This window comes from Pelophylax lessonae (assembly GCF_965119305.1).
Source record: "Pelophylax lessonae genome assembly, chromosome: 8".
NCBI classification, from domain to species: domain Eukaryota; kingdom Metazoa; phylum Chordata; class Amphibia; order Anura; family Ranidae; genus Pelophylax; species Pelophylax lessonae.
In genome coordinates, this window is record NC_138775.1 from 10,913,100 (window position 1) to 11,057,278 (window position 144,179).

At 43.3% G+C, this 144,179-nt stretch overlaps 2 protein-coding genes across 2 annotated transcripts; both read left to right on the forward strand.

The window, feature by feature from the left end:
* Positions 1 to 10,650: 10,650 nt before the first annotated feature.
* Positions 10,651 to 75,584, forward strand: LOC309562115 (uncharacterized protein). The gene is made up of 7 exons (XM_082266246.1): positions 10,651 to 11,613; positions 29,707 to 29,796; positions 38,360 to 38,685; positions 42,111 to 42,204; positions 67,360 to 68,325; positions 70,425 to 70,514; positions 75,078 to 75,584. The coding sequence occupies exons 1-7, from the start codon at positions 10,678 to 10,680 to the stop codon at positions 75,513 to 75,515; spliced, it is 2,940 nt and encodes a 979-aa protein (XP_082122372.1). The 5' UTR covers positions 10,651 to 10,677; the 3' UTR covers positions 75,516 to 75,584.
* An 8,608-nt stretch (positions 75,585 to 84,192) lies between these two features.
* Positions 84,193 to 109,376, forward strand: LOC309562116 (hyaluronidase-2-like; the record flags this gene model as incomplete). The annotated part of the gene is made up of 4 exons (XM_082266247.1): positions 84,193 to 84,259; positions 96,517 to 97,484; positions 102,517 to 102,606; positions 109,059 to 109,376. 4 exons carry the CDS (start codon positions 84,193 to 84,195, stop codon positions 109,374 to 109,376), a joined length of 1,443 nt encoding a protein of 480 aa, XP_082122373.1.
* Positions 109,377 to 144,179: the final 34,803 nt, after the last annotated feature.

A 144,179-nucleotide genomic window follows, 5' to 3' on the forward strand; every position in this document is an offset into this window, starting at 1 on the left:
TTTACACAATCCTATACCTGTTGTTGATCCAGAGGATAATATTATTATAAAAATAATGTTATTTTACATTGCACTTTGTTCAAATGTTCTGCAGTTATATATGCAATTACATCTATTGAAAGCTGTTGTTCTTTTTTGGATGTAAACTGTGAAAGTTTATTTATATTACCAAAAGTATTGGGACGCCGGCCTTTACACACACATGAACTTTAATGGCATCCCAGTCTTAGTCTGTAGGGTTCAATATTGAGTTGGCCCACCCTTTGCAGCTATAACAGCTTCAACTCTTCTGGGAAGGCCGTCCACAAGGTTTAGGAGTGTCTATGGGAATGTTTCACCATTCTTCCAGAAGTGCATTTGTGAGGTCAGGCCTGGCTTGCAGTCTTTAATTCATCCCAAAGGTGTTCTATCGGGTTGAGGTCCGAACTCTGTGCAGGCCAGTCAAGTTCCTCCACCCCAAACTCATTCATCCATATCTTTATGGACCTTGCTTTGTGCACTGGTCCAAATCATTTGGTGGAGGGGGGATTATGGTGGGGGGGTGTTTGCCCCCCTTAGTTCCAGTGAAAGGAACTCTTAAGGTGTCAGCATACCAAGACATTTTGGACAATTTCATGCTCCCAACTTTGTGGGAGGAGTTTGGGGATGTACCCTTCCTGTTCCCACATGACTGCACACCAGTGCACAAAGCAAGGTCCATAAAGACATGGATGAACGAGTTTGGGGTGGAGGAACTTGATTGGCCTGTACAGAGTCCTGACCTCAACCCGATAGAACACCTTTGGGATGAATTAGAGCGCAATATGCGTGCAAACATAGGAACTATTGGGCAGATATTTTAATGGTATATTAGTGATCCTCTAGTGATTGCACCATGCCTCATCCTGTGTTTCTCTGGATCCAGAGTTCCTCGTGGTATGATGATGGTCTGGGCTGCTGCTAGGATCCAAATGGTTTCAAATTTCTGTATTTGAATTCATAATTTTGTATTGGATCTGAGGGGATCTGAGGGGATACCAGCTGGGGTGGTATTTTGGGGGTGATGGAAGCTTTATCTCAAAGTGAGTGTTCCTGGCGAAACCATGACCCGTATTGTGTGTTCTGACCCAGAGCTCCTTCACCGTTTCCTCTGCTCCAGCACCAGACCAGGCCCGGTTTTCCCCCTGAGGAGGTGTTGCCCTGCTCCCCTCTCCCACAGTTACTAACAAAACAGTCATTAAATTACATTTTAAAAATGATGCAGCTAGATGACATTGTTTCATCAGAATGTGACATTTTAGGGTCTCTGAGATCGCTAATCTGGATACCCTCCTCACAGGAGACCTGCCAGAAGATTAAGTCATATCTGGATGAGGATTTGGGTTGATACATTGTTCATGTTACCACCGCGGCCACTCTGGATGAGGATTTGGGTTGATACATTGTTCATGTTACCACCGCGGCCACTCTGGATGAGGATTTGGGTTGATACATTGTTCATGTTACCACCGCGGCCACTCTGGATGAGGATTTGGGTTGATACATTGTTCATGTTACCGCCGCAGCCTCTCTCTGCATCCAGGATCTCTGTGGGGGGAACAGACACTGCCTGCGCCAAGAAAACGTTACTGATGCCTTCCTGCAACTCAATCCTGCAAACTTCGCCATCGTTTGGGCGCTTCCAGGGTCCAGTGCTGTCAGAAAATAACCTTAGTAACCTACATTCACAGTATATCTGTTAGGCTCCGTTCACACCTCAGCGTTTGGTAGCTCGAAGCTCCAAAACGATGGATAGAAAAAATGAATTACAGTGCCTTGAAAAAGTATTCATACCCCTTGAAATTTTTCACATTTTGTCATGTTATAACCAAAAACGTAAATGTATTTTATTGGGATTTTTTGTCATAGACCGACACAAAGTGGCACATAATTGCAGACATCCCAAGTCCCCCGTCATATGCGGGAGTCTCCCGCCTTTGGCCAGCGGCTCACGGACACCTGCAAGTGCTGTGCGATCTCTCGGCTGCCGTGGTAGACTGAGGATGTCTGCAGTCAGTGACAGAGCCGCTGCTTCCTGTATAGCTCTGTCACAGGCGGAGTGATATGAAATGCACCCCTCCTCCGCCTGTGACAGGAGCCATACAGGAAGCAGCGGCTCTGCTCTCTACTGCAGTCGCTGCTTCCTCCAGCAGTACCCGATGTCATGACCAGCATTACCCGCCAGCATTCCCAGCCAGCATTACCCGCCAGCAGTACCCACCAGCAGTACCCGCCAGCATTACCCACCAACATTACCCATCAGCAGTGCCAGCACTACCTGCCAGCAGTAACCACCAGCATTACCAGCCAGCAGTACCCGCCAGCAGTAACCGCCAGCAGTAACTGCCAGCAGTAACCGCCAGCATTACAAACCAGCAGTAACTGCCAGCAGTAACCGCCAGCATTACTCACCAACACTACCCATCAGCAGTACCCACCAGCATTACCCACCAGCAGTAATCTCCAGCATTACCCACAAGAAGTAACCGCCAGCAGTAACCGCCAACATTACCCACCAGCAGTAACCGCACCAGCAGTACCCGCCAGCAGTCTGCAAAATAAGTAGAAAAGGTATGTGCATTAGCGTGTGTAAATAGTTGCAATATGTTTTTTAATAACTAGTTGTGTTTTGTCATAATATGTCATGTTCTTGTTCATACATGTATGAATAAGGACATGATATTTTCTGGCTGCCTAAGTCATATGTGTTAGGGGTGCAACTATCCCCCAGCACAGAACTGTAAATATCCCAGCATGTGCAGTGCTTCTGACTCCACCCACCATCACCACTACAAATCACTGACGCGGTGGCCCTGGGGGTGGGGTCGGCGGCGGCACGGAGTGCCACCTCCCTGAAATGAGTTTGCCACAAACGTCAAAAGTAAAAGAAAAGTCAAAAGACTATGGCTAAAACTAAATCAAAATTTGCTGCCAAAATTAACACTAGCTCGTACTCATCCACTTGTGTGTGAAAATTTTAGGTTGATTTATTGAGCTCTGCAAGTAGGGGCTTTTTTTTTCTTTTTTTTTTTTTTTACAGCAGAGCAGATAGGCAGATCCTGGAAAATGGAAATGGGGCCCAGATCGCCATCTGCTGGCTGAAATTAGAATACATATTATTTACAGTATGTGCCAAATTTCATATTTATCTAAAATGTTTTTTTTTTTTTTTTTTTTTAATAAAGGACATTTTTCTGACTCCAATTGTTGTAATAATGACTTATTTCTTCCTGAGACCTTTATGAATGCCCTGAATGTAGCAGAGACAGTTGTTGCAGACAATCGTCCATCACATTAGCTGAACTCACCAAATATTTGGCATCCATTAATAACTTTATTTCATGCAGAAGATTTGAGGCAAACAATATGATGCAGTAGATGTTGGCAATTGCAGTGTTTTAAGGTCAAAAAGAATATTTCTTTCCAAGCATCTTGCAGGAACAATACAGGAACTTACAGTGAAGAATGGAAAGACGTTACGGTACATCATAAAAGGAGGAAGAATTACAGAAAATTAAGTGTAATGGAAAAAATGGCCACCGGGTGGCACCCTAACCATAGCAACCAGCTAGAGAAAATATAGATATATTTGTTTGCCTAATAAAAAGAATTCACATCAGTCCTTTACATCAGGGTCCCCATCGGATTCCCGCTTACATTAGAGCCCCTCTTTTTACATCAGGGTGCCCCTTACACGAGAATCTTCATCAGAGCCACCTTACATCAAAGTTCCCAACAGTGTTCCTCTTTACTTCAGGCTCCCTAACATTGCCCCCCTTATTTTAGAATCCCTAACAACGCCCCCCTTACATCAGAATCCCCAACAGAGTCCCCCCTTACATCAGGGTCCCCATCACAGTCCCCCTTACATTAGACTCCCCATTATTTGAGGGTCCCCTTATATCAGGAGTCTCCATCAGAGTCCCCCCCTACATCAGGGTTCCCATAACAGTCCCCCTGCTTTGCCCCCCCCTTACATCAGGGTCCCCATCACAGTCCCTCTTACATTAGACTCCCCATTATTTGAGGGTCCCCTTATATCAGGAGTCTCCATCAGAGTCCCCCCCTACATCAGGGTTCCCATAACAGTCCCCCTGCTTTGACCCCCCCCTTACATCAGGGTCCCCATTAGTGCATCTGTTCCTGTTTCTGATCCTCTGTTGCTGACCCTTGCTGAACCTGACTCTGCCTGAACGCTGCCCACACCGACCCCTGGCTTGCCTCTGGACTATTCTTCTGCATATCACCCGGTGCAACCACTTCTTATATTAGAATCCCCAATAAGAGCCCCCTTAAATCAGGGTCCCCATCAGAGTCCCACTTTACATCAGGGTCCTCATAAGAGTCCCCCTGCTTTAGACCCCCCCCTTACATCAGGGTCCCCATCAGCGTCCTCCCTTACATCAGGGTCCCCATCAGTGCATCTGTTCCTGTTTCTGATCCTCTGTTGCTGACCCTTGCTGAACCTGACTCTGCCTGAACGCTGCCCACACCGACCCCTGGCTTGCCTCTGGACTATTCTTCTGCATATCACCCAGTACAACCACTTCAGCAAAATGATGTACAGGTATGTGATTTTGGTGGAATTGGTTAAGAACTGGTTGGTTTTATTACAGAATTGTCTTCTGTTTCTCAACATAGACATGAGTTTTGTTGGCGCAATAGTTAGTATGCCACATCCAAATGTTGTGCATTATAATTCAGATCTCTTCCTTGTCCTAAGGGCGCATGTAGGCAGGTGCAGTCTGTTTTCTCCACTGCAGGTGGTGCTCAACCACAGCGGCAGTGCAGAGGGTGAGGAAGTCAGGAGGAACATGGTTCCTCTATGGTTTCCTGGGTCACTGGGACAGCGATCCGGTTGGATGCTGTCAGCCCATGTGGTTCTGGTGGCCATCTTGGTTCAGGCAGAGACTATTTTAGACCTTGGCTCCTGGGTTTGGCACGCATTTAGCATGTGGATAATACAGGGTCAGGTCAACTGTCTGTCAGGGACAGCATTAGTGGCGAGCAGGGAAAGCTTAGGGTTCTGCCACTCTTCTTGGAGACATTTTCACTTGAGCTAGGACCAGCCAGGCACATTCCACTTCTCAAGACAGATGCTGTCAGCTCAGCTGAGACCTGCTCCCCTACATGCTGCTGTCATCCATAAGTGTTACCAGTTGGGCTTCATTCTGCCAGAATTGTTGTGAACTGTTTTACTTTAACTATAATACAAGTTCCTTCAATTGCCCCTGGACTGAGTGTGTGTTATTGCCGTCGCACCGCACTGCACCCACCCCTTGGTGAATAGGTGGAGGTAATTGGTGTCTCTGTGGAAGAGAAATGGGTTTGGTATTCTAAGAGGCCAACTGACAAACAACCCTAGGGTTGGGGTTCCTTGAGCTGTTGCCTACATAGTTCCAGGATCAATCCCATTTGGCAAAGCCAGCAGCATGACACCAATGATCTTTTTTAGTTATCTGACCACCACTGTACTACTGACTGTGTCCTACGGACTACCACCGTAGAACGCATTTTTTCCCATTGCCCCCAGAAGAATTGATTTCTGTAGAGTTCCCTAAAACCTGAAAATTATTTGAGGCGTTCCTCTGGGATAAAAGGATTGGGAAAGGCTGGTTTAAAATCACGGATGGTATCTTGAATTGCCTGAGCTGGTGTGATTTTAAGAGATAAAGTTTACCAAACTTGGGGATCCTTAATACGTGCTCTAGACATCAAATCTCTAAATAGGAGGGGAAGATTATAATTAGATATAATCAAAGCATCATAGGGGGCTTCAGTTCTATCCAATCACTTGTGAGAATGAGGGAGAGACCTGATGGAGAGATTAAACTAGGGGGACATGACTGGAGGAGACCTGAGGGGCAGAATTTGACTGGAGGGACCTGATTGTGGGGAGAACTGAGGGGGGCCAAGACTGGGGGGCCTGACTGGAGGAGACCTGAGGGACCTGACTGGAGGTGACCTGAGGGACCTGACTGGAGGAGAACTGAGGGGGGCCTGGACTGGAGGAGACCTGAGGGGGGCCTGGACTGAAGGAGACCTGAGGGGGGCATGGACTGGAGGAAACCTGATGGACCTGACGGAGGAGACCTGAGCTCACCAGTGCATTCTTCTTTCCTCAGAATGTACCAAACTGTTGATTTGGGAACTCAGGCTGCTCTCCTCCAATGATCAGACTTGTCCTGACCCCCCTCCCTGCACAGGCATTCACTGGGAAGCTCAGTGTGCTGCTGCTTCTCCTCCCCCAGCTCTTATGCAGCTGAGAACAGAGGGAAGGTGATCACTTATAAAAAATAAAAAAAAAGGGAGATAAAGGTATTGATAATGTTTTTTATATCTACACATAGATGTTTTGCCTTTCATTTCTATTTCCAACTGAATGGGTTCTATTACAAGGTGATCGTTTATAATCACTTTAACTGGCAGGTTTTTCTCCAATATGAATGCCATGCTCACCATCCTATATTGGTGTTTTACTGTTCGCGTTGCAAATTGTAGATGCTGTGCATTGAAAGCTACACTGAATGTGGATAAAAAACTTGATTCTCGAGAGTTGTATCATAATAGAATTATGATTCTATTATAATAATAACTTAATAGAAAATGAATATGCTAGTATTTGTTATAATGTGTATATGCTTGAAACTGACACATTGTTTGTATTGTTTATCTGTTATAAGGTTTAGCAATATTGAATAATTGAATCCTGAAGAAGCCCTCATTTTTGGGCAAAACACGTTGAACCAAATTATATGGAACCTACCCAGATAATACCTGTATTGAATGGTGATGTGTAAAACATAACATATCTTTTATGAATATTATATGTCTTGCATTTAATACTTTTGTATAATTAAAAAAAATATTGATTCTATTTTTGATATTTAGTGATTTTTGGGCACATTTAAAATCCCCCGCTTCCCAGTATCTCCTGCCTTTGTTGGGAGACGTGGGGCATACCCCTCTCTTCCTAATGTTTTTTTATATCTATACACAAATGTTTTGCCTTTCATTTATATTTCAAACTGAATGGGTTGTTTTACAAGGTGATTATTTACAATCACTTTAACTGACAGGTACTTCTCCAATATGGATGCCATGCTCACCATCCTATATTGGGCTTTTACTGTTAGCGTTGCAAATTGCAGATGCTGTGCATTGAAAGCTACACTGAATGGGGATAAAAAAACTGGACTCTCGAGAGTTGTATCATAATAGTTTCTGTTTAGGTTAATGGCTGTGCTTCAACCTACATATGAAATTGATGATCATTAGCACCTGCTTGGTAGAATTGGTTAACCACTTCCCGCCCGCCCTATAGGCAATTGTCGGCGGGAAGGTGGTTGCATTATCCTGACCCGCCGTCATATGACGTAGAGCAGGATAATGCGCCCGGGGTGCGCAGAGTGGCGATCGGTGCTGCGGTGTGTCACTCTGACACACCGCATCTCCGATCTTGGTAAAGAGCCTACTTACGTAGGCTCTTTACCATGTGACCAGCTGTTTCCATTCACAGCTGGTCACATAGTAAATAGGAAGAGCCGTTGATCGGCTTTCCTCAGTTCGTGTCTGACAGGCACGAGTAGAGGAGAGCCGATCTGCGGCTCTCCTGACGGGGGGGGGGGGGGTCTGTGCTGGTAATCAGAGTATTAATTACCAGCGCAGACCCTTGGGGGGTGCCACTAGAGCCACCAGGGATGCCCACCCATGGCCACCAGGGACAGCAATCAGGGCTCAGGGAGCCTTCCAGTGATGCCCTCCCCACCAGTGCTGCCCACCATTGCCACCTATCAGTGCTGCCCACCAGTACCCTTCATTACCATCTATCAGTGATGCCCACCAGTGCCCATTATTGCCCACCAGTGCTGCCTATCAGTGCCACCTATTAGTGCCCATCAGTGCTGCCTATCAGTGCCACATATCAGTGCCCATCAGTGCTGCCTATCAATGCTACCTATCAGTGCCACATATCAGTGCCCATCAGTGCTGCATATTAGTGCAGCCTATCTGTGCCCTTCAGTGCTGCATATTAGTGCCACCCCATCAGTGCCACCCCATCAGTGCCTCCTCATCAGTGCCTTTCAGTGCAGCCTCATCAGTGCTCATCAGTGCAGGAAAAAACGTATCTATTTACATTTTATAACAAACGAAAAAAACTTTTTTTTTATTCAAACTTTTCAGTCTTTTTTTTTATTTGTGTAGCAAAAAAGAAAAAACCTTGCGGTGGTCAAATACCACCAAAAGAAAGCTCTATTTGTGGGGAAAAAATTACATAAATTTGGTTTAGGTATAGTGTTGCATGACCGCGCAATTGTCATTCAAAATGCAACAGCGCTAAAAGTTGAAAATTGGCCTGGGCAGGAAGGGGGTGTAACTGCCCTGTATTGAAGTGGTTAATCATACATCTGACTCTAATCCTACAAAATCCTCCACTTTGTACAAGTGTACAAAGTGTGCAAGTGGGAGCCGCTGTACTAACAATCCGACGTTAGTACAGTGATCTACCCTGCTGTTTTATTGTATTCAGACAGGGATCCGGCCCCCCACCCCCCGTTAGAACACTCCAAGTTAGCGATCTCAACTGATTGCTGCTCAGCGCTGATCGGGAGCCGGCCATTTGGACCAGCTGCCATACACAAACGTCGGCCATTTTTTATTGAACCGGCTGATGTCGCCCGACATTCGGTCGTGTGTACTAAGCTTAACCACTTGCTGACCGCGGCAAAGTGGCTCGTTGATCACCGCCGCTCTTCCCCGATCGTCGGGGATCGAGTGAGGAAATCCACCCGCTTGTGTAAACAAAGCAGGCGGATCTCCTATGTGACAGCCAGGGACAGATTACAGGATTCAGCATAGCTGAACCTGTGATCTGTGTCTGTGTCACACAATCCCCTCCCCCCACACACGTCAGTAAGCATGAGGCATACATTTAACCCCTTGATCACCAATAAAGTTAACCCCTTCCCTGCCAGTGTCATTATTACAGTAACAGTGCATATTTATAGCACTGATTACTGTAGTAATGTCACTGGTACCCCCAAAAGTGTAAAAAATGTCAGTTGGGGTCCGATCTGTCCGCCGTAATGTTGCAGTCCAGCAAAAAAAAATTGCAGATCGCGGGCATTACTAGTAAAAAAAAAAAATAAACAATAAAAATGACCCGTAGTTAGTAAACGTAATAACTTTTGCGCAAACCAACCAAAATACGCTTATTGTGATTTTTTTTATACCAAAAATATGTAGCAGAAAACAAATTGGCCTAAAATGTTAAAAAATTTAGATTTTTAAATTTTTTTTGGGAATGTTATATATCAGAATGTAAAAAATATTGTTTTTTTTTTCAAAAATTAAAAATCGCACAGGTGATCAAATACCACCAAAAGAAAGCTCTATTTGTGGGGAAAAAAGGACATAATTTTAATTTGGGTACAGCATCACACGACCACGCAATAGTCCGTTAAAATAACGCAGTTCCTAATCGCAAAATATAGCCTTGTCATGAATGGGGTAAAATCTTCCGGTCTTAAAGCGGTTAAAAATATGCTCATTGAGAATTTTTTGGCCAAAGACATGTAGCTAAATACATTTTGGCCGAAATATATGACAAACATTGAATATATTGGATATTTTTTAACTGTCAAAGTGGAAAATTTAAATTTTTTTGCAAAATTTTCGCTCTTTTTTTATTAATATCGCAAAAACTGAAAAGCGCAGAGGTGATCAAATACCACCAAAAGAAAGCTCTGTTTGTAGGAAAAAAAGGACGTAAATTTCGTTTGGGTACGGTGTTGCATGACCGCGCAATTTTCAGTTAAAGTCGCGCAGTGCCAAGTTGCAAAAAGTGGCCTGGACGTAAAGCAGGAAAATCCTCCGGTGGTAAAGTGGTTAAGAATTGAGGTTTGAAGCCAAAGGGTAGTCACACCAAATACGGATTTGATTAAGATTTTCCCCCTGTTCATTCACTTAGCATTTTGTAAATTAATTAAAAAAAAAAAATGAAAATATATATTTTTGAAAGCATTCTTACTTTTAGGCTCTAATCACACCCTGGGCGTTCTGCAGCGACAGCAGCAGACACCCGTTGTTTTTAGCTTTTTTGTTTTTGCTTTTTACTTGAGCATTTTTGAAGCAACACCATCGGATTTAAATGGGCCTCCCTCCGCTCCAAAAAACACTCAAAAAGAAGCTCATGTACCAAATCTTGGCACAGAGATCTTTGCCGCGATTTTACTGCAATTTGTCGTTTTACAATCGTCCCACTTTGGGGTGCGATTCCGCCCGCAATCCAGAATGCCCAGGTGTGATTGGAGCCTTGAAACATTTCTTCACACCTGCCTAAAACTTTTGCACAGTACTGTATATTTTTGCTGCAGGCACTGTGGAGAAATTCAACTTCACAGTTCACAACAGAACCAATGAAATCTCTGTCATTAGGACAAAAAAGTGATGGGAAATCCAAACTTTTACAGTTGTTATCAGAACAAGAGGCAAAGATAAATCTGACAATGTGGTCACCTGTTCTGGTAACGAGTGGAGTGCAGAATGCCCCCCAATTTCTCTCACTTCCTGTTGCGTCTCCTTTTCCTGTACATTAACATGTTGCTTTTTTGTTCTCTCTTTGTAGGTCCTTCCAAGCTCAATCTCCAGTCTTTCTCAATGGCAATCCTCTTCGTCTTCTCCTGGGTCCTATTGGGTCTCCTTACTTTAGTAGTTGATGTGCAGTCATCTAACATGGACACACACAAGCCCACTGTACGTCCCATGTTCAGTGGTCACCCCTTCATGGTGGCATGGAATGCGCCCACTCAGAACTGTAAGCTCCGTTACAATGTGTCTCTTGACCTTGGACTTTTTAACATAAACTCAACACCTACTGAGGGTGTTGTGGACCAGAATCTCACCCTCTTCTACAAGATGCGTTTGGGGCTCTACCCTTTCTATGACGAGTACAATGTTTCCGTCAATGGAGGTGTGCCCCAAAATGCAAGTCTGCAGGCTCACCTGGACCAGATGTTGGTCAGCATTAACAAATACATGCCGTCAGTTCATAAAAAAGGGCTGGGTGTCATTGACTGGGAGGAATGGCGACCCATTTGGGTACGAAACTGGAAGTGGATGGACATATACAGGCAAGCTTCACGGGAGCTGGTGGCTTCTGATTATCTTAAATGGATGGACGAAGAGGTGAACATGGAAGCTCATCATCAATTTGATAGTTCCGCCCGCAGGTTTTTTGTAGAAACCCTGCGATACGCAAAAAAGCTCCGACCCCGCCAGCTCTGGGGGTATTACCTGTTACCGGACTGCTTCAACTATGACTACTTGACTAACTGGAATAATTATACTGGAAAGTGTCCCAATGTGGAGATGGCACGTAATGACCAAACATGGTGGCTGTGGAAGGAGAGTACTGCCCTTTATCCATCCATCTACCTAGACTTTGCTGTTCGGTCTTCTGTAAATGGACGCAAATTTGTCCACTATCGGGTAAAAGAGGCCCTGAGGATGGCATCACAACACAGAAAGTACTCTCTGCCTGTTTTCGTGTACGCAAGGCCCACCTACAAGGAAAACAATGACGTTCTTTCCCAGGTAAAACCACAATGTACACCAGCAGAAATGTTCCTCCTTCTCTGCCAATAGTGAACACCACCTACACAAAGAGCGGGTTGGTATAATAAGGGTTAAGTCGAGCAAACCTATGGGGAGTCCGACGACCTACTCAACCTAGTCTTTTTTTCCCCAGGAATAAAGAGCTAGAAAGAACACCATGAGGTGAGGATAGTAACAGCGATGGACAATGTATATTGGAACCGGCACTAGTAATCTTGTGATCGTTGTTACCCCATAACACAGCCATTCTCAACCAGGGTTCAGTAGAACCCAAGGGTTCCTCCAGAGGTCAATAGGGGGCTCCTTGAGCTGTAGGTGATTGACCTTCCATTTGATAATGCCAGCATACTGTAATTCCATCATGACACTGATTATCTTTTTAGCTCTCTAAAAAGGAGGCATTCTGACCATCAATGTAAGAGTTCTTCTTCCCACTGACCACCAATGTAAGGAGCATTCTTCCCACTGACCACCAATGTAAGGAGCAATCTTCCCACTGACCTCCAATGTAAGGAGCATTCTTCCCATTGACCACCAATGTAAGGAGCATTCCTCCCACTGACCCCCAATGTAAGGAGCATTCTTCCCACTGATCACCAATGTAAGGAGCATTCTTCCCACTAATCACCAATGTAAGGAGGTATTCTTTCTACTGGCCACCAATGTACAGTAAGAAGCATTCTTCCCAATGATAACGAATGTAATTGGCAATCTTCCCATTGGCCACCATTGTAGAGAGTGCTTTTCCCTCTGATTACCAATGTAAGGGAAGCATTCTTCCCATTGACCACCAATGTAAGGAGCATTTTTCACATTACCACCAATGTAAGCAACATTCTTCCCACTGCCCACCAATGCAAGGAGCATTTTTCCCACTGACCCCAATGTAAGGAGCATTCTTCCCACTGACCACCAATGTAAGGGGAATTCTTCCCACTGACCACCAATTTAAGGGATATTCTTCCCACTGACCACCAATGTAAGGGGAATTCTTCCCACTGACCACCAATTTAAGGGATATTCTTCCCACTGACCACCAATGTAAGGAGCATTCTTCCCACTGACCACCAATGTAAGGGACATTCTTCCCACTGACTATCAATGTAAGGGACATTCTTCCCACTGACCACCAATGTAAGGAGCATTCTTCCCACTGACCTCCAATGTAAGGAGCATTCTTCCCACTGACCACCAATGTAAGGAGCGTTCTTCCCACTGACCACCAATGTAAGGAACATTCTTCCCACTGACCACCAATGTAAGGAACATTCTTCCCACTGACCACCAATGTAAGGAACATTCTTCCCACTGACCACCAATGTAAGGAACATTCTTCCCACTGACCACCAATGTAAGGAGCGTTCTTCCCAATTTTTGTTTATTAAAAGTCTTGCAATCAATAATCATAAAATCAATATACATAAATAAATATATATATACATATTTACATGAAAAGGGAAAAAAAAAATACATAGCAAGTTCTGCTCTCAAAAAAAGAATGGCTTTACAGCAAAAACAAAACTTACATCATAAAACACATCATTATCGGGAAAAATAATCTTAATAAGACTCACACCACCACACCAGACATCAAACCTGCGAGGTCAAGAAACAAAAACCACTCCCATTATGCATGCAGCCCTTCTTCAAAAATGAAGATATTAACTAACAAAAGCTAAGGGTGTGAAAGAAATAGCATAGGAAAAAAGCTTTTCACCCAGAGATGGACAGTTCACCAAAAGCAGGTCTGATATTCCTCCACGCCCTTATCCAGACCGCTCGAGGCTCCCTGCCCTTCTCAAGACCCCGAATCTTCCCAACCTCACCCAGAATATCGTACACCACCACCTCGACAGGGAGGACTTTCTTCCGCAGGGTAATCTGGCACCGTGCATTCCACGTGAAGTAACGGACAACTATACTAACTAGAAAAAGTGTATCCAAATCAAAATCCCAGCGAGTCGGGAATGCCCCGTACACCCACTCCGCATAACTCATGCGATAGAGAAAGGGGATGCCTAGAGCCCTCCCCACCCTTTTATACACCTCTATGTTAAAGGGACACTGGAGCAAAAAGTGGTCCATAGACTCCACTTTACCAACACACTCCGCTCTAGGACAATCCCGATCATCCACAGGGCGATGCTTCAGGTTCCCTCTCACATAGAGCCTTCCATGGAAAGCGAGCCAGGCTTGATCCCTAAACTTCAAAGGGATTCTTCCTAAGTTAATTAAACGCAACCCCTCCCTCATTACGGGGCCTGGGCAATCCCTTAAGGTCAGCGACACACTGAAAGCAGAGCCCAAAATCCTCTTCTCCAGAAGCTTTCTGGGGAGGGACTTGATATCCCCCACTGTAACCTGCCACTGCCTAAGTATTTTCAGACACGGGGCAACATAAGCCGGAAGCTTGCCATGTGGGACTCTCAGACTTTTCACTGGCCTGCCATCTTCCCAGCATCGCAGAAAAGGCCTAAACCAAGATTGAAAAATACCCACCCATCCCGGCGGGGTCTCTGCTAACATATTACCAAGATTATACTTTAAAAAAAGCAGAGAAAAGAAAACTATAGGGTTGACCATTCCTAGACCACCTTCCCGCCTGGACAGGTAAGTTACATTGCGTTTGATCAGGTTCAGCCTATTTCCCCATAACAGTTGGAAAAAGCAGCTGTACACCCTTGCATAGAGAGATTCCGGCAAGATACAGACAAAGCTGACATATAAAAAGATTGGGATCAGGTAAGTTTTAATCAAGTCAACCCTTTCCCTCAAGGAAAAAGTTTCCATTTCTTCCAGCTTGCCACCTTGGCATTGGCATTCAACAACCTGCTTTCCCAATTTCGATGACCATAGTCACCAGGACCAAATTTGATGCCCAACACTTTAATTTCCTGCTGGGGCTCTGGGAAGGCATCCGGAAGTTCGAAGCTTTCACCCTCCTCACCCATCCAGAAAACTTCACTCTTTTCATGATTGATTTTAGAGCCAGAAGCCTCAGTGTACTGCTCTATCACAGAGACCACCTCCTGCGCCTCCTCCATCCCAGAGATAATAACAGACACATCATCGGCATAGGCCACGACCTTCAAAGGCGGCACACCAGCAATGCCCAAAGGCACCCCACACAACGATCCACTCTCTAACCTTCTTATGAAGGGGTCGATTGCGAATACATATAGCAGGGGGCTCAAAGGACACCCCTGGCGCACCCCAGAGCCAACCTCAAAAGGCCGTCCAACCCAACCATTAACAAGTGGGAAGCTCTCAGCCCCTTTATATAATGTTTTCAGCCAATCAATAAACCTCCCCTGCAGGCCGTATCTACCAAGTAGCAAATACAGGTACTCATGATTGACTCGATCAAAAGCCTTCGCCTGATCCAATGCCAGCAAGTACTTTCTCCATCCAGCAGCCCTGCATCGCTCCAAAGCCTCCCGGACAGCTAAAATTGCTGAAAAGGTACTTCTGCCCTGGACCGAGCAGTGCTGATGATTGGACAACAAATCGCCTGCTACTGACGACAAGCGCCAAAAAAGAATCTTCGCCAAGATCTTTCTATCAACATTGAGAAGACTGATGGGGCGCCAGTTCTCAATTATTGAGGGGTCTTTACCTTTTGACAGAAGAATCACAGCGGATTGCCTCATGGAGGGAGGGAGAGAACCCTCATCTAAACAGCTGTTATAAACCTCCGCTAAAAAGGGAGCCAGAATGGACTTAAAACACTTGTAAAATTCAGCTGTCAACCCATCTGGCCCAGGCGACTTTTTGGTAGCCAGCTTCTCTATAGCACGAACTACCTCATCCGCTGAAATTGGTTCTGTCAAATCCATCAAAGGCAATGTATCATTTCCCAATCCTGGAGTAGAATCCAGAAAGCTTTCCATCCTGTCCCGACTAAGGTCCTTTCTTCCTAGAAGGTCTGCGTAATATGACCTGAAGATCTCCAGGATCCCTGATCTGGACTTCACCAGGGAACCCGTACTATCCCTCAGACCTATGACCGTCTTAACTGCTATGCCTTGCTTACAGTTCTGGTAAGGATCAGGCGAGTGATATTTCCCATAATCTCTCTCCAGAACCAAGGAGGCATGCCGGTCGTATTGACACTTCCTAAGAAGAAGCTTTACCTCCGAGATCTCCCCTGGATCTCCTCCATACGAGACAAGACGATCAAGCTTCCTCCGCAAATGCTGGTAGGCAATATACATACCAAGCTGCTTCTTCTTACTTATGGCCTTGAAAAGTCCAATCGCCCTTTGTTTCACAAGCTCCCACCACTCTGACTTACTGCTGCAAAAGTCCAGAATAGAAACCTGTGCCTGAAAAAAATCCTCAAAGGATTGTCTTACCTCTACATCTTCCAGGAGAGCCGAATTCAGTTTCCAGGTACCCCTTCCCCTGGGTGGAGTGTTCGAGGCATTCAGAGTCACAGACAGCATACAGTGGTCAGAGAACTCCACCGCCCTCAACTCAGGAGCCGAGAAAGCAGAGTTCTCCTTTAAAAAAAACCTATCTATCCTACTCTGACTATTCCCTCTCTGAAATGTGAATCCCGTGCTGCCAGGGCAGTGCTTAATGTGCACATCTACCAGGCCTGCTTGTCTAACCATATCTCTAAGAAAAACGCTATCATAACCCAGCCTGTCTATGGAGACCCCCCTGTCTTCAGGCCTAATTATGGTGTTAAAGTCACCTCCAAAGACAACCTGCTGGGATGTAAAAAGGAAGGGCTTGATCTTTGTGAAGAGGCATTTCCTGTCCCATTTTGACTGCGGTCCATAGATATTGATGAGGCGCAGGTCCTGCCCCCTAACAGAGACGTCTAAGACCATGCATCTCCCCATTTCTACCTCAATTATCCGCCGGCACGTTACCATATCGGTTTTAAAAAGAACCGCAACTCCGCTGCAAGGCTCAGCCGCAAGAGACCAAAAGGAGGGACCACATCTCCACTCCCTTTTTGCTAGATGGACATCGGCCAAAGTATTGAGCCAGGTCTCTTGCAAAAATAAAATCTCAGCATCAAACTCACTGAGCAAAAATAAGGCAATATCACGAGCTCTTGCAGATTTCACGCTGGCGACATTAATGGTCGCCACCTTTATCAGAGCGGGCACTGCCATCAGGATGATTGGGGTAGTCGTTTCTTAACCTCCACCACACTCTCATCACCCGAAACAGCTTTCTTTACACTATGTGACTCCCCCTCATCCATAGATGATAAAGAAGTGGATAAATTGGATACTAACTCCTCCCCTGATAAAACTGAAAATGTGTTGCCAAGAGGAACCCCTCCTGGCTCTAACTGTAAGGAGGAAACGACCGCTTTACTGGTTTTCCTCTTTTTCTTTTTCTTCCTCCTTGTCCTCTCCCACCCCTCCTCATCCGAATCCTCCACAACAGAGGGTGAGACATGGGACATGGACACCCCTCCCTCAACCCCATCGACCCCACCACCATCCAGCACCCCTGCACCCTCTTGGCCGCGTTTGCGGTGTCGAGAGACAGGGACTGGAGGTGGAGTAGGCCGAGGGGGAAGATCCACTATACCCGCCCCCCCAGCAGCTTCCGCTAGTCTGGAGGATCTACGCACAGTAGATGTAGGAACAACAGGAGGGACAGACTCAGGGACCACATCACTAGGGGAAACAAAATCTGACACAATAGACACAGGAAGGACAGACTCAGGGACCACCTCACTAGGGGAAACAGAATCTGACACAACAGACACAGGAGGGGCAACAACAATTTCCTCTCTAACTTCAGCTGCTTCATCTTCTTTATCAAGCCTCTGCAGCTCAGTCTCCAATCCTGGCAAGTTATGCAGTGCCTCTGGGCACTGGCTATATGGATGACCCAGCTGCTGGCACAAATTGCACCGAATCTGGGTGCATTCTCTGGCCAAATGGCCTAAATCCTGGCACAGTGAGCACTTCTTGTGGGTGCAGGACGATGCAAAGTGGCCTTTATCACCACATTTATTACATACCTTAGGCTGACCTTGGTAGAAAATGGTCAGCCTATCCCTACCCAGAAAGGCTGAGCAGGGAAGGTGCTGAACTACATCGCCCAGCACCCCCAATTTTAGTGACACTGTCCAGGCCCCTGTCCATATCCCATGCTCATCAAGGACCTTCCGCAGTGGAGTGAGGACCTCGCCATATCGACGTAGCCATACTAATAAATCAGCCTCTGGTATGGATTCGTTACGCACCAAGATGGTCACCGACTTTATCAGAGGCTGTCTTGAAATCACCTTTGGCACCAAACCACTCCACTGCTGAAGGCCCTTGCACCTCCTAAATCTCTCCCAAAAGAGATCCAAACTCTCAGGTTTCACAAACGACAAATCAAATTCATAACTTCCCACCGGGCAAATCAAAGCAAAAATGTCACAGGCTTTAAACCCCATTTCCAAGACCAACTCGGCCACTCTCCCCCTTACTGGCGGCGTTCCATCGCCCTCCCACCGCAACTGAACCACATTCCTCCTCCTATACCCACTAACCAACCCCCCAACAAACCTCCTTGAATTGCGATTACTAACCAAATCCCCACCACCCACCCTGGTGCGACTCCCCAAAGCTGAAGCATAGCTTCCAACATTCCTCCCAGCAGAAAATCCATCAGTTTGTTTTGAAACATCCGACACAGACATAACAGATAACGATTGTACAGATCCGGGATTGATCTGTACAATCGATAAATCTTTCCTCTGCTGAGCAGGGGGAGAAATGTCATTTCTATTTTTCCCAGCAATATTATCCCCTTCACCACCACCCACCACATTCATTGCTTTATGATTATTGTCATTTTTAATACTTGCTGGGATATTTGTTGTCTTCACAGCAGAATCCATAGTTGGTGCTGCACTGGTAAGAGTTTCAGCTGTCATCTTCTCTTCCACTGGGACAGGGTTTTCAGCTGTGGAAATGGAATTCAGTTCTAGCACAGCAGCAGGTAAAACACTGCAGGTAACTTCCATGGCTGCTTCCATTCCAAAAACAGCAGCATGCTGATCCCCTCCCCCACCAGCAATCAGCCCTGAAACACTGGGAAGCTCTGGTGAAAGTGAAACAGACTCCTTGGAGCTGGCAGCCATTTTGCTTTCAGAGGGACTACTGGTCTCAGCCAGACCAGCAAAATCCATGTCTGGGGTGTCAGATGCAGGTCCATCCACATTCACCTGATGGTCCGGGGATTTCACGGTCAGGGATTTTCCCTGCATGTCTGTACTGGTTGTGTTCACAGCAGAATCTCCAATAGGTAGCTGTAGGCAAAGCTCCTTCTCACCTGGGACACCATCCACAACAGCAGGTGGGGCAGACATGTTGGATGGCAGCATGGTATACTGGGATTTCTCCACCAGTACTGGCTTTGCTGGTTTGTATCTCCTCTGCCCATCCACAGGGATTTCTGATGGATCATCAGTGAATGCAAACTTATCTGCTCTCAGGGGGGACTCCATCTCCTGGATAAATGTCAGGGATCCATGCCCACTCTCAACCCCCTGGCTGGTTGCCGCTGGCGATTCCCAGTTCTGGCATGGGGGGAGAGGTGCAGAGGCAGATGGAACAAACAAAGATAAAATTCCCAGTTCAATTTGCCAACCAGTCTGCTTACCAACCAAATTGGCCTGTCTAACAGTTTGCGTCAATACAGGGGTTTAGTTAGCACACATTTGCAAACGCATGTGAAAGCTGCAGGGCCACGTCAAGGCTCCCTGTTACCTGCAGTCCTAACTCTAATGAATTTTAAAGAGTCTCCACAGTGGGAGCACATGCAAGCTAATGGATAGATAGGGGGCAGGTGAGCCTGGAGGTGGCCCATCCCTCCTGAAAGGTAATTGGGGGCATAATGGAAGCCCAGCTGAGCTTCCATTATGCCCCCAATTACCTTTCAGGAGGGATGGGCCACCTCCAGGCTCACCTGCCCCCTATCTATCCATTAGCTTGCATGTGCTCCCACTGTGGAGACTCTTTAAAATTCATTAGAGTTAGGACTGCAGGTAACAGGGAGCCTTGACGTGGCCCTGCAGCTTTCACATGCGTTTGCAAATGTGTGCTAACTAAACCCCTGTATTGACGCAAACTGTTAGACAGGCCAATTTGGTTGGTAAGCAGACTGGTTGGCAAATTGAACTGGGAATTTTATCTTTGTTTGTTTCATGTGCGTTGCCCTTCCATGTGTTCTTTGCTATGAAGGCCAGTTATAGGTGGGGGCAGAGGCCATTTTCTTTGTTGCAGAGGCAGATGGAGCCTGGTCATCCATTAACTGAGGCTGCTGATCCACAGAACTTGCTGATGCTTGGCTGGCAAATCTCCTCTCATTATCAAATTTTTCTTTAAACACTCCGCTTCTATCTTTCAACTTTTCCAGTAATAAAGATTGTTTCTTTACCTTATCTTCCAATTCCTGTAGCTCAGGCTTAATGGCTGTGCGATTTTTACTCCAGGCCTGGAAATACTTGGTTTTGAAGGATTTATGTTCAGCCTTCAAAACTTTAAGTTTTTCTTCCGCTCTCCCAATCGCCCTAAAACGATTGATAATCTTCTGGCTGAAGACATCCGCATTCTCACCAGGGCCTGGACCCACAGACAGGTCCTCCACCTCCTCCTCACTAGGCCCCGTGTCATCAGGGGGATCCCTCCCAGGGCCTCCCCCAGGATCAGGCATTGTTCCTGGGCCAAGCTAGCAAGCAAGGCCCAGGCTTGAAAAGGGCTGGATCTCACAGAGAGCTCTTTGGGTGTGTCCTCCTCCCTCTTCCCACTGACCACCAATGTAAGGAACATTCTTCCCACTGACCACCAATGTAAGGAACATTCTTCCCACTGACCACCAATGTAAGGAGCGTTCTTCCCACTGACCACCAATGTAAGGAACATTCTTCCCACTGACCACCAATGTAAGGAGCATTCTTCCCACTGACCACCAATGTAAGGAACATTCTTCCCACTGATCACCAATGTAAGGAACATTCTTCCCACTGACCACCAATGTAAGGAACATTCTTCCCACTGATCACCAATGTAAGGAGCGTTCTTCCCACTGACCACCAATGTAAGGGACATTCTTCCCACTGACCTCCAATGTAAGGAACATTCTTCCCAATTTTTGTTTATTAAAAGTCTTGCAATCAATAATCATAAAATCAATATACATAAATAAATATATACATATTTACATGAAAAGGGAAAAAAAATACATAGCAAGTTCTGCTCTCAAATAAAGAATGGCTTTACAGCAAAAACAAAACTCACATCATGAAACACATCATTACCGGGAAAAATAATCTTAATAAGACTCACACCACCACACCAGACATCAAACCTGCGAGGTCAAGAAACAAAAACCACTCCCATTATGCATGCAGCCCTTCTTCAAAAATGAAGATATTAACTAACAAAAGCTAAGGGCGTGAAAGAAATAGCATAGGAAAAAAGCTTTTCACCCAGAGATGGACAGTTCACCAAAAGCAGGTCTGATATTCCTCCACGCCCTTATCCAGACCGCTCGAGGCTCCCTGCCCTTCTCAAGATCCCGAATCTTCCCAACCTCACCCAGAATATCGTACACCACCACCTCGACAGGAAGGACTTTCTTCCGCAGGGTAATCTGGCACCGTGCATTCCACGTGAAGTAACGGACAACTATACTAACTAGAAAAAGTGTATCCAAATCAAAATCCCAGAGAGTCAGGAATGCCCCGTACACCCACTCCGCATAACTCATGCGATAGAGAAAGGGGATGCCTAGAGCCCTCCCCACCCTTTTATACACCTCTATGTTAAAGGGACACTGGAGCAAACAGTGGTCCATAGACTCCACTTTACCAACACACTCCGCTCTAGGACAATCCCGATCATCCACAGGGCGATGCTTCAGGTTCCCTCTCACATAGAGCCTTCCATGGAAAGCGAGCCAGGCTTGATCCCTAAACTTCAAAGGGATTCTTCCTAAGTTAATTAAACGCAACCCCTCCCTCATTACGGGGCCTGGGCAATCCCTTAAGGTCAGCGACACACTGAAAGCAGAGCCCAAAATCCTCTTCTCCAGAAGCTTTCTGGGGAGGGACTTGATATCCCCCACTGTCACCTGCCACTGCCTAAGTATTTTCAGACACGGGGCAACATAAGCCGGAAGCTTGCCATGTCGGACTCTCAGACTTTTCACTGGCCCGCCATCTTCCCAGCATCGCAGAAAAGGCCTAAACCAAGATTGAAAAATACCCACCCATCCCGGCGGGGTCTCTGCTAACATATTACCAAGATTATACTTTAAAAAGAGCAGAGAAAAGAAAACTATAGGGTTGACCATTCCTAGACCACCCTCCCGCCTGGACAGGTAAGTTACATTGCGTTTGATCAGGTTCAGCCTATTTCCCCATAACAGTTGGAAAAAGCAGCTGTACACCCTTGCATAGAGAGATTCCGGCAAGATACAGACAAAGCTGACATATAAAAAGATTGGGATCAGGTAAGTTTTAATCAAGTCAACCCTTTCCCTCAAGGAAAGTTTCCATTTCTTCCAGCTTGCCACCTTGGCATTGGCATTCAACAACCTGCTTTCCCAATTTCGATGACCATAGTCACCAGGACCAAATTTGATGCCCAACACTTTAATTTCCTGCTGGGGCTCTGGGAAGGCATCCGGAAGTTCGAAGCTTTCACCCTCCTCACCCATCCAGAAAACTTCACTCTTTTCATGATTGATTTTAGAGCCAGAAGCCTCAGTGTACTGCTCTATCACAGAGACCACCTCCTGCGCCTCCTCCATCCCAGAGATAATAACAGACACATCATCGGCATAGGCCACGACCTTCAAAGGCGGCACACCAGCAATGCCCAAAGGCACCCCACACAACGATCCACTCTCTAACCTTCTTATGAAGGGATCGATTGCGAATACATATAGCAGGGGGCTCAAAGGACACCCCTGGCGCACCCCAGAGCCAACCTCAAAAGGCCGTCCAACCCAACCATTAACAAGTGGGAAGCTCTCAGCCCCTTTATATAATGTTTTCAGCCAATCAATAAACCTCCCCTGCAGGCCGTATCTACCAAGTAGCAAATACAGGTACTCATGATTGACTCGATCAAAAGCCTTCGCCTGATCCAATGCCAGCAAGTACTTTCTCCATCCAGCAGCCCTGCATCGCTCCAAAGCCTCCCGGACAGCTAAAATTGCTGAAAAGGTACTTCTGCCCTGGACCGAGCAGTGCTGATGATTGGACAACAAATCGCCTGCTACTGACGACAAGCGCCAAAAAAGAATCTTCGCCAAGATCTTTCTATCAACATTGAGAAGACTGATGGGGCGCCAGTTCTCAATTATTGAGGGGTCTTTACCTTTTGACAGAAGAATCACAGCGGATTGCCTCATGGAGGGAGGGAGAGAACCCTCATCTAAACAGCTGTTATAAACCTCCGTTAAAAAGGGAGCCAGAATGGACTTAAAACACTTGTAAAATTCAGCTGTCAACCCATCTGGCCCAGGCGACTTTTTGGTAGCCAGCTTCTCTATAGCACGAACTACCTCATCCGCTGAAATTGGTTCTGTCAAATCCATCAAAGGCAATGTATCATTTCCCAATCCTGGAGTAGAATCCAGAAAGCTTTCCATCCTGTCCCGACTAAGGTCCTTTCTTCCCAGAAGGTCTGCGTAATATGACCTGAAGATCTCCAGGATCCCTGATCTGGACTTCACCAGGGAACCCGTACTATCCCTCAGACCTATGACCGTCTTAACTGCTATGCCTTGCTTACAGTTCTGGTAAGGATCAGGCGAGTGATATTTCCCATAATCTCTCTCCAGAACCAAGGAGGCATGCCGGTCGTATTGACACTTCCTAAGAAGAAGCTTTACCTCCGAGATCTCCCCTGGATCTCCTCCATACGAGACAAGACGATCAAGCTTCCTCCGCAAATGCTGGTAGGCAATATACATACCAAGCTGCTTCTTCTTACTTATGGCCTTGAAAAGTCCAATCGCCCTTTGTTTCACAAGCTCCCACCACTCTGACTTACTGCTGCAAAAGTCCAGAATAGAAACCTGTGCCTGAAAAAAATCCTCAAAGGATTGTCTTACCTCTTCATCTTCCAGGAGAGCCGAATTCAGTTTCCAGGTACCCCTTCCCCTGGGTGGAGTGTCCGAGGCATTCAGAGTCACAGACAGCATACAGTGGTCAGAGAACTCCACTGCCCTCAACTCAGGAGCCGAGAAAGCAGAGTTCTCCTTTAAAAAAAACCTATCTATCCTACTCTGACTATTCCCTCTCTGAAACGTGAATCCCGTGCTGCCAGGGCAGTGCTTAATGTGCACATCTACCAGGCCTGCTTGTCTAACCATATCTCTAAGAAAAACGCTATCATAACCCAGCCTGTCTATGGAGACCCTCCTGTCTTCAGGCCTAATTACGGTGTTAAAGTCACCTCCAAAGACAACCTGCTGGGATGTAAAAAGGAAGGGCTTGATCTTTGTGAAGAGGCATTTCCTGTCCCATTTTGACTGCGGTCCATAGATATTGATCAGGCGCAGGTCCTGCCCCCTAACAGAGACGTCTAAGACCATGCATCTCCCCATTTCTACCTCAATTATCCGCCGGCACGTTACCATATCGGTTTTAAAAAGAACCGCAACTCCGCTGCAAGGCTCAGCCGCAAGAGACCAAAAGGAGGGACCGCATCTCCACTCCCTTTTTGCTAGATGGACATCGGCCAAAGTATTGAGCCAGGTCTCTTGCAAAAATAAAATCTCAGCATCAAACTCACTGAGCAAAAATAAGGCAATATCACGAGCTCTTGCAGATTTCACGCTGGCGACATTAATGGTCGCCACCTTTATCAGAGCGGGCACTGCCATCAGGATGATTGGGGTAGTCGTTTCTTAACCTCCACCACACTCTCATCACCCGAAACAGCTCTCTTTACACTATGTGACTCCCCCTCATCCATAGATGATAAAGTAGATAAATCGGATACTAACTCCTCCCCTGATAAAACCGAAAATGTGTTGCCAAGAGGAACCCCTCCTGGCTCTAACTGTAAGGAAGAAATGACCGCCTTACTGGTCTTCCTCTTCTTCTTTTTCTTCCTCTTTGTCCTCTCCCACCCCTCATCATCCGAATCCTCCACAACAGAGGGTGAGACATGGGACATGGACACCCCTCCCTCAACCCCATCGACCCCACCACCATCCAGCACCCCTGCACCCTCTTGGCCGCGTTTGCGGTGTCGAGAGACAGGGACTGGAGGTGGAGTAGGCCGAGGGGGAAGATCCACTATACCCGCCCCCCCAGCAGCTTCCGCTAGTCTGGAGGATCTACGCACAGTAGATGTAGGAACAACAGGAGGGACAGACTCAGGGACCACATCACTAGGGGAAACAGAATCTGACACAACAGACACAGACTCAGGGACCACATCACTAGGGGAAACAGAATCTGACACAACAGACACAGACTCAGGGACCACATCACTAGGGGAAACAGAATCTGACACAACAGACACAGGAGGGGCAACAACAATTTCCTCTCTAACTTCAGCTGCTTCATCTTCTTTATCAAGCCTCTGCAGCTCAGTCTCCAATCCTGGCAAGTTATGCAGTGCCTCTGGGCACTGGCTATATGGATGACCCAGCTGCTGGCACAAATTGCACCGAATCTGGGTGCATTCTCTGGCCAAATGGCCTAAATCCTGGCACAGTGAGCACTTCTTGTGGGTGCAGGACGATGCAAAGTGGCCTTTATCACCACATTTATTGCACACCTTAGGCTGACCTTGGTAGAAAATGGTCAGCCTATCCCTACCCAGAAAGGCTGAGCAGGGAAGGTGCTGAACTACATCGCCCAGCACCCCCAATTTTAGTGACACTGTCCAGGCCCCTGTCCATATCCCATGCTCATCAAGGACCTTCCGCAGTGGAGTGAGGACCTCGCCATATCGGCGTAGCCATACTAATAAATCAGCCTCTGGTATGGATTCGTTACGCACCAAAATGGTCACTGATTTTATCAGAGGCTGTCTTGAAATCACTTTTGGCACCAAACCACTCCACTGCTGAAGGCCCTTGCACCTCCTAAATCTCTCCCAGAAGAGATCCAAACTTTCAGGTTTTACAAACGACAAATCAAATTCATAACTCCCCACCGGGCAAATTAAAGCAAAAATATCACAAGCTTTAAACCCCATTTCCAAAATCAACTCAGCCACCCTCCCCCTTACTGGCGGAGTTCCATCCCCCACCCATCTCAACTGTACCACATTCCTCCTCCTATACCCACCAAACCTCCCTGAATTTTGACTAATAACAGAATTCCCACCACCCACCCTGGTGTGACTCCCCAAAGCTGAAGCATAGCTTCCAACATTCCTCCCAGCAGAAAATCCATCAGTTTTTTTTAAATTATCTGACACACACTTAGCAGATAACGATTGCACAGATTCGGGATTGATCTGTGCAATCGAATCTTTCCTCTGCTGAGCAGGAGGAGAAATGTCATTTTTATTTTTCCCAGCATTACTAACCCCTTCACCACCACCCACCACATTCATTGCTTTAACATTAATGTCATTTTTTATACTTGCTGGGATATTTATTATTGCTGTTGTCTTCACAGCAGAATCCATAGTTGGTGCTGCACTGGTAAGAACTCCAGCTGTCATCTTCTCTTCCACTAGGACAGGGTTTTCAGCTGTGGAAATAGCATTCTGTTTTAACACAGCAGCAGGTAAAGCATTGCAGGATATTTCCATTGCTACTTCCATTCCACTTCCAGAACTATGTTGATCCCCTCCCCCATCAGCAATCAGCACTGGAAGACTGGGAGGCTCAGGTGAACATGAAGCAGGCTCTTTGGAGCTGGCAGCCATTTTGCTTGCCGTGGGACTACTGGTCTCAGCCAGACCAGCAAAATCCATGCCTGGGGTGTTTAATGCAGGTCCATCCACATTCGTCTGATGGTCCGGGGCTTGCATGTCTGCACTCGGTTTCTCCACAGCGGTAACTCCAATAGGTAGCTGTATGCAGAGCTCTTTCTCACCTGGGACACCATCCACTACAGCAGATGGGGCAGACATGTTGGATGGCAGCATGGTGTACTGGGATTTCTCCACCATTACTGGCTTTGCTGGCCTGTATCTCCTCTGCCCATCCTCAGGGATTTCTGATGGATCATCAGAAAATACAAACCTGTCTGCTTTCAGGGGTGACTCCATCTGCTGGATGAATGTCAGGGATCCATGTCCACTCTCAACCCCCTGGCTGGTTGCCGCTGGTGATTCCCAGTTCTGGCATGGGGGGAGAGGTGCAGAGGCAGATGGAGCCTGGTCATCCATTAACTGAGGCTGCTGATCCACAGAACTTGCTGATGCTTGGCTGGTAAATCGCCTCTCATTGTCAAATTTTTCTTTAAATGCTCCACTTCTGTCTTTCAGCCTTTCCAATAATAAAGTTTGTTCCTTTACCCTTTCTTCCAATTCCTGTAACTCAGGCTTCATGGCTGTGCGATTTTTACTCCAGGCCTGGAAATACTTGGTTTTGAAGGATTTGTGTTCAGCCTTCAAAACTTTAAGTTTTTCTTCCGCTCTCCCAATCGCCCTAAAACGATTGATAATCTTCTGGCTGAAGACATCCGCATTCTCACCAGGGCCTGGACCCACAGACAGGTCCTCCACCTCCTCCTCACTAGGCCCCGTGTCATCAGGGGGATCCCTCCCAGGGCCTCCCCCAGGATCAGGCATTGTTCCTGGGCCAAGCTAGCAAGCAAGGCCCAGGCTTGAAAAGGGCTGGATCTCACAGAGAGCTCTTTGGGTGTGTCCTCCTCCCTCTTCCCACTGACCACCAATGTAAGGAACATTCTTCCCACTGACCACCAATGTAAGGAACATTCTTCCCACTGACCACCAATGTAAGGAGCGTTCTTCCCACTGACCACCAATGTAAGGAACATTCTTCCCACTGACCACCAATGTAAGGAGCATTCTTCCCACTGACCACCAATGTAAGGAACATTCTTCCCACTGATCACCAATGTAAGGAACATTCTTCCCACTGACCACCAATGTAAGGAACATTCTTCCCACTGATCACCAATGTAAGGAGCGTTCTTCCCACTGACCACCAATGTAAGGGACATTCTTCCCACTGACCTCCAATGTAAGGAACATTCTTCCCACTGACCACCAATGTAAGGGACATTCTTCCCACTGACCACCAATGTAAGGGACATTCTTCCCACTGACCACCAATGTGAGGGGCATTCTTCCCACTGACCACCAATGTAAGAAGCATTATTCCCACTGACCTCCAATGTAAGGGGCATTCTTCCCACTACCTGCCAATGTAAGGGGCATTCTTCCCACTGACCACCAATGTAAGAAGCATTCTTCCCACTGACCTCCAATGTAAGGGACATTCTTCTCACTACCTGCCAATGTAAGGAGCATTCTTCCCACTGACCACCAATGTAAGGAGCATTCTTCCCACTGACGACCCTTATAATGGTCATTTTCCCTATTGACTCCTGATGAATTAGTTTTAGTAAGGGTTACCTGACACCTGAAATTCATTTTAGGGATCCCTCTGGGCTAAAAAAGGTAAGAAAGGCTGCCATAACAGGAAGTGCCTCGACAAGTATCTTCATGGCAAAGACCACCAGGGACTTCTTTAATGAAGGCTGCAGATATATAAAAAAAAAAAAAAATATTGATTATTACTTTTGAAATGAACACAGTAAAGCTTCTTTGATATTTTAATTATTGGGTGTACATCTAATCCAACTCTCCAGGATCTACCAAACAGTAAAGGCTTGTTTACACTTGCTTCAAAATGACACGCTCTCTGATTACCATTAGGGATGATCGAACGGTTCGGGTCGACCATCGGTTCGACCCGAACATTGACTGTTTGAGGTTCGGCCGAATTTATAACTTTTTGCTGAAAAAGTTCGGAATTCGGCAACCAGAACCGACCAAAATGCAATGGGCCAGGAAATGGGCTTTAAAAGCCTGTGATTGGACCAGAACCATTAGTAAAAGCCAATTGAGGGGGCAGGAGAATGCTAGGAATGTGATTGGAGTGACTAGGGGGTCCCTAGGCCAATCATTAGTGAATACGCCCCCCAGTATATAACATAGCCCCCGCCAAATTCCTAGCATTGTAATACAGGGACATGGGAGAGGCTTAGTCATTATACTTATTTTGAGTATTTATTTTTAAAGGGCAAATGGCAGTATTTATTTTTAAAGTGCTTGTGCTGTGTAATTTGCCCCCCCCCCCTCCCCCGTATCACCTAGAAATACCTGGCTGATCCTGCCTGGCTATGTCCTCCCCTCTGTAAACGGACAACGGTATATCATGGCTGCTGAGCCCTGACACGGTGGTCAGTTTACGTGCCTCCGTCATCTGCAGCTCACCTGTCCTCCTCTGTCCTCTCTCTCCCCTCCCTCCCTGCCTGTCTGCTCCTGTATCAGTGCCCCCCTGCTGCTGTAGTTTAATTTAAAGTTTCATATCCTGTCTACAGTCTGTTTAATAATCCTGTGTGCCCCTGTGTCTGTGTTTTATAGAAATAAGCCATTCTTTCCAAGTTTTCAGAGCGCCAATTGCCGCTCACGTGACCCGCCGCCTCTCCCCTCCTCTTCCCCTCCCAACTGACGACACCAAGGAATCCTCGGCCCCACCCACTGCAAGCAGCTGTCAGGCGGGAAGAGATGAGAGCCGACAGGTCACGTGAGCGGTGCACAGCGCTCTGAAAACTGGTAAAGAACACCTTATTTTTTTAAAACACATACACAGACAAAGAGGCACAGAGGATTAATAAACAGACCAGACAGGATGGTATAAAGTGGCTTAACAACCACTTTAAAGGGTAAGTTGAGATTCCAGAGGGGGGCATTTGCCCCCCCCCCCCTTGCCCCTACCTGTGGACGCCCATGTATATACCAGCATTTCTTTGGACAAATGACCAGTTCCACCACATCCTGGGGAGGGGCTGAAATGTTCCTATGTGATCTATTAGGTTTAGGATATCAATATTCTAATCAATGATTTTATATCTTCTACCTTTAGATGGATCTCATCTCTACCGTTGGAGAGAGTGCGGCGCAGGGAGCGGCTGGGGTCATATTTTGGGGTGATATAGGATATGCCAAGAACAAGGTGAGTGTATGAAGATCCACATTTTGTGTTCTCGAGTTCTGTGCCTGGGCAAAGCCATTCATCGCTTTCCTGTACTTAAAGCGGAGTTCCACCCAAAAGTGGAACTTCCGTTTTAGGTAGTAATAACCCCCTGACATGCCACATTTGGCATGTAATTTTTTTTTGGGGGGGGGGGAGCGGGTACCTAGTTTTGACAGGTACCCGCTCCCACTTCCGCTCAGAGCGCCGCGGCGCCCTGAATGGAAGTTCTCCTCTCCCCCTCCCTCCCTGCAATCTTCTGGGACATGTCAGAGGTCCCAGAAGATGGCCGGCCAATCAAGACGCGCAGCGCAACTCGTTTGCGGCTTCACAGCCGGGTGCCCACACCAGTGATGCCGGCGCCGCCGAGACCAGAAGGAAGAGGATCGAGGCTTCGGGCGGGCGCATCACTGGACCGTGGGACAGGTAAGTGAAAAGGCTGGAACTCCGCTTTAATTTTGTTACTTAACCACTTAAGCCCCGGAAGATTTTACCCCCTTCCTGACCAGGGGGTATTTTGCGATTCGGCGCTGCGTGACTTTAACGGACAATTGCGCGGTCGTGCAACGCTGTACCTAAACGAATTTGACGTCCTTTTTTTTCCCACAAACAGAGCTTTCTTTTGGTGGTATTTGATCACCTGTGCGATTCTTTGATCATGCGCTATAAACAAAAAAAGAGCGACAATTTTGCAAAAATAACAATATTTTTCACATTTTTTTATATGAAATTCCCCCCCAAAAAAATGAAAAAATCGAATTTTTTCTTTTAATTTTTAGCCAATTTGTTTTCTGCTACCTATGTTTGGTAAAAAAAATCACAATAAATGTATTTTGATTGGTTTGCGCAAAAGTTATTGCGTTTACTAACTAAGGGAAAGATTTTTGTCATATTTTTTTTTTTTAACGCGTAATGGCGGGGATCTGCGATTTTTTTTGCGGTACTGCGACATTGCGGCGGACAGATCGGACCCTTGACTGACATTTTTGACACTTTTGGGGTTACCAGTGACATTACTGCAGTAATCAATGCTATACATATGCACTGTTACTGTAAAAATGACAGTAACAGGGGTTAACTTTATTGGAGAGGGAGGGGTTAAGTGTGTCCCTAGGGGTGTGTTTCTAACTGTCATTGGATGTGGCTAGTGGTGTAACAGCACAGATCAACGGTCCTACATAGCAGGACCGAGTGATCAGTGCTTTTACACAGGGGAGAGTGACAGGCGGTTGTGTTTACACAAGCCGCCTGCCTTTCTCCCTCTCTACCCGACGATCGCAAGTGACCGGCAGACATCGGGTCCACCGGTCACACGCGCCGGCTTCGTCGGGTACGAGCGAGGCCGGGAGCGCGCCTTCGGCGGCGTGCGCTCGCCCCCTATTCGCTCCCAGGCTAGTGACGTACCGGTGCGTCACTTTGCCTGGGAGGGGCTGACCGCCGCCGTATATAGTCGGGCGGCGGTCGGCAAGTGGTTAAAGGAAACCTATCATGACAGACATTATTAGACTTCCATTTATGATTCCCTCCAGCTGTTTTTTTTTTTTTTGCTGCCACCATAAACATGGATACCTGTCACCTTTCCAAGCCACTTTCATTTAAGTATAACTGAAAAAAAAATTCCCCTCTGGGTGATCTCTGTACATTGCAAGGATTATACCAAACTTTGTTGCAGATTCCTAATTTTTGTTATTCTGAAAAAATCACCATTTGTTCCTCAGTGCCACTGTTCTGAGTGAGTCTAATGGGAGTGGTTTCATAATTGTCAATCAGCTGTGCAGCTGCAGGGCGCTAATGAGGAAATCTACTGGGCCTGCATCCCTTTAGGCGTGTTCCTATTGGGAGTATCTCACCAAAAATGACATTTATGTTGCAGGGGATGCCAGAAATCTGACTTGTATCTTTGTGCAGACTTCTGTGAAAATCAGAGAGCCAATCACACAAGCAGGAAATTATGTTTCTGGTGGGGGAGGGGGTTCTGTACACATTCTGTGTACAGTACATCTCCAGGTCGCCATATTGCATTGCATTTTCACAAAATTATAGCGGCTGTAGATTGAAAAGGAAAACCACTTCTGGACCGGAAGATTTTCCCGCTTAACCACTTGCCGACCGCCGCACGACTATTTACTGCGGCAGGCAGCCGCTCCTGGGCAACGCAACGTAGACCTACGTCGCTCGCCCACGAGTCTGTAGGGGATGAGCATGCTCCCGCCCACCGATCGTTCCCTGCCTTCCCAGCATGTGTGACCGGCGGCTCCGATGACCACCGGCCGCTCGCGATCTTCCACAGGAGAGGGAGAAGGACGGACGGCTGATGTAAACACAGCCGTCCGTCATTCTCCCTGATGTAAGCACAGAGGCTATGCGATCCTGCTATGTAGGATCGTATGTCTCTGTGGTTACATCACAAGCCACGCCCCATAACAGTTAGAATCACGCCCCTAGGGACACATTTAACCCCTTGATCACCAATAAAGTTAACCCCTTCCCTACCAGTGTCATTTTGACAGTAACAGTGCATATTTATAGCACTGATTACTGTAGTAATGTCACTGGTCCCCCCAAAAGTGTCAAAAATGTCAGTTAGGGGTCCGATCTGTCCGCCGCAATTGTCGCAGTCCCGCAAAAATAATCGCAGATCGCCGCCATTACTAGTAAAAAAAAACCAATAAAAATTACATAAATCTTTCCCATAGTTAGTAAACGCAATAACTTTTGCGCAAACCAATCAAAATACACTTATTGTGATTTTTTTTACAAAAATATGTAACAGAAAACAAATTGGCCTAAAATGTTAAAAAAGTTTGATTTCTTTTGGTGGTATTTGATCCCCTGTGCGATTTTTATTTTGTGCGCTATAAACAAAAAAAGAGCGACAATTCTGAAAAAAATATATATATTTTTTTCACTTTCTGCTATAAAACATTCCCCAAAATAATAAATTTAAAAATCAAAATGTTTTAACATTTTAGGCCAATTTGTTTTCTGCTACATATTTTTGGTAAAAAAAAATGCAATAAGCGTATTTTGGTTGGTTTGCGCAAAAGTTATCGCGCCTACTAACTATGGGAAAGATTTACTGTATGTCATTTTTATTGTTTTTTTTTTTTTTTTACTAGTAATGGCGGCGATCTGCGATTTTTTTTCCTGGACTGCGACATTGCGGCGGACAGATCGGACCCCTAACTGACATTTTTGACACTTTTGGGGGGACCAGTGACATTACTACAGTAATCAGTGCTAAAAATATGCACTGTTAGGCTCCATGTACACGGGACGTTGTTAAAAGTCCCTTTGAATGCTGGAATTTTTAGGATGTTTGAAACGTCCGTTCGGTCGCGTTTGTACCCGCGTTTAGCGGCGTTTGCGGGCGTTTGCGTTTAGAAGCGTTCCCAGTGGTCAAAAAAATGATTCCCCTTTAAAATGGAAAAACGCGAACGCTAAACGCGGGTCATCGCGTTCAGACGCGTTCGGATGCGTTTGTGCGTTTGAAACGCCGGGAAACACACGTTCGAATGCAAATAATTGCGTTCTAAAAAAAGTCCCTGAACGCAACTGCCTGCAAATGACTGTAAACGACCCGGTGTACATGGACAGATAAGATAAAATGTAGATGGGTTCAGGGGCTTCTGAAAAAAACGCCCAACTGCTCCTAAACGACCATTTCCAGCGTCCCGTGTACATGGACCCTACCTGTAATAATGACAATGGCAGGGAAGGGGTTAACACAGTAAGTGATCAAGGGGTTAAATGTGTACCTAGGGGCGTGTATCTAACTGTGGGGGGGCGTGGCTTATGAAATGACCATAGAGACATGTGATTCTATATAGAAGGATCACAGGCGCTCTGTGATCATTCCAGGGAGAAGAACAGTCAACTGTGTTTACAACAGCTGACCGCTCTTCTCTCTCAGCGGGGAGCGATTGCGGGTTTCAGGCGGCAATCAGAGCTGCCTGCCCCGTGCTTCGGCATCCCCGCTACCGGTGTCGCGCACTCGCCCCCTAGCTGCAGGTGCGCGGCCGACGTATAACTACATCGGTTCGCACAGGAGGGCTGCCTTGCCGCAGTATAACTGGTTAATAACATTAATATAGTGGGGGTAGTGGCGCGCTTTAGAGACAAAGTACTCGGTGTATAAATGTGATAAAAATCAAAAAACGCAGTTTTAATGTTAGTGTTGGGTATAATTGAAGAATCTACATCTACTTAAGTCTTGTAGATCAAAATAAATAATTGAAGAAAGTGCTGGGTGCTTCAGTGTTAAATGTCAATCAATAAATAAATATGCAGTTTCTTTTATGATACAAATAAAGTTGTGCTGAAAAAAGTGCTTAGTGCTTCCTGGAATTCATCTATTACATGAAAAATCAATAAAACGTATATCTAATAAATATCAAAGTGCACTGGTGTATATAAAACCTTCAAATAAAAAAATTCATATCAAGGTGCCATATTGTTGTGACATACACATAATCGTGCTTATCAAAAGTGCTGCGTGTTTCCTAAAATCACCGTATTAAAACCACAACCAGTGATCCCAATAAATATGGATAAATGTTCATATAATTTTGAAAGTTGTATCAGAACAAGTCCAAGATTTCACAATTGGGTTGCAATCCTCTCTCTTATTGGGGATGTTCTTAATATGGGTATAGTGATCTGTATTTCCTTCACCTTGTGTGTCACCTCTAGGTGTACAAAACTCTCACCTTATTAACAAGAGAAATGCACCTGTGGTATATTTCCAGGATCTCTGGAATATATGGTTGACACTGCTCTCCTTAAACGGTTTCCACCTTCAATCCGGGTATCCAGCGCGGTTTCTAGACAGGTCGGGATCTCCTGGAGTCTTATCCCCTAGTAACCTTTTGGTCTGTTTTCCTCGCACTATCCTCCCTTTTTGTCTCACAAAGAAAGGGATTTAGTTCACTTGGAATCGGCATAAACAGAGATACAAAACGCTGTGGAGATTGAGTTCCGTCCGCTACGTCACTTCCGGGTATAGGGCTCCTCCTACGCGTTACGTCACGAGGTCACGTGACTTCCTCAGGGAGTCAAAATAACATTTAATCACAATATGATTTGTGTCGTAAATGTATACGCTATATTATTTTTTCTTTATTTGCTATTTTGTCCCCCCCCCGAAAGTGGAGTTACCCTTTAAACCAATTATGCAGCCAGTGAAAGTGAAAGACCTGGTGTGCATGTTTTTTCTGGATCATTGAGACTGAAAATGCTGCCTCAGTAGGCAATAGACCCAGAGAGGCGTAGATAAGGGGGGGTCAGGGGGGACTGAATCCTCCTTTCTCCCAGAGCAGAGTTACTGACTGTCCATTACAGAGAGAGACTGGAACAAGCTCCAGTATAGACAGTTTCCAATCTGCCCACCTATGCACTTCGGATGTGTAGTTCTGATATCAGCTGATTTATGATCGGTTGAGTTGGGAACACTGGCAGTCTGTGTCATGCTGCCGCTGTTTCCACCTCCCTCCAGGCTGCTTCATAGTAAATCTCTCCTCCGGGCGCAGTAAATCCTGCCTGCTACTGTGCGGGACTCTTTGTCTTTGTGACATGGAGAACATGGGTGAGCCTCACTAAAATGTGTCAAAACAGGTGTTAAGGCTAATAAATAACCACTTCAACACCGGACACTTTCACCCCCCTTCCTGCCCAGGCCAATTTTCAGCTTTCAGCTCTGTCGCACTTTGAATGACAATTGAGCGATAATGCAACACTGTATGACCATATGACATTTTTAGCATTTTTTTCAGAGCTTTCTTTTGGTGGCTTTTATTCACCGCTGTTTTTTAAAAATATTTTTGCAAAATAAAAAAAATAAAGGCCCAAAATTTTGCAGATTTCTTTTCTGTTTCTGTTAGAACATTTTGCAAATAAATAATATTTCTTCATAAATTTAGGCCAAAAGGTATTCAGCTACATTTCTTTGGCGAATATAACCCAAGTCAGTGTATATTATTTAGTCTGTAGAGAGTCCACAAATTATGGGATATACACTATATTATCAAAAGTATTGGGACGCCTGCCTTTACACACACATGAACTTTAACGGCATCCCAGTCTTAGTCCGTAGGGTTCAATATTGAGTTGGCCCACCCTTTGCAGCTATAACAGCTTCAGCGCTTCTGGGATGGCTGTCCACAAGGTTTAGGAGTGTCTATGGGAATGTTTGACCATTCTTACAGAAGAACATTTGTGAGGTCAGGCCTGGCTTGCAGTCTGTAATTCATCCCAAAGGTGTTCTATCGGGTTGAGGTCAGGACTCAAGTCAAGTTCCTCCACCCCAAACTCGCTCATCCATGTCTTTATGGACCTTGCTTATTGCACTGCTCCAAATCATTTGGTGGAGGGGGGATTATGGTGTGGGGGTTGTTTTTCAGGGGTTCAGCTTGGCCTCTTAGTTCCAGTGAAGGGAACTCTTAAGGCGTCAGCATACCAAGACATTTTGGACAATTTCACGCTCCCAACTTTGTGGGAAGAGTTTGGGGATGGCCCCTTCCTGTTCCAACATGACTGTGCACCACTGCACAAAACAAGGTCCATAAAGATCCTGTAGCTGCAGGAGGAAAATGGAGGAGATTGGTTCCTCTGTATGCTGCCCCCGCCACTCCTCCTATCCAGTTCACTTGTGTTCTGCTGTCTCTGGGCCCCTGTGTGCTCCCCTGGACCCCACCCCCCCACACTTGTGACCGGGTCCTGGCATTCCACCATCGTGGGGAGTCCCCAAGATGGCAGGAGGGGGGCCCACTGCAGAACATGTGAAAGGGTCCCGCTGCAGGACCATAATAAATTGCCCCGCAACAAGAGTAAAGGGCCCCGGGATCAGTGGGAAGAGCCCCAGGCTGGAATGGAAGGGCCCGGCCAGGGCCCTTCATGGTTTCTTGCACCGGGGCCCTGAAGGTTCTAGTTACGCCTCTGCCTGGGAAAGCATCAAGATGGAATCATCCAGAGAGTTCCTGCACCTTCCGTGAGTTGAATATTGTTGCTACAGGAGACAGCTTATGCTACAAACTGCAGATTGCTGGTTCCATCCTAAAGGTTCTTCTTCTGTACTGCTGTCTACGTTTTCTACATTTTTGCCTAAGAAGTCTGCCAATCTGCTGTTTTTGACTAAGGGTGTCCTGTGCTCTACCCCTCTCTCCCACATTTTTCTGGTTATTGGAAATAAACTTCTCTTTGTTCAAGCATAAAAGTGACTGGCGCCCATCTTTCTACCTTGTACACCACCCACCATGCCTAGCAACCTGCACCCTAAGGAGGAATGTCCGCCCTTCCTGTCTCTGGGGGTCACCACCAGGCCTCTGGAGGTTGGGGGTGCTACATAAGTGTTTCTTAACCACTTCCCGCCCGTCTTATAGGCAAATGACGGCAGGAAGGTGGTTGCATTATCCTGACCGGACGTCATAGGACGGCGGCAGGATAATGCACTCTGCGCCCCCCCCCCCCCCCCCCCCGGCGATCGGGGATGTGGCGTGACACACCGCATCTCCCATCTCGGTAAAGAGCCTACTGACGTCCAATCACAGCTGGTCACATAGTAAATAGGAAGTGCCGTTGATCGGCTTTCCTCAGTTCATGTCTGACAGGCATTAGTAGAGGAGAGCTGATCTGCGGCTCACCTGACAGAGGGGGGGGGTCTGCAATGGTAATCAGATCATTGATTACCAGTGCAGACCCTTGGAGGGGGGGGTGCCACGTTAACCACCAGGGATGCCCACCCATGACCCCAGGCATGCCCACCCATGACCCCAGGGATGCCCACCATGGCCACCAGGGATGGCAATCAGGGCTCAGGGAGCCCGCCAGTGCCCTCCCCATCAGTGCTGCCCACCAGTGCCCATCATTGCCATCTATCAGTGCCACCCACCAGTGCCCATCATTGCCCACCAGTGCCGCCTATCAGTGCCGATCAGTGTTGCCTATCAGTGCCCATCAGTGCAGCCTATCAGTGCCCATCAATGCCACCTATCAGTGCCCAGCAGTGCCGCCTATCAGTGCGCACCAATGCTGCATATCAGTGCTACCTATCAGTGCCCCATCAGTGCCACCCCATCAGTGCCTCCTCATCAGTGCCTGTCAGTGCGGCCTCATCAGTGCAGGAAAAAACGTATCTATTTACAAAATTGTATAACATAAACAAAAAAACTTTTTTTTTTTCAAACTTTTCTGTCTTTTTTTACTTATTTAGCAAAAAAGAAAAAACCCAGAGGTGATGAAATACAACCAAAAGAAAGCCCTATTTGTTGGAAAAAATGACATAAATTTGGTTTAGGTACAGCGTTGCATGACCGCGCAATTGTCATTCAAAATGCAACAGCGCTAAAAGCTATAAATTGGCCTGGGCGGGAAGGGGGAAAAGTTCCCGGTATTGAAGTGGTTAAAGCCAGAAGGTTGGAATGTAAAATAAAATAGTTTAGAGGCGTGTCTGTGATTATTTTTCTACACAATTAAATGAACATTCCATACTTTTTGCCAAGGGGTTGTATGATCTCTACAAACATTTCTTATCTGCTTCTCTTTCCCACAGGAAACCTGCCAGAACATGACGTCGTACCTGGATGGAGATTTGGGTCGATACATTGTGAACGTCACCACCGCGGCCTCTCTCTGCAGCCAGACGCTCTGCGGTGGACACGGACGATGCCTGCGCAAAAAACACATCACTAACGTCTTTTTACACCTCAACCCCGCCAACTTCCGCATCGTTCGGGCACCTCCAGGGTCCAACGCGTCCGTTCCAATGTGGGCGGAGGGCCAGATGTCATCAGAGGATGTCGATTTTCTACACACACACTTTCGGTGTCAGTGTTACCTGAACGCTCCTGGAAACGCTTGCAGCATAAAGGATCGCATGTACAATGGCACGGAACCCACGGCTCCTCCAACGGCTGCATACAGTTCTGGATATTAATGGTTCCATAGTTGCCAACATTTAAAAAAAATTTCCAGGGACACTTTGCAGCACAGCTATCAATTACCACACCCACTTCCATGAAGCTCCGCCCACTCCGCATAATTAATCTTGCCTATTTATCAGATTATACAGTCTACTCCAATATAGAGAGAATTACAGGAGATTAAAAAGGGAATTTGAAATTTAAGGCCACAGTAGCAGAGTTGGAATAATTCTCCCATTCAGCTGCACTACTTCTGGGTAACATTTATGGGCAGCCCGATTAACAGGCGCTTCCAGGGACAATATAAATTACCTGGGACAGGCTCCTATTTCCAGGGACTGTCCCAGGAAAAGAGGGACAGTTGGCAAGTATGTGGTTCTCTTGGTGCTGCTGGAATGGGACACTTTAAGAAGCTCAACCGTGGTGAAGCCAAATGATTTCCAAACTGTGTTGGTAATAAGGTTTCCAAATGTAGCGATAAAGTGTCATAAAAAGAAATACAGAGTTTGCCACTGCTGACCTCCTTCTGAAAATGCTGCCTGCCTGCCTGCTGTCCTGACTCTTCAGTATTCCCTCGTTTAGAGTCAATAAGTATGCTGATGATAAAGCCAGGATTTCAAAGTATTGAAGCCAGACAGTCAACATGATAGCCAGGCAAGTAGTATTTTCAGAATGTCATGCCATCAATGGCAATCTCTTAGGAAAGGGTTCCTTTAAAGCAGGGATGTCCAACCTGTGGCCCGGGGGCCGCATGCGGCCCACTGCCCCCTGACAATATATATATTTTTTTTTTCCTGGGGAGGAAGGAAGTCAAGTCGGGGGCACGGCCACAGCGGCTTACAACTAACTGTAGGCAGAGGCTGCCTCGGAGGGGATCATCCACTAGTTGTGTTAAATTAGTGCTGGGGGGAGGGGGGGGTCGCAGCAGCGTGGGAAGGGCGCGGCAATATTTTATTACTTATATACTTTAACTATAGTATATATTTTATATGCTGCCCGAGAAAATTTCTCTACACTCAATGTGGCCCAGAGAAAAGGTTGGACATCCATGATTTAAAGTGTATGTAGGTGGGGTGCAGCGTGGGCGGAGGCAATAACTCACACAATCAGGTGCAATACAAAAAAACTTTATTGAAGTTTTGTAGCAACAGTTCACAAAAAAACCCGGGGGAAGCCAGGTGCACTCACAGTATCAAGCAGGGGAGGACTGGGCCAGGGGACAGGGGGGCAACTGCCCCCCATGCCGCTCAGATGCCCCATAAAAAGACTGCACTGCTTCTGCCACAGACATGCCTAAAGGATTCCGTGAAGGGATGAAGACAAGGACAGAGCGCAGGCCACCCCCCCAGCATGGATGGTGTAAACTGTGTTTGAGCAGAGGCCAGTTCTATGTCCCACTGGAGACTCTCCCTCCCCCGGCGACGCCACGACAAAGCTGTCCCAGCTCCCTCCAACCCCCCTGGTAGCCAGGTCGGGAACCCATATTTGGACAGTAAGTAGAGAGTACCCAGAGTGGAGCTTCAGCCTGGAATGGGGTTAGGAGGAGGCTGGGAAGAGGGAGAGTGGGAGGAGGGTTGAGTCGCTGCACCATGGGCCTCTGGTTTGTACTTGCCCCCTGGTCCGGAAGTTGCCAGTCAGCCCCAGGTTTTTAAGCAATGTGAAAACATCATCTGTTGAGAGGGGCAGAATGCGGCCTGGCCATCTCATGCCCAATCGGGAAGGTGTCTAGAAGAGTTGCAACCCTACGCTTTCCCTTCTTTTCAAGAACCTCTCCCTACCGCTAGTACTGTCCCTAATAGACGGGGTACCTTTCCCGACGCTGCCCACTCTCAAAAAGAACGCCAAACCTGGAAGCCAGGGCCTTCAATAGGCTCTGTCTGACCCAAGATGGCGGCCAGAGTTACATGGGGCAAAAGCATACAATTGGATTGCTTTCCCAGCAACACAGAAAACCATAGAGGAACCATGTTTCTTATGACTTCCTCTCCAGCTGCAGAGCCTCTACAGTTGAACGCCACCTACAGTGGAGAAAAAAAAAAAAAACTGCACCTGCCTACATGTATCTAAAGCCAAAACTTTTTTTTTTAGTTTTTGGAGACTAAGGTGAAGGGTTAGAAACCCCGTCCTTTTTTTAAATGACTTTATTTAGGCTTATGAGAAGAATTGAACAGTCAAGGATTGTAAGTACAGACAAGATCCGGCCCATACAAAATTATAGAGCACGGCTGACATACACTATATTGTCAAAAGTATTAGGACGCCTGCCTTTACACACACATGAACTTTAATGGCATCCCAGTCTTAGTCCGTTCAATATTGAGTTGGCCCACCCTTTGTAGCTATAACAGCTTCAACTCTTCTGGGAAGGCTGTCCACAAGGTTAAGGAGTGTGTCTATGGGAAGCGCATTTGTGACGTCAAACACGGATGTTGGATGAGAAGGCCTGGCTTGCAATCTCAGCTCTAATTTATCCCAAAGGTATTCTATCGGGTTGAGGTCAGGACTCTGTGCAGGCCAGTCAAGTTCCTCCACCCCAAACTCACTCATCCATGTCTTTATGGACCCGGAAGATTGGCAGGATCCTGCTGACCTGCGGCCATATATAGTGGTTAAAATACTCCCACGCCACCAGCTGCACATCCCCCGGCGTCCAAATGGTCCCAAGGCAGCGACGTCATGACGCCATGCGCGTGCCACCATCACGCATGCGCACATTTGTGCACACTAATTTCTTCTATGGTGATGATTTTAAATTGTTTTGTAATAAACGTTATGATTTTATAAACACTGTCCATAAGGTCTGCCATTTTTTTTTGTAACATTTTTTTCATGTTTTGTTAGTGTTTTGTTAGTGATGTTCTATGAACGTGGCATGGCGAGGGTCTTTTTCTTTTTTTTTTTTTTACTGACGCTTGCTCCTCTCCATGGACTTTTACTGAAGCAAAAAAAACCCTCTTCCTACAAACAGTCCAAAAATTAAAGCATTTGTTACCCCAACACCTCATTTTCCTGATATGTGCCGGCGTTCTGTCAAATAATGCATCCTGTCAGATAATGCCTCTGACGATCTGCGCATGCGCAGTACGTAACGTAACCCCAACTGATCTGTTGATCAGCTGGCATGATGTCATTGCTCCGCATGCACAGATAGTCGGAGGCATTATACAACGATCTGCAAAGTGCAGGGGGAGAATCTAATTGTCAGATTCTGCCTTGCTCTCTCTGCGCATGCGCGAGACTTGAGCGACGGAATCTGCCCTGCCACACAACCAAATCCACCCAACAGCAATAGTATTCTGCCTGTGACACCGCTCAAGTCTTGCACATGCAGAGAGAGCGAGGCAGAATCTGACAATTAGATTCTCCTTCTGCGCATTGCAGCTCGTCGAATAATGCCTCCGACGATTTGCGCATGTCTGAGGCATTATCCGATGGGATGCATTGTTCGACAGAACTCCGGCAGTACCATGTACCTGTATGAAGAAGTCTCCTGTTCTCTTTGTATTGCTTCCTTTATGTGAAATCCCTGGTGGTCCTGCCAGTCCTTCTGCTTTCCTATTAAAAACTGACCACACTAAGCAGGAGAACACACCGTGGTCATTTCTCTAGCCATGCTGGGAACTCAGCCTGCTCTAGACATGTGCAATTCGTTTCAGTCCAAATACAAATTCGAACAAATTTTGGGTTTTTCAGGGATTCGGATGAATCCTAATCTCCAAATGAAATAGTAATGAATATTTGGATGTACCTGAATTTCCGAATGAAATAGTAACGAATTTCATTGAAATCCATTAAAATGTGTTTTGTTTATTAATTTTCTAACAAATTCCAACTTTTTGGAAAGATTCGAATTCGGAATGGTCAAAAAATGATCGACAGATTTGAATTCTGTGTGAAGGAATAGCTGGTTGTTAAGCAGCGGGCTGGTAAGCTGGCCGCCTGCGTCCTTAACAACCATGAGTCATCATCCGTCAGCGGGCTTCCCCACTGACAGATGAATGTAAAGAAAAGAATACCGGCAATTGCCCGGCAATAGAAAAATGTTAAAAAATATTGCGTAGGTCCCCCCCCAGTCCATACCAGGCCTTTTAGGTCTGGTATGGATTTTAGGGTAAGCCCCACGCCAAAATTTAAAAAAAAAAAAAAGGTGTGGGGTCCCCCCCACAATTCATACCAGACCCTTTAAGTGACACACTAAAAATGTAAAAATTATTTTTCAATATAGTGCCTGGGGGTCCCCTTAGTCTGCATGTAAAGTGGCACTTCTAGAAACATAGAAACATAGAAACATAGAATGTGTCGGCAGATAAGAACCATTCGGCCCATCTAGTCTGCCCAATAACTTCTGTAGCATGTATAGAACATGCTGCAGCAAAAATGACATTTCTAAAGAAAAAAAATGCACAAAATGACATTTAAATTGCCGGAAAAACAATACCATTGCCGGCAATAGAAAAATGTAAAAAAAAAAAAAAAAAAGGTGTATGGATTTTAAGGGAAGGCCCACGCCAAAATTTAATAAAAATACGGTGTGGGGTCCCCCCCAGAATCAATACCAGACCCTTATCTGAGCATGCAGCCTGGCAGATCAGGAGAGGTGGGGATGAGCGCCCTCCCCTGAACCTTACCAGACCACATGCCCTCAACATGGGGGGGGTGGGTGCTTTGGGGCAGGGGGGCTCTGCCCCCCCACTCGAAAGCACCTTGTATCCATGTTGATGGGGACAAGGGCCTCTTCCCGACAACCCTGGGCTGTGGTTGTCAGGGTCTGTGGGTGGGGGGCTTATCAAAATCTGGAGGCCCCCAGATCCCTCCCCCCCATGTGAATGGGTATCGGGTACATAGTAGCCCTACCCATTCATCAAAAAGTATTAACCACACGCAACAGTTTTTGACAAATCCTTTATTAAAAATTGTGTCCCTGGATGGAAATCTATCATCAATCCTGCTGCAGCCGAAAAATATAAAAAAAAAAAAAAACGCTCCGCCTCATGGGAGGTTCCCCCAATGAGAGGCAGGACTCTAGATTGAGGGTGAAATAGAACTTTTTATTGAACAAGACTTTTATACAGTTTTCCCCCCACAAGGTTACCGCCCAGGTGGACCTTGTGGGGAACAGGACATGACATTCACAATCCAATAGAAACAGAGTTTCCCATACAGTGTACACAATCCCTCCCCTCTGGCTGATTACATTATCATATGCAGATGAAATTGTAAACAGAAACAGAATTAACCTGAACTAATTATGTAGCTGTCTGGACAGATTACACATCCCACCTCAATACACAAACAATAGATGAGAGCCTGTCTGACATTGAAGTATAATACACATTAGCATCACTTGTAAATACAGACCTCATTTGAAGCAATCCAAACCATCAGTCTTTCACTCCCAGTGATGGGTAATACCGTCACAGAGTGAAATAAGTATTTGATCCCCTATCAATCAGCAAGATTTCTGGCTCCCATGTGTCTTCTATACAGGTAACAAGCTGAGATTAGGAGGACTCTCTTAACCACTTCTGGACTGGAAGGATTTCGCTGTGACGCTGTACCCAAATAAAATTGATGTCCTTTTTTCCCCACAAATAGAGTTTTCTTTTGGTGGTATTTGATCACCTCTGTGATTTTTATTTTTTGCACTATAAACAAAAAATAAAAAACGACAATTCTGAAAAAAAAAACCCCGAAAAAACAATATTTTTTACTTTCTGCGATATAACGTTCCCAAAAAAATTAAAAAATTCAAATTTTTTCATCAATTTAGGCCAATTTGTATTACATAGTTACATAGTTAGTGAGGTTGAAAAAAGACATCAGTCCATCCAGTTCAACCTATGATGTGTGTGTGTTTGCTTTTAACCGTACATTGTATACCCCTGTATGTTGTGGTCTTTAAGGTGTCCATCCAATAGTTTTTTGAAACTATCAATGTTTCCTGCTGATACGACTGCTTGTGGAAGAGAATTCCACATCCTTACCGCTCTTACAGTGAAGAACCCTGTCACGGAACCATGAACCAGACGTACAACAACAGATAAGTGAAAATAAGACAGCTTTATTGAAAAACAAGCTATAAAGCAAAAGTCCAAACGGATGGCGAAACCGATGCAGAGTCTTTGCGAAGCCAGGGGTCTGGAACCAGCAGGGTAGTCAGACGAAGCCAGGATCAGGAACCAACAGGGTAGTCAGACGAAGCCAGGATCAGGAACCAACAGGGTAGTCAGACGAAGCCAGGATCAGGAACCAACAGGGTAGTCAGACGAAGCCAGGATCAGGAACCAACAGGGTAGTCAGACGAAGCCAGGAACAGGAACCAGAAGTAGCAGCAGTCTTAGTAGCATGTGAACACAGGAGGACCAAGCAGGGAACTGAGCCACAGACCTCCTATATATATGAGCTAGGCATCCAGCTCCTCCCAGTGGGAAGGAGGAGCCGCAGGGTGGGAGGCTACAAGAAACCCAGAAACCAAGATGGCCGCCAGCACATGTCAAACGAAGGAGAACAGCAAGGAGGTAAAACCATGACAGTACCTCCCCCTCAAGGGCCCCTCCTCCGCGGAGTAAAGAACGGTTTTTGAGGGAAGCGTGCATGGAAGGCTCGGAGCAAGGCAGGAGCATGGACATCTGCGGAGGGAACCCAGGAACGCTCCTCAGGACCATAACCACGCCAATGAACCAAAAACTGCACCCGACCGCGGACCAGGCGAGAGTCCAGGATATTGCTCACCTCATACTCCTCACGATTGCCCACTTGGACCGGACGAGGCCGAGGAACCGAGGAAGTGAAACGATTACACACCAGTGGCTTCAACAGGGAGACATGAAACACGTTGGAGATCCGCATGCCAGGAGGAAGCGCAAGGGCATAGGCTACCGGATTTACCCTGCGAAGCACTCGGAAGGGACCAACAAAGCGAGGCGCCAGCTTGGGAGTGGGCACTCGAAGGTTGAGGTTGCGGGTGGACAACCATACACGGTCTCCGGCCTGGTAGGAAGGAGCAGGCGCTCGTCTGCGATCAGCCTGGAATCTCTGGCGCTGCGCAGAGACCTCAAGGGACTTCTGGATCTGTACCCAAGAAGCACGTAGAACGGAAAGGTGATCCTCCACAGCCGGAATATCCTGGGGAGAGAATACCTCCGGTAACACGGCAGGTTGGAACCCATAGTTGGCCAAGAAGGGAGACGTCCCAGAGGAAGAGTTCACCGCCGTGTTCCTGGCAAACTCAGCCCAAGGCAGGAGGTCAACCCAATTGTCTTGGTGATCGGAGACATAGCAACGAAGGAATTGCTCCAAGGCCTGATTGGATCGTTCTGCGGCCCCATTGGACTGAGGGTGGTAGGCCGAGGAGAAGGAGAGATGAATCCCCAACTGGGAGCAAAAGGCGCGCCAGAACCTGGACACAAACTGACTCCCCCGATCCGACACAATCTCCTTGGGCAAACCGTGCAACCGGAAGACCTCCCTGGCAAAAATCGTGGCCAACTCCTGTGCAGAGGGTAACTTCTTGAGAGGAACACAGTGGCACATTTTGGAAAACCGATCCACAATCATGAGAATGACCGTATGGCCTCGGGATGCAGGGAGGTCCACAATGAAATCCATCCCCAGGTGTGACCATGGGCGCTCCCCGGTGGCTAAGGGTTGCAGAAGACCCACCGGAAGGTGCCGAGGGGACTTACTCTGGGCACAAACGGAGCATGCCGCTACATATGCGGCGATGTCGGAACGTAGGGAAGGCCACCAGAACAGACGTGAAACAGCCCAGGACAGCTGATTCTTTCCAGGATGCCCCGCGGTCTTGGAGTTATGGTAGGTTCGCAACAACCGAGTGCGCAACTCCTCAGGCACAAAACATCTGCCGTTGGGTCTCCCAGAGGGAGCACCGGCTTGAGCCGCCAAAATCTGCTCACCCAGAGGAGAGGTCAGGCTGGTGCGAATGGCGGCCAGGATCTGATTCGGAGGTATGACCGAAGTCGGAATCGACTCCTCCCTGGACAGGTCGGAGTACTGCCGTGATAAGGCATCCGCCCTGATGTTCTTGGAACCGGGTAGGTAGGAGACCACGTAATTAAAACGTGACAAGAACAGAGCCCATCTGGCCTGACGTGGTGTCAATCTCTTGGCCTCAGAAAGGTAGGTCAGATTCTTGTGGTCCGTCAGGATGAGGACCGGAACCACCGAACCCTCGAGCAAGTGCCTCCATTCTTTAAGAGCCTGCACGATGGCCAATAACTCCCTGTCACCAATCTGGTAGTTGCACTCAGCAGAAGACAGTTTCCGGGAGTAAAACCCACAAGGAAGCAGAGGACCCTCTGGTGTTCTACGCTGAGACAGAAGGGCGCCTACTCCCGTCTCGGACGCGTCCACCTCGAGGACAAAGGGCAACCCAGGGTTGGGATGCGACAGAATCGGAGCCGACACAAAGGCGGACTTTAGAGCCTCAAAAGCTCGGATGGCCTCGGGCGGCCAGACCTGGGAATTACTGCCCTTCCTGGTCAGATCCGTGAGAGGTTTGGCTAGCATGGAAAAGTCCCTGATGAACTTCCGATAATAATTGGCGAAGCCCAAAAAGCGCTGCAGGGAACGAAGACCACTGGGCTGGGGCCACTGTAAGACAGCCGAAACCTTCTCAGGATCCATGGAGAACCCTTCAGCGGAAATGATGTAACCTAAGAAGGTTACCTGGGATCGGTGAAATTCGCATTTCTCAAGCTTACCGAACAGCTTGTTCTCTTGTAACCGTTGCAACACTCGTCTGACATCCAGAATGTGGGTCTCCATGGACTCAGAATATACCAGGATGTCATCCAAATAGACCACCACACACTGCTGCAACAGGTCACGGAAAACATCGTTGATGAATTCCTGAAAGACTGCGGGCGCATTGCACAGCCCAAAGGGCATAACCAAGGATTCATAATGACCGGTCCTGGTGTTAAACGCGGTCTTCCACTCATCGCCCGCCTTGATCCTTACGAGGTTATATGCCGCCCTCAGGTCGAGTTTGGTAAAGACCGTAGCCCCTTTAAGACGGTCGAACAGCTCGGAAATCAAGGGTATCGGGTAAGCGTTCTTGATCGTGATGCGATTGAGACCCCTGTAATCGATGCAAGGCCTCAACTCACCGCCCTTCTTTTTCACAAAGAAAAATCCAGCCCCTGCCGGGGACGAGGATTTGCGAATGTGACCGCGTGAAAGCGCCTCCCTCACGTACTCCTCCATGGCCTCATTCTCTGCTACCGACAGTGGATAGACTTTGCCACGAGGAGGAACGGCACCAGATTGTAACTCGATGGCACAATCGTATGGGCGGTGCGGAGGTAGGGCAACCGCGCGCACCTTATCGAATACATCCCGGTACTCCTCGTATTCAGGGGGCAACAGAGAGTCCGAGGAAGTACACAGCAACTTGACAGGCCCATGGATGCAACTAGCCCCACACTGCGGTGACCACGAGAGGATCTCGGCCGATCTCCAATCGAAAATCGGATTATGCTTCTGGAGCCAGGGGTACCCCAAGACCACCGAGTAGTGTGGAGACGAAATAACCTGGAAGCAGACCGACTCTCTGTGAACGGCACCAATGGCTAACCCCACTGGAAGGGTCTCATGAGTCACGTGTGGCGGCAGAAGGGGTCTGCCGTCTATCGCCTCAAGAGCCAGAGGTGAACCCCGAGCCTGCAGAGGAATGGAATTGGTGGCAGCGAACACACTATCAATGAACAAACCACCAGCACCAGAGTCCACCAACGCCTGGGTCGTCACCGAGCCCCCGACCCAGGAGAGGACAACAGTGATCAGTGGTTTGTCAACACGGGAAACCGGGGACGAGGAGACTCCACCCAAGATCTGCCCCTGACAGGATCTCAGGTGCGAGCGTTTCCCCGGACGGTTCGGACATGCCAACCGAAAATGCCCACCGAGACCACAGTACATGCATCGGCCCTCGCGTCTCCGGAGTACCCTCTCCCCCTCGGACAGGCGAGCAAACCCCAGCTGCATGGGTTCACCCCCAGACAAGTCATCCCCAGGAGGCGTGGGAGGAGAGGGAGGCACGGGTGGGACAGCAAACGTAGGCGCCAATCTGTTAGGAGGCCTCCGCAGACTCTCCTTAAAGGAAGGTCTCTCCCTGAGTCTGGTGTCAATCAAAATCAGGAAAGAAATAAGGGACTCGAGCTCCACTGGTAGGTCCTTAGCTGCAACCTCATCCTTCAAGGCATCCGAGAGACCATGAGAGAAAGCAGCGACCAGAGCCTCATTATTCCAGCCCACCTCTGCTGCCAGGGTACGAAACTCAATGGCGTATTCAGCTACGGATCGTGAACCCTGTCTGATGGACATAAGGAGCTTTGCAGCAGAGGCAGCACGAGCCGGCACATCGAATACCTTCCGAAGAGAAGCAACAAAACCGGAAAACTCGGCAACCACCGGATTGTTGTTCTCCCATAAAGGGCTGGCCCAGGCCAAGGCCTTGTCCGAGAGCAGCGAGATCAGGAAGCCCACCTTTGATCTCTCAGTAGGAAAGGCATGTGGCAGCAACTCGAAATAAATGCCCACCTGGTTAAGGAAACCTCGGCACTGAGTTGGCTCTCCCCCAAAGCGCTGTGGAAGGGGGGCAGAACCGGACATACCCCGAAACACCGCAGGCGCAACAACAGGTGTCGGGGTAGACTCTGGCGCAACAACCGGAGCGGACCCAGGAGCGACAACCGACCCATCGGCAACGGGAGCGAAATGAGCCGTGCGTTCAAGCAGGGATTGCAACGCCACGGCGAACTGACCCAACAGGTGATCCTGCTGATCAAGTCTGGCAACCAACGTGGGTAGTGAGGATGGCCCTGTACCGTCAGAATTCATGGCCTGTGGTACCGTGCGTTCAAGCAGGGTTTGCAACGCCACGGCGACCCGACCCAACAGGTGATCCTGCTGATCAAGTCTGGCAACCAGCGTGGGTAGCGAGGATGGCCCTGTACCGTCAGAATTCATGGCTTGGTCCTAATGTCACGGAACCATGAACCAGACGTACAACAACAGATAAGTGAAAATAAGACAGCTTTATTGAAAAACAAGCTATAAAGCAAAAGTCCAAACGGATGGCGAAACCGATGCAGAGTCTTTGCGAAGCCAGGGGTCTGGAACCAGCAGGGTAGTCAGACAAAGCCAGGATCAGGAACCAACAGGGTAGTCAGACGAAGCCAGGATCAGGAACCAACAGGGTAGTCAGACGAAGCCAGGATCAGGAACCAACAGGGTAGTCAGACGAAGCCAGGATCAGGAACCAACAGGGTAGTCAGACGAAGCCAGGAACAGGAACCAGAAGTAGCAGCAGTCTTAGTAGCATGTGAACACAGGAGGACCAAGCAGGGAACTGAGCCACAGACCTCCTATATATATGAGCTAGGCATCCAGCTCCTCCCAGTGGGAAGGAGGAGCCGCAGGGTGGGAGGCTACAAGAAACCCAGAAACCAAGATGGCCGCCAGCACATGTCAAACGAAGGAGAACAGCAAGGAGGTAAGACCATGACAAACCCCTTACGCACTTTAAGGTTAAACCGCCTTTCCTCTAGTTTTAGTGAGTGGCCACGTGTCTTATTGTATCTCCTTTCTCTGAATAGTTTGTTCCTTATGCTAGGGTCGCCAGTACAGTATTTGTACATTGATATCATATCCCCCCTCAATCGTCTCTTCTCCAGAGAGAATATGTTCAGTGCTTGTAGTCTTTCCTCATAGCTGATGTCCTCCATTCCCCTAATTATTTTTGTTGCCCTTCTCTGGACTTTCTCCAGTTCCAGCACATCCTTTCTGAGGACCGGTGCCCAGAACTGGACAGCATACTCCAGATGTGGCCGGACCAAAGTCTTGTAGAGTGGGAGAATAATCTCTTTATTTCTGGAGTGAATCCCCTTTTTTATACATCCCAGTATTCTGTTGGCTTTGCTTGCAGCGGCTTGGCATTGCATGCCACTGCCAAGCCTGTTGTCTACCAGTACCCCCAAGTCCTTTTCCATCTTAGACTCACCCAGAGGTTCCCCCCCTAGTGAGTAGCTTGCTTTCTGGTTTCTGGCCCCCAGGTGCATTACTTTACATTTTTCCACATTAAATCTCATCTGCCATGTAGTTGCCCACCCCGTTATTTTGTTCAGGTCCGCTTGCAAGGTTTCCACATCCTGCATAGAAGATATTGGCATGCTTAGTTTAGTATCATCAGCAAATACTGAGATTGTACTCGATATCCCCTCCTCTAGATCATTTATGAATAAATTAAACAGGATTGGCCCCAGGACAGAACCCTGGGGGACCCCACTTTCCACACCCGCCCAATCCGAGTACTCCCCATTAATCACCACCCTCTGGACTCTCCCCTGGAGCCAGTTCTCTATCCAGGTACTCACCCTATGGTCCATACCTACCTTCCTTAGTTTGTACAGTAAGCGTTTGTGGGGAACGGTGTCGAAGGCCTTTGCAAAGTCCAGATACACCACATCCACAGGCCTTCCTTTATCTAGGTGGCAGCTCACTTCATCGTAGAAGGTTAATAGATTGGTTTGGCAAGAACGATTTTTCATGAATCCATGCTGATTACTACTTATAATACCATTTTCATTGCTAAAGTCTTGTATGTGGTCCCTTAACATCCCCTCCAAAATTTTGCAGACTACTGATGTTAGGCTGACCGGCCTATAGTTACCCGGGATACATATCGGCCCCATTTTAAATATTGGTACCACGTTGGCTTTTTCCAATCAGCTGGCACCATACCCGTCTGTAAACTATCCTTAAAGATCAAGAATAATGGTCTGGCAATCACCTGGCTGAGCTCATTATTCTGCTACATATTTTCGGTAAAAAAATCCCAATAAGTGTATATTGATTGGTTTGTGCAAAAGTTATTGCGGCTACAAACTAGGGGAAAGATTAAGGCCCCACCGACTTCATAACATTGAAGTCTATGGCGGTCGCCTCCGGGTCGCCCCAAAGAAGCTCCGGACCCTTTTTCTAAGTTGTGTCGCTCCTATTAGAACGGGTCCGCAGCTTTCCTATGGAAGGCAATCTACGGCGACCTGTGAGGCGACCAGGTCGCCTCACAGGTCGCCTTAGCGTGAACGGGGACTTATGCCATTTTTATTTATTTTTTTCTAGTAATGGCGGCGATCAGCGATTTTTAGCAAGGGGTACGACATTGCGGTGGACAGATCAGACCCCTTACTGACATTTTTGACACTTTTGGGGGGACTGGTTACATTACTACAGTAATCAGTGCTAAAAATAGGGCGTTAACACCTGGGGTGATCAAAGGGTTCAATTTGTCCCCCAAGGGGTGCTTTCTAACTGTGTAGGGCAGGGGTATTGAATTAAAATTTACAAAGGTCCAATCAATAAAAATATTCTTCCAGCAGAGGTACAAATCGCATGTTTGTGCGATGGCCACCCTGTATCCTCGCAACCAATCACTTGCTTGTTAACTTGGATAGCCCCCGTCCTCTGTCTATAGCTGTCCTGCCTCCAGCTGTTGGCTCTGTGAGACTGGCAGTGGTGATGGCTGTGGGCAGAACAACTCTAAAGGGTGGGACTGCAGAGGTCCGGATGAGACATTAACTGGGTCCGGACCCCGGTCTGCCATTTAGTGATGCCTGGTGTAGGGGATGTATTTACTGAATGAACACAGAAACCTGTGATCCTAAATAAGAGGAACACAGGATCCCTGTGTTCATAACTGACAGAACAGCGGTCTGCTGTGTCTACAACGGCAGACCGCCGTTCTGTCTCCACGGGGAGCGATCGTGGGTGCCCGGCGGCAATGGCGGCCGCCAGACCTGCTGATTGGCTACCCCTGTGGCGCGCACGTACCCCCACTTATGGTCCCGCAAAGTGACGTACGCTTACGTCGTTTCGTGGGAGAGAGCCGACCTGCCGCAGTATATGTACTGCTGGTGGTCGGCAAGTGGTTAAAGGTAGTGCTCCTAATCTCAGCTTGTTACCTGTATAAAAGACACCTGTCCACAGAAGCAATCAATCAATCAATCAATCAGATTCCAATCTCTCCACCAAAGGCCAAGACCAAAGAGCTGTCCAAGGATGTCAGGGACAAGATTGTAGACCTACACAGGACTGGAATGGGCTGCAAGACCATTGCCAAGCAGCTTGGTGAGAGAGGGTGACAACAGTTGATGCGATTTTTCGCAAATGGAAGAAACACAAAATAACTGTCAATCTCCCTCAGTCTGGGGCTCCATGGAAGATCTCACCTCGTGGAGTTTCAATGATCATGAGAACGGTGAGGAATCAGCCCAGAATTACACAGGAGAATCTTGTCAATGATCTCAAGGCAGCTCCTAAGACTAAGACTAAAACTAAATTGAAATTTGCTGCCAAAATTAACACTGACTCTTACATCTCGAATCACATTCTGGTTCTTATGTAGCACCCTCTAGTGTGCTACTAGATTAGTGCAGGCAAATTTAAAGTGAATGTAAACGATCGCCTTGTAAAACAGCCCATTCAGATTAAGATAGAAATAAAAGGCAAAACATTTGTGTATTGATATAAAAAGACATTATAAATAACTTATTTCCCCTTTTTTTTTTTAAATGAAAAGTACATTCCCTCTGTTCTCAGCTGCATAAGGGGGGGGGGGGGGGGTGAGCAGCAGCAGCACACTGAACATCCCAGTGAATGGCTGTGCAGCAGGGGCGTGTTAGGACATGTCTGATCATTGGAGGAGAGCACAATGAGTTCCCAGCATAACTGGCCATGCTGTGCTCTCCTGCTCAGTGTGGTCAGTTTTTAATAGGAAAGCAGAAGGACTGGCAGGAACTCCAGGGATTTCACATAAAGGAAGCCATTTTTTATTTTTTTGTTTTTATTGAATCCACAGTGGTGTAAATTCTGTAGGTGAACAAAAAACGTGCATCTGAACACATATAAAAAAGTACACTTAGGGGTGTGCTTTGTCCCCCCTCGAAGGGGTAGGACCTCTACCCTGATCCCCCGGGGTGCAAGGCACCTGACAAAGACAAAGAGTTTCCATGGTCTGCCTAGCCCACCTGTGTCAAACACAAGGCCCGCGGGCCGAATCCGGCCCTCCAGGCCATTTCATGTGGGCCTCGCACCTCTCCTGCAGTTGCAGGAGAACTCCAGCCCTCCTCCAGACCCCATGCTTTCTGCTTTCCAGCAATGCCTCCAGCATCTTCCCAGCAGCAGTACAAGGTAAGGTTGGTGCACTTTAATGTAAGGGAGGATGGGGGACTCAACTTCTGATGATGGGGAGGCTTTTGATGTCTTATGTAAGGGTAGGGGATGCTCTGAACGTCTAGTCTTAGAGATACAACCGGCCCTTTTGAGGGCCCCTGGCCTAGCCAGAAGGCCTGGCAGACCGCATTCTTCTAGGACAGCTGAAGCTGACCCCTGAATACTTGGTCGAGGAGCTCTCCTGAAGAGAGAGACACCTTGCCCCCACAGGAGAAGAGAAAGAAGGAGCCTGAGGGCCACACATCCTCCCCCTAGACTTCAAGGCAAGCCCAAGGACTTACACCCTTCATGTGAGAAAAAACACACATAAGTGAAATTGACAAAACAGTGGGAGAAAAATAAATTATATAAATAAGTGGCTGTGCAGCAATACAAAGAGAACAGAATACTTTTTCATACAAGTACATGGTACAGCAGCCACATATCAGGAATGTTGGGGTATCAAACGCTTTAAGTATGACTCATGGTTAACTTGTGAGTCAGAAGATAGTTCAGGGTTATCGTAGGTCAGGCTGCATGGCTTCACAGAGGCAGGTTTCTGGTACCAACCCCTGGATCAGGAAGTTTGGAGAAATGTCTAGAAGTTAGTGGGTGGAGGCCAGGAGGGCTGATCTGTATGCTTGAGGGAACTTGGCCAATCCCCAGGCAGAATGTCCTGGCAGGGTGGTTGAGTCAGCCTTTAAATATGGTGAAGCAATGCTAGCAGGGGAGTCGGATGGAAGATAGAGTCCTGAGGAGACTGTCGGTGGCCTAGGAGAGGACCCCTGTGCCTTGGGGGGAGGGGGCTCTGCCTCCAGGCTGGGCTCAGGCTGGCTTGGGGAGATTCTTTCAGCATCTCAATTTGAGGAGGTGCATCTGAACACATATAAAAAAGTACACTTAGGTGTGTGCTTTGTCCCCCCTCGAAGGGGTAGGACCGCTACCCTGATCCCCCGGGGTGCAAGGCACCTGACAGAGATAAAGGGTTTCCATGGTCTGCCTAGCCAAAAGGCCTGGCAGGCCCCATTCTTCTAGGACAGCTGAAGCCGATCCCGAATACTTGGTTGAAGGGCTCTCCTGAAGAGAGAGACACCCTGTCCCCACAGGAGAAGAGAAAGAAGACGCCTGAGGGTCACACATCCTCCCCCTAGACTTCAAGGCAAGCCCAAGGACTTACACCCTTCATCTTAGTGAGAAAAAACATACATAAGTGAAATTGACAAAACGGAGGGAGAAAAATAAATTATATAAATAAGTGGCTGTACAGCAATACAAAGAGAACAAAATACTTTCTCATACAAGTACATGATACAGCAGCCACATATCAGGAATGTTGGGGTAACAAACGCTTTAAGTATGACTCATGGTTAACTTGTGAGTCAGAAGATAGTTCAGGGTTATCGTAGGTCAGGCTGCATGGCTTCACAGAGGCAGGTTTCTGGTACCAACCCCTGGATCAGGAAGTTTGGAGAAATGTCTAGAAGTTAGTGGGCGGAGGCCAGGAGGGCTGATCTGTATGCTTGAGGGAACTTGGCCAATCCCCAGGCAGAATGTCCTGGCAGGGTGGTTGAGTCAGCCTTTAAATATGGTGAAGCAATGCTAGCAGGGGAGTCGGATGGAAGATAGAGTCCTGAGGAGACTGTCGGTGGCCTAGGAGAGGACCCCTGTGCCTTGGGGGGAGGGGGCTCTGCCTCCAGGCTGGCTTGGGGAGATTCTTTCAGCATCTCAATTTGAGGAGGTGCATCTGAACACATATAAAAAAGTACACTAAAGCCCCGTACACACGTACCGATCGTCTGCCGACGATCGTCCGTCTTTTGTCCCCGGAATGTCGGTGTCTGTTGAAAAGTGCAAAGACTGCACAAGACTTTTGTCCGCCGACTACAGCCGATTGCAGAAGTGATGTCACGTAATGGTTAACTTTCCCTGTGTTTTTTCTTTTCTGAGCATGCCCAGTCTTGCAAATCTGAGGTATGTCGGCCGAATTCTGTACTGACTGGCGAACAATCGGCCGTTCTGGTGTCAGCATACAAAAATTTTCATGCTTGCAAGACAGACTCTTGTCCGCAGAATGTGCGCAGACAGCTGTCGGAGGCACCATACTAACAAGCGTACAATCGGCAGATCTTTCGTCCGCCGACGTTTGTATGCCGACGATCAGTACGTGTGTACGGGCCTTTAGGGGTGTGCTTTGTCCCCCCTCGAAGGGGTAGGATAGCTACCCTGATCCCCCGGGGTGCAAGGCACCTGACAGAGACAAAGGGTTTCCATGGTCTGCCTAGCCAAAAGGCCTGGCAGGCCCCGTTCTTCTAGGACAGCTGAAGCCGATCCCGAATACTTGGTTGAAGGGCTCTCCTGAAGAGAGAGACACCCTGCCCCCACAGGAGAAGAGAAAGAAGACACCTGAGGGCCACACATCCTCCCCTAGACTTCAAGGCAAGCCCAAGGACTTACACCCTTCATCTTAGTGAGAAAAAACATACATAAGTGAAATTGACAAAACGGAGGGAGAAAAATAAATTATATAAATAAGTGGCTGTACAGCAATACAAAGAGAACAAAATACATTCTCATACAAGTACATGATACAGCAGCCACATATCAGGAATGTTGGGGTAACAAACGCTTTAAGTATGACTCATGGTTAACTTGTGAGTCAGAAGATAGTTTAGGGTTATCGTAGGTCAGGCTGCATGGCTTCCCAGAGGCAGGTTTCTGGTACCTTCCCCTGGATCTGGAAGTTTGGAGATACGTCTAGAAGGTAGTGGGTGGAGGCAAGAAGAGCTGATCTGCATACTTGAGGGAACTTGGCCAATCCCCAGGCAGAATGTCCTGGCAGGGTGGCTGAGTCAGCCTATAAATATGATGACAAAATGCTAGCAGGGGGAGTCAGGTGGAAGATGGAGTCCTGAGGAGACTGTCGGTGGTATAGGAGGGGACCCCTGTGCCTGGGGGGGAGGGGGCTCTGCCTCCAGGCTGGGCTCAGGCAGGCTTGGGGAGAACCTTTCAGCATCTCGGTTTGAGGAGGAATCTTGACTTAGGAGCAGCTGGAGAAAGGAGAAAAATGTGAGTACATCAGCACACCCAGGGATCCACAAGGGGAGAAACTGCCATATGTAGCAAGCCTTCAGGAGGACAGCACTGTGCTTAACCCTTTTTATCTCTTGCCTTGGGAGATCTTCGGAGCAGCCAGGTGGGCTGGTAGTTCCTGTAGGCTGGTGGATAAGCAGCCAGGTGAACTGGTAGTTCCTGTAGGCGGTAGATCTGGGAGCAGTTTCTATGATGGAGTTGGAGATACTCCTGAATGCAGCTTACAATACACTGTGCTATTTTGTAAAAGGGACTGAGAGTTCCTAGTCCTTAAAGGGATTGTAAAGTCTCATGGTTTTTCACCTTAATGCACTCTATGCATTAAGGTGAAAAACCTTCTTTGCTGCCCCCAGAGCCCCCCTTTTTCTTACCTGAGCCCATCCGTTCCAGCGATGTGCACGAGCCCATTGTCTCCAACCGCTGCCTCTCTCCTCATTGCAATCATCACTGACTGTGGAAACTTCACACTGGACCTCATACAACTTGGATTCCTCTCCACTCCTCCTCCAGACTCTGGGACCTTGATTTCCAAATGAAATGCAAAGTTTTCCACAGTCAGTGATGATTTGGGGAGCCGTGTCATCTGCTGGTGTTGGTCCTCTGTGTTTTATCAAGTCCAAAGTCAGCGCAGCCCTCTAGCAGGAAATTCTAGAGCTCTTCATGCTTCCCTCTGCTGACCAGCTTTATGGAGATGCTGATTTCATTTTCCAGCAGGACTTGGCACCGCCCACACTGCCAAACCTACCAATACCTGATCACATGATCATGGGATCACTGTGCTTGATTGGCCAGCAAACTTGCCTGACCTAAACCCCATAGAGAATCTGTGGGGGATTGTCAGGAGGAAGATGAGAGACACCAGACCCAACAATGCAGATGAGCTGAAGGCCGCTATCAAAGCAACCTGGGCTTCCATAACACCTCAGCAGTGCCACAGGCTGATCGCCTCCATGCTACGCCGCATTCATGCAGTAATTCATGCAAAAGGAGCCCCGACCAAGTATTGAGTGCATCCTATACTGTACATGGACAGACTTTTCACTAAGACAACATTTCTGTATTAACAATTTTTTTTTTTTTTTTTTTTACTCTTATGTAATATTATAATTTTCTGAGATAATGAATTTTGGGGTGTCACTACCTGTAAGCCATAATCATCAAAATTTAAATAAATAATTGCTTAAAATATATCACTCTGTGTGTAACACATCTATATAAAGTTTCACTTTTCGAATAGAAGTACTAAATGAAATGAACTTTTTGATGATATTCTAATTTTATGAGATTCACCTGTAGATCTGAAGCCATCAGGCAGCTTAATGACATTACAACCCATTGTCCTCTGTGTAGCAATCCCACCTGGTTTTTCCAGTCTGCCCTTATCCAGCATCTACAGAGAGGAATAGAAATTGGATTTTTATCTCCCAAAACATACCTATATGTAGAATATCCGAAAAAAAATCGCAATAAGAGTATTTTGATTGGTTTGTGCAAAAGTTATCACGTCTACTAACTACTGGAAAGATTTATGTCATTTTTATTTATTTATTTTTTTTACTAGTAATGGCGGCGATCTGCGATTTTTTGCGGTACTGCAACATTGCGGCGGACAGATCGGACCCCTAACTGACATTTTTGACACTTTTGGGGGGGACCAGTGACATTACTACAGTAATCAGTGCTAAAAATATGCACTGTCACTGTACTAATGACACTGGCAGGGAAGGGGTTAACCCTATTGGTGATCAATGGGTTAAATGTGAGCCTAGGAGAGTGATTCTAACTGTGGGGGCGTGGCTTGTGAAATAACCATAGAGACATGTGATCCTATATAGAAGGATCACAGGAGCTCTGTAATCATTCCAGAGAGAAGAACGGTCAGCTGTGTTTACAACATCCGACCGTCCTTCTCTCTCAGCGGGGAGCGTTCGCGGGTGTCAATTGGAGCCGCCTGCCCCGTGCATAAAATCACAGTCCACCCCCCTTGTGCTGCTGCTGTGGGCGGAGCTGGGAAGAAGAAAGTGCAGAGTCTGGAGGAGGACAAGTGGAAGGCTGGAGTCAGCTGCTGAATGCTAAGACCTGGAAAGGCAGAGGCGACGGGGGTGCCGCGGCTGCACAGGGAGGCGCAGGATCTGTAGGAGGAGTTCTGTCCTCTCTGCTGCCAACTGCTGAAACAGGGAATGAGGGGGGTGGGGGGGGGTGAGAGATGAGCCTCTCTATGGCTGCACGGAGACGCACAGGATCTGGCGGAGGAGTTCTGTCATCCTTTCTTCCACCCACTGCTGAGACAATGTGGGGGGAGGAAACAAGGGGGGTGCAGTAGAGGTGCTAGGGCTGCATGAAATGGCCTGGAGGACTGGATTTGGCCCACGGGCCTTGTGCCTTAGACCAGCCTTTCTCAACCAGTGCGCTGCGGCACCTCAGTCCTTAGGTGTGCCGTGGGGTCATGGGAGAGAAGGGCTGTCAGATTAGCCCGATCTTTCAATCCCCTGCCGAAATGTACATCGGCACTGTGAGGGAGCCGTCAGCCTCAGCAAAGTGAAAGTAAAGGGAGGGGATGTGTGCTGTGCGCTCTGCTTCCCCCTACTGTGCAGTACCCGGCTGAATGAGGAAAGGTACTGTGCTAGAACGTTTTACAAGGGTTTTATAAGAGTGTGTGTGTACGTGTGTATTTATGTGTGTACATGTGTGTGCGTGTATGTTTGTGTGTACATCTGTATGTATATGTGAAAGTGTGTACATGTGTGTGTGTGTGTGTATGTGAAAGTGTGTACAAGTGTGTACGTGTGTGTGTGTGAGTATGTGTGTACGCGTGTGTGTGTGTGTGTGTGTGTATGTATGTGTGTCTGTATGTGTGTACATGTGTACATGTGTGTACGTGTGTGTGTGTACATGTGTGTACGTGTATGTATGTGTGTACATATGTGTGTATGTAGGTGTGTACGTGTGTGTGTGTGTGTATGTATGTGTGTACATATGTGTGTATGTAGGTGTGTACATGTGTGTTTGTATGTGTGTGTGTATGTATGTGTGTACGTGTGTGTGTGTGTGTACATGTGTGTTTGTATGTGTGTGTGTACGTGTGTACGTATGAGTTTGTATATGTGTGTGTACGTGTGTGTTTATGTGTGTATGTGTATGCATGTGTGTACATGTGTGTGTGTCTACATGTGCGTGTGTGTGTACATGTGTCTCTGTGTGTGCGTGTGTACATGTGTAAACCCGACCCTTTTTTAAAAATTTTGCCGCACTAAAAGCACCCCTAGTTTGCCAAAGTCTGGGGTACCATTAAGAATGAATCGCACCCCTAATGAGCAGAGCATTTCTCTGTGTGTCAGGAACGAGCGCGATTTTGCGTGTGTTATAGTAACGTGAACCCAGCCTTGGACAGGGATGCCTCACAACGAAAAAAACTTTTCAGGGGCCCCCCGACTGGAAAAAGGTTGGGAAACACTGTCTTAGACCATGCCAACAACTGTATTAAAAAAGCAGTTTATCCAGAACCAAATCTACTGTGGACAGGCCAGGAGTATCTAACCAAGGGGACCACAATGTATTGAACTTACCAGGGTGGCCCCAGTGTTGGAAAATGTACATTTTCATTCGTAGGGTATCTCCTATGTGGGTGGTCCATTCTTTCAAGCTACGGGGCTCAGTCGCCTTCCAATGAGCTTACGGGCCTAGTCATCTAGGATTCCCAATATACATGGTTTACAGTCCGCCTGGATGTTGACTTGGAATACCCTATTAATGGTAGCAGTGATGGCCAACCAGTAGAGATGTACTGTAGCTCGGGACAGGGCCACAACAGGTGGATAAGGTCCCTGTGGTCCCCAGAGCACATAGTGCACTCAGAGCGCCCCCCTTCTCCCATGCTTTACAATCTTGCTGGTGTGAGATTCACCGCAAAACAATATACAATTGAGACAGACGATGGTTTCAATCTTTAAAAAAAAAAAGGTGCACTTTAATTTTTTTTTCAGTAGTGAAGACTCTGACCATCCCTTGTAATCCCGAGTCATTGTTTTTTTTTTTTTGTTTTTTTTTTGATAATATTCCACTTCCTGTGTTTTCCATTCACCAGGGTGGAGTCACCTGTGATTAGGTAATGAATTGTAAGACAAGAATAGCTCAGGAACAGCCTGGGGTGGGACGCCTCCCGATACAACTCAGAATCACAGCTAATTATCACCATACGTCGAGTCTGCCCCGGACGAGGAAGAACTCAGAACCAGGATCACCACAAGGACTCAGAACCCAGATGGGAACTGTCTATGGAGACCCTTTCTAGAGTTCAACTTCAACAGAAGCTGAAGGGTAAGCTCCTCTGTCAGGTTCGTATTTCTTCATTTCCTATTCAAGTGACATGTGGACAGAGAAGTGGAAGTAAAGGGAAATCTCTTTAATGGGGACAGAGATTGCAACATAGTTTCTTTTTTTTTTATTTCAGGATAGACAAGAAGTCTTGTCGCCCCTGTCTGAATGGACTCTTATCGTTCGCATTTTGTGCATGATATTAACATCGAATTCAACAATGCGTACAAACCGTATGATTTTTGTCGTACGATTCAGGAAAAGCTTCATGGTTGCTTTGCTTAGCTATGTATCAGATGGTGCAAAACAAAAACAATGGCAGCCAGACCTTTTCCGTGCTATTTTAGTGTTTCTGATCATGCGCGGTCTTTGTCGATCGATTTTTTTTTTTTTAGCGGACGCATAGTGTACTGATGAAACGATTGTAGTCCGCGGGGCTATCGTATGACAGAAGTTTTCCTGTTTGCCCCTTCGGATTTTGTTGGATGAACTGTCGTGATCGGCTGTCGAAAGCTGTGTACTAATGATCAGATTATCATGCGATCAGGTCGAAAGCGAGTTTTTATCATACGGTTATCAGAACGTGTGTGTACGGGGTATTAGGCCCCTTTCACACAATCCGCTCCGTCAGGCGGACTCTGTTTATCTCAGCGGAGGATCGATCCACCGATTTTCCCCCCCCCCCCCCCCCCCCCCCCCCCCCGCTGAGCAGGCAGATGGGACCCACAGCGCGGAGACAGAGCTGTTGGGTCCCGCTGTTCTCTATGGGGGAATCGGATGTGAACAGACCGTCTGTCCGTTCTCACCCGATCAGATGGAAAATAGGGTTTCCATCCGTCCAGATTTGACCGATCGGATGTCAGCGGACATGTCTCTGCTGACATTCAATGCCCCATAGAGATGCATGGGGTGTCCGTTTAGATCCGCCAAAAAAACTGACAGGCGGATCTGAACGGTCCGCCTGTGTTAAAGGGGCCTAAAAGCGAAGTTCCAGCCTGTAAAAAAATAAATAAAATATAAAGTCAGCAGCTTCATATACTGCAGCTGTTAACTTTTAATATACCTGTCCAGAGACCCGCGATGTTGGCACCCCAAACTGATTCATCCATCGGCTTCGGATACAGGTGCCGGCATTGCAAGTAAGGGAAACTGGCAGTAAAGCCTGCAGGCTTCAAAGCCGGTTTCCTTTTGCGTATGCGCGCGTCGCTTTATGAATGGTCCTGTAGTGAATCCCAGAAGGCAGCAGGGGGGCGGAGGGGCCGATGCAAACGCGGAAATTGCGTACCTCGCTGCAGCAAGGTAGGGTGGAAGTCAAGCTGGAAAAGGACATAAAAGGTACAAAACTACTAAAAAAAAAAAAAAAAAAAAAATACCATATCCAAAAATGAGGAGGAGGAGGGGGGGGGGGGGTCTATTTTTTAAGACCTAGTTGCATTTTAGCCTTGAACTCCGCTTTAGGCTCCTTTCATACTTGTACGACCTGATAGTTGCATGACTTTGCCACGCGACTTTCTGTGTAATCTAGAGGTCTATAGACCTCAAGTCGCATCGCACTTGAAGTCACACAGATATAAATGGTACTCATTGGAAATCATGGGACATGGCTTGTCATGCGACTTTGCAGTCCCAAGTCGCACACGTGTGAAAGGGGCCTTAAAGTGGAACTATACTCTAATCAATCAACATTGGCTAGCATTAGTAACTAGATAGTACGCTAAATTATAATTACTTTTTATTTATTTATTTTTTTTTTATCCATTTCTTCAGTTCCTTCCTGCTTTCCATGTCTAGGCAAACGTCCTATATCCCAGGAGTCTTCAGGAGGGGAGGAGGGGCTTTTCTAGCTAAGCACAACCTCCTGCATGCATTCCTGAGCCCGGGGTGGATACATTCCAAGTAAATGCTACAAAAATCATTTGCCCTTACACGGTTCGAATCGATATGAACCATTAATGGGCAGGCTGAATGTACCAAGTTGATTGATTAGCTTGGGTACAACCAGCCGGCCAGATTTCACTTGCGATTATCGCTAGCTGCTGCTATAGCCGCAAGCAATAATCACTGTCTTCTCCCTGCGGGAATGGCTCCCCCCCCCCCCCCCCTTGCGGAGCAGACAATTGTTTAGCAGGATGGATTCCCCTTTCAGCACTGTCGGTGTTGGAATCTGGTGCAGTTCTTTCCTGCAACCTGCGGTTGCAAGATGGCCACAGCCAAAAATGTTATGGGGGGGTTTAAAGTGATTTCTCATCCAAATAAAGCATGGAGACGTGGATAAAGGGGGGGAGTTTGCTTTGAATATTTAAAATGAATGAAATAGCGTTTTTGGTTTGTGGTGCTCACAAGCAGTGTAGTTCCTCTTTAAGGTTTTGTAATTTTTTTTGTTATTAGTGTCTTGCGTACAGGTGACACCAGCCAATAAGGTACGCAAGACACTGATAACAAAAAAAATTACAAAACCCTAAAGAGGCCCTGGTGTCATTGGAACAGGAAATGGAAAGAGGCTGCATGTATGGGCACTGCGCTGGCAAGGCTGCAATTATGGGCACTGGCGCTGGCGAGGCTGCAATTATGGGCACTGGCTTGGCTGCGTGTATGGGCACTGCGCTTGCGAGGCTGCATGTATGGGCACTGCGCTGGCAAGACTGCAATTATAGGCGCTGGTGAGGTTGCATGTATGGGCACTGGTGAGGTTGCATGTATGGGCACTGGTGAGGTTGCATGTATGAGCACTGGCGCTGGTGAGGCTGCATGTATGGGCACTGGCGCTGGCGAGGCTGCATGTATGGGCACTGCACTGGCGAGGCTGCATGTATGGGCACTGGTGCCAGTGAGGCTGCATGTATGGGCACTGGTGCTGGTGAGGCTGCATGTATGGGCACTGGCAAGGCAGCATGTATGGGCATTGCACTGGTGAGGCTGCATTTAAGGACACTGCGCTGATGAGGCTGCATTCGTGGGCACATGGTAAGACAACTTTTAATTTTAAAAAAATGTTCAAAGCTGTTTATTTTAAATTTCAGCTTTTTTCCTGAAACTTCTGCCGTAAAATTTAGGTGCGTGTAATACGCCGGCGCGTGTAATATGCCGATAAATACGGTATACACTATATTACCAAAAGTATTGGGACGCCTGCCTTTACACACATGAACTTTAATGGCATCCCAGTCTTAGTCCGTAGGGTTCAATATTGAGTTGGCCTACCCTATACAGCTATTCACATCGTCCACAGTCACATGGCTTTGAAATCTTGCTACTTCATCTGAAGCCACATGATTTCAAAGCAGCAGGTCCATGCGACTTGAAAGACATCTGTGTGGCTTCCTTGCACAGATGTCTATTAAAGTCGCACCCGAAATCAGCAAAAGTAGTGCAGGAATGAGGGCTTAGTCAACAGGGTTCAATATTGAGTTGGCCCACCCTTTGCAGCTATAACAGCTTCAACTCTTCTGGGAAGGCTGTCCACAAGGTTTAGGAGTGTGTCTATGGGAAAGTTTGACCATTCTTCCAGAAGAACATTTGTGAGGTCAGGCACTGATGTTGGGACGAGAAGGCCCGGCTCACAGTCTGCACACTAATTCATCCCAATGGTGTCCTATCCGGTTGAAGTCCAGACTCTGTGCAGGCCAGTCAAGTTTCTCCACCCCAAACTCGCTCATCCATGTCTTTGTAGCACCCAACTAGGTAGGTGCTAGGAAAACGCATTTGGTGGCTCTTTTCTGCTTATCAGGAGAGCCTGATCTGTTGGTTTAGCCTGACAATGTTTCCAGGTGTGGAATTTATTGGATCTAAGGGAGTCTCCCCACTGTATTCAATAAGGGAGCTTGTTGGCTTTGTGCACTGGTGTGCAGTCATGTTGGAACAGGAAGGGGCCATCCCCAAACTGTTCCCACAAAGCTGGGAGCATGGAATTGTCCAAAATGTCTTGGTATGCTGACGCCTTAAAAGTTCTCTTTACTTGAACTAAGAGTCCAAGGCCAACTCCTGAAAAACAACCCCACACCATAATTCACCCCCCCCCCCCCCATCCACCAAATGATTTGGACCAGTGCACAAAGCAAGGTCCATAAAGACATGGATGAACGAGTTTGGGGTGGAGGAACTTGACTGTCCTGCAGAGATCTGACCTCAACCTGATAGAATACTTTTGGCATGAATTAGAGTGCAGACTGTGAGCAAGGCCTTCTCCTCCAACATCAGAGCCTGACCTCACAAATGGGCTTCTGGAAGAACGGTCAAACATTCCCATAGACACACTCCTAAACCTTGTGTACAGCCTTCTCAGAAGAGTTGAAGCTGTTATAGCTGCAAAGGGTGGGCCAACTCAATATTGAACCCTACGGCCTAAGACTGGGATGCCATTAAAGTTCATGTGTGTGTGTGAAGGCAGGCGTCCCAATACTTTTGACAATATAGTGTAGTTTGAGCTGGAGTTAAGCCAGGGACAAAAGGAGACTTGTGGGGTAAGGAAAGATGGGTGTTTTACAAAGGGACCCCATTTCTGTGCATTACTGTGATATATACAGTGTATGTATGTGTAATATATATATATATATATATATATATATATATATATATATATATATATATATATATATATATATATATATATATATATATATATATATATATATATATAATAAAAAAAATTATAGATTTGTTGCACTGCATTACAGCATCCCCTTTACTTTAAATTATATATTCTGCACAGATGGTGAAAGCTTTAACCACTTTACCTCCGCCCACAGTAATATTACTGCGGCAGAGTGGCTCGTTATCGTCTGACGACGTAGTACTACGTCGTCAGACACTCCCCCTTCTGGGCGGCGCTTGCGCGCCGCCGGAGGCTCGCTCCCGCTGTTTTCGGTCACAGCGGGAGTCGGGCCAGGGGAAGAGCAGCCGCGATCGCCGCCGCTCATCCCCGATCGTCGGGGATCTAGTGTGGAGATCCGCCCGCCTGTGTAAACACAAGCGGGCGGATCTCCCAAGTGACAGGGAGTGACAGATCGGAGTGTTCAGCATAGCTGGACATCCGATCTGTCCTTCTGTCACATAGTCACCTCCCCCCCCCCCCCACACGTCAGTAAGCACCAGGCATACATTTACCCCTCCCTCTCCAATAAAATTAACCCCTTCCCTGCCAGTGTCATTTTTACAGTAACAGTGCATATTTATAGCACTGATTACTGTAGTAATGTCACTGGTACCCCCAAAAGTGTCAAAAATGTCAGTCAAGGGTCCGATCTGTCCGCCGCAATGTCGCAGTACCGCAAAAAAAATCGCAGATCGCCGCCATTACGCGTTAAAAAAAAAAACACCAAAAATGACAGAAATCTTTCCCTTTGTTAGTAAACGCAATAACTTTTGCGCAAACCAATCAAAATACGCTTATTGTGATTTTTTTTTTTTTACCAAACATGGGTAGCAGAAAACAAATTAGCCAAAAATGTAAAAAAAAATTGGTTTTTGAAATATTATTTTTTTCAAAATAAACGCTCTTTTTTTTGTTTATAGCGCAAAAAGTAAAAATCGCACAGGTGATCAAATACCACCAAAAGAAAGCTCTGTTTGTGGGAAAAAAAGGACGTAAATTTCGTTTGGGTACGGCGTCGCACGACCGCGCAATTGTCAGTTAAAGTCGCACAGCGCCGAATCGCAAAAAGTGGCCTGGACGTAAGACAGCAAAATCCTCCGGTGGTAAAGTGGTTAAAACAAGATCACACTGACCCTTTATTTATTTTATTTATTATGCTGCAGGCACTGTGGAGTAATTCAGCTTCACAATGGAAGCATTGACATCTCTGCCACTAAGACAAAAAACAAATTCCAACTTTTACAGTTGTAATCAGAACAATAAGCGAGGGTAAATCTTCTTGTTCTGATGACAACTGGAGAGAAGAATGCCCTTCACTCTGTAAAGATTTCCAATCTCTTCCTGTTGTGTCTCCTTTTCCTGTGCGTTAACATGTTGCTTTTTCGTTTTTTTGTTTTGTAGGTCTTTCCAAGCTCAGTCTCCAGTCTCTCAATGACAACCCACTTCGCCTTCCCCTGGGTCCTGTTGGGTCTCCTTACCATGGCAATTGATGTGCAGTCATCGAACACCGACCCACACAAGCCCACTGTCCGTCCCATGTTCAGTGGTCGCCCTTTCATAGTGGCATGGAATGCGCCCACTCAGAACTGCCAGCTCCGTTACAATGTGTCTCTTGACCTTCGACTTTTTGACCTCAACTCAACACCTACTGAGGGTGTTGTGGACCAGAATATCACCCTCTACTACAAGGAGCGCCTGGGGCTCTACCCTTACTACAACAAGTACAATGTTTCCGTCAATGGAGGTGTGCCCCAGAATGCCAGTCTGCAGGCTCACCTGGACCAGATGTTGGTCGGGATTAAGAAATACATGCCGTCAGTTAACAAAACTGGACTGGGTGTCATTGACTGGGAGGAATGGCGACCTATTTGGGTTCGGAACTGGAAGATGATGGACATATACAGGCAAGCTTCCCAGGAGCTGGTGGCTTCTCGATATCCTAACTGGACGTCTGAGAAGGTGAACAAGGAAGCTCATTATGAATTTGAAAACTCTGCCCGTGAGTTCATGGTAGAAACCCTGCTATACGCCAAAAGGATTCGACCCCACCAGCTCTGGGGGTATTACCTGTACCCAGACTGCTACAACTATGACTATTTAACCAACTGGAATAATTATACTGGCAAGTGCCCCGATGTGGAGATGACACGTAATGATCAATTATGGTGGATATGGAAGGATAGCACCGCCCTTTATCCATCCATCTACCTAGACTTCGCTCTTAGGTCTTCTATGAATGGTCGCAAATTTGTCCACTACCGGGTAAAAGAGGCCATGAGGATGGCACCACAACACCCAGGCTACGCTCTGCCTGTTTTCGTGTACACAAGACCCACCTACAAAGAAAACAACAACCACCTTTCCCAAGTAAGACAATACAATGAGCGATGTACATCAGAAGAAAGGTCCTTCCTTCTCTACCAATAGTGATCACCACCTACACAAAGGAGCAGGATGGTATAATAAGGGTTTAGTCAAGCAAAACTATGGGGAGTCCAACAACTTACCAAACAGTAATTTTCTTCTCAGAAATAAAGAGCTAGAATGAATACCCTTCTATCCCATCACAATGCTCTTGATCTCCTGCATCCTCCCTATGGCCACTTCCTTTCTAAAAGCTTTCCGTCCAGTATTGGCTGCATGTCATTACACAGGACCAGCTTCCTAATACAGGAACAATCTCTCCACCATAGCAACATGACCACTCAAGAGCAAAATTTGGAGGCTGTTGTCACCCCACAGCCAAATGGGGTTCATTTGAACCCTAGGATTCCTCCAGAGGTTCCTTGAGCTGTGGCTGATTGACCTTCCATTTGATAGTTCCTGCATACTGGAATTCTATCATGACTTCAAATATCTTTTTAGCTGTCCATAAGGGGGGGTACATCCTGACTAGGGCTGAAAGATATTCGATGTAAGATCGAATATCGTGCTGCGGGTGTGGGCGATAGTCACATCGCCGCATCGTGCGATATTGGGGACTCACAGTGAAGGTAGAAGAATACAGCCCGACCTCCGTCCCACATGTTAAATCTGTCCTGCATCTCTCCTGACTGAGCGGTGAGCATCGGCAAAGGGAACCAATCACGTGTGCCTGAATACCTGATTGGTTCGCTGTGCCGCTACTCACGACGTGATTGGTTCGCTGTGCCGCTACTCACGACGTGATTGGTTCGCTGTGCTGTGGGGCGGAAGTGTATTGTGGGGACTGGGAGTGTGCTTTCGGTGCGAAGGAGATGCCTGGTGGAGAGGACTACAACTCCCAGTGTTACCCCCACTTCCCACGTTTCCGTCTGCCCCCAGCCAGAGAGATTCCCCCTCTCTCCGGGAGAAGCGACTTCACAGCCCGATCATGAGGGACAAACAGAAGAGGCGGAGGGAGCGCACGTAGGCCGAGGCTGCCAAGAAGGTACCAAACACGGAGGGGAGGCGACTGTACTATGTACACCAGGGTATAAATATCGCAATATATATCGTTGGGGGAAAAAAATATTGCAATGTGATTTCCCCCCCCCCCCCCCCCCCCAATATTGTGCAGCCCTAATCCTGACTATCGACCTAAGGGGCATTCTCCCCCCCCCCCCCCTGACCACCAATGTAAGGAGTATTCTTCCCACTGACCACCAATGTAAGGGACATTCTTCCCACTGACTGCCATTGTAATGGACATTCTTCCCCCCCTGACCACCAATGTAAGGGGCATTCTTTCCACTGACCACCAATGTAAGGGTCCTTTTTCCTCATTGACTCCCCATGAATTCGATTTAGTAGGATTCCCCAAGTGCTGAAAATAATTTTAGGGGTTCCTCTAGGGTAAAAAGGCTGCCATAACAGGAAGTGCCTCAGCAAGGACCTCCATGGCAGGACCACTAGGGACTGTTTTAAAAATCTTCAGATTTAAAAAATATTGAAAATTACTTTTGAAATGAACATATTAAAGCTTCTATGAGATTCTAGTGATTGGGTTTACATCTACTTTAATTCTCCAGCATCTAACAAACCCTGACATGTTGAGATTGGGTGGTGTGACCCTTTAATTTCATGGTTCTACACTCTACTTCTAGAGGGTGTACCAATGAATAAGGGCCCATTCATACCTAATGAAGGCATGTCGTAGGATACACGGTATGGCACATACATACAGTAGATGTGAATGGACCCTTACTCCATCCTTGTTTGTGGCTCCAGGTTTCCATTATATGGCAGTATTTCTTTAGGAATAAAATATTTCTATGTGATCCAAATTGTTTAGAATTTCAATATTCTAATCCATGAGTTAGTATTTTCATTAGCCTCATGTGTTGGTCTTGATTCTAAGTAAGATTTTTCCGTTATATGGCAGCATTGCTTTTGGGAATGACTGGTTCCACCACATCCTGGGGACTGGCTGGAATGTTCCTATGTGATCTATTAGGTTTAGGATATCAATATTCTAATCAACGATTTTATATCTTCTACCTTTTTAGATGGATCTTATCTCCACCGTCGGAGAGAGTGCGGCGCAAGGGGCGGCTGGGGTGATATTTTGGGGTGATGCAGAATATGCCAAGAACAAGGTGAGTGTATGAAGACCCATATTGTGTGTTCTAATCCATTACGTTTTACTGTGAAGGTGTGCATTGTTATGGGGAGCCAAGAGCTAACTGGAGAACAGTTATGTGCCAGCGTATATGGTATACATTCATCTCAAAGAGTAAAGGCCTGCCTTAAGGTTGAGTATTCCCCCACGGCAGTCTCAGCCTTGCCCCAAGGCACTGGGGAAAGGACAAACGTACCCCATGTGTTTAAGTGACCCTATAACAGAGAGCCTAGCGTAGCCCAGAAGAACCCACACATGTGACTAAGTACTTGGTGCCCAACAAGTTAATGGGGAAACATGGAGGATGAGACCAACAAACTGCCCCACCTGCCCCCAAATTGGTTGGGTTTCAAAAGAGCCAGGGGAGCCATATGCTCAGGGACTGGAGCTGGGACCAAAATAGATTTCAAGCAAAATAATTCAAACCTATTCATTAACTAGGGTTTCTACATGGCCCCGTCCTGAGCCAGAGTCTGGCATTTTAACTACAGTCCAGTCCATGGGTCATGGAGTCAGAAAATGCTGCCTCAGTAGGCAATAGTCCCTCTTACACTTAAACTTTGTAGGGTAGAGAGGTGGTGGGCCTTCATGGTTATTTGGGAAGTCTGGGCCTTGGATCCCCTGTACAGTGGGAAATGTTTTAGGCGATGGATTGGGTTTCCCCAAGACCCATGGGAGCCATATGCTCAGGGACTGGAGCTGGGGACCGAAATGGAGTTCAAGCTAGGGATAGACCGATTATTGGCAAGGCCGATATGCACTTTCAGCGATAAATCGGTATCGGCCCCGGAACTGGCCGATATTTTTGTGACGTTATTCTGCCTTCTTAGGCCGCCTCCCTTGCCTTGGACAGCCTCGTCTGGAGTCAGGACTAGTCTCACGGGAGTGTATCACAGCCATACACCCACATCCACAGCAGCCCGGTGCCAGCCAGCCACCCACATCCACAGGCCCTGTACCAGTCAGCCACCCACAGGCCCGGTTCCAGCCATCCAACCAGCCACAGACAGGGTGCTAGACAGCCAGCCGCCCATAGGCCCTGTACCAGCTATGTAAACAAGGCAGATTGCCGTTCTGTGACAAGGGCAGACAGAGATCCTGTGTTTCTGCTAAGCAGGAACATGGATTTCTGTCTTCCCACAGTACAAGCACCTCCCCCACACACTTAGTTAGCACTCCCAGGGAACACATTTAACCCTTTGATCGCCCCTTATGTTTTAACCCCTTCCCAGCCAGTGTCATTAGTACAATGACCGTGCATATTTTTTAGCATTGATCACTGTATTGGTGCCACTGGTCCCCAAAAAGTGTGACTTAGTGCCTGGTTTGTCTGCCGCAATGTTGCAGTCCTGCAAAAAGTCGCTGATCCTCGGCATTAATAGTAAAAAAAAAATAAAAAAAATTATAACTCCATAAAAATATCCCATAGTTTGTACACGCTATAACTGTTGCGCAAACCAATATATGCTTAATGGGATATTTTTTTTTTTTTTCGCAAAAAATATGTAGCAAAATACATATTCCCCTAAACTAATCAAATTTTATGATGTACATTTTTTTTATTGGCTGTGTTTCATAGCAGAAAGTACAAAATATTATTATTATTATTATTATTATTATTATTATTATTTTTAATTGTAGGTATTTTTTTGCTTCTAGCGCAAAAATAAAAACCACAGAGGTGATCAAATACCACCAAAAGAAAGCTTTTTTGTGGGGAAAAAAAGGACAAATTTTACGCACAATTGTCATTTAAAGTAACGCAGTGCCATATCGCAAAAAAAATGGCCTGGTCATGAAGGGGGGAAAACCTTTGGGTTAACGTCATCTGAAATCTACTCTAGTGGGAGCAGAGTTGTATAAAGTACTAGAAACCCATACTTGAGTAAAAGTACAAGTGCTCGATCAAAAAGTGACTTGAGTAGAAGGATTAAATATTCAACATTTTTTGTACTTAAGTATTGCAAGTAGTTTTTTTTTTTTTTAATTTTGCTACTCAAGTACTGAAAGTAAAAGTACAAGTACTGTGTTATGTAGATATTAAAGAAAGAAGTCAAAAGTTTGAACATCATATTGTTTTTTATTATTTCAAATGCAGCTTTTATTTATACATACAGTAGCATTTATTTTCGTATGCGCTGATTTACACATGACATTATACACATTTTTTTGAACTTCATGAAACCTGCCATCTACTGTTCTGGCAGTGGTAATTTTTATAATTGTAACGAGTAACTATGCAGCACAAAAAAAAAAATATCGGAGTAGAAGTATTGAAATCATCGAAAAAATGTAGTGAAGTAAAAGTGGAAGTAGGAGAAAAAAATTCTACTCCAGGAAAGTACAGATACCGCATTTCGGTACTTAAGTACAGTAGTGAAGTAGTTCTACTTAGTTACTATACATCTCTACTAGTGGGAGTGACCGCTGAGTGTTACTGTCATGCATCTTGTCTGAGGCCGATTTGACGAGAGGGCTTTCAATGCGGCTAAGTGCTAAGAACCCCTGAAGGTGGGAACAGGGAGTGCTAGATTCAATGAATCACAGGTGCTGTTTAAGTGGATCCAGGTGTGAAGCTGAACCAGGGAAGTGACTACAGGCAAGCTGGCACCCAAGGAAGGAGCAGGCTGGTAGGACAGGACTGAAGAGGTGTAGTCAGGATGAGAGCCGAAGTCATACATAGGGATGGGGGGGAACGGTTCGGCTCAAGCATGAGTCCAGGCCAAACATTTGCCTGTTCGGCCATTCGCTGGTATAGATTAGGAGGGGAACCCAACGCCAACATTTTTTCCCCCCCGAAATCCATACCAGACCCCTGTCTGAGCATGCAGCCTGGCACATCAGGAAAGGGGGGGGGGAGAGGAGCAAGCACCCCCCCTGGAACCATACCAGACCAAATGCCCTCAAAATGGGGGGGGGGGCACTGCCCCCCCACCTCAAAGCACCTTGTCCCCATGTTGATGGGGACAAGGGCCTCTTCCCGACAACCCTGGGCTGTGGTTGTCAGGGTCTGCAGGCCGGGGGCTTACCGGAATCTGGAGGCCCCCTGATCCCAGCTCCCTTTCCTATGTTAATGGGTATCGGGTACACATTCGCCAAAAAAGTGTACAGTAAAAACCACGAGACAGTTTTTAACAAATAAAAAAAAAAAAATAGCGTCCCTTGATGTATATCCATCATCAATCACACCCCCAGCCGACCCAGAAAAAAAGCGTTTATTTTTTTTCGGGTTGGCGGGTGGTGTGATTGAAGATGGATTTACATCAAGGGACGCATTTTATTTTTGCTAAAGGATTTTTGTCAAAAACTGTCTCATGTGGTTATCACTTTTTTTTTTTTTTTTTTTTTTTTTTTTTTTTTTTTGTGAATGGGTAAGGGTACCCGATACTCATTCACATGGGGGGGGGATCTGGGGGCTTCCAGTGCTCTATCATTGGTGTCAGTGGGGGGAATAGTGCCCCATTGTTGGTGTCAGTGGGATGGATAGTGCCCCATCATTGGCGTCAGTGGGAGAAATAGTGCCCCATCATTGGTGTCAGTGGGAGAAATAGTGCCCCATCATTGGTGTCAGTGGGAGAAATGGTGCCCCATCATTGGTGTCAGTGGGAGGAATAGTGCCCCATCATTGGTGTCAGTGGGAGGAATAGTGCCCCATCATTGGTATCAGTGGGATGGCTAGTGCCCCATCATTGGTGTCAGTGGGATGGCTAGTGCCCCATCATTGGTGTCAGTGGGATGGCTAGTGCCCCATCATTGGTGTCAGTGGGGTCGCTAGTGCCCCATCATTGGTATCAGTCGGAGGAATAGTGCTCCATCATTGGTGTCAGTGGGAGGAATAGTGCCCCATCATTGGTGTCAGTGGAAGGAATAGTGCCCCATCATTGGTGTCAGTGGGAGGAATAGTGCCCCATCATTGGTATCAGTGGGAGGAATAGTGCCCCATCATTGGTGTCAGGGAGAGAAATAGTGCCCCATTGTGGTTGTCATTGCCAGGAACTATGCCCCACTGCTGCTGACAGTGGAGGGAATTATGCCCCAAGGGCCAGATACAAGTAAGCAAAGGGCCACAGTTTGGAGACCACTGATGTAAAGTATTGGCAACTATGCCAGGTCTATTCTTTGGCACTTGCACATCTTTATTCTTCTGACTCCTTTTGAGCACCTGCTCATTCTTACTCTGAATAGCAACCCCTGACAGTTTGATTAGTGGTGTAATAACCGCGCTAATAGAAAATTATAAGTAGCTGCAACTTCAAGTGTGACCACACCTTTGCATAAATACAGATAATCAAGTCACGCTCATCATTAAATAGACCAAATTAATGTCCATAAACCTGGTGAATAATTAAATTATAAATGATGTGTGAAAATCAGGGACCAATAATCAAGCAATGTATTTCATTGATCATAGACCAAATAAATGTCCATAACAGTCCATAAATTGTGAGATTGTAAGTGATATGTAGAACCCCTGACAGTTACCTGATATGAAGATCCATTATAGGTTCTCTACAAATCTTTCTGCTTCTCTTCCCTGCAGCAAACCTGCCAGAACATGACATCGTACCTGGATGGAGATTTGGGTCTTTACATTGTGAACGTCACCACCGCGGCCTCTCTCTGCAGCCAGGCACTCTGCCATGGACACGGGCGATGCACGCGCAAAGAAAACGTCACTAACGCCTTTCTACACCTCAACCCCGCCAACTTCCGCATCGTTCGAGCACCTCCAGGATCCAACGTGTCCGTCCCAATGTGGGCAGAGGGCCAGCTGTCATCAGAGGACGTTAAACTTCTACACGCACACTTTCAATGTCGGTGTTACCTGGACTACCCCAGGGAAACCTGCAGCTTTAAGGATCGTGTGTACAATGGTGCAGAATCCACAGGGTCCTCCAGGGGCTGCCCCCAGTCGTGGATATTAATGGTCCTCTTGTTGGTGCTGCTGGACTGGGGAAAAGCCTTGTGGGACAATTGAAGAAGCTCAATGGGAACCTCAGTTGCAGTCGAACCAAATGATTTCCAAACTGTGGCATTTAAAACCAAAACTTTTTATTTTATTTGGATAGTAACATTCAGGGGGTTAGAACCCAAGCCCTAATAAAGTCGTGGTCTTCTTCAGGGGAATTTTTATTGCATCTATAAGATAACATATGTGTCATTAGTAATACAATGTATACTTTTATTCATTCATTCAAACAAGGTAAGTATATTTACCGCTGATGGATGAAAAAACATTTTGTAGCCAGAGGTGTCGGTCCGGAGTATTCCCTGGAAAGTTCCCAGAATTCCTGGGGGCGCCTATGAGAAATGCCATAGGCACCCTAGGAACTCCAGAGACTTTCCAGGGAATACTCCCGACCGACACCTCTGGCTGCAAAATGTTTTTTTCATCCATCAGCGGTAAATATACTTACTTGTTTGAATTAACTAAAAAAAAAAAAAGTATATATTGTATTATTTTGATCTGGATGAGCGATGGTATTGCTGACCATTAGGCATCATATTACACCAGCTCCTCACCAGGATTCAGCGCTTAAGACTAATACTAATAACATACTAATGACACATATGTATCTTATAGATGCAATAAATATCCCCCTGATGAAGACTACGACTTTATTAGGTCGAAACGCGTCAGAGCACAATGTCTTGGTAGTGAGTTGTAACCATGTACATACTGTTTTTCTTCGCTATTGGATGTCATCCTATTATTGTAACCAGAGCTCATATTTTTATCCCGTGTGGAACAAGCTTTTAAGGCATTGTTTAATAAAAACTTTATATTTTTACAAACATGTCTGATTGATGAGCTGCTGCCAAAAACAACCTTTTGGGGTTGTGCAGCCTCCTTAGCTTTTAGTGTGCGTTTTTTTGTTTTGTAGAACCCCTGCCCTTTTCTTAACTCTTTATTTAGTTAACCAACCAGCGATGTTCCCCCTACGTTGCTGGACTTTCGGTGGTTATACCAAGATGACACCTCCAGCTGCAGGTGTCATCGCAGTAGCGATCCACAGAGCTGGCGGTCGGCTCGATTGCTATTACAAGCAGTGAGAAGAGACAACCCCCCCACCCCTTTTCCGTCCCACCAGGAGACCCAAGTGACCAAACCGGATTGGCTCTTTGTGATAGTAACCCGGAAGCGATGACATCACCTTCGGTTTACCCGGATGTCAACGGCGCCATTTTACAAAAATCAAAAGTATTCAGAAACACCGATCTTGGTGTTTTGAATTCTTTTAAGGGCAGCAGGGCGATTTGGGTGTTGCAATTTTTTATGTCATGATATTTTTTTTTTTTTTAAATACTTTCATGAATTAGAGAAAAAAAAAGTGTAATGTCACTGGTCCCCCCAAAAGTGTCAAAAAATGTCAGTTAGGGGTCTGATCTGCCCGCCGCAATGTCGCAGTCTGGCTAAAAATCGCAGATCGCCGCCATTTCTAGTAAAAAAATAAATCCAATAAAAATGACAAATCTTTCCCCTAGTTTGTTGACACGATAACTTTTCCGCAAACCAATCAAAATAGGCTTATTTGGATTTCTTTTACCAAAAATATGTAGCAGAATACAAATTGGCCTAAAATGATGAAAAATTTAGATTTTTCATTTTTTTTTTGGGAACGTTGTATAGCAGAACGTGGGGAAAAAAAAAAAAAAAAAATATATATATATATATATATATATATATATATATATATATATATATATATATATATATATATATATATATATATATATATATATATAGCTTTCTTTTGGTGGTATTTGATCACCTGTGCGATTTTCTATTTTTTTTTTTGCGCTATACACAAAAAAACGAGCGACAATTCTGGAAAGAATAAATAAATAAAAAGTGTGTGTGTATATGTGTATATATATATGTATGTATGTATATGTATATGTGTGTGTGTGTGTATATATATATATATTATAATTTTTTTTTTTTTTTGTGTATAGCAAAAAATAAAAATCGCACAGGTGATCAAATACCACCAAAAGAAAGCTCTGTTTGTAGGAGAAAAATAGGACATCAATTTTATTTGGGTACAGCGTCGCACGACCGCGCAATTGTCCGTTAAAGTAACAGCATTGAATCGCAAAAAAAGGCCTGGTCATTAAGAGGGAAAACCTTCCGGTCCAGAAGTTGTTAAAACCACATTTTGAAAAGCGTTAACCTTGTCCCTTAGCTCTTAATGCAAGCTAACAAAGAACCTGTCTCTTGAAGAGTGCTACTTGTATAGGTTCAATCCTATGAACATTCCTGTCTGTGGTCAAAGTGGGTGTTACAGACGCTTATTCTAAAATCATAATTGGTATTGTTAAAATTACGAGTGGGTGGTGGCAGAAAAAGGGAATTGCCTAATTAGAGACCCCCGTCACTAATCCCTGAGACTATCATTGGGTACACAACTGTATAAAGCCCTAAAGACAACCAAATATATATTAAATGTAGATCGCAGAGGGAGAAGAAAGAAATAGAGAAGGTGAAGAAGAGGGTCAGCCCAGAGCTCATTGGGGAACCAAGATAGAACGATTTCAGGGGTCCCATATCTTATCGAACTTTTTCAAATTGTTATGAAGTGTGTGAGTGAGCTTGTCGTTGACCAAGATCCAATTGAGTATACTCTTGAAGTAATTAAGGGGAATGACCAACTGCTGTCAATGATTGTGATCCTTGCTGCCAGCAATATGTAAGTGATTGATCACTTACATATCACTGACTTCCTGGGTACTTCATCAGGTAGTTTGTGTCCACTGACTTCCTGGGTACTTCATCAGGTAGATTGTGTCCTGTGTCCAGTCCTGTAAGTGATCACTTGCATATCACTGACTTCCTGGGTACTTCATCAGGTAGTTTGTGAAAAAGGGTTGCTTCTGGGGATCTGCGAATGTTCACCCCTGTCACAAATTTATAGGAGTGGATGCCTTCCCTTTTTAGCATTTTATAGACCTATATTGTTTCTTTACTTATAGTAAGATATACTGTGTGTCTGTGTTGTCACCATGAACCCTCCAAACTAATGGAACTTCAACTGGAGAAGGCCATATAAATATTGTGTTTTGCTGCCAAAATTGGAACCCAACGCAGGGCAATCGAGGTGTGAGACAGAAAAATAAAATAGTGCAACCTCTGCAGAATTGTATGTGGCGGTGGGATACAAGCATGAATGCAGATGGAATATTATATAAGAGAAAGGGGTTTGCTATGAATAAAGTTGACCAGTCTTTTCTCAGTGGGGAAAAATTAATTATTTGATCCCCTGCAGATTTTGTACGTTTTCCCCACTTACAAAGAAATGAAGGGTCTATAATTTTTAGCTGTATTTTAAATGATAAAGACAGAATATCAACCAAAAATCCAGAAAAAACACATGATACAAAATGTTATAAATGGAGTTGCAGTTCAGTGAGTAAAATTTAGTATTTGATTCCATACCAGCCAACAATAATTCTGGCTCCCACAGACTGGCTACTGTAGGTGCTCATGTGGTACACAGATTAGTCCTGTTAATTTAGGAAGGCGTTCCTAACGACAACTCGTTATGTGTATAAAAGACACCTGTCCACAGAATTTTTTTCTTCCATTCAAACCTCACCATTATGGGCAAGACCAAAGAGCTGTCAAAGGACGTTTGTGACAAGATTTTAGACCCGCACAAGGCTGAAATGGGCTACAAGACCATCAGCAAAGCGCTTAGTGAGAAGGAGACAACTGTTGGAGTGAAGATATACAAAATAACCTTGAATCACACTCGGTCTGGAGCTCCAAAGGTACAGGCCAACTTTGCTGCAATGAGGGGTTCATGAACAGGGCCATGTATTGTAAAATTTTGGAAGAGAACCTTCTTCCCTCGGCCAGAACACTGAAGATGGGTTGTGGATGGGTCTTCCAGCATGAAAATGACCCAAAACATACCGCCAAGGCTAAAAAGGAGTGGCTTAAGAAGAAGCACATTAAGGTCTTGGAGTGGCCTAGCCAGTCTCCAGATCCTAATCCTATGAAAAGTTACGAAGGGAGCTGATTCTTCGAGTTGCCAAGAAACCTTAAGGATTTAGAGAAGATCTGTAAAGAAGAGTGGACCAAAACCCTTCCTGAGATGTGTGCAAACCTGGTCACCAACTAAAGGAAATGTTTTACCTCTACTAAGTACTAAGTCATGTTTTGCTTGGGGATCAAACACTTATTTTTCTCACTGAATTGCAACTCAATTTATAACATTTGTATCATGTGTTTTTTCTGGATTTTGGTTGATATTCTGTCTCTATTATTTAAAATACACCTATGATAAAAACTATAGACCCTTAGCCCCTGTTCACACTAAGGCGACCTGTGAGGCGACCTGGTCGCCTCACAGGTCGCCGTAGGTCGCCTCCCATAGGGAAGCTGCGGACCCGTTCTAATAGGAGCGACACAAGTCGCTCCGACTTAGAAAAAGGGTCAGGAGCTTCTTTGGGGCGACTAGGAGGCGACCGCCATAGACTTCAATGTTATGAAGTCCGTGGCGGCCGCTCCGAGGTCACGGCGCGATGCTCGCACCGCGACCTTAGGAGGTCGCCACCCGAAGTCGGATCGCGTGCATGTGAACGGGGGCTTAATTTCTTTGTAAGTGGGAAAACTTTCAAAATCTGCAGGGGATCAAATAATTATTTTCCCCAGTGTACATTACTTTGTTTCCATATTCTTTGTGGGTGGGCAAGTTATTTCTCAGGTCCTATGTTAAAGGCTCAAAATAATTTGGGAAAAACTCAATACCAACACACATAAGTAAGGGCTTTATTCCTAATTTTAGGATAGTGGAAAACCATTCCCTTTATTTCCCTGGGTCATCTGTACATCAAGAATGGTTGATTTTACAGCACAGATACAGTATAATATTATACAGCCAATTATTCCAAACAGCATAAAGCTGCTTTACACTTGTTGGGGAACATCAGTGCAATGCATGGAAATAATGGCTTTCATGGAATACGGCTTAGGAACCAAAGAGATCAAAAGGAGCCCAAAAACCCTGCACTAAACTGGAGTGTAGTAGAGCCTTAAAACAGAAAGTAAATGTAACTTTGGATATAAAAACAAATGGTATGATCTTACAGATATGTTCCTAAGTCATCCAAGTAGACAAATGCACTAAATGGGGTTGTAAACTTGAATGAACACCTAGCTTTCTAACCAATCTCTGACCTGTAGGCTCATTGATCAACCTATCACCTCTCAAGGCGTCCATAGAGTCCTTTTAATCTGGCGACTCCAAAATTACTGGGGGGGTTCCAGCCTCGGGGGTGAAATTTAGATAAAAATACCCCCAGGACAGTCAGGCCTAGTACATTCCACAATGGATAGCCTCTGAACTGTCCCGGGTCGCACTTACCTTTTAGAAGAAATACTTACCTTGAAAATTTCTTCTCCAGCGCTGCTATCTCAGGTGTGGGCAGCTGAAGCCAGCGCGTCCTCTTCGGTGACGTCGGAGTCCCAGAATGCCCTGCATCGGCCCCGCTCGTCACTTCTGGTGCAGGCGCGGCATCCCTGTTTAGCAGGGAATGCCGCGCCTGCACCGGAACTGACGAGCGGGGCCGGTGCAGGCGCATTGACTCCTGGGAGCGATGACGTTCAGCTCGCGGCCGCAGAGGGAGGAAGTGGAAGGAAGGGGAGTATATTTTCTTCTATAACAAGGTAAGTGAACTAAAAAAAAAAAAAAAAATCGGGAGCATCCATTTCTTTTTCAGGTGACACTCAGCAAGCGGATTGCCCAAAATCTATTTTTTCGATTTTGAGGCCGGAACTCCGCTTTAAAGTGTTTACCAGCAGTCTGCCAAGCAAAATAAGTGAGTTGGAAGCTCTAGTGCAGAGGTGTCAAACCCAATTTCATTGTAGGCCGCATCGACATTATGGTCGCCCTCAAAGGGCCAGTTTTATTTGTAAGACTAGATGTACAAAGCACCCACCCCCCTCTTATATCAGATGTTGCACTGCTATGCAGTGGAATAACTTCCTTACAGGATGTCTCCAATTTACAAGCCGACCTCAATGCACTGTTTCATTGGGCAACTATGTGGCAAATGAGGTTTAACTTTGATAAATGTAAATGTATGCACTTGGGGGGCTAAGAATATGCATCATACAAACTAAGGGGGGGGATACAACTGGGGTAATCATTGGTTGAGAATGATCTGGGTGTTCTGGTAGGTCATAAGCTTAATAATAGCATGCAATGCCAAGCTGCGGTTTCCAAAGCGAGCAAAGTCCTTTCTTGTATTAGGAGAGGCATGGACTCAAGAGAGAGAGAGATATAATTTTGCCCCTGTACAAATTATTAGTAAGACCTCATCTGGAATATGCAGTTCAGTTTTGGACACCAGTTCTCAAAAAGGATATCAGGGAACTGGAGAAAGTGCAGAGAAGTGCAGAGAAGGGCAACCAAACTGATAAGAGGCATGAAGGAGCTCAGCTATGAGGAAAGATTAGAGGAACTGAACTTATTCTCTGTTGAGAAGAGGAGATGAAGGGGGGATATGATCAACATGTATAAATACATAAGGGAGGGATATGATCACCATGTATAAATACATAGGTGGTCCATATAGTGAACTTGATGATGAGTTATTCACTTTAAGGTCATCGCAGAGGACAGGGGGCACTTTATGTCTAGAGGAAAAGAGAATTCATCTTCAAATAAGGTTTCTTTACAGTAAGAGCTGTGAAAATGTGTAATAGACTCCCTCCAGAGGTGGTTCTGACCATCTCAGTAGAGTGCTTTAAAAAAAGGCCTGGATTCTTTCCTACGTGTACATAATATAACTGGATACTAACATTTATTTTTTTTGTTTAATTTGTTTTTATTGAAAATGGTTAAACCGAACATAAACAACACAATCCGACACAGCAAATTGCGGGAAAACTACAAAGTCATAACAATAGAAGTACAAATGACCTACAAGATACTAACATTTATAGGTTGATTTATAAGTTGATCCAAGGAATATCTGATTGCCTCTCGAGGGATCAGGAAGGATTTTTTTTCCCCTGCTGTTGCAAATTAGATCATGCTTTGCTGGGGTTATTTGCCTTCCTCTGAATCAATTACGGGTATAGGATTGTGTATATGGGATTGTACGGTTGTGTGTTTTGTTTTTTAATTGGTTAAGCTAGATGGACTTGTGTCTTTTTTCAACCTAACTATGTAACACTATGTCTTCACCACATCTAGATGCCTAAATGCAAGGAGTTGCTGCCATGTGATTGGCTGATAAGCAATTTGTGTTACCAAGCAATTGAAGGAGTGTATCTAATAAAGTGGCCGGTGAGTGTATTTCTTCATGGCTACATCAGGACTCCATCTTATACAATAAATAAACTTTTACAAAACATCTTTATCAGTCTATTGATAGGACACAGCAGAACCTCTTAACCAAATTAACCAACATCCAAAAAACAAAGCATGGCGAACAGATAAGCCTTTGAGCCATCGTAAACCCCATTACCAGACCCTAACACAATACACTCCCCAGTCTTCCTCTATTAGCCATCATAACACATTCAAGATTCCTGGCTTCAGTAATTAGAACAGCAAGCAGTCCTAGCTAATAGTATCAGGCTTATCACCTGTTGTAAATAGATTAGCAAATATACATTCCTGGCTGACCAGCTCTACCTGCAGAATCAAAACTTCAGTGAGTTTCAAAAAAGAGAAATTTGGGATTTAAAAAAAAAAAAAAACAGTTATACTCACCTAGGTGGATGCAGCATCAATCCGATGCTACATCTGCCCCCCCCCCCCCCCCCCACCGACTCTACACTGAGAACTGAGCAATCAAATGCCGCTGATCGCTCAGTTCTCCCCTCTGCTCTAAGCAAAGCCGTGACTATCAGCGCTGGGCTGTGGAGAGGACGGGAGGGGCTGGCTCAGGCTCAAGGCGCAATGCTGAGAGGCTGAGCCAGGTTCCGGTACAGGTATCTGGGTGAGTTTCCCAAGCCTGGACCCAATGAGTGACGTCAGCCAAAAGCAGGCTTTAGCCCACTGTCGGCTAAAAATGGGTCAGAGGAGTGCAGAATGAACTGCACTCCTGTGATCTATAGGAGAAGTATGGCAATAAAACTTTGGCCATACTTCTCTTTGGAAAGGTAAGTAGTCTAAACAATAGGCTACCTATAGCGCTTGCTTCAAATACATACAATATTGTGCACAAATAAATACCATAGATAAAAAATCCAATAAATAAGTGTTCAATAAAAATTAATTATCAGGTGAAAGTTCCAAAAAATTGCAGATGGTTCTCATATAAACATTGATTCTTCAGTGCAGATTTTCTTATATTAAAGTGCAAGTGCTAGGTGCTGTGTTACATCCAAGTGATACTAGTAGAATTTAATCACTCACCAAATGTTGTGGGTCCTGCGTGCCTTATAGCACCAGAACCTATTCAGGCTTATGTAGCCCCCTGGGCTATAGAACGATTTTTCTTTCTTGCTTCTGGGTGGGTAAGGTGATGGGGTCCCCCTCTGTCTCCTCTCTCCTCACCACGCCAAAGTATGTAGAAGAAATAAAGCTCCAGATAGTATATTATCTCTTAAACTTTTTATTCCCAACTGGGTAAAAAAATGGTGTGCACGCAAACAAAAACGATTTTTTAGAAACTTCAAACAAAAAACAATCAAAATGGCAGAAGAAGGCCAAAAAAACGAACACTCCACAGCAAAGGATCATGCAGGGATCGTGCAAGGAGGTAAGTAAATGCTAGTTCCAAATAATAGCCTCGTGGGCCGCCTGTGACCGGGTGAGAACGGTGCAAACCGTTTGGTATGGACGCTCGCGGGAGAACTTCCGGCTTGCGTTCCACCCCTCACTTCCGTCACCACGCTGTGCGTTCCAATCTTACGCGTTTCGTCACTTCCTGTGACGTCTTCGGAGATCTTGGATGTAACACAGCACCTAGCACTTGCACTTTAATATAAGGAAATCTGCACTGAAGAATCAATGTTTATATGAGAACCATCTGCAATTTTTTGGAACCTTTACCTGATAATTAATTTTTATTGAACACTTATTTATTGGATTTTTTATCTATGGTATTCATTTGTGCACAATATTGTATGTATTTGAAGCAAGCGCTATAGGTAGCCTATTGTTTAGACTACTTACTTTCCATACTTCTCTTTAACCACTTGCCGACCGCCGCAAGTACATATACTGCGGCGGTCATCCCCCCTGGGCAAAGTGACGTACCGGTACGTCACTCGCCCGCGAGCCAATCCCCGCTCGTTCACTGGGATCCCCGCGCGAGTGACTGGCGGCTCCGATGTCCGCTGGTCACTCGCGATCTCCCGCTGGAGAGGGAGAAAGGCAGGCGGCTGATGTAAACACAACCGTCTGTCATTCTCCCTGATCTAACTGCAGAGATCATACGATCCTGCTATGTAGGATCGTATGTCTCTGTGGTTACATCAAAAGCCACGCCCCTTGACAGTTAGAATCCCGCCCCTAGGGACACACTTAACCCCTTGATCACTAATAAAGTTAACCCCTTCCCTGCCAGTGTAATTTTTACAGTAACAGTGCATATGTATAGCACTGATTACTGTAGTAATGTTACTGGTACCCCCAAAAGTGTAAAAAATGTCAGTCAGGGGTCCAATCTGTCCACCGCAATGTCGCAGTCCCACAAAGAAAAAAAAAAAAAACGCAGATCGCCGCCATTACTAGTTTAAAAAAAACAAAACAATAAAAATGACATAAATCTTTCCCTTAGTTAGTAAACGCAATAACTTTTGCGCAAACCAATCAAAATACGCCTATTGCGATTTTTTGTTTACCACAAATATGTAGCAGAAAACAAATTGGCCTAAAATGTTAAAAAATTTAGATTTTTACATTTTGGGGGGGGGGGGGGGGGAGTTTCATACAAAAAAATGTGAAAAATATTGTTATTTTTTCAAAATTGTCGCTCTTTTTTTGTTTATAGCGCAAAAAATAAAAATCTCACAGGTGATCAAATACCACCAAAAGAAAGCTCTGTTTGTGGGAAAAAAAGGACGTAAATTTAGTTTGGGTACAGCACGACCGTGCAATTGTCCGTTAAAGTCACGCAGTGCCGAATCGCAAAATAGGCCCTGGTCTTTGAGCAGCCAAATCCTCCGGGGCTTAAGTGGTTAACTCCTGAGAAAATAACCGTACAACCAGAATAAGAACCTATTTACCTATATCAATTTATTAGCAGCACTTTAAGAGACAAGTTTACCTTTGGAACATGTTCCACCCATTTTTATACCGAGAGCCATCAGGTGACTTAGCCCACCAGACACCATCTATAATGGAAAGGACACTTTGTTGGTAGAGTGACACTTCAAAGCAGCCCCTGCCTTTATTAGCTAAATTCCAATTTGTTCCATAAAAAAATAATACATAGATAGCAAGTGATGAACACAAGTTCCAAACAGTGGAAAACAGTTTAGCTAACCCTGACCACAGAAGCTTACACTCAGGGGCTGACTGGCAACTGTCGGCCCAGGGGGCAAGTACAAACCAGAGGCCCATGGAACAGCAACTTAGCCTCCCTCCCACTCTCCCTCTTCCTTGTCTTCTCCTGACCCCCATTCCAGGCTGAAGCTTGGGTCCAGGTACTCTCTACTCACCGGCTGAATCTGGGTTCCCAACCTGGCCAGCAGGAAGCAGTTGGGGGGAGCTGGGACAGCTCGGTCAGGGCTGCCTGGGGGAGGAGAATCTCCAGTGGGGCATGGAACCGGCCTCTGCTCAGACACAGTTCACACCATCCATGCTGGGGGGGGGGGGGAGGTCTGTGTTCTTTCCTTGTCTTCATTCCGCACTCAGTAGGTCAGCAGTGGGGACTTTTTACTTTTCTTCACCAGGAATCCTTTAGGCATTTCTGTGGCAGAAGTGGCGCAGCCTTTTTAAAGGACATCAGAGTGGCCCGGGGGGCAATTGCCCCCCTGCCCCAGTCCTCCCCTGCTTACACTCTACAGCCACAGTGCGAGGCTACTATCTGCTGATTGGAGTGCAATGCTCTGCAGGCTTCAAAACTAAATGCACATTTGTTTACCAGTAAGTGTCTCCTTACAGGGCTTGGTAAAGTGAATAGGACAATGGTATCAGCGTGCAGTGTCCTTGGGTATAAAGAGGATGGACTAGCGCCCGCTCATCAATCCCAATGATATCCCGCTCAAGAGAAATGGCGTGGGGATTCTGCAGTGGACCTCTTCTGAATCTGGGCTCAAGGGACCGCGCTCGACCTTGCGTCACTCCATGCTGCAGTCCAGCTGATTCTGGGATGCAGGTGATGAGGGTGACCTTACGGCTGTCACCTAACAATCAAATGTTGCTGACAGCAGGCGTGCCCACACCTGCTTGTGGTCACTCTCTCTCGCTCTGAATTGGCTTGCAGCATGGTCGCGCTCTCCCGACTGTCCAAGTCACTGCTTTCAGATCTAAGCCGTGATCCCAAGAAACTGGCTCCTCGTCTCTCTGAGCTATTTATCTTCTCTTGCAGCATGGCCGCGCTCTCCCTCCAGCCGACTGGAAATTGTAGTCCACGATGGTCTGGCTCCCATACTTACTCGGCCTACCGGACTACATATTCTAAGATCCTTTGCTCTCCACTTGCAAGTCTTACTCGCTCTGCATTCAGGAATCCGCAACAGAGTCTATGCTGGGCACTAGGGGAAACAATCTCCCTGTGGCAAATATTGCTAGGTGTCCCCCTGTCACTGCAGGTAATTTAACCCTGGCTACATAAGTGTAGTTTTATATATATTCAGAAGTGAAATGGAAAATGAAAATATAATTATCCAGATATCATTTGAGAATTAATAATTAATACCTAAAAACTAGATTTTTGGATAAATCACACATCTTTAACAAATGTCACAAGATTAAAATGATAGTACAATAAAGATTAATATCACAGATAATATTATACACACTGGAGACTGCAACTATCCACACTATTATAATGGATAACATATTTTAATTTAACCCAGGATAAAAATATTAGAGTCCCAGATGAGGCTGAATTGAATAAATCCAGTTTCATTTCCAGAAGGCCTAAAATAAGAATTCCTAGTCTTAAAGCACCACCTGGTGGGCAGGTATAGCAATCTCTTAAACAAACATTAGTTTAATCTAAAGTATATCTGTCCAATCAGATGAGGGTAAATATTCTAAGCTACACCCTCTAGGCTAATTATTAGATAAAGAAAGCATCTAAAGGACATTCCATTGATCATTCATCATCTCGAACAAGGATCATGTCCTGAACCTAAGGAAAAACATCCTCCATTGAAGATCTCCGCACTCTTCCAAAGGCAGATCATGCAATCTCAATCAGACGATCTATCAATTGGTCTCCTTGAAGCTCCCTAAACATTTTCTACGGGTCATCATTTTAGTGGCCTTACGTATCACCAGGTTGTTCCATAACCTAATGCAACGATCGTTGGGTTGGTAAGATTAGAATTTAAGTTAGAGTGTAATCTCCATATAGTAATATTTTCCTTACTTCTAAATCCAATTGAATGTGGGGTCTGGGTTTTGTATGATAGATTGGTGGCGTTATATTCTATTCATTTATTTTATCTCCACTTAGGAATCTTGTAATTGGGTAAAGCTGTATTAGCATACAGGCAGTCCCGGGGTTTTGAACATCTGACTTACAAATGACTCCTACTCCAAACGGAGAGAGACAACAGGAAGTGAGGAGAAATCTCCCTCTAGGAAGGGAAATTCACACTTGTAAGAGTTCTCATGGGAAAAAGGTGTCTCCACTGAAGATTTATCACCAATCCTTGTTTCCACAACAACCCAAAATTTTCAAAACACAGTTGTCATAGGGACAGAAAGTGATGTGAAATCTTCTGAATAGGGGTACAGACAGCAAAACAAATGTTACAGGGGTGTTAACCCTTCCCTATGCTATCCAAAAAACTTAAAAGTTATTCTTTTGGCTGGAGCTACACTTAAAAAAATTACCTGTTCCGACTTACAAAGAATTTCGACTTAAGAACAAACCTACAGTCCCTATCTTGTTTGTAAACCGGGGACCACCTGTAGTAGTGTAGACTCGACCCCTTTCATTCTGCTGCAGAAGAATTCAGGGAGAAGTTCTCATTGGGGGAAACCTAGTTGTCTGCTAGTGTACTCCAGTTACTTGTATTCTGAGAAAGTGGTGATTGTACCTTCTGAATGAAAAATAAATGATCAAATTCATCCTAAGCTCCTAGGTAAATCTTTATTCATATTAATCATTATGTGATTTTAATTTAACTGTGTCTATGTCTTGCAATAAATCATATATATATATATATACCGTATATGTGATTGTTAGTGACTTTAAAGTGAATATATTGTTATTTACTTTATTGTTACAAAGTCCGTAGTTTCAATGAGAGTTTTATTGTGTTAAAGCGGAGTTCCGGCCACGGGGGTGAAATTTAGCTAAACATACCCCCGGGACAGTCAGGGCTAGTACATTCCACAATGGATAGCCTCTGTACTGTCCCTGGTCGCACTTACCTTTTAGAAGAAATACTTACCTTGAAAATTTCTTCTCCATCGCTGCCATCACGGATGTGGGCAGCTGAAGCCAGCGCGTCCTCTTCTCCCAGAATGCGCCTGCACCGGCCCCGCTCGTCACTTTCGGTGCGGGCGCATCATCCCTCCACAGCTTCTGGGCATGCCCAGAAGCTGTTTAGCAGGGAATGAGGCGCCCGCACCGGAAGTGACGAGCGGGGCCGGTGCAGGCGCATTGATTCCTGGGAGCGATGACGTTCAGCTCCCAGAAATCAATGCAAAGAGGAAGTGACGGCGCGGGCCACGGCCGCAGAGGGAGGAAGTGGAAGAAAGGTGAGTATTTTCTACAATAACAAGGTAAGTAAACAAAAAACAAAAATCGTAACTATCCATTTGTTTTTCAGATGACCAATAGCAAGCAGATGGCCCAAAATCGATTATGTCGATTTTGTGGCCGGAACTCTGCTTTAATAAATCTCTACGCAGTGTAAACGGATTCAAGAGATTAATTTAGTGTGGTTATACCTAATCATTTTATTTTATGTTCATTTAACATGTCGGAAGGCTGGAGGCACTGTTGCATATCGAATAAATAATTAATATTGCTGACTTGATTAATCGTTCAAACTTCCTGACAAAACCTAATCCTAGTGGGACGTATGGTGTTTTGGTGTGGTGGTGTTCAGTCGGACGATTTTGTTGCTGACTTGTGAATTTTGGAAGGATAGGAGTGATCTGTGTTTGGTGTTATTCCTTATTAATATTCTTCAGTTTGGGGTGCATTGGAACTTATTATTCTCACATCTCCCTCCTGAGGAAGTCACACAGAAGGAATTGCATGTTCTTCTGCTGATTCTACTTTCCAGGACAGCTGGTTCACGTTACCATGGGTACTTTACCTTTTCATGCTGTATGGTGAAAGCACATTGCTGGAGAACATCCAAATCCACATCGGGGCCTGGACTGACAGTCAGGTCCTCCACCTCCTCCTCTTCACTGGGCTCATGTCATCAGGGGGATCCCTCCCAGGGCTTCCCCCAGAACCAGGCATTGTCTCCAGCAACAGTTTACCCAGCTGAGTGGGCTGTGTTCAATCATCAATGTGAAGCTCTGACCATACAGGTAGTGTTGCAGCTTCTGCAGTGACCCCATGATCACAAGACTCTCCTTCTCCATAATGGCATGTGCTACCACTCCGATGGTTGATTCCGGTTCAGGTAAAGGATGGGATGTTCCTTTCCTTTGTTGCTAATTTGTGAAATCTGAAAGATTAAAAATGGCCTGTGTTGTGTTCAGTGCAACTCCTTATTCTTCTTACTCAGTTTGCAGAACATTGGATCCGAGTATTGTCCGAGTCAAGTGTAGACTTGTTTGAATGCATATGAGACTATTGTCAATATTATTATTATTATAATACAGGATTTATATAGCGCCAATACACAGTGGTTTGATTATCAAGTAAAATGATGATAGGTCTCATTTATTTCGTTTTTTTTAGGAAGGAGGGCGAGGGGAGTGATAGAAAGGAGGGGGGAGGGGGAGAGGAAATTATGTGGGTCTCTGTGTATCATCCTCGTAAACGACATATACATAATGTTTTTAGTAGAAATATAAGAGTAATTTATTGTTTCCTTAACCACTTAAGTCCCCTTCCTGACCAGGGCCTATTTTGCGATTCGGCACAATTGCGTGGTCGTGTGACGCTGTACCTAAATGAATTTGACGTCCTTTTTTTCCCACAAACAGAGATTTCTTTTGGTGGTATTTGATCACCTGTGCAATTTTTACTTTTTGCGCTATAAACAAAAAAACAGCGTCAATTTTGCAAAAATAACAATATTTTTCACATTTTTTTTATATGAAATTCCCCAGAAAAAAAAGTAAAAATCAAAATTTTTTTAACATTTTGGGCCAATTTTTTTTGTTTTTACCATATGTTTGGTAAAAAAAAATCTCAAAAAGCGTATTTTGATTGGTTTGTGCAAAAGTTATTGCGTTTACTAACTAAGGGAAAGATTTTTGTCATTTTTGTTGTTTTTTTTTTAAACGCGTAATGGCGGCGATCTGCGATTTTTGTTGCGGGACTGCGACATTGCGGCGGACAGATCGAACCATTGACTGACATTTTTGACACTTTTGGGGTTACCAGTGACATTACTACAGTAATCAGTGCTATACATATGCACTGTTACTGTAAAATTACACTGGCAGTGAAGGGGTTAACTTTTTTGAGAGAGAGAGAGAGAGAGAGAGAGAGGGGTTATGTGTGTCCCTAGGGGGCGTGATTCTAACTGTGATTGGCTGTGGCTTGAGGTGTAGGAACAGTGATCAACGGTACTACATAGTAGAACCGTATGATCACCATTCCTACACAGGGGAGAATGACAGGTGGCTTGTGTACATTAGCCGCCTGCCTTTCTCCCGCTCTAACGGACGATCGCGAGTGATTGGTGGACATTGGGTCCACCGGGCACACGCACGGGAGGGGGGTCCGTGACCATGCGGGAGTGCGCCTCCGGCGGCGCGCACTCACTCCCTAGACCCTCACAGGCTAGCGACGTAGCCCTACATTGCTTTGCCTGTGAGGGGCTGACCGCCGACGTAAATAGTCATGCGGCGGTCGGCAAGTGGTTAAGAGTCATGAGCCGAGCAGGCACGCCAGGTACATATGGGTGAAAAGATATACCTGTGCTCAAATCCCAATAGATTACTTTGATGCAGTTGGCCAGTTTAAGCATGTATTGAAATATGTGTAAACTATACAATTTGGGCAATGTTGGGACTTTAGATGAGACATTGGTGAGCACTATTCAGCATCTCCATCCCTGTGTAGAACAAAACTGAAGAGATAAAGGGGATTATAGAAGGTGTGTGTATGTGGAAACCAACCGACCCTTAGTTTGCTATACTTACCCACCAGTCTGCTAACAAACGAAATGTACCTGTCTAACATAATAGGTTAAAAACAGGGGTTTAGTTAACACACATTTGCAAACGCATGTATAAGCTGCAGGCCACTCCACGGCACCCTGTGTATCCTGCAGTCCTAACACTTCCTAACACTACTCAACCTGAGTGTCTACTGAGTGTCTCCAACATGGAAGTACATGTATGCTGATGGATGGGAAACAGCTGAGCATGGAGATGGCCCAATCCTCCCCCAACCTGCTCCCATCCATGACTGGTATTGAAAAACTAATGGCCATGTGATGGCCATAGGGTGCAAACTAAAAATTGACCAGCTGGAAAACACACACCCCCATCCCAGTAGTAAAGGCAAATTGGGACTTTATATGAGAGACCAGCCTGTAAAGCAAGCGTCTCCATCCCTGTTAACATATACAATTTGGGCAATGTTGGGACTTTAGATGAGACACTGGCGAGCACTGCTCAGCGTCTCCATCCCTGTGTGTAACAAAACTGAAGAGATAAAGGGGATTATAGAAGGTGTGTGTGTGTGTGTGTGTGTGTGGAAACCAACCAGCCCTAAGTTTGCTATACTTACCCACCAGCCTGCTAACAAACCAAATATACCTGTCTAACATAATAGGTTAAAAACAGGGATTTAGTTAACACACATTTGCAAACGCATGTATAAGCTGCAGGCCACTCCACGGCACCCTGTGTATCCTGCAGTCCTAACACTTCCTAACACTACTTGGTCTGAGTGTCTCCAACATGGAAGTACATGAATGCTGATGGATGGATGGGAAACAGCTGAGCATGGAGATGGCACAATCCTCCCCCAACCTGCTCCCATCCATGACTGGTATTGAAAAACTAATGGCCATGGGATGGCCATAGGGTGCAAACTAAAAATTGACCAGCTGGAAAACACACACCCCCATCCCAGTAGTAAAGGCAAATTGGGACTTTATATGAGACACCAGCCTGTAAAGCAAGCGTCTCCATCCCTGTTAACATATACAATTTGGACAATGGTTGGGACTTTTGATGAGACACTGGCGAGCACTGCTCAGCGTCTCCATCTCTGTGTATAACAAAACTGAAGAGACAACGGGGATTATAGAAGGATTATAAGAATATGTGTAAACTAAAAATCACTATTTTTCATTGCATAGTTTGCTGGAAAGAGTGTATGCCAGTGGAGTGTATACCAGTGTACAGAGGGTCCATCCAGAATTTTTAAGGTACATATAGATGTATTGGAAATGTGAATGTTGTACTTGACAATTAGATTGTATAGTGTATATTTATAGTTCTTGGTTTGATCTGTTGTATATTAGGGCTTATGAATGTGTGGAATTTTTAATAAGTTCTTAATAATAAAGAGTATTATAAAAAAGAAAAAAATGATCGGTCATATTACAAGGTCAAAGGGCACTCAGATGGCTTGGAGGACACAGCTGCCATGCTCAGCTTATGTGATCTCATAATAGAAGGATTGCAATACATTTTTCAAGGATTAACTGGCAGTTTTTTTTCCAATATGGATGCCATGCTCACCATCCTATATTGGGCTTTTACCATTAGTGTGGCTTTGTTTTCAGTTTGCAGATGCTGTGCATTGAAAGTTACACTAAGAGCCGGTTCCCACTGAGGCGATCCGACTTCTGGGGGCGACCTGTGAAGTCACGTGCACCGCGACTTCGTGCGACTTGCAGGGACTTCACATAATGGAAGTCTATGCAAGTCGTTCCCAGGTCGCCCCAAAGTAGTACAGGACCCTGTACGGTCGCTCCTATTAGAACGGGTCCTGTACTACTCAATGGACCGCGACCGACCGCGACTTGTCAAGCTGACAAGTCGCCTGACAAGTCGCGCTAGTCTGAATGGGCTCTGAATGTGGATAAATAACTTGATTTTTGAGAGTTGTATCATAATAGTTTCTGTTTCAGTTAACGACTGTTTCAACCCACATATGAAATTGATGATCATAAAGCCTGGCACACACTATAAGTTTTTCTCCATTCAACCCAGCAGGTTGAAGGGAAAAAAAACTGTCAACTCCGGTCAAAAGCCACTGTACTAACAATCCGACGTTAGTAGAGCGATCTCCCCCGCTAAGCTGTTGTGTTCTGACAGGGGGACACCCCCCACGCCAAAACACTGATTGCTGATCAGCTGCTGGTTTTCCAGCATGCACGTCTGACAGAAGCCGGCTGGAATACACATGGGCCAAATGTAGGACGGTTATTATTGAATCGGCCGATATTGCCCATCATGCGGCCTGTGTGTACGGGCCTTTAGCACCTGCTTGGTTAATTATACACCTGACTGTAATCCTACAAAATCTCTGACTGTGCAAGTGTACAAAGTGTGCAAGTGTAAGAATTGATGCTGGCTTGAAGCCAAAGAGTAGTCACACCAAATATTGATTTGATTTGGATTTTTTCCTGTTCGTTCAGTTTGCATTTTGTAAATTGATAAAAATAAACTATATACAGTGGGTACGGAAAGTATTCAGACCCCCTTAAATTTTTCACTCTTTGTTATATTGCAGCCATTTGCTAAAATCATTTAAGTGATTTTCTTCCTCATGAATGTACACATAGCACCCCATACTGACAGAAAAACAGAATTGTTGACATTGTTGCAGATTTATTAAAAAAGAAAAACTGAAATATCACATGGTCGTAAGTATTCAGACCCTTTGCTCAGTATTTAGTAGAATTTGATCTAATACAGCCAGGAGTCTTTTTGGGAAAGATGCAACAAGTCTTTCACACCTGGATTTGGGGATCCTCTGCCATTCCTCCTTGCAGATCCTCTCCAGTTCTGTCAGGTTGGATGGTAAACGTTGGTGGACAGCCATTTTTAGGTCTCTCCAGAGATGCTCAATTGGGTTTAAGTCAGGGCTCTGGCTGGGCCATTCAAGAACAGTCACGGAGTTGTTGTGAAGCCACTCCTTCGTTATTTTAGCTGTGCGCTTAGGGTCATTGTCTTGTTGGAAGGTAAACCTTCGGCCCAGTCTGAGGTCCAGAGCACTCTGGAGAAGGTTTTTGTCCAGGATATCCCTGTACTTGGCCGCATTCATCTTTCCCTCGATTGCAACCAGTCGTCCTGTCCCTGCAGCTGAAAAACACCCCCACAGCATGATGCTGCCACCACCATGCTTCACTGTTGGGACTGTATTGGACAGGTGATGAGCAGTGCCTGGTTTTCTCCACACATACCGCTTAGAATTAAGGCCAAAAAGTTCTATTTTGGTCTCATCAGACCAGAGAATCTTATTTCTCACCATCTTGGAGTCCTTCAGGTGTTTTTTAGCAAACTCCATGCAGGCTTTCATGTGTCTTACACTGAGGAGAGGCTTCCGTCGGGCCACTCTGCCATAAAGCCCCGACTGGTGGAGGGCTGCAGTGATGGTTGACTTTCTACAACTTTCTCCCATCTCCTGACTGCATCTCTGGAGCTCAGCCACAGTGATCTTTGGGTTCTTCTTTACCTCTCTCACCAAGGCTCTTCTCCCCCGATAGCTCAGTTTGGCCGGACGGCCAGCTCTAGGAAGGGTTCTGGTCATCCCAAACGTCTTCCATTTGAGGATTATGGAGGCCACTGTGCTCTTAGGAACCTTAAGTGCAGCGGAAATCTTTTTGTAACCTTGGCCAGATCTGTGCCTTGCCACAATTCTGTCTCTGAGCTCTTCAGGCAGTTCCTTTGACCTCATGATTCTCATTTGCTCTGACATGCATTGTGATCTGGAAGGTCTTATATAGACAGGTGTGTGGCTTTCCTAATCAAGTCCAATCAGTATAATCAAACACAGCTGGACTCAAATGAAGGTGTAGAACCATCTCAAGGATGATCAGAAGAAATGGAAAGCACCTGAGTTAAATATATGAGTGTCACAGCAAAGGGTCTGAATACTTAGGACCATGTGATATTTCAGTTTTTCTTTTTTAATAAATCTGCAACAATGTCAACAATTCTGTATTTTTCTGTCAGTATGGGGAGCTATGTGTGCATTCATGAGGAAGAAGAATGAACTTAAATGATTTTAGCAAATGGCTGCAATATAACAAAGAGTGAAAAATGTAAGGGGGTCTGAATACTTTCCGTACCCACTGTATCTATCTATCTATCTATCTATCTATCTATCTATCTATCTATCTATCTATCTATCTATCTATCTATCTATCTATCTATCTATCTATCTATCTATCTATCTATCTATCTATCTATCTATCTATCTATCTATCTATCTATCTATCTATCTATCTATCTATCTTTCTATCTATCTATATAGCATTCTTACTTTAAGGTATTTCTTCACTTTCTTCACACCTGAACCACAACAGAACCAATGAAATCTCATTAGTGATGGGAAATCCAAAAGTTTTTGGCTGTTATCAGAACAAGAGGCAAAGGTAAATCTGCCAATATGGTCACCTGTTCTGGTAACAAGTGGAGTGCAGAATGTAAAGATTTCCTCTCACTTCCTGTTGCGTCTCCTTTTCCTGTGCGTTACAATGTTGCTTTCTCATTTTCTGTTTGTAGGTCTTTCTAAGCTTAATCTCCAGTCTTTTTCAATGACAACCCACTTCGTCCTCTCCTGGGTCCTGTTGGGTCTCCCTACCATGGCAACTGATGTGCAGTCTTCAAACACAGACACATACAAGCCCACTGTCCGCCCCATGTTCAGTGGTCGCCCCTTCATGGTGGCATGGAATGCGCCCACTCAGAACTGCCAGCTTCGATACAATGTGTCTCTTGACCTTCGACTTTTTGACATAAACTCAACACCTACTGAGGGTGTTGTTGGCCAGAATCTCACCCTCTACTACAAGGAGCGCCTGGGGCTCTACCCCTACTACAACCAGTACAATGTTTCTGTCAATGGAGGTGTGCCCCAAAATGCCAGTCTGCGAGCTCACCTGGACCAAATGTTAGTCAGTATTAACAAATACATGCCATCCATTAATAAAAATGGGCTGGGAGTCATTGACTGGGAGGAATGGCGACCCATTTGGGTTCGGAACTGGCAGATGATGGACATATACAGGCAAGCTTCCCGGCAGCTGGTGGCTTCTCGTTATCCAAACTGGACGAAGGAAAAGGTGAACAGGGAGGCTTGGTATGAATTTGAAAAATCTGCCCGCGAGTTCTTGCTAGAAACACTGCAATATGCAAAAAAGCTCCGACCTCACCAGCTCTGGGGGTATTACCTCTTACCGGACTGCCACAACTATGATTACTGGACCAACTGGAATATATATACTGGCAAGTGTCCCGATGTGGAGATGGCACGTAATGACCAATTATGGTGGCTATGGAAGGAGAGTACTGCCCTTTATCCATCTATCTACCTAGACTTTGCTGTTCGGTCTTCTGTAAATGGACGTAAATTTGTCCATTACCGGGTAAAAGAGGCCATGAGGATGGCACCACAACACAGAAGTTACTCTCTGCCTGTTTTCGTGTACACAAGACCCACCTACAAAGAAAACAACAACCTTCTTTCCCAGGTAAAACAACAATGTACACCAGCAGAAATGTTCCTCCTTCTCTGCCAATAGTGATCACTACTTACAGAAAGGAGCAGGATGGTAAATTAAGGGTTTAGTCAAGCAAACCTATGGGGAGTCCAACAACTTACCCAACTCAGTCATTTTTTTCCCCTGCAATAAAGAGCTAGAAAGAACACCCTGAGGTGAGGATAGTGACAGAGATAGACAATGTATATTGGAACCGGCAATAGTAATCTTGTGATCGTTGTCACCCCATAACACAGCCATTCTGAACCAGGGTTCAGTAGAACCCAAGGGTTCCTCCAGAGGTCATTAGGTGTTTCTTGACCTGTGGCTGATTGACCTTCCATTTGATAATGCCAGCATACTGTACTTCCATCCTGACACCGATTATCTTTTTAAGTCTTTTAAAAGGGGGCATTCTGACCATCAATGTAAGAGGCATTCTTCCAACTGACCACCAATGTAGGGGGCATTTTCCCACTGACCTCCAATGTAAGGGACATTCTTCCCACTGAATACCAATGTAAGGAACATTCTTCCCACTGACTGCCTTTGTAACGAGCATTCTTCACACTTACCACCAAAATAAAGGACATTCTTCCCTCTGACCACCAAAATAAAGGACATTCTTCCCTCTGACCACCAATATAAGGGACATTCTTCCCACTGACTCCCAATGTAAGAAGCAATCGTCCCACTGACCACTAGGGATGATCGAACTTTTGAAAAGTTCGGTTCGACCAGAACACCCGAATTTCCCAAAAGTTCAGTTCGGATTCCAGAACCCCATTGAAATCAATGGGACCCGAACTTCTGGAATAAAAAAACACCATTTTAAAGCCCTAAAACCCAATAAATGCCCCTAACAAGTGCCTAGGGTTCTGGGTCATGCCCAGGGACTATGAATCAGGCAAAAAAAAAGTTCTTAAAAATTGTTGTTTTTGATATATATATATGTATATATGTATACCCCTAACCCAGAATCTGCATAGTGGGGTCACCCTGACATGGCAGAGTTCGGTCACCCTGACATGGAAGAGTCAGTTCACCCTAAACTACACTACGATCACCCTGACATGGCAGAGTCAGTTCACCCTAAACTACACTACGGTCACCCTGACATGGCAGAGTTCTGTCACCCTGACATGGCAGAGTCAGTTCACCCTAAACTACACTATGGTCACCCTGACATGGCAGAGTCAGTTCACCCTAAACTACACTATGGTCACCCTGACATGGCAGAGTCAGGTCACCCTAAGCTACACTATGGTCACCCTGACATGGCAGAGTCAGGTCACCTAAACTACACTATGGTCACCCTGACATGGCAGAGTCAGGTCACCTAAACGACACTATGGTCACCCTGACATGGCAGAGTCAGGTCACCCTAAACTACACTACGGTCACCCTGACATGGCAGAGTCAGGTCACCTAAACTACACTATGGTCACCCTGACATGGCAGAGTCAGGTCACCCTAAACTACACTACAGTCACCCTGACACTTAAAGCTATCCCTACAAAAACTAGATTTTTGAATCTAACTATAGTGGTATATAGTACCCTAACTACACTGCATATCCCTTTCCTCACACTAATAATTGCAAAATGACACTGGAGCTTTACAAGCAGCAGGAGAAACACAAATGCTTCCACTCTCTTCCACAGCCTCTGTATTACAGTGCTAGAGTTTTGGCGGGGCTATGTTATATACTGGGGGGCATGTGGGGGGCGTATTCACTCCTGATTGGGCTCTGGACCCTGTAGTCACTCCAATCTTATTTTACTGATGTTTCTGGGCCAATCATGGGCTTTTAAAGCCCAGTTCCTGCCCCTTTGCATTTTGGGCGGTTCTGGTGGCCGAATTCCGAACTTTTACCGCAAAAAGTTCAGAATTCGGCCGGATTTCGAACACCCAATGTTCGGGTCAAACCGATGGTCGACCCGAACCATTCGATCATCCCTACTGACCACCAATGTAGGCAGCATTCTTCCCACTGACCGCCAATGAAAGCAGCATTCTTCCCACTGACCACCAATGTAAGGAACATTCTTCCCACTGATCACCAATGTAAGGGACATTCTTCCCACTGACCACCAATGTACGTAATGCTCCTAAAATCACATGCGATCTCTGTGCGGTGCAAATTCAGCCATACAGTTTGTATGTCTGAATTCGCACCACAATCGCAGTGAACTCGCACAGGACCCTTTTTTTGGACCGCAGCAGAATCGGATCGCATGGTGGTTTCTGTGCGAACTTTCAGATCGCTCTGCGATATGCGATCTGATCTGGGAGTGTCGTTAACTTTGAATTGACGCCCCCAGCGTATCGCATGTGGCAGTGTGAACTGCCTGTGCTGCGGATGCGATGCGGGAACACGCAGTATATTCTCAGTGTTCCCGCATCGCAATAGTGTGAACCGGCACTGACAACTTTAACCACTTAAGCCCCGGAAGATTTTACCCCCTTCCTGACCAGGGCCTATTTTGCGATTCAGCACTGTGTGACTTTAACGGACAATTGCGCGGTCGTGCGACGCTGTACCTAAACGAATTTGACGTCCTTTTTTTCCCACAAACAGAGCTTTCTTTTGGTGGTATTTGATCACCTGTGTGATTTTTTGATCATGCGCTATAAACAAAAAAAGAGCGTAAATTTTGCAAAAATAACAATGCCACATATGTTTGGTAAAAAAAAATCGCAAAAAGCGTATTTTGATTGGTTTGCACAAAAGTTATTGCGTTTACTAACTAAGGGAAAGATTTTTGTCATTTTTTTTTTAACGTGCAATGGCGGCGATCTGCGATTTTTTTGCGGTACTGCGACATTGCGGCGGACAGATCGGACCCTTGACTGACATTTTGGACACTTTTGGGGTTACCAGTGACATTACTACAGTAATCAGTGCTATACATATGCACTGTTACTGTAAAATTACACTGGCAGTGAAGGGGTTAACTTTTTTTGAGAGGGAGGGGTTATGTGTGTCCCTAGGGGCGTGGTTCTAACTGTGATTGGCTGTGGCTTGAGGTGTAGGAACAGTGATCAACGGTCCTACATAGCAGAACCGTATGATCACTATTCCTACACAGGGGAGAATGACAGGCGGCTTGTTTACATCAGCAGCCTGCTTTTCTCCCTCTGCACCGACGATCGCCGAGTGACCGCGCGGGAGCCCCTCACAGGCTAGCGACGTAGACCTACGTCGCTTTGCCTGTGAGGGGCTGACTGCCGCAGTAAATATACTGTGGGCAGTCAGCAAGCAGTTAATGAAAGCTGCAGATTTTAAAAAGATTGAAAATTACTTTTGAAATGAACATATTAACCACTTCCCGCCCGCCCTATTACAAAATGACGGCGGGAATGTGGTTGAGTTATCCTGACCGGACGTCATATGGCGGCGGCAGGATAACAACGCTCTGGGCGCCCCCCGGGGGCGCGCAGAGCGGCGATCGGTGATGCGAGGTGTCAGTCTGACACCCTGCACCTCCGATCTAGGTAAAGAGCCTCTGACGGAGGCTCTTTACCATGTGATCAGCCGTGTCCAATCACGGCTGGTCACATAGTAAAACAGGAACAGCCGTTGATCGGCTTTCCTTAGTTCGTGCCTGACAGGCACGAGTAAAGGAGCGCCGATCGGCGGCTCCCCTGACAGGGGGGGGGTCGGCACTGGTAATCAGATCATTGATTACCAGTGCAGACCCTCGGGGGGGGGGATGCCACTAGAACCACCAGGGATGCCCACTATGACCCCAGGGATGCCCACTATGACCCCAGGGATGCCCACTATGACCCCAGGGATGCCCACTATGGCCACCAGGGATGGCAATCAGGGCTCAGGGAGCCCCCCATTGCCCTCCCCATCAGTGATGCCCACCAGTGTCCTCCCCATCAGTGCTGCCCACAAGTGCCCATCATTTCCATCCTTTAGTGTCACCCACCAGTGCCCATTATTGCCCACCAGTGCCGCCTATCAGTGCCCATTAGTGCCCATCAGTGCCGCCCGTCAGTGCCGATCAGTGCCGCCCATCAGTGCCCACCAGTGCTGCCTATCAGTGCCCATTAGTGCCCGTCAGTGCCACCTATCAGTGCCCGTCAGTGCCGCCTATCAGTGCCCATCAATGCTGCCTATCAGTGCCCAGCAGTGCCGCCTATCAGTGCCCACCAATGCTGCATATCAGTGCTACCTATCAGTGCCACATATCAGTGCCTATCAGTGCCGCCTATCAGTGCCGCCTATCAGTGCCACCCCATCAGTGCCACCCCATCAGTTCCACCCCATCATTGCCTCCTCATCAGTGCCTGTCAGTGCAGTCTCATCAGTGCTCATCAGTGCAGGAAAAAACTTATTTATTTACAAAATTGTATAACATAAACAAAAAAACTTTTTTTTTTTTCAAACTTTTCTGTCTTTTTTTATTTGTTTAGCAAAAAGTAAAAATCGCACAGGTGATCAAATACCACCAAAAGAAAGCTCTATTTGTGGGGGGGAAAATGATATAAATTTGGTGTAAGTACAGTGTTGCATGACCGCGCAATTGTCATTCAAAATGCAACAGCGCTAAAAGGGGAAAATTGGCCTGGGCGGGAAGGGAGGGAAGTGCCCAGTATTAAAGTGGTTAAAGCATCTATGAAATTGTAGTGATTGGGTTTACATCTACTTTAACTCTCCAGCACCTACCAAACACTAACCTGTTGGGATTGCGTTGTGCGACCCTTTAATTTGATAGTTCTATGCCCTCTTCCAGAGAGTGTACAGATGAATGAGGGCCCATTCACACCTATGAAGGCATATTGTAGGAGCGGTAATAACATACATACATAGATGTGATTGGGCCCTTACTCCATCCCCATGTGTTGTTCTGGATTTTGAGTAAGATTTTTCCATTATATGGCAGCATTTTTTTTTAGACAAATGACCGGTTCCACCACATCTTGAGGATGGGCTGGAATGTTCCCATGTGATCCATTTGGTTTAAGATTTTATTATTCTAATCAATGATTTTGTATCTTCTACCTTTAGATGGATCTCATCTCCACCATTGGAGAGAGTGCGGCGCAGGGGGCGGCTGGGGTGATATTTTGGGGCGATGCAAGATACGCCAGGAACAAGGTGAGTGTATGAAGACCCACATTGTGTTTTCTGTCCCTTCTCCAAGCCATTCATCTCATTCCTGTACTTATTCTTGTTACTTAAAGCGTAACTCCACTTTTGTTGAGAAAAAAAAACATTCCCCTCTGGGTGATCTCTGTGCATTGCAAGGATGTTAACAAACTTTGTTGCAGATTCCTAACCTTTTGTTATTCAGAAGAAATCGTTGTTTGTTCCTCTGTGCTGAGTGAGTAAAATGGGAGTCGTTTCGTAGTTATCTATCAGCTGTGGCAGCTGCAGAGCTCTAATGAGGGAAACTGCTGGGCCTGCATCCCTTTAGCCGTGTTCCTATTCGGAGTATCTCACCAAAAATGACATTTATGTTGCAGGAGATGCCAGAAATCTGACTTGTATCTTAGCGCAGACTTCTGGGAAAATTGGTGAGCCAATCACACAAGCAGGAAATGATGTTTCTGGGGGTGTGGTCAGTATACATTCTGAACAGCTCCAGGCGGCCATATTGAATTTTAAGAAAATTACAGCAGCTGCAGATTGAAAAGGAAAGGTCATTTTTAATAACATTCAATCACAATATGACTTGTGTCACAATTGTATACACTGTATTTTTTTTTTTAATTTTTTATTTGCTATTGTTTTTTACCCACGAAAGTGGAGTTACCCTTTAAAGGAAACCTATGACAGACATGAATAGACTTCCATTTATGATTCTCTGCAGCTGTTTTTATTTTTTTTGCACGTTGCTGCCACCATAAATATGGATGCCGGTCACCTTTCCAAGCCATTTACATTAACCACTTGCCGACCGCTCACTCGAGCTCTACTGCGGCAAAGTGGCTCGTTATCGTCCAGCGACGTACACCTACGTCGCTGGACTCCTCCCCTTGTGGGCGGCGCTCGCGCGCCGCCGTAGGCACGCTCCCGCTGTATTCAGTCACAGCGGGAGTCGGGCCAGGGGAGGAGAGGCGGCGATCGCCGCTGCTCTTCCCCGATCGTTGGGGAATCGAGTTTGGAGATCCGCCCGCTTGTGTAAACAGAGCGGACGGATCTCCTAAGTGACAGACAGTGACAGATTGCAGGGTTCAGCATAGCTCAACATGCGATCTGTCCCTGTGCCCTGTGTCACACAGTCACCTCCCCCCACACACGTTAGTAAGCACCAGGCATACATTAACCCCTCCCTCTCCAATAAAATTAACCCCTTCCCTGCCAGTGTCATTTTTACAGTAACAGTGCATATGTATAGCACTGATTACTGTAGTAATGTCACTGGTACCCCCAAAAGTGTCAGAAATGTCAGTCAAGGGTCCGTTCTGTCCGCCGAAATGTCGCAGTCCCGGAAAAGAAAAATCGCAGATCGCCGCCATTACTCGTTTAAAAAAAAAACACCAAAAATGACAGAAATCTTTCCCTTAGTTAGTAAACGCAATAACTTTTGCGCAAACCAATCAAAATACGCTTATTGTGATTTTTTTTACCAAACATAGGTAGCAGAAGACAAATTGGCCAAAAATTTAAAAAAATTTAGATTTTTACATTTTTTTGGGGGGGAATTTCATATAAAAAATGTGAAAAATATTGTTATTTTTTTCAAAATTTACGCTATTTTTTTGTTTATAGCGCAAAAAGTAAAAATCGCACAGGTGATCAAATACCACCAAAAGAAAGCTCTGTTTGTGGGAAAAAAAGGACGTAAATTTCGTTTGGGTACGGCCGCGCAATTGTCCGTTAAATTCGCACAGTGCTGAATCGCAAAAAGTGGCCTGGACGTAAGACAGCAAAATCCTCCGGTGGTAAAGTGGTTAAACAATCATGCAGCCAGTAAAAGTGAAACACTTGATATGCATGCTTTTTCTGGGTCATAGAGTCAGAAAATGTTGCCTCAGTAGGAAATAGGGGAATAGATAAGAGGGGAGTCAGGAGGGTCTGAACCCCCCCCCCCCCTCCTCTCCAGAGAAGAGTTACCAACTAGAGCTGTGCACGACTGAAAAAATGTGTTTAGTTTCAGATTCATTTGTTAAAGTGGAGTTCCACCCTATTTTTATACTTACCTCCATCTTCTCGCTCCGGGTCACCTGAAAAAGAAATGGATAATCGCATATTTTTTTTTTTTTTACTTACCTCGTAGCGAAGAAACTTACCTTACTTCCTTCTTCCTCCTTCCTCGGCCACGGCCCGTCGTCACTTCCTGGCTCTGCAATGATTCCTGGGAGCTGAACGTCATCGCTCCCAGGAATCATTGCGCCTGCACCGGCCCCGACGTCAGTTCCGGGTCGCGCGCGTCATCCCCTTCTAAACAGCTTCTGGGCATGCCCAGAAGCTGTGGAGGGATGACGCTCGCGACCCGGAAGTGACGTCGGGGCCGGCGCAGAGCATCGTGGGACCAAAGAAGGCGGAAGAAGACGCCGAAGAGGACGCGCTGGCTTCAAGCTGCCCACATCTGAGATGGCAGCGCTGGACAAGACGTTTGCAAGGTAGGTATTTGTCCTAACAGGTAAGTGCAACCCGGGACAGATCAGAGGCTAGCCATTGTGGAATGTACTAGCCCTGACTGTCCCGGGGTATTAAAAAAAAAAAAAAATCCAGGGTGGAACTCCGCTTTAAGTAAATGATTTAATTTCATCATATTTGTCGTGTTAGAATGATTCGTTTCGTGTATTCCTTGTTTCGAATTAATTCGTATTTTCAGAAGATATTTTGGCAGATGGTTATATTCATTTTAGCATGTTCATTCGTTATTTCGGAAGATTACTTATTATTATTATTATTTAGGATTTATATAGGGCTGACAGTTTATGCAGAGCTTTACAACTTGAGGGTAGACAGTACAAATACAATACACTTTAATACAGTAGGAAATACAAAAGAAAAAATTGCCAGGACCAGAGATCCCAGCAAGGAACTAGGTCCTTACTCCTGACCAGGCAGAAAAAAAAATGAGTACCTATACAGAGAGAGGGAGTATACTCCCTGGGACTGCCCATAGGCATAGCCAGACTTTTTTTCCTGCTTAGTGCCCTACTCCTGTAGGGGGCAGTATAACTCAATGGTTAAGAAGATCAGGAGCTGTGTCCTTCAATGAACGAAAGAGAAAAAAAGCAATGTTCCATAAATAACCCATGTTAAAAATAACATCCTTAGTTTCTGCAAAAAGCATGAAAAACGCATTGGTAAAAATTGAGCCTAAGGCAGAAACAACCTATAGAGCAACCTTAGGAAATTTTGGTTTGGCCATCTGAATCTGTGAAATTCAAATCCAAAATGAAATGTCATCTGCAATTCGTGATGAACTCTATTGAGGGTGATGGGTTTGTGCTGAGTGTTATCAGATCACACTTCTGCCTGGCAGCACTGGGGGTCATCGATTAGAATCCCAAAAACGGCACGACCTGCCTGGAGTTTGCATGTTCTCCCTGTGCCTGCGTGGGTTTCCTCCGGGTAGTCCAGTTTCCTCCCACACTCCAAAGACGTGCTGGTAGGTTAATTGCAGAGTTGTATAGTAACTAAGTAGAACTACTTCACTACTGTACTTAAGTACGGAAAGGCGGTATCTGTACTTTCCTAGAGTAGAATTTTTTTCTCCTACTTCCACTTTTACTTCACTACATTTTTTCGATGATTTTAATACTTCTACTCCAATATTTTTTTTTTGTGCTGCATAGTTACTCGTTACAATTATAAAAATTACCACTGCCAGAACAGTAGATGGCAGGTTTCATGAAGCTCAAAACATGTGTATTATCAGCGCATACGAAAATAAATTCTACTGTATGTATAAATAAAAGCTGCATTTGAAATAATAAAAAACAATATGATGTTCAAAATTTTGACTTCTTTCTTTAATAACTACATAACACAGTACTTGTACTTTTACTTTCAGTACTTGAGTAGCAATTTTTTTTTCAAAACTACTGGTACTTTTACTTTCAGTACTTGAGTAGCAAAATTTTTTAAAAAAACTACTTGCAATACTTAAGTACAAAAAATGTTGAATACTTTAGTACTTCTACTCAAGTCACTTTTTGATCGAGCACTTGTACTTTTACTCAAGTATGGGTTTCGAGTACTTTATACAACTCTGGTTAATTGGCTCCTGTCTAAAGTGGCCCTAGTATGTGTATGTATGAATGGGACCTTAGATTGTAAGCTTCTCGAGGGCGGGGACTGATGTGAATGTACAATATAAAGTTGTGTTCAAAATAATAGCAGTCCAACATCGCTAACCAGATAAATAATTGTTTTTGGTATAAATTATATTACTACATGGCAAATAATTTACTAGTATATGTAGTAGAGTAATAGAAAACCAACAGACCCAACAACCATGACATGCATGCTGCTAATTCTGTGTAATTGAATCATTAATTGAAAGGGGCGTGTTCAAAATAATCAAAGTGTGGAGTTCAATTAGCGAGGTCATTCAGTCTGTGAAAAAACTGGTGTCACACAGGTGGCCCCTATTTAACCACTTGAAGACCAGCCGCCGTATAACTATACGGCGGCAGGTCGGCAGTTTTCCGCGAATCGCCAGTGGGAAAGCCGATCCATGGGCCTGGCGGCCACGATGGCATGTACAACATTTGCTGCCTTCATCCTCAACCACTTCTGGACCGGAAGATTTTCCCCTTTAACCACTTTAAGACCAGAAGGATTTTCCCCCTCAATGACCAGGCCATATTTTGTGATTCGGCACTGCGTTACTTTAACGGACAATTGCGCGGTCGTGCGACGCTGTACCCAAATAAAATTGACGTCCTTTTTTTCCCACAAATAGGGTTTTGGTGGTATTTGATCACCTGTGCGATTTTTATTTTTTTGAGCTATAAACAAAAAAAGAGCGACAATTCTGAAAAAAAAAACAATATTTTTCACATTCTGCTATATAACATTCTCAAGAAAAAAAAAAAAAAAAGTAAAAATCAAAAGTTTTTAACATTTTAGGCCAATTTGTTTTCTGCTACATATTTTTGTTTAAAAAAAAAAATCGCAATAGGCGTATTTTGATTGGTTTGCGCAAAAGTTATCGCGTCGACAAACTACGGGAAAGATTTATGTCATTTTCATTGTTTTGTTTTTTTTACTAGTAATGGCAGCGATCAGCATTTTTTTGCGGGACTGCGTCATTGCGGCGGACAGATTGGACCCCTAACTGACATTTTTTACACTTTTGGGGGGGACCAGTGACATTACTAGAGTAATCAGTGCTAAAAAATATGCACTGTTACTGTAAAAATGACACTGGCAGAGAAGGGGTTAACTGTACTGGTGATCAATGGGTTAAATGTGACCCTAGGGGAGTGATTCTAACTGCGGGGGGCGTGGCTTGTGACACTTTTGGGGGGACCAGTGACATTACTACAGTAATCAGTGCTAAAAATATGCACTGTTACTGTAATAATGACACTGGCAGGGAAGGGGTTAACCCTACGGGTGATCAATGGGTTAAATGTGACCCTAGGGTAGTGATTCTAACTGTGGGGGGTGTGGCTTGTGACAGTTTTGGGGGGGGGACCAGTGACGTTACTACAGTAATTAGCGCTAAAAATATGCACTGTTACTGTAATAATGACACTGGCAGGGAAGGGGTTAACCCTACAGGTGATCAATGGGTTAAATGTGACCCTAGGGTAGTGATTCTAACTGTGGGGGGTGTGGCTTGTGACAGTTTTGGGGGGGGGACCAGTGACGTTACTACAGTAATTAGCGCTAAAAATATGCACTGTTACTGTAATAATGACACTGGCAGGGAAGGGGTTAAGCCTACGGGTGATCAATGGGTTAAATGTGACCCTAGGGGAGTGATTCTAACTGTGGGGGGCGTGGCTTGTGACACTTTTTGGGGGACCAGTGACATTACTACAGTATTCAGTGCTAAAAATATGCACTGTTACTGTAATGATGACACTGGCAGGGAAGGGGTTAACCCTACGGGTGATTGATGGGTTAAATGTGACCCTAGGGGAGGGTTTCTAACTGTGGGGGGCGTGGCTTGTGAAATGAAGGATCACATGAGCTCTGTGATCATTTAAGGGAGAAGGACGGTCGGCTGTGTTTACAACAGCTGACCGTTCTCTCTCAGCGGGGAGCGATCGCGGGTGTCAGGCCGCAATCGGAGCCGCCTGACACACGCATCGGCTTCCCCGCTGCTGAGTGGGGGCGGAAGCGTGCCCCTCTGGATTTGCCCCTCTGCCCGACCTCACGATTCCCCGTTGTGCCCCCACTCTGTGCCCGGGTCCCCTTCAGGAGGACTGGTGGTCCCCACCCCCCATCAGCGGCCCTGCGTGTTCCCAATGCATTGGTGTGTATGAAATAAAAGCTATAATAAGGATTTTGAGCTTTTACATAACACAACTGTATATGTAAAGCGCTGCGTAAATTGACGGCGCTATATTAAATAAATAAAATAAATCACGGATATTGTACAAACATTTCTAATCTGGTTTTCTCCCCTGCAGGAAACCTGCCAGAACATGACGTCGTACCTGGATGGAGATTTGGGTCGATACATTGTGAACGTCACCACCGCGGCCTCCCTCTGTAGCCGGGCGCTCTGCGGTGGACACGGACGATGCCTGCGCAAAGAAAACGCCACGAACGTCTTTTTACACCTCAACCCTGCCAACTTCCGCATCATTCGGGCACCTTCAGGGTCCAACGCGTCCGTCCCAATGTGGGCGGAGGGCCAGATGTCATTAGAGGATGTCGATTTTCTACACACACACTTTCGGTGTCAGTGTTACCTGAACGCTCCTGGAAACACCTGCAAACATTAAGGATCGCATGTGCAATGGTACGGAACCCACGGGTCCTCAAGGGCGTCATTCAGCCCTGGATATTAAATACTTCCTGCCCGCGATATAGCCGAAAGACTCCTAGTTTGCCGGGAGGGCGTCCATGGATGTCCTTCCATAATCGCACCCCCCTGGGAGGCGTGCTCTGTGATCGCTGAATCGATTGGACTCAGCTGATCACGGATTGGGGTAAGGGGCCCTTTACCATGTGATCAGATGTGTCCAATGACAGCTGTTCTCAGGATGTAAACACAAGATAACCGATAACCGGTTTGTGTACAAGGGACATCGGCACTGTTTATCAGTGTCCTGATTATCTGTGCAGTCCCGCCAGTGCTGCCAATCAGTGCTCATTAGTGCATCCTCCTTAGTGTCACCTATCAGTGCTGCCTATCATTGCTGACTACCAGTGCCACCTATCAGTTCCGCCTATCAGTGCAACCTCTCAGTGCCCTTCAGTGCCACCTATCAGTGTAGCCTTATCAGTGCTTCCTCATTAGCGCCCACCAGTGCTGCCCCATCAGTGCCCATCAGTGCTGCCTCATCAGTGCCACCTATCAGTTCCGCCTATCAGTGTAACCTCTCAGTGCCCTTCAGTGCCACCTATCAGTGTAGCCTTATCAGTGCCTCCTCATTAGTGCCCACCAGTGCTGCCTCATCATTACCACCTCATCAGTGCCCATCAGTGCTGCCTCATCAGTGCCACCTATCAGTGCTGCCTCATCAGTGTCCACCAGTGCTGCCCCATCAGTGCTGCCTCATCAGTGCCATCTATCAGTTCCGCCTATCAGTGTAACCTCTCAGTGCCCTTCAGTGCCACCTATCAGTGTAGCCTTATCAGTGCCTTCTCATTACTGCCCACCAGTGCTGCCTCATCATTACCACCTCATCAGTGCCCATCAGTGCTGCTTCATCAGTGCCACCTATCAGTGCTGCCTCATCAGTGTCCACCAGTGCTGCCTCATCAGTGTCCACCAGTGCTGCCTCATCAGTGCCCATCAGTGCTGCCTCATCAGTGCTGCTTCATCAGTGCCCATCAGTGCTGCCTCATCAGTGCCACCTATCAGTGCCGCCTCATCAGTGTCCACCAGTGCAGCCTCATTAGCGGACATCAGTGAAGGAGATACATTACCTGTTTGTAAAATTGTATAAACTATGAACAATTTTATTGAAAATTATTTTAATGAAAAACATTTTCGGTCTTTTTTTTTTTAGCAAAAAAAAATTAAAAAACCCAGTGGTGATTAAATACCACCAAAGGAAAGCTCTATCTGTGTGAAATAAATGATAAAAATGACATATGGGTGTTGCATGACCGCGCAATTGCCATTCTAAGTGTGACAGCGCTGAAAGCTGAAAATTGGCCTGGGCAGGAAGGGGGTGAAAGGGCTCAGTAGGGAAGTGGTTAATGGTTCTCTTCATGCTGCTGGAATGGTACACTTTAAGAAGCTCTACCCTGGTGAAGCCAAATGATTCCCAAACTGTGGCGTTAACAAGGTCTAAAAATGTAGCAATAAAGTGTACCTGTCATGGAAGAAATTTAGAGGTTGCCACCTCCTTCTGATAATGCTGCCTGCCTGCCGTTCTGACTCTTCAGTATTCACTCCTTTAGAGTCAATAACCTGGAAAAAGCATGCTGATGATAAAGCCGGGAGTTCTTATCTAGCTCAAAGTATTGAGGCCAGACAGCCAATAGGGGAGCCAGGCAAGTAATATTTTCAGAACTTCATGCCATCAATGGAAATCTCAATGTTTCCCTTAGGAAAGTTTCTCTAAGGTCCCTTTCACACGGGCAATCCGATCCGATCCGCCTGTCAGTTTCTCAGGCCGACCTGATCGGATACTCCATGCATCCCTATGGGGCAGCGGATGTCAGCGGAGACATCTCCGCTGACACCCGTTGCTATCCGATTCCGATCCTGTCTTTGAAATCCGGATGCATGGAAACCCTATTTTCCATTTGTCTGGAGGATCGGATGGGATGGGATGAGAACGATTATCATCCGATCACCCCATAGAGGACAGCGGCGATCTGACAGCTCTGTCTCTGCACACAGAGCGGAGACGGAGCTGTCATCCGCCTGCTCAACGGGGATCGGTGGATCGATCCCCACTGAGCAGAACGGACTCCGTCGGGCGCATCGCCCGTGTCAAAGGGGCCTAAATCTGAACAACACATAAAGGGGGGAAATGAAGAACCTAGAGCCAGTTTTGAAGTTGTGCTGAAAATTTTGAGAAACAGAAGCTTCAACCAGACCATTTGGGCCAGTATGACCAGCTGTGATTCCCTAGGTTGTGGTTACCATATTTGTTCTGTTTTTAATACACTACATCAGGGGTGTCAAACTCAGTTTCATCGAGGGCCGAATCGGCATTATGGTTGCCCTCAAAGGGCCAGTTGTATCTGTAAAACTATGTATGCATAGTTCAGGAGTGTGCTACACACAAAATGCAGGGTTCAGGAGTATGCTCTGTACAGAGTGCCGAGTTCAGGAGTGTGCTACACACAGAGTGCAGAGTTAAGGAGTGTACTGTGTACAGATTGCAGGGTTAAGGAGTGTACTGTGTACAGATTGCAGAGTTAAGGAGTGTACTGTGTACAGATTGCAGGGTTAAGGAGTGTACTGTGTACAGATTGCAGGGTTAAGGAGTGTACTGTGTACAGATTGCAGGGTTAAGGAGTGTACTGTGTACAGATTGCAGGGTTAAGGAGTGTACTGTGTACAGATTGCAGGGTTAAGGATTGTACTGTGTACAGATTGCAGAGTTAAGGAGTGTACTGTGTACAGATTGCAGAGTTAAGGAGTGTACTGTTTACTTATAGGGAGATCATTCGTCATCATCTGTCTCTGCCATGAGTGCATGCAGGGCAGGCAGGTATAGGTGGAAGCCATGAGCGGCCAAGAGGAAATCTGTCCTTTTAAACACAGAAGACTTCTGTGTTTACAAGTGATAGTGGTGATTGGGGAGCAGATGGCAAGAGCCAGAGGTGGCAGAACGGAGTTCTTCCATGTTCTGGCTGAAAAAAAATCCCTGGCTGCAAGGGCCACATGAAATGGCCTGGAGGGCTGAAAATTTTGAGAAACAGAAGCTTCAACCAGACCATTTGGGCCAGTATGACCAGCTGTGATTCCCTAGGTTGTGGTTACCATATTTGTTCTGTTTTTAATACACTACATCAGGGGTGTCAAACTCAATTTCATCGAGGGCCGAATTGGCATTATGGTTGCCCTCAAAGGGCCAGTTGTATCTGTAAAACTATGTATGCATAGTTCAGGAGTGTGCTACATACAAAATGCAGGGTTCAGGAGTATGCTCTGTACAGAGTGCCGAGTTCAGGAGTGTGCTACACACAGAGTGCAGAGTTAAGGAGTGTACTGTGTACAGATTGCAGAGTTAAGGAGTGTACTGTGTACAGATTGCAGGGTTAAGGAGTGTACTGTGTACAGATTGCAGAGTTAAGGATTGTACTGTGTACAGATTGCAGAGTTAAGGAGTGTACTGTGTACAGATTGCAGGGTTAAGGAGTGTACTGTGTACAGATTGCAGAGTTAAGGAGTGTACTGTTTACTTATAGGGAGATCATTCGTCATCATCTGTCTCTGCCATGAGTGCATGCAGGGCAGGCAGGTATAGGTGGAAGCCATGAGAGGCCAAGAGGAAATCTGTCCTTTTAAACACAGAAGACTTCTGTGTTTACAAGTGATAGTGGTGATTGGGGAGCAGATGGCGAGAGCCAGAGGTGGCAGAACGGAGTTCTTCCATGTTCTGGCTGAAAAAAAATCCCTGGCTGCAAGGGCCACATGAAATGGCCTGGAGGGCCAGATTCAACCCCCAGGCCTTGTGTGTGACACATGTGCACTACGTGGTGTGTTAAGAGATGTTATAATTTGGGAGTAGAGGAAGAGAATAAATAGAGGAGAAGAAGAAGGTAGGGTAGAGGTGAGGAGTAGGGAATGGGCCGATCACACCCCTGTTCGGTTTGCAGCAGAACTCCTGAATGAGGGAAATGTTCTAACCTGAACCCCATTGAGGTCTTTGGGAGCCGAACAGGAAAAATCAAAAGTGCCCATTTTGAAGTCTTATATGAAAGTAATTGGCCATAAAAGGGGTATGGGGGTCCGGGTAGTGCCCTGGGGGACATGGATCAATAAAAGAAAAACATGTGAATCATTTTTTTCAGGAACAGTGATTTTATTTATACTTAAAGTACAACACTAAAAATGAAAAATTCTTTTAAATATAGTGCCGGGGGGGGTACCCTAATGTGCCTGTATAGTGGCGCATCTGTAACATGTATAAAACATGCTGCAGCAAAAATGAAGAAAACAAAGCAAGTCAAATCCCATTTAACCACTTGCCGACCAGCCGTCATATACGGAGACAAGTTCCTGTACGGCAGTCCGCGGTAGCGATCCTGGGGGCGCGCGCCCACTCGCCAGCCGGGCACCTCGCGATCGCTCCCCGTGAAGAGTGGACGGCGGTCTGCTGTTTTTAAACACAGCAGACCGCTGTTCTCTCAGGGATCAATGCAGAGCTCCTGTGATCCTCCTATTTAAGAACACAGGTCTCTGTATTGATTTCACAAGCCCATCCCCCCACAGTTAGAAAACACCACCTAGGCTCACATTTAACCCATTGATCACCCATAGGGTTAACCCCTTCCCTGCCAGTGTTATTATTACAGTAACAGTGCATATTTTCTTTACTGATTACTGTAGTAATGTCACTGGTCCCCCCAAAAGTGGCAAAAATGTCAGTTAGGGGTCCGATCTGTCCGGTAAATAGATACCTAACATGTCACCCTTTAAAGTGGAGTCTGCCCGTGAAATGGCGTCAAACTACGGTGCTTAAAATTCTCCATAGGCTTTAATTTAAACGCCTTTACAGGTTACCAGTTTTGAGTGGCACAGGAGGTCTGTTTTTTTTTGTACAACATCCTTTGTGATAGCATGGGCTGTGGCTGGTCCTCTTAATGGAGAGATCTGGGGTCTATTAGACCCTAAATCTCTCCTCAAACCCCCGATGCAGTCTTGGTCCGATCGGCTGCTTCTCTGGCCGCTGGTGGCCAGGTAAACAAAGGGGCGGAACCGGATTGATGGTGCTCCTGCAGACACCAATGATTGGGCAATATGCGCTATGCAAGTTCCTACAATAATAATAATATTTCTCCCACTGACACCAATGATGGGGCACTATTTCTCCCACTGACACCAATGATGGGGCACTATTTCTCCCACTGACACCAATGATGGGACACTATTTCTCTAATACCAAAAATAGAGCATTGTTCACTCCCACTGACTCCAGGCCATTTCTCCTCCCACTGGCCACAGTCCGGCCCCTCTAAAGTCTGAAGGACAGTGAAGCGGCTGTTGGTTTGAGTGTTTGGAGACCTCTGCTTTAGCATATGACTGCGTGAGTCCATGCAGAGAGGTCTCTGCTTCCTGGGCCCCCTTACTGACCAGATGGGGCCTAGTACAGTAGTACTGCCTGTACTCCCTGGGAATACCCAGAAGGGCGGCAGCGGAGATCCTTTACAAGCCATAAAGAAATACTGAGGACTGTGGATCCTGTAACACAGATCTATCCAAGTCTCACTCCTGTGAGTGAGACCTGGGGATACCCTCGGGACGGCTCTGCCCAATCACCGGCCAGGCTGTACATGAAGACACAGACAGAGGAAACATCTCCCTAGTTATCTGATAACTGAGAATTTTGCCTGAGAGCACATTTATTATCATGGCGGAGTTCTGCCATAATATACACAGAGGGGGGGTCACCCATTAGACTTTACATTCTTCCCTGCAGTGACGTCCCCTTTCAGAGCCAACAGAGCCAAGTCCACGTTTTCCAGATCCACGTCCCGGCCGGCCGCTCTGACCTCCAGCAGGCGGTTCTGAGGGGACAGATGGAGGTCCGTTACTGTATAATAAGGTGGTCAGAAATAAAAGGGGGCGGGGCGGTACCTTCATGTGGGCGGAGTCTTTCTCTGCACAGCCGGCATTGGACACCGCGTAGAATTGACCCTCGAAGGTGTTGGTGACGATGAGGTCATCAATGATCCCTCCGCTCTCATTGGTGAATAGAGTTAGTGTACCCTGCATAGGGAAGAGATTGGTCAGTGATGGCTCTGACATATACCGCAGCGATGTGCAGAAAACACTGAGAGATTCACATCAGTCTCTGTACCAGAGGAGCTCACACTCTAATGCCCCCCCAACCCCCCAGTCATTCACTAATATTATTCATTTATATAGCTCTGACATATACCGCAGCGATGTGCAGAAAACACTGAGCCAGTCACATCAGTCTCTGCACCAGAAGAGCTTACACTCTAATGTCCCCCCACAGTCACACACTATTATTATTATACATTTATATATCTCTGACATATACCGCAGTGCTGTACAGAGATTGCTGAGCCAGTCACATCAGTCTCTGCACCAGAAGAGCTTACACTCTTATGTCCCCCACAGAGTCACATTAGTCTCTGCACCAGAGGAGCTTACACTCTAATGTCCCCCCACAGTCACACACTATTATTATACATTTATATAGCTCTGACATATACCGCAGCGATGTGCAGAAAACACTGAGCCAGTCACATCAGTCTCTGCACCAGAAGAGCTTACACTCTAATGTACCCCCACAGTCACATCAGTCTCTGTACCAGAAGAGCTTACACTCTAATGCTCCCTCCCCCACAATCACACACTATTATTATTATACGTTTATATAGCTCTGACATATACCGCAGCACTGTACAGAGATCACTGAGCCAGTCACATCAGTCTCTGTACCAGAGGAGCTTACACTCTAATGTCCCCCCCAGAGTCACACACTATTAATATTACACAATTATATAGCATACATGATATAATGCATCACATGGAGGGCTTTTTGTCACCTATATGATGAACAAAATTAATTAAAAAAAAAAAATTAAAAATCATGTGAAAAGAATTAAAGTTATACCCAAGCGCTTAAAATCCCCCCTCCCCCAATTTTTGAGCCCCACACCTGCATACGTGCACGTATGAACTAAAATATCGGGGGCGCCTATTGCGCTACACATGTGACATATCGCTGCACACACCAGAGTGAGATCCATAATTCTCAGCCCGTTATTCACAGATAAGGGTTAAGGTCATGTGACTACATTTCCCTGGGCTCAGCTCAGCCTAACTGTCAGTTGGCCTGAGATGGGAGGAGCTACCATATAAGAAAAAAAAAACTGGTCATGTGACTCAGTCAACACTATATAAATAGGAGAGCGCCCCCAGCAGCTCACTTGAGATTTAAGCATCAAGTAAGTAGGCTGTTTTTTTTTTCTCTCCTCCTAATATTTCCTATATTCTCCTATTAATCTGATCTGATTGGAATCAAACTCCAACCAGATCTTCTATCATTATTTAATATTTTTTAATGGAGTTTATTGATTTTAAATATAATTGATAAAAATATAGATAAATAGATGGACAGATAGATAATAATTATGTATATACAGGGACATGCAGTCACCTTGGCTTCTCTAATTTAAATCCTAACTGACATTTCCGTTTAAATCATCCCAATACATTTCAGAGGCATTAACCCCTTGGAGACCATTTGTATGGCTCTTGTATACTTGTAACAATCAGAATTTTTTTTTTTTTTGCTAGAATATGTCATAGAACCCCAAAACTCATTATTATTTTTTTTTAAGCAGAGACCCTAGAGAATAAATTGGTGGGTTTTGGAGTTTTTTATGTCGCACGGTATTTGCGCAGCAGTTTTTTTTTAACCACTTCTGGACCGGGCCTTTTTCTGATACTTGTTGCTTACAAGTTAAAATCCGTTTTTTTTTATTAAATTTTTTTTAATAAAATTACTTAGAAATCCCAAACATTTTATATATATATATATATATATATATATATATATAAATATATACATATATATATAAATATAAATATATATATTTATATATATATATATATATATATGTATATGTATATATATATATATATATATATATATATATATATATATATATATATATATATATCATTTTTTTTTTTTTTTTTGCAGTGACCCTAGAAAATAAAATGGAGATTGTTGCAATAGTTTTGCTTACAAGTTGAAATCTGTTTTTTTTTTTATTACATTTTTTTAATAAAATGACTTAGAAACCCCAAACATTATATATATATATATATATATATATATATATATCATTTTTTTTTTTTTTTTTTTTTTAGCAGTGACCCTAAAGATCAAAATGGAGATTGTTGCAATATTTTTTATCACACCGTATTTGCGCAGCGGTCTTACAAACACAATTTTTTGGAAAAAAATCACTTTTATTTTAAATTAAACAATAAGAAAACAGTAAAGTTAGTTCAATTTTTTTTCTATAATGTAAAAGATAATGTTACGGCGAATAAATTGATACCCAACATGTCATGCTTCAAAATTGCACACGCTCGCAAAATGGCGACATACATTGGTAGTTAAAAATCTGCATAGGCGACAATTTAAAAATTTCTAGAGATTACCAGTTTAGAGTTACAGAGAAGGTCTAGGGCTAGAATTATTGCTCTCACTCTAGCGATCGCGGCGATACCACACATGAGTGGTTTGAACATCGTTTACATATGTGGGCGCGACTTGCGTATGCGTTCGCTTCTGCGCACGAGCTAACGGGGAGAGGGCGCTTTAATTTTGTTTCCCTTTTTATTTTATCTTTCATTTTGACACTTTTTAAAAAAAAATAAAAAAAAAACAATTTGAACACTTTTATTCCTATTACAAGGAATGTAAACATCCCTTATAATAGACATAAGCATGACAGGTCCTCTTTATTGTGAGATTGGGGTTCAAAAAGACCTCACATCTACACTAAAAAAAAAAAAAAAAGTCATTTCTTTTCATCTTGAAAAAAAATGGGCTCTTTAAATCCATTGCTAGGAAAACGTTCAAAAACCAATCAAAATACGCTTATTGTGATTTTTTTTTTTTTACCAAAAATATGTAGCAGAAAACAAATTAGCCTAAAATGCTAAAAAATTTTGATTTTTAAAAATTTTTTTGGAGAATATCATATAAAAGAATGTGAAAAAATATTCTGTTTTTTTCTTTCAAAATTGTCGCTCTTTTTTTGTTTATAGCGCCAAAAATAAAAGTCGCACAGGTGATCAAATACCACCAAAAGAAAGCTCTGTTTTTTTGGGAAATTGTGTAAAGAATTAAAGTTATACCTAAGCGCTTAAACCCCCCCCCCCCATTTTTGAGCCCCAAATCCACATACGTACACATATGAACTAAAATATCGGGGGCGCCTATTGCGCTACACATGTGACATATCGCTGCACACACCAGAGTGAGATCCATAATTCTCAGCCCGTTATTCACAGATAAGGGTTAAGGTCATGTGACTACATTTCCCTGGGCTCAGCTCAGCCTAACTGTCAGTTGGCCTGAGATGGGAGGAGCTACCATATAAGGGAAAAAAAAAACTGGTCATGTGACTCAGTCAACACTATATAAATAGGAGAGCGCCCCCAGCAGCTCACTTGAGATTTAAGCTTCAAGTAAGTAGGCTGCTGTTTTTTTTTTCTCTCCTCCCAATATTTCCTATATTCTCCTATTAATCTGATCTGATTGGAATCAAACTCCAACCAGATCTTCTATCATTATTTAATATTTTTTAATGGAGTTTATTGATTTTAAATATAATTGATAAAAATATAGATAAATAGATGGACAGATAGATAATAATTATGTATATACAGGGACATGCAGTTAGCTCGGCTTCTCTAATTTAAATCCTAACTGACATTTCCGTTTAAATCATCCCAATACATTTCAGAGGCATTAACCCCTTGAAGACCATTTTTATGGCTCTTGTATACATGTAACAATCAGAATTTTTTTTTTTTTTTTTTTGCTAGAATATGTCTTAGAACCCCGAAAATCTTTTTTTTTTTTTTTTTTTAAGCACAGACCCTAGAGAATAAATTGGTGGGTTTTGGAGTTTTTTATGTCGCACGGTATTTGCGCAGCAGTTTGTTTTTTTAACCACTTCTGGACCGAGCCTTTTTCTGACACTTGTTGCTTACAAGTTAAAATCTGTTTTTTTTTTATTAAAATTCTTTAATAAAATTACTTAGAAATCCCAAACATTTATATATATATATATATATATATATATATATATATAAATAAACATAAATATATATATTTATACATATATATATATATATATATAATTTTTTTTTTGCAGTGACCCTAGAAAATAAAATGGAGATTGTTGCAATAGTTTTGCTTACAAGTTGAAATCTGTTTTTTTTTATTAAAATTTTTTAATAAAATTACTTAGAAATCCCAAACATTTTATATATATATATATATATATATATATATATATATATAAATATATACATATATATATATATAAATATATATATATATATATATATATATATATGTATATATATATATATATATGTGTATATATATATATATATATATATATTATACATATATATATATATATATATATATATATAATATATATATTATATATATATATCATTTTTTTTTTTTTTTTTGCAGTGACCCTAGAAAATAAAATGGAGATTGTTGCAATAGTTTTGCTTACAAGTTGAAATCTGTTTTTTTTATTACATTTTTTTAATAAAATGACTTAGAAACCCCAAACATTATATATATATCATTTTTTTTTTTTTTTTTAGCAGTGACCCTAAAGATCAAAATGGAGATTGTTGCAATATTTTTTATCACACCGTATTTGCGCAGCGGTCTTACAAACACAATTTTTTGGAAAAAAATCACTTTTATTTTAAATTAAACAATAAGAAAACAGTAAAGTTAGTTCAATTTTATTTTCTATAATGTAAAAGATAATGTTACGGCGAATAAATTGATACCCAACATGTCCTGCTTCAAAATTGTACACGCTCGCAAAATGGCGACATACATTGGTACTTAAAAATCTGCATAGGCGACACTTTAAAAATTTCTAGAGGTTACCAGTTTAGAGTTACAGAGAAGGTCTAGGGCTAGAATTATTGCTCTCACTCTAGCGATCGTGCCGATACCACACATGAGTGGTTTGAACATTGTTTACATATGTGGGCGCGACTTGCGTATGCGTTCGCTTCTGCGCACAAGCTAACGGGGAGAGGGCGCTTTAATTTTCCCTTTTTATTTTATCTTTCATTTTGACACTTTTTAAAAAAAAGTAAAAAAAAAACAATTTGAACACTTTTATTCCTATTACAAGGAATGTAAACATCCCTTATAATAGACATAAGCTTGACAGGTCCTCTTTATTGTGAGATTGGGGGTCAAAAAGACCTCACATCTACACTAAAAAAAAAAAAAAAGTCATTTCTTTTCATCTTGAAAAAAAATGGGCTCTTTAAATCCATTGCTAGGAAAACGTTTAAAAACCAATCAAAATACGCTTATTGTGATTTTTTTTTTTTTACCAAAAATATGTAGCAGAAAACAAATTGGCCTAAAATGCTAAAAAATTTTGATTTTTAAAAATTTTTTTGGAGAATGTCATATAAAAGAATGTGAAAAAATATTGTTTTTTTCTTTCAAAATTGTCGCTCTTTTTTTGTTTATAGCGTCAAAAATAAAAGTCGCACAGGTGATCAAATACCACCAAAAGAAAGCTCTGTTTTTTGGGAAATTGTGTAAAGAATTAAAGTTATACCAAGCGCTTAAACCCCCCCACCCCCATTTTTGAGCCCCAAATCCACATACGTACACATATGAACTAAAATATCGGGGGCGCCTATTGCGCTACACATGTGACATATCGCTGCACACGCCAGAGTGAGATCCATAATTCTCAGCCCGTTATTCACAGATAAGGGTTAAGGTCATGTGACTACATTTCCCTGGGCTCAGCTCAGCCTAACTGTCAGTTGGCCTGAGATGGGAGGAGCTAGCATATAAGGGAAAAAAAAAACTGGTCATGTGACTCAGTCAACACTATATAAATAGGAGAGCGCCCCCAGCAGCTCACTTGAGATTTAAGCTTCAAGTAAGTAGGGTGGTTTTTTTTTCTCTCCTCCTAAAATTTCCTATATTCTCCTATTAATCTGATCTGATTGGAATCAAACTCCAACCAGATCTTCTATCATTATTTAATATTTTTTAATGGAGTTTATTGATTTTAAATATAATTGATAAAAATATAGATAAATAGATGGACAGATAGATAATAATTATGTATATACAGGGACATGCAGTTAGCTCGGCTTCTCTAATTTAAATCCTAACTGACATTTCTGTTTAAATCATCCCAATACATTTCAGAGGCATTAACCCCTTGAAGACCATTTTTATGGCTCTTGTATACATGTAACAATCAGAATTTTTTTTTTTTTGCTAGAATATGTCTTAGAACCCCGAAAATCTTATTTTTTTTTTTTTTAAGCACAGACCCTAGAGAATAAATTGGTGGGTTTTGGAGTTTTTTATGTCGCACTGTATTTGCGCAGCAGTTTGTTTTTTTAACCACTTCTGGACCGAGCCTTTTTCTGACACTTGTTGCTTACAAGTTAAAATCTGTTTTTTTTTTATTAAAATTTTTTAATAAAATTACTTAGAAATCCCAAACATTTATATATATATATATATATCATTTTTTTTTGCAGTGACCCTAGAAAATAAAATGGAGATTGTTGCAATAGTTTTGCTTACAGGTTAAAATCTGTTTTTTTTTATTAAAATTTTTTAATAAAATTACTTAGAAATCCCAAACATTATATATATATATAAATATATATATATATCTTTTTTTTTTTTTTTGCAGTGACCCTAGAAAATAAAATGGAGATTGTTGCAATAGTTTTGCTTACAAGTTGAAATCTGTTATATATATATATATATATATATATATATATATATATATATATATATACATATATAATTTTTTTTTTTTTTTTAGCAGTGACCCTAGAAAATAAAATGGAGATTGTTGCAATATTTTTTATCACACTGTATTTGCGCAGGGGTCTTACAAACACAATTTTTTGGGGAAAAAATCACTTTTTTTAAAAATAAACAATAAGAAAACAGTAAAGTTAGGTCAATTTTATTTTCTATAATGTAAAAGATAATGTTACGGCGAGTAAATTGATACCCAACATGTCATGCTTCAAAATTGCACACGCTCACAAAATGGCGACAAACTTTGGTACTTAAAAATCTGCATAAGCGACACTTTAAAAATTTCTAGAGATTACCAGTTTAGAGTTACAGAGAAGGTCTAGGGCTAGAATTATTGCTCTCACTCTAGCGATCACGGCGATACCACACATGAGTGGTTTGAACATCGTTTACATATGTAGGCGTGACTTGCGTATGCGTTCGCTTCTGCGCACGAGCTAACGGGGACAGGGCGCTTTAATTTTGTTTCCCTTTTTATTTTATCTTTAATTTTGACACTTTTAAAAAAAATAAAAAAAAAACAATTTGAACACTTTTATTCCTATTACAAGGAATGTAAACATCCCTTATAATAGACATAAGCATGACAGGTCCTCTTTATTGTGAGATTGGGGTTCAAAAAGACCTCACATCTACACTAAAAAAAAAAAAAAAAAAAGTTATTTCTTTTCATCTTGAAAAAAAATGGGCTCTTTAAATCCATTGCTAGGAAAACGTTCAAAAACCAATCAAAATACGCTTATTGTGATTTTTTTTTTTTTTTTACCAAAAATATGTAGCAGAAAACAAATTAGCCTAAAATGCTAAAAAATTTTGATTTTTAAAAATTTTTTTTGAGAATGTCATATAAAAGAATGTGAAAAAATATTCTGTTTTTTTTTCAAAATTGTCGCTCTTTTTTTGTTTATAGCGCCAAAAATAAAAGTCGCACAGGTGATCAAATACCACCAAAAGAAAGCTCTGTTTTTTGGGAAATTGTGTAAAGAATTAAAGTTATACCTAAGCGCTTAAACCCCCCCCCCATTTTTGAGCCCCAAATCCACATACGTGCACGTATGAACTAAAATATCGGGGGCGCCTATTGCGCTACACATGTGACATATCGCTGCACACACCAGAGTGAGATCCATAATTCTCAGCCCGTTATTCACAGATAAGGGTTAAGGTCATGTGACTACATTTCCCTGGGCTCAGCTCAGCCTAACTGTCAGTTGGCCTGAGATGGGAGGAGCTAGCATATAAGAAAAAAAAAAACTGGTCATGTGACTCAGTCAACACTATATAAATAGGAGAGCGCCCCCAGCAGCTCACTTGAGATTTAAGCTTCAAGTAAGTAGGGTGGTTTTTTTTTTCTCTCCTCCCAATATTTCCTATATTCTCCTATTAATCTGATCTGATTGGAATCAAACTCCAACCAGATCTTCTATCATTATTTAATATTTTTTAATGGAGTTTAATGATTTTAAATATAATTGATAAAAATATAGATAAATAGATGGACAGATAGATAATAATTATGTATATACAGGGACATGCAGTTAGCTCGGCTTCTCTAATTTAAATCCTAACTGACATTTCCGTTTAAATCATCCCAATACATTTCAGAGGCATTAACCCCTTGAAGACCATTTTTATGGCTCTGGTATACTTGTAACAATCAGAATTTTTTTTTTTTTGCTAGAATATGTCATAGAACCCCAAAACTCATTATTATTTTTTTTTAAGCAGAGACCCTAGAGAATAAATTGGTGGAGTTTTGGAGCTTTTTATGTCGCACGGTATTTGCGCAGCAGTTTTTTTTTAACCACTTCTGGACCGGGCCTTTTTCTGATACTTGTTGCTTACAAGTTAAAATCCGTTTTTTTTTTAATTAAAATTTTTTAATAAAATTACTTAGAAATCCCAAACATTTTATATATATATATATATATATATATATAAATATATACATATATATATATATATATATATATATATATATATATATAAATATAAATATATATATTTATATATATATATATATGTGTATATATATATATATATATATATATATATATATATATATATATATATATATATATCATTTTTTTTTTTTTTTTTTTTGCAGTGACCCTAGAAAATAAAATGGAGATTGTTGCAATAGTTTTGCTTACAAGTTGAAATCTGTTTTTTTTATTACATTTTTTTAATAAAATGACTTAGAAACCCCAAACATTATATATATATATATATATATATATATATATATATATATATATATATATATATATATATATATATAAATTAATATATATATATATATCATTTTTTTTTTTTTTTTTTTTTTTTAGCAGTGACCCTAAAGATCAAAATGGAGATTGTTGCAATATTTTTTATCACACCGTATTTGCGCAGCGGTCTTACAAACACAATTTTTTGGAAAAAAATCACTTTTATTTTAAATTAAACAATAAGAAAACAGTAAAGTTAGTTCAATTTTATTTTCTATAATGTAAAAGATAATGTTACGGCGAATAAATTGATACCCAACATGTCATGCTTCAAAATTGCACACGCTCGCAAAATGGCGACATACATTGGTACTTAAAAATCTGCATAGGCGACACTTTAAAAATTTCTAGAGATTACCAGTTTAGAGTTACAGAGAAGGTCTAGGGCTAGAATTATTGCTCTCACTCTAGCGATCGTGGCGATACCACACATGAGTGGTTTGAACACCGTTTACATATGTGGGCGCGACTTGCGTATGCGTTCGCTTCTGCGCACAAGCTAACGGGGACAGGGCGCTTTAATTTTCCCTTTTTATTTTATCTTTCATTTTGACACTTTTTAAAAAAAAATAAAAAAAAAAACAATTTGAACGCTTTTATTCCTATTACAAGGAATGTAAACATACCTTATAATAGACATAAGCATGACAGGTCCTCTTTATTGTGAGATTGGGGGTCAAAAAGACCTCACATCTACACTAAAAAAAAAAAAAAAAAAGTCATTTCTTTTCATCTTGAAAAAAAATGGGCTCTTTAAATCCATTGCTAGGAAAACGTTCAAAAACCAATCAAAATACGCTTATTGTGATTTTTTTTTTTTTTACCAAAAATATGTAGCAGAAAACAAATTAGCCTAAAATGCTAAAAAATTTTGATTTTTAAAAAATTTTTTTGAGAATATCATATAAAAGAATGTGAAAAAATATTCTGGTTTTTTTTTCAAAATTGTCGCTCTTTTTTTGTTTATAGCGCCAAAAATAAAAGTCGCACAGGTGATCAAATACCACCAAAAGAAAGCTCTGTTTTTTGGGAAATTGTGTAAAGAATTAAAGTTATACCCAAGCGCTTAAACCCCCCCCCCCCATTTTTGAGCCCCAAATCCACATACGTACACGTATGAACCAAAATATCGGGGGCGCCTATTGCGCTACACATGTGACATATCGCTGCACATGCCAGAGTGAGATCCATAATTCTCAGCCCGTTATTCACAGATAAGGGTTAAGGTCATGTGACTACATTTCCCTGGGCTCAGCTCAGCCTAACTGTCAGTTGGCCTGAGATGGGAGGAGCTACCATATAAGGGAAAAAAAAAACTGGTCATGTGACTCAGTCAACACTATATAAATAGGAGAGCGCCCCCAGCAGCTCACTTGAGATTTAAGCTTCAAGTAAGTAGGGTGGTTTTTTTTTCTCTCCTCCCAATATTTCCTATATTCTCCTATTAATCTGATCTGATTGGAATCAAACTCCAACCAGATCTTCTATCATTATTTAATATTTTTTAATGGAGTTTATTGATTTTAAATATAATTGATAAAAATATAGATAAATAGATGGACAGATAGATAATAATTATGTATATACAGGGACATGCAGTTAGCTCGGCTTCTCTAATTTAAATCCTAACTGACATTTCCGTTTAAATCATCCCAATACATTTCAGAGGCATTAACCCCTTGGAGACCATTTGTATGGCTCTTGTATACATATAACAATCAGAATTTTTTTTTTTTTTTGCTAGAATATGTCTTAGAACCCCGAAAATCTTTTTTTTTTTTTTTAAGCACAGACCCTAGAGAATAAATTGGTGGGTTTTGGAGTTTTTTATGTCGCACGGTATTTGCGCAGCAGTTTGTTTTTTTAACCACTTCTGGACCGAGCCTTTTTCTGACACTTGTTGCTTACAAGTTAAAATCTGTTTTTTTTTATTAAAATGTTTTAATAAAATTACTTAGAAATCCCAAACATTTATATATATATATATATATATATATATATATAAATAAATATAAATATATATATTTATACATATATATATATATATATGTATATATATATATATATATATATATATATCATTTTTTTTTTTTGCAGTGACCCTAGAAAATAAAATGGAGATTGTTGCAATAGTTTTGCTTACAAGTTGAAATCTGTTTTTTTTAATTAAAATTTTTTAATAAAATTACTTAGAAATCCCAAACATTATATATATATATATATATATATATATAAATATATATATATATATATATATATATATATATATATTATATATATATATATATATATATATATATATCTTTTTTTTCTTTTTTTTGCAGTGACCCTAGAAAATAAAATGGAGATTGTTGCAATAGTTTTGCTTACAAGTTGAAATCTGTTATATATATATATATATATATATATATATATATATATATATATATATATATAATTTTTTTTTTTTTTTAGCAGTGACCCTAGAAAATAAAATGGAGATTGTTGCAATATTTTTTTATCACACCGTATTTGCGCAGCGGTCTTACAAACACAATTTTTTGGGGAAAAAAATCACTTTTTTTAAAAATAAACAATAAGAAAACAGTAAAGTTAGTTCAATTTTATTTTCTATAATGTAAAAGATAATGTTACGGCGAATAAATTGATACCCAACATGTCATGCTTCAAAATTGCACACGCTCGCAAAATGGCGACATACATTGGTACTTAAAAATCTGCATAGGCGACACTTTAAAAATTTCTAGAGATTACCAGTTTAGAGTTACAGAGAAGGTCTAGGGCTAGAATTATTGCTCTCCCTCTAGCGATCGCGGCGATACCACACATGAGTGGTTTGAACACCGTTTACATATGTGGGCGTGACTTGCGTATGCGTTCGCTTCTGCGCACGAGCTAACGGGGAGAGGGCGCTTTAATTTTGTTTCCCTTTTTATTTTATCTTTCATTTTGACACTTTTTAAAAAAAATAAAAAAAAACAATTTGAACACTTTTATTCCTATTACAAGGAATGTAAACATCCCTTATAATAGACATAAGCATGACAGGTCCTCTTTATTGTGAGATTGGGGGTCAAAAAGACCTCACATCTACACTAAAAAAAAAAAAAAAAAGTTATTTCTTTTCATCTTGAAAAAAAATGGGCTCTTTAAATCCATTGCTAGGAAAACGTTTAAAAAACGATCAAAATACGCTTATTGTGATTTTTTTTTTTTTTTTTTACCAAAAATATGTAGCAGAAAACAAATTAGCCTAAAATGCTAAAAAATTTTGATTTTTAAAAATTTTTTTTGAGAATGTCATATAAAAGAATGTGAAAAAATATTCTGTTTTTTTTTTTCAAAATTGTCGCTCTTTTTTTGTTTATAGCGCCAAAAATAAAAGTCGCACAGGTGATCAAATACCACCAAAAGAAAGCTCTGTTTTTTGGGAAATTGTGTAAAGAATTAAAGTTATACCCAAGCGCTTAAACCCCCCCCATTTTTGAGCCCCAAATCCACATACGTACACGTATGAACTAAAATATCGGGGGCGCCTATTGCGCTACACATGTGACATATCGCTGCACACACCAGAGTGAGATCCATAATTCTCAGCCCGTTATTCACAGATAAGGGTTAAGGTCATGTGACTACATTTCCCTGGGCTCAGCTCAGCCTAACTGTCAGTTGGCCTGAGATGGGAGGAGCTACCATATAAGAAAAAAAAAAAACTGGTCATGTGACTCAGTCAACACTATATAAATAGGAGAGCGCCCCCAGCAGCTCACTTGAGATTTAAGCTTCAAGTAAGTAGGCTGTTTTTTTTTTTTCTCTCCTCCCAATATTTCCTATATTCTCCTATTAATCTGATCTGATTGGAATCAAACTCCAACCAGATCTTCTATCATTATTTCATATTTTTTAATGGAGTTTATTGATTTTAAATATAATTGATAAAAATATAGATAAATAGATGGACAGATAGATAATAATTATGTATATACAGGGACATGCAGTTAGCTCGGCTTCTCTAATTTAAATCCTAACTGACATTTCCGTTTAAATCATCCCAATACATTTCAGAGGCATTAACCCCTTGGAGACCATTTGTATGGCTCTTGTATACATATAACAATAAGAATTTTTTTTTTTTTTTGCTAGAATATGTCATAGAACCCCAAAACTCATTATTATTTTTTTTTAAGCAGAGACCCTAGAGAATAAATTGGTGGGTTTTGGAGTTTTTTATGTCGCACGGTATTTGCGCAGCAGTTTTTTTTTAACCACTTCTGGACCGGGCCTTTTTCTGATACTTGTTGCTTACAAGTTAAAATCCGTTTTTTTTTTATTAAATTTTTTTTAATAAAATTACTTAGAAATCCCAAACATTTTATATATATATAAATATATATATATATATATATATATATATATATATATATATATATATATATATATATATATATATATAAAATATATACATATATATATATATATATATATAAATATAAATATATATATTTATATATATATATATGTATATATATATATATATGTATATATATATATCATTTTTTTTTTTTTGCAGTGACCCTAGAAAATAAAATGGAGATTGTTGCAATAGTTTTGCTTACAAGTTAAAATCCGTTTTTTTTAATTACATTTTTTTAATAAAATTACTTAGAAATCCCAAACATTTTATATATATATATATATATATATATATAAATATATACATATATATATATATATATATATAAATATAAATATATATATATATATATATATATCATTTTTTTTTTTTTTTTTAGCAGTGACCCTAAAGATCAAAATGGAGATTGTTGCAATATTTTTTTATCACACCGTATTTGCGCAGCGGTCTTACAAACACAATTTTTTGGAAAAAAAATCACTTTTATTTTAAATTAAACAATAAGAAAACAGTAAAGTTAGTTCAATTTTCTTTTCTATAATGTAAAAGATAATGTTACGGCGAATAAATTGATACCCAACATGTCATGCTTCAAAATTGCACACGCTCGCAAAATGGCGACATACATTGGTAGTTAAAAATCTGCATAGGCGACAATTTAAAAATTTCTAGAGATTACCAGTTTAGAGTTACAGAGAAGGTCTAGGGCTAGAATTATTGCTCTCACTCTAGCGATCGCGGCGATACCACACATGAGTGGTTTGAACATCGTTTACATATGTGGGCGCGACTTGCGTATGCGTTCGCTTCTGCGCACGAGCTAACGGGGAGAGGGCGCTTTAATTTTGTTTCCCTTTTTATTTTATCTTTCATTTTGACACTTTTTAAAAAAAATAAAAAAAAAAACAATTTGAACACTTTTATTCCTATTACAAGGAATGTAAACATCCCTTATAATAGACATAAGCATGACAGGTCCTCTTTATTGTGAGATTGGGGGTCAAAAAGACCTCACATCTACACTAAAAAAAAAAAAAAAAAGTTATTTCTTTTCATCTTGAAAAAAAATGGGCTCTTTAAATCCATTGCTAGGAAAACGTTTAAAAACCGATCAAAATACGCTTATTGTGATTTTTTTTTTTTTTTTACCAAAAATATGTAGCAGAAAACAAATTAGCCTAAAATGCTAAAAAATTTTGATTTTTAAAAATTTTTTTTGAGAATGTCATATAAAAGAATGTGAAAAAATATTCTGTTTTTTTTTTCAAAATTGTCGCTCTTTTTTTGTTTTTAGCGCCAAAAATAAAAGTCGCACAGGTGATCAAATACCACCAAAAGAAAGCTCTGTTTTTTGGGAAATTGTGTAAAGAATTAAAGTTATACCCAAGCGCTTAAACCCCCCCCATTTTTGAGCCCCAAATCCACATACGTACACGTATGAACTAAAATATCGGGGGCGCCTATTGCGCTACACATGTGACATATCGCTGCACACGCCAGAGTGAGATCCATAATTCTCAGCCCGTTATTCACAGATAAGGGTTAAGGTCATGTGACTACATTTCCCTGGGCTCAGCTCAGCCTAACTGTCAGTTGGCCTGAGATGGGAGGAGCTACCATATAAGAAAAAAAAACTGGTCATGTGACTCAGTCAACACTATATAAATAGGAGAGCGCCCCCAGCAGCTCACTTGAGATTTAAGCTTCAAGTAAGTAGGCTGCTGTTTTTTTTTTCTCTCCTCCCAATATTTCCTATATTCTCCTATTAATCTGATCTGATTGGAATCAAACTCCAACCAGATCTTCTATCATTATTTAATATTTTTTAATGGAGTTTATTGATTTTAAATATAATTGATAAAAATATAGATAAATAGATGGACAGATAGATAATAATTATGTATATACAGGGACATGCAGTTAGCTCGGCTTCTCTAATTTAAATCCTAACTGACATTTCCGTTTAAATCATCCCAATACATTTCAGAGGCATTAACCCCTTAAAGACCATTTTTATGGCTCTTGTATACCTGTAACAATCAGAATTTTTTTTTTTTTTTTTGCTAGAATATGTCTTAGAACCCCGAAAATCTTTTTTTTTTTTTTTTAAGCACAGACCCTAGAGAATAAATTGGCGGGTTTTGGAGTTTTTTATGTCGCACGGTATTTGCGCAGCAGTTTGTTTTTTTTAACCACTTCTGGACCGAGCCTTTTTCTGACACTTGTTGCTTACAAGTTAAAATCTGTTTTTTTTATTAAAATTTTTTAATAAAATTACTTAGAAATCCCAAACATTTATATATATATATATATATATATATATATATATATATATATATATATATATATATATATATATATATATCATTTTCTTTTGCAGTGACCCTAGAAAATAAAATGGAGATTGTTGCAATAGTTTTGCTTACAAGTTGAAATCTGTTTTTTTTTTATTAAAATTTTTTAATAAAATTACTTAGAAATCCCAAACAGTATATATATATATAAATATATATATATATATATATATATATATATATATAAATATATATATATTTTTTTTTTTTTGCAGTGACCCTAGAAAATAAAATGGAGATTGTTGCAATAGTTTTGCTTACAAGTTGAAATATGTTATATATATATATATATATATATATATATATATATATATATATATATAATTTTTTTTTTTTTTTTTAGCAGTGACCCTAGAAAATAAAATGGAGATTGTTGCAATATTTTTTTTATCACACCGTATTTGCGCAGCGGTCTTACAAACACAATTTTTTGGGAAAAAAAATCACTTTTTTTTTAAAATAAACAATAAGAAAACAGTAAAGTTAGGTCAATTTTATTTTCTATAATGTAAAAGATAATGTTACGGCGAGTAAATTGATACCCAACATGTCATGCTTCAAAATTGCACACGCTCGCAAAATGGCGACATACATTGGTACTTAAAAATCTGCATAGGCGACACTTTAAAAATTTCTAGAGATTACCAGTTTAGAGTTACAGAGAAGGTCTAGGGCTAGAATTATTGCTCTCCCTCTAGCGATCGCGGCGATACCACACATGAGTGGTTTGAACATCGTTTACATATGTGGGCGTGACTTGCGTATGCGTTCGCTTCTGCGCACGAGCTAACGGGGACAGGGCGCTTTCATTTTTTTTCCCTTTTTATTTTATCTTTCATTTTGACACTTTTTAAAAAAAAAAAAAAACAATTTGAACGCTTTTATTCCTATTACAAGGAATGTAAACATCCCTTGTAATAGACATAAGCATGACAGGTCCTCTTTATTGTGAGATTGGGGGTCAAAAAGACCTCACATCTACACTAAAAAAAAAAAGTTATTTCTTTTCATCTTAAAAAAAATGGGCTCTTTAAATCCATTGCTAGGAAAACGTTCAAAAACCAATCAAAATACGCTTATTGTGATTTTTTTTTTTTTTACCAAAAATATGTAGCAGAAAACAAATTGGCCTAAAATGCTAAAAAATTTTGATTTTTAAAAATTTTTTTGGAGAATGTCATATAAAAGAATGTGAAAAAATATTGTTTTTTTTTTCAAAATTGTCGCTCTTTTTTTGTTTATAGCGCCAAAAATAAAAGTCGCACAGGTGATCAAATACCACCAAAAGAAAGCTCTGTTTTTTGGGAAATTGTGTAAAGAATTAAAGTTATACCCAAGCGCTTAAACCCACCCCCCCCCCTATTTTTGAGCCCCAAATCCACATACGTACACGTATGAACTAAAATATCGGGGGCGCCTATTGCGCTACACATGTGACATATCGCACACGCCAGAGTGAGATCCATAATTCTCAGCCCGTTATTCACAGATAAGGGTTAAGGTCATGTGACTACATTTCCCTGGGCTCAGCTCAGCCTAACTGTCAGTTGGCCTGAGATGGGAGGAGCTACCATATAAGAAAAAAAAAAACTGGTCATGTGACTCAGTCAACACTATATAAATAGGAGAGCGCCCCCAGCAGCTCACTTGAGATTTAAGCTTCAAGTAAGTAGGCTGCTGTTTTTTTTTTCTCTCCTCCTAATATTTCCTATATTCTCCTATTAATCTGATCTGATTGGAATCAAACTCCAACCAGATCTTCTATCATTATTTAATATTTTTTAATGGAGTTTATTGATTTTAAATATAATTGATAAAAATATAGATAAATAGATGGACAGATAGATAATAATTATGTATATACAGGGACATGCAGTTAGCTCGGCTTCTCTAATTTAAATCCTAACTGACATTTCCGTTTAAATCATCCCAATACATTTCAGAGGCATTAACCCCTTGGAGACCATTTGTATGGCTCTTGTATACATGTAACAATCAGAATTTTTTTTTTTTTTTTTTGCTAGAATATGTCATAGAACCCCAAATCTCATTATTATTTTTTTTTGAGCAGAGACCCTAGAGAATAAATTGGTGGGTTTTGGAGTTTTTTATGTCGCACGGTATTTGCGCAGCAGTTTTTTTAACCACTTCTGGACCGGGCCTTTTTCTGACACTTGTTGCTTACAAGTTAAAATCATTTTTTTTTTTTTCATTAAAATTTTTTAATAAAATTACTTAGAAACCCCAAACATTATATATATATATATATATATATATATATATATATATATATATATATATAAAAATATATAAATATATATATATATATATATATATATATATATATAATTATATATATATATATAAATATATGTATCATTTTTTAATTTATTTTTTTAGCAGTGACCCTAGAAAATAAAATGGAGATTGTTGCAATAGCTTTGCTTACAAGTTGAAATCTGTTTTTTTTATTAAAATGTTTTAATAAAATTACTTAGAAACCCCAAACATTATATATAAATATATATATACATATATATATATATATATATATATATATATATATATATATGTATATAAATAAATAAATAAATATATATATATGTATATATATATATCATTTTTTTTTTTTTAGCGGTGACCCTAGAAAATAAAATGGAGATTGTTGCAATAGTTTTTATCACACCGTATTTGCGCAGCGGTCTTGCAAACGCAATTTATTTGGAAAAAAATAAATTTTTTCAAATTAAAAAATAAGAAAACAGTAAAGTTAGCCCAATTTTTTTTCCATAATGTGAAAGATAATGTTACGGTGAGTAAATTGATACCTAACCTGTCATGCGTCAAAATTGCGCACGCTCGCAAAATGGCGACAAACATTGATACTTAAAAATCTGCATAGGCGACATTTTAAAAATTTCTAGAGATTACCAGTTTAGAGTTACAGAGAAGGTCTAGGGCTATAATTATTGCTCTCACTCTAGCGATCGCGGCGATACCACACATGAGTGGTTTGAACATCGTTTACATATGTGGGCGTGACTTGCGTATGCGTTCGCTTCTGCACACGAGCTAACGGGGAGAGGGCGCTTTCATTTTTTTTCCCTTTTTATTTTATCTTTCATTTTGACACTTTTTAAAAAAAAAAAAACAATTTGAACGCTTTTATTCCTATTACAAGGAATGTAAACATCCCTTATAATAGACATAAGCATGACAGGTCCTCTTTATTGTGAGATCCGGGGTCAAAAAGACCTCACATCTACACTAAAAAAAAAAAATTTATTTCTTTTCATCTTAAAAAAAATGGGCTCTTTAAATCCATTGCTAGGAAAACGTTCAAAAACCAATCAAAATACGCTTATTGTGATTTTTTTTTTTACCAAAATATGTAGCAGAAAACAAATTGGCCTAAAATGCTAAAAAATTTTGATTTTTAAAAAATTTTTTTGAGAATGTCATATAAAAGAATGTGAAAAAATATTGTTTTTTTCTTTCAAAATTGTCGCTCTTTTTTTGTTTATAGCGCCAAAAATAAAAGTCGCACAGGTGATCAAATACCACCAAAAGAAAGCTCTGTTTTTTGGGAAATTGTGTAAACAATTAAAGTTATACCCAAGCGCTTAAACCCCCCCCCCCCATTTTTGAGCCCCAAATCCACATACGTGCACGTATGAACTAAAATATCGGGGGCGCCTATTGTGCTACACATGTGACATATCGCTGCACACGCCAGAGTGAGATCCATAATTCTCAGCCCGTTATTCACAGATAAGGGTTAAGGTCATGTGACTACATTTCCCTGGGCTCAGCTCAGCCTAACTGTCAGTTGGCCTGAGATGGGAGGAGCTACCATATAAGAAAAAAAAAAACTGGTCATGTGACTTAGTCAACACTATATAAATAGGAGAGCGCCCCCAGCAGCTCACTTGAGATTTAAGCTTCAAGTAAGTAGGCTGCTGTTTTTTTTTCTCTCCTCCCAATATTTCCTATATTCTCCTATTAATCTGATCTGATTGGAATAAAACTCCAACCAGATCTTCTATCATAATTTAATATTTTTTAATGGAGTTTATTGATTTTAAATATAATTGATAAAAATATAGATAAATAGATGGACAGATAGATAATAATTATGTATATACAGGGACATGCAGTTAGCTCGGCTTCTCTAATTTAAATCCTAACTGACATTTCCGTTTAAATCATCCCAATACATTTCAGAGGCATTAACCCCTTGGAGACCATTTTTATGGCTCTTGTATACATGTAACAATCAAAATTGTTTTTTTGCTAGAATATGTCATAGAACCCCAAAACTCATTATTTTTTTTTTTTTTTAAGCAGAGACCCTAGAGAATAAATTGGTGGGTTTTGGAGTTTTTTATGTCGCACGGTATTTGCGCAGCAGTTTTTTTTTAACCACTTCTGGACCGGGCCTTTTTCTGACACTTGTTGCTTACAAGTTAAAATCATTTTTTTTTTCATTAAAATTTCTTAATAAAATTACTTAGAAACCCCAAACATTATATATATATATATATATATATATATATATATATATATATATATATATATATATAAAAATATATATATATATATATATATATATATATATGTATATATGTATCATTTTTTTATTTATTTTTTTAGCAGTGACCCTAGAAAATAAAATGGAGATTGTTGCAATAGCTTTGCTTACAAGTTGAAATCTGTTTTTTTTATTAAAATGTTTTAATAAAATTACTTAGAAACCCCAAACATTATATATATATATATATATATATATATATATATATATATATATATATAAATAAATAAATATATATATATATATATCATTTTTTTTTTTTTAGCGGTGACCCTAGAAAATGCAAACGCAATTTATTTGGAAAAAAAATACATTTTTTTAAATTAAAAAATAAGAAAACAGTAAAGTTAGCCCAATTTTTTTTCCATAATGTGAAAGATAATGTTACGTCGAGTAAATTGATACCTAACCTGTCATGCGTCAAAATTGCGCACGCTCGTGAAATGGCGACAAACATTGGTACTTAAAAATCCCCATAGGCGACATTTGAAAAATTTCTACAGGTTACCAGTTTAGAGTTACAGAGAAGGTCTAGGGCTAGAATTATTGCTCTCGCTCTAATGATCGCAGTGATATCTCACATGTGTGGTTTGAACATCATTTACATATGTGGGCGTGACTTGCGTATGCTTTCGCTACTGCGCACAAGCTAACGGGGACGGGGCGCTTTAATTTTTTTCTTCCCTATTTATTTTATCTTTTATTTTGACACTTTTGTTTAAAAAAAAAAAAAGATTTTTTGATCACTCTTTTCCTATTACAAGGAATATAAACATCCCTTGTAATAGAAATAAGCAGGACAGGACCTCTTTGTTGTGAGATTTGGGGTCAAAAAGACCTCACACCTCATATCTACACTAAAAAAAAAAGTCATTTTTTTAATCTTGAAAAAAAAAATGGGCTCTTTAAATTCGTTGCTAGGAAGCGACGTATGATGTTGCTCCGGTCCTCCAAGGCCATAGAGTGGAGTGGGGACCATCTTGCCCTCACTTGACTTCCTGTCTGAGGGGACAGCAGACCGGATAATTTTTCCCGCTGCTGGCGGGTTCGGTAAGTGGGGAAAACGATCGGGATGTGCCGGAAAGGGGGGGGCACCTCTCCCACCGCCCATAAGGGTGATCCCGCGGTGAATATGCTGCTGGGGCCACCCTTATGTGAAAGCGGACCGCCCACAGTTTCAAAAACTACCGGGGTTATGGCAGCTATCTGCTATCTGCTGCCATAACCCCGGTATTTAACGTCAAAGTACTGACGTAAAACTGCGGCGGGCGGTCTGGAAGTGGTTAAATATAATTTTTGGGGAAAAAATACACTTTTTTGAATTTTAAGGCAAAAAAAAACAAACAAACAAACAATACATACCCCAACTTTTTGTTACAATATAAACGATGATGTGGCGCCAAGTAAATAGATAGCAAACATGTCACGCTTTAAAATTGCGCACACCCGCGCAACAAACGGCGTCAATTTTACTAATTATAGGCGATGCTTTAAAATCCGTTATAGGTTATCAAGAAATGTAAATAAAAGAAAACGATTGCACTTACTAAAAACTATTCCAAAGTCAGCTGCAGGCGCTACAATACAACAATATTGTGAAGATCATTACATATATACAAAAATGCTGCGATAAAATTGGTATAAAAAGATTAAACGTGTTGGCACACATAATAAAATCATTTTTTTTTTTTTAATTTAGTTTTTAATTTTTTTTTTAATTTATTTTAATTTTATTTTTTTTCTCTTATGCACTTCTCACCCATAACAGCGGGAGAGCCCCCTTTTTTCTTCATTTTATCTAAAATCATGATTATATTTGTAAATACCATATATAAAAGTATATAAAAATAATAGAAAATGGCAAAAGTGCAAAGTGCCAATAAAATGTGCAAAAAAGTCAAGGTTTGCACTTTTTTGGTTCCCATTGGAAGGTGGAAGCATTATTGGACTTCCACTAGAGACTTTTTTTCGCATATTTTTTTGGGCACTTTGCACTTTTGCCATTTTCTATTATTTTCATACACTTTTATATATGGTATTTACAAATATAATCATGATTTTAGATAAAATGAAGAAAGAAGGGGGCTCTCCTGCTGTTATGGGTGAGAAGTGCGTAAAAAAATAAAAAATTAAATTAAATTAAAATAAAATTTAAAAAAAACGCTTTAAAATTGCGCATACCCACGCAACGGCAACAAACGGCGTCAATTTTACTAACTATAGGTGATGCTTTAAAAGTCGTTATAGGTTATCAAAAAATGTAAATAAAAGAAAACTATTGCGCTTACTAAAAACTATTTCAAAGTCAGCTGCAGGCGCTACAATACAACAATATTGTGAAGATCACTACAAATATACAAAAATGCCGCAATAAAATTGGTATGAAAAGATTAAACATGTGTTGGCACACATAATAAAATCATTTTTTATTTATTTTTTTTTTTATTTGAATTTAGTTTTTTATTTTTTTTTTTATTTTTTTAAATGTTATTTTAATTTTATTTATTTTTTCTCTTACGCACCTCTCACCCATAACAGCGGGAGAGCCCCCTTCTTTCTTCATTTTATCTAAAATCATGATTATATTTGTAAATACCATATATAAAAGTGTATGAAAATAATAGAAAATGGCAAAAGTGCAAAGTGCAAAGTGCCAATAAAATGTGAAAAAAAGTCAAGGTTTGCCCTTTTTTTGGTTCCCATTGGAAGGTGGAAGCATTATTGGACTTTCACTAGAGACTTTTTTTCGCATATTTTTTTGGGCACTTTGCACTTTTCTATTATTTTCATACACTTTTATATATGGTATTTACAAATATAATCATGATTTTAGATAAAATGAAGAAAGAAGGGGGCTCTCCTGCTGTTATGGGTGAGAAGTGCGTAAAAAAACTTAAAAATTAAATTAAAATAAAATAAAAAAACGCTTTAAAATTGCGCACACCCACGCAACGGCAACAAACGGCGTCAATTTTACTAATTATAGGCGATGCTTTAAAAGTCGTTATAGGTTATCAAAAAATGTAAATAAAAGAAAACTATTGAGCTTACTAAAAACTATTCCAAAGTCAGCTGCAGGCGCTACAATACAACAATATTGTTAAGATCACTACATATATACAAAAATGCCGCAATAAAATTGGTATAAAAAGATTAAACATGTGTTGGCACACATAATAAAATCATTTTTTATTTTAATTTAGTTTTTAATTTTTTTTAAAAGTTTTTTTAAATGTTATTTTAATTTTATTTTTTTTCTCTTACACACTTCTCACCCATAACAGCGTGAGAGCCCCCTTCTTTCTTCATTTTATCTAAAATCATGATTATATTTGAAAATACCATATATAAAAGTGTATACAAATAATAGAAAATGGCAAAACTGCAAAGTGCCAAAAAAATGTGCAAAAAAGTCAAGGTTTGCACTTTTTTGGTTCCCATTGGAAGGTGGAAGCATTATTGGACTTTCACTAGAGACTTTTTTTCGCATATTTTTTTGGGCACTTTGCACTTTTGCCATATTCTATTATTTTCATACACTTTTATATATGGTATTTACAAATATAATCATGATTTTAGATAAAATGAAGAAAGAAGGGTGCTCTCGCGCTGTTATGGGTGAGAACTGCGTAAGAGAAAAAACATTTTTTAATAACATTAAATAAAATTAAAAAAAAAATAAAAAAATAAAAAAATGTAAAATTAAAAACTAAATTAAATCCCCCTTTTTTTTTTTTCTTATTATCCTTGCTTTGTTGATATTCCCCTCTTCTCTCAATTTTTTTTTTTTCTGTGTTTGTATGTATGGATATTATTTGTGCAGAGTAATGTATTGTAGTTGTAACTATGTGTTTTTGTTCAATAATAAAAGGAAAATTTATTTGTAAAAAAAAAAAACAAAATTAAATTAAAATTAAAAAAAAAAAAGATTTTATTATGTGTCACAACACGTTTAATCTTTTTATACCAATTTAAATAAAATTAAAGAAAATTAAAACAAATTAAAAATTAAAAACTAAATTAAATTAAAATTTAAAAAAAATGATTTTATGTGTCACAACACGTTTAATCTTTTTTATACCAATTTTATGTATATATATATACCATTTATGTATATATATATATACCATTTTTGTATATATGTCGTCATAGGTTATCACCTTAGACTTAAGGCCCGTACACACGTACCGATTGTCGGCCGTAAATATTCGGCCGACGACCGATCGGCCGATTGTAGGCTTGTTAGTATGATGCTTCCGACAGCCGACAGCGCATTTTCGGCCGAACAGAAACTGTTGTGCAGGCATTAAAATTTTTGTATGCCGACACCAGAACGGCCGATTGTTCGCCAGTCAGTACAGAATTCGGCCGACATTCAGCAGATTTGCAAGACTGGGCATGCTCAGAGAAGAAAAAACACAGGGAAAGTTAACCATCACATGACATCACTTCTGCAGTCGGCTGTTGTTGGCCGACAAAATTCGTGTGCAGTCTTTTGGCACTTTTCAGCGGACAGGACAGCCCTGGACAAAAGACGGCCGATCGGTCGGCCGACGATCGGTACGTGTGTACGGGGCATTACAGAGGGGGTCTGGCGCTAGAATTACTGCCCCCATGATATGATGTTCGCAGGGATAGCGGACGATCGCTGCTTGTGTGCATGTGGGACCGACGCATACGTTCGCCTTTGCGCGGGCGGGACAGAGGCGCTTTTAATTTCAGCATTTAATTTACATTTTTTTTCCAATCACTTTTATTGCTGTCAGAAGGAATGTAAACATATCTGTGACAGGAATAGGCATGTGACGGGTATTCTTTATGGAGAGATTTGGGGTCTATAAGACCCCAAATCTCTCCTCTGCCCTTAAAAACATTGGATCGCACCAAGATCGGTGTGTTTGGATTCTTTTGATTTTTAAAAATAATTTATATTGCAGATATGATAAAACGCATTACATGGGGGACTTTTTGTGATAAAGAAAAGTTTAGTATAAAAAAAAAAAAAAAAACAGCAATTAAAATAAAAGTGTCAAAAATTAAAGTTTAACCCAAGTATTTAAAATCCCCCCAAAAAATGATGAGCCCCACCCCCACATACATGCTGTTATGAAATCAAATGCACATGTCGGAGCACCTATGCATCAAAACCTCTATTGTGTTATACATGTTACATATCGCCCGGCGCAGGAGTGAGATGAATAATTTTAGGCTCATTATTCACTATTACCTCCAAACGGATGACAAGTTGGGGCTTTAAAAAGCATTCTCTATGGATAATATAGGGTTGGTTGCCGTTTCATGCACGCACAAAATTTTAAGGCTTGGCATGCTGGTTATCTGTTTAGTCTGCGTAACCTCATCTTTTATATTCTAAATCAGTTGATGGTGAAGCTTGGCACCCCAGATGTTTTGGAACTACATTTCCCATGATGCTCAGCTATACTGCAGGGTGCATGAGCATCATGGGAAATGTAGTTCCAAAACATCTGGGGTGCCAAGGTTCACCATCACTGTTCTAGATTATATCAATAAATATGGTAAAATATTGCACATGTGCGCGCTAAAATGAACTTCAGTGTATTTATTACTGACATTTTTGCGTTTCATAAACCGTTGCGCAAATATTGCGTTACATAAAAAATTGGAACTGCCGTTATTTTATTCCCCAGAGTCCCTGCTTTCAGAAAATATATCATGTTGGCGGGGGTGGTATTTCATTTTCTAAAATTATTTTTAAATCAAGTTAATAACAAAAAAAAAGATCTGGCAGTGAAAAGGTTAAAGCTCCTTGGTCATCTGGCTGGTCATGTGACTGCAATTTCAAATTTCCCTTAACTCAGCTGAGCCTAACTGACACCAATACCATATATGGGCACTGACTCCGCCCACTGATGACATCACAGGGTAGTAACATGTATATAAAGGAGAGACAGCGCCACCTGCTGCCAGTTGTGACTTGAGCTTCTGGTGAGTAGGACGCGTTTTTCTCTCCTCCTAAGATTTCTTCTATTCTCCTATTAATCTGATCTGACAGCGATCAAACTCCAACCAGATCTTCTATAAGTCCTTATTAATCTTATTGGAGTTTATTGATTTTAAATATTATTGATTTTTATATATATTTTTCAAATCTATAGAGGTATAGAGCTAGACAGACACTGATTACAGGGAGGAGCCATCACCTTGGCTGCGCTATTTTTAAATCCCAACGGACATTTCAGTTGAATTCCTCCCAATACATTTCAGGGACATTATAGGAAATGTCGGTACAACTGAAATATCAGATTTGAGGTGGGCGGAGCCTACATTTTTAGTGGCCGCTTCAGAAATCTCTCCAAATCATAAGACGTCATTGCTTGTCCATGTTGGTGAATAATTCCATCGGGGATCTAACCCTTACCTACTCTATTCACAGCAAACAAATCATTGGCTAGACAGGACTTATAGAAGGGAAGGTTTATGGAAACATGAAAGAGATATCAACTAATGGACAGCATTTTAGTAAAATATAAAGCTCACACATTCTCTGTTTTATTTAATTTTCATCCCAAAATTTTACCAAAACAAAATATATTAAATCCAACTTTCTCTTACAGGATTCCTTGCATAGCATTCCAGCTAGAATAGAGAATAAAGAAGACAAAATCACGAGCGTTTCTACAGCACTTGAGCGTAGAAAAACTACAAAAGTAAGTATTCTCTAACGCAGGGGGACCGAAATAAAATTCATGGGGGTCCGGTCAGAAAAATGTTCTCCCAGCGGAGGTCGGAGTGTCATATTGGTGCTATAACTCCACATGATATCCTCCAATCGCAGCCCCTCGTGCACGTCACAGCGCCCGCACACAAACAACCCGCTAGGGCCCACACACAGATCACACTTTGTCTTTTTTTTTTTCAACTTTATTGAAACGTCAAAATTAAATTTAATTTTTGTTCATGGACCGCAGATCAGTTTCCACATTTCACACTGCACTGCTCAGCACTGAGGGGGGGGGGGGGGGGGGGTGTGAATAGGACTCATAGAAAACAATTGTTTTCTATTACCCTTGCAGAGATCTGTGTTTTTGCTAGTGCAGAAATCACAGACCCCCTTTTAAATCAGTGTCCTCAGCCCCCCCCCCCATTCACATCACAGACCCCTTTTACATCAGTGTCCTCAGTCCCCCCTTCACATCACAGACCCCCTTTTACATCAGTGTCCTCAGTCCCCCCCCCCTTCACATCACAGACCCCCTTTTACATCAGTGTCCTCAGCCCCCCCCTTCACATCACAGACCCCCTTTTATATCAGTATATTCAGTCCCCCCCCTCACATAACAGACCCCCTTTTACATAAGTATATTCAGCACCCCCTTCACACCCCCCCCCTTTACATCACAGACTGACCCATCACAGATCCCCTTTTACATCAGTGTCCTCTGCCCCCCCTTCACATCACAGACCCCCTTTTACATCAGAATATTCAGTCCCCCTCCCCGTTCACATCACAGACCCCTTTTACATCAGTGTCCTCAGTGCCCCTTCACATCACAGACCCCCTTTTACATCAGTGTCCTCAGCCCCCCCCCCTTCACATCACAGACCCCCTTTTACATCAGTGTCCTCAGTCCCCCCGCCCACTTCACATCACAGACCCCCTTTTACATCAGTGTCCTCAGCCCCCCCCACCTTCACATCACAGACCCCCTTTTACATCAGTATATTCAGTCCCCCCCTTCACATCACAGACCCCCTTTTACATCAGTATCTTCAGCACCCCCTTCACACCCCCCCCCCCCTTTACATCACAGACTGACCCATCACAGATCCCCTTTTACATCGGTGTCCTCAGCCCCCCCTTCACATCACAGACCCCCTTTTACCTCAGTATATTCAGTCCCCCCCCCCCTTCACATCACAGACCCCCTTTTACATCAGTGTCCTCAGCCCCCCCCACCTTCACATCACAGACCCCCTTTTACATCAGTATATTCAGTCCCCCCCTTCACATCACAGACCCCCTTTTACATCAGTATCTTCAGCACCCCCTTCACACCCCCCCCCCCTTTACATCACAGACTGACCCATCACAGATCCCCTTTTACATCGGTGTCCTCAGCCCCCCCTTCACATCACAGACCCCCTTTTACATCAGTATATTCACTCCCCCCCCCTTCACATCACAGACCCCCTTTTACA

Excerpts from the sequence above, each read along its gene's own strand:
- LOC309562115 (XM_082266246.1), top strand. The coding sequence starts at position 10,678 with ATGGCAATCCTCTTCGTCTTCTCCTGGGTCCTATTGGGTCTCCTTACT. Across the intron at positions 11,614-29,706 it reads ACAATGACGTTCTTTCCCAG|ATGGATCTCATCTCTACCGT; the intron begins GTAAAACCACAA and ends TTCTACCTTTAG. Across the intron at positions 68,326-70,424 it reads ACAACAACCACCTTTCCCAA|ATGGATCTTATCTCCACCGT; the intron begins GTAAGACAATAC and ends CTACCTTTTTAG.